At 37.0% G+C, this 101,480-nt stretch overlaps 4 protein-coding genes and 2 long non-coding RNA genes across 10 annotated transcripts; 1 reads left to right on the top strand and 5 right to left on the bottom strand.

Annotated features, from left to right (window-relative positions):
• Positions 1 to 1,956: 1,956 nt before the first annotated feature.
• Positions 1,957 to 12,838, bottom strand: LOC117677332 (uncharacterized). The gene is made up of 14 exons (XM_060689582.2): positions 12,737 to 12,838; positions 11,306 to 12,427; positions 10,054 to 10,107; positions 9,322 to 9,420; positions 8,239 to 8,418; positions 7,992 to 8,134; positions 6,912 to 7,050; positions 6,386 to 6,497; positions 5,545 to 5,731; positions 4,655 to 4,746; positions 4,097 to 4,245; positions 3,670 to 3,907; positions 3,160 to 3,321; positions 1,957 to 2,287 (listed from the first exon to the last, which is right to left on the bottom strand). Exons 1-14 carry the CDS (start codon positions 12,824 to 12,826, stop codon positions 2,175 to 2,177), a joined length of 2,880 nt encoding a protein of 959 aa, XP_060545565.2. The 5' UTR covers positions 12,827 to 12,838; the 3' UTR covers positions 1,957 to 2,174.
• A 1,422-nt stretch (positions 12,839 to 14,260) lies between these two features.
• On the bottom strand, positions 14,261 to 16,218 carry LOC148114640 (uncharacterized). The gene is made up of 4 exons (XM_087890689.1): positions 16,109 to 16,218; positions 15,835 to 16,021; positions 15,089 to 15,158; positions 14,261 to 14,450 (listed from the first exon to the last, which is right to left on the bottom strand). The coding sequence occupies exons 1-4, from the start codon at positions 16,175 to 16,177 to the stop codon at positions 14,261 to 14,263; spliced, it is 516 nt and encodes a 171-aa protein (XP_087746815.1). The 5' UTR covers positions 16,178 to 16,218.
• Positions 16,219 to 17,343: 1,125 nt separating this feature from the next.
• Positions 17,344 to 19,096, bottom strand: LOC148114641 (uncharacterized). The gene is made up of 3 exons (XR_015733140.1): positions 18,879 to 19,096; positions 18,474 to 18,571; positions 17,344 to 17,462 (listed from the first exon to the last, which is right to left on the bottom strand). It is a non-coding gene; the product is annotated as an uncharacterized LOC148114641 (long non-coding RNA).
• Positions 19,097 to 19,335: 239 nt separating this feature from the next.
• On the bottom strand, positions 19,336 to 23,496 carry LOC117677333 (vitellogenin-2-like). Its single transcript, XM_034437488.3, has 7 exons — positions 23,192 to 23,496; positions 22,400 to 22,570; positions 21,956 to 22,101; positions 20,174 to 20,351; positions 19,920 to 20,042; positions 19,519 to 19,722; positions 19,336 to 19,362 (listed from the first exon to the last, which is right to left on the bottom strand). The coding sequence occupies exons 1-7, from the start codon at positions 23,429 to 23,431 to the stop codon at positions 19,336 to 19,338; spliced, it is 1,089 nt and encodes a 362-aa protein (XP_034293379.2). The 5' UTR covers positions 23,432 to 23,496.
• A 15,342-nt stretch (positions 23,497 to 38,838) lies between these two features.
• SSX2IP (SSX family member 2 interacting protein) lies at positions 38,839 to 69,832 on the bottom strand. Of its 5 annotated transcripts, none has more exons than XM_087889885.1 (14): positions 69,624 to 69,832; positions 65,365 to 65,492; positions 63,824 to 63,990; positions 63,485 to 63,685; positions 59,782 to 59,892; positions 58,402 to 58,537; positions 57,719 to 57,794; positions 57,459 to 57,636; positions 49,629 to 49,779; positions 47,531 to 47,667; positions 46,588 to 46,761; positions 43,856 to 43,967; positions 39,755 to 39,875; positions 38,839 to 39,076 (listed from the first exon to the last, which is right to left on the bottom strand). In XM_087889885.1, exons 2-14 carry the CDS (start codon positions 65,405 to 65,407, stop codon positions 38,905 to 38,907), a joined length of 1,779 nt encoding a protein of 592 aa, XP_087746011.1. In that variant the 5' UTR covers positions 65,408 to 65,492; positions 69,624 to 69,832; the 3' UTR covers positions 38,839 to 38,904. The 5 variants fall into 5 exon arrangements, with proteins under 5 accessions (XP_087746011.1, XP_087746013.1, XP_034293006.1 ...); XM_087889887.1 differs by lacking the exon at positions 69,624 to 69,832 and adding an exon at positions 69,287 to 69,410 and having other exon boundaries at positions 46,588 to 46,758; XM_034437115.3 differs by lacking the exon at positions 69,624 to 69,832 and adding an exon at positions 69,287 to 69,410.
• LOC117677137 (uncharacterized) lies at positions 69,684 to 73,579 on the top strand. Its single transcript, XR_004594664.3, has 2 exons — positions 69,684 to 69,769; positions 73,435 to 73,579. It is a non-coding gene; the product is annotated as an uncharacterized LOC117677137 (long non-coding RNA).
• The last annotated feature ends 27,901 nt before the right edge of the window (positions 73,580 to 101,480 follow it).

Raw genomic sequence — 101,480 nt, forward strand, 5'->3', positions numbered from 1 at the left:
CCCCACTCAAGCAGGAGACCCTACACTATCTCTGACAAATGGTAGTCCAATCTCTTCTTGAAAGCCTCAAGTGATGAAGCTCCCACAACTTCTGAAGGCAACTTCTGTTCCATTGGTTGATTGTTCTCACTGTCAGAAAGTTCCTCCTTATTTCTAGGTTGAATCTCTCCTTGATCAGTTTCCATCCATTATTCCTTGTCTGGCCTTCACGTGCCTTGGAAAATAGCTTGACCCCTTCCTCTCTGTGGCAGCCCCTCAAATATTGGAACACTGCTATCATGTGTCCCCTGGGCCTTCTCTTCACTATGATGATGATGGGTGAGGTGATTGGAAAGAACATGGTTAGATCTATGATCTTCTACTTGGATCCCAATGTCCACTTTAAGCTCCTGTGGACATATTTCTTTTCTTTTTATCATATAGCTCTGCATCCTATGACCAATTTGGTTTGGGTTATAAGACCAGACAGTTTGCTCATGCACAGGCATCTATTCAATTTTTACCACACTGATTTAATTATTATGTGGATTCCTCATTTCCAACAATGGACCAATCTGTAGAAGTATTGGTCTTTTAGGTAGGATGATGATGAACCAACAGGCACCTCTGTCAATACATCTTCTGTTATTTAGGGTGGATGGAGCCCCTTGCTAGAGATGCTAGAGGTGTTTGGAATGTGTCTTTCAGGCTAGTTTGAGTGGGTTCTCTATCTGGTTATCTCTTTTGTATTGTGCTTTTATCTTTGGTTGTATTGTGAAATACCAGGAGAGGCATGGAGCTTTCAAGAAGAGACTGGATTGCTGTCTGTCAGAAATGGTGTAGGGTCTCCTGCTTGGGCAGGGGGTTGGACTAGATGACCTACAAGGTCCTTCCAACTCTGTTACTATTACTGTTAACTCTGTTATTCTGTTATCTGCAAACTCACTCCATCTTGCTGAACTATTAGAGTATTTGTCCCTCTAGATGACAACCATTTTATTATGGGTACTGATAAGCACTACTGAGAAATATTCTACCTAAAAATGGCTATTTTCCTTCCATTCCACATACCATTGACTACAAAATATAGAAGAATACCTCTGGATTGGAGTAACAACTCCCTCCCCCCCCCATTATGGAACCAGGGCTACAGTGGAAACTATGAACCTCATTACAGTGCATTAATTTCAAGAAAGGTAAATAGTCACTGGCTCAGTTTCTACTCCATTAAAATGGTATCTCCACCATTCACCCTACTTTAAAACTGCCATTGTCATCTCTGCTCGAATATGGACCATTGAATGGTCAGATTTGTATATGAAAACATAATCACACACACACACACACACACACACACAAGAACTTAGTTTTTCCCCCTTTTACTGATTCTGCATAGGATGCATATATTACTATATTACTTTATGCTATTGAGGACTTGATTTTTCAATCTGTGATTTTAAAACAAGATAAAGAAATTCTGGTAATTGGGAAGAGGGTTTTAAATCAACATAAATATTTTATTTTGGAATAGCAAGGGTATATGGATGAGATAACTAATTCTATTAACTTCCATTATATAGCATTTATGGGGATTAGCAGATCTTTATATAACTTTGTATAACTTTGTATAACTTTGTATAACTTTGTATAACTTTGTATAACTGAAGGTAGTTCAGCCTGCTGATCTTACTTCAAATAATTTAACTCCATAAATTTGAATATTATTCTTTCTATGTTACATATATAGCTTGTGTGAAGTTTACCATTTAGTATTTCTCAATGATGTGAGAAATCTACATTTTTCACTGAGTAGGAAAGTATTTATTTAAAACAGAAATTCTAATGAAAAATTCTAACAGTAACATATAATTTAAAAAAGCAGTTCCTATTATCCAAATGCCCAATCATTTTTGCTCTACCAAATGCAACCTTTCATTACACTTCACTAATGAAATAAAGCCACCACTTCATTTTTTTTCTTTTGGAATGCAAATGTTTATTAGAAAATTATCTGTTTCATTTAGAGTTGACTTTGTTATATTGGAATAAGGCTGAGATTTACTTTAGGAAAAATTGGATTATTTAAGAGGGTACAGTAGGGTTCTTAAAATAATTTAATTAACAACTGTGTAGTAGCCTAGAATTGACATATCAGCCCCCACAGCATACAAGAGAAGATACACTGAGTTGAAGGCTTATGCAGCACATTGTTCCTGTTTACAAGAACAGGATGTGTGAGATTCAATCGAGTCTTCAAAATCTCCAGGCTTTTCCATCAGTATGGTCAGGTCAGTAGGCAAGGTTGATCCTGCAGGAAGAGGAAAAAGAGTAAAATCATTAAAAGAAGCAACATGGTGCAAGGCAAAGAACTTTTTTCTGCAAGGCCAAAGAAAACTCCCTCATCACCATTAAGGCCTACCCCAGCCTTGCCCAGAATGACTTTTCTCAAGCTACTATTGTGTTGGAAAAATTAAGAAAGGGACTTGCAGTTGGAACTGCAGCAGGGAAAGGGGATTTTTTTCCCCCCAATCTCACTTTCCATAATCCAGGGGATAACTCGGCTTCCTCAGATAAACACATTCACTGAATTTATGCAAACAAATTAATCAAATCTAATTTGACCCAGTCTTTTATGTCAAGATAATGAGCTCAGTTAGAACACCAGAGTAATATATTTCCCCTTTTAAGTCTTCAATCCTGTTCATAGTAAATATGAGATATTTCTAAATACTTATATGTTAAGACTAGGCTGCAGATAATTTTTCAGTGTATCATTTAATGATAATAGAAAATAGGTAACAGTCAAGCCCGCTTTAAGCTAATTATTAAGACAAAATATTAAAAACATTAAAATTCTTTTTAAGTTTTACTGCTTTTGTACAGTTCAGGACACTTTTTTTTAATAAAAAGGGCTCTTTCTTCTCCACATAGAAGCAACAATGGGAAGAGGAAAATCCACTATTGAGCAAACAAACTGTTTACAGTATTCTGAATGACCCAATAAAATCAAGCTCTGTGGTGCTCCCCTCTAAAAACAAGATATTTGAAAACCAAGCGATTACAGAGAAATCCCAGAAAATACTTCTTAAGTGAATTTATCTAATGTGCCTGCCCTATATTTAAGATTTACATTATATGTTATAAGAATATCCAAAATAAGTAAACATTACATGAACTTACCAGTTGGCACACAATGGAAGCTAGCTAAGGTTTTGGTAGTACTGGTGGCTGAGCAGCCTTCAGCACAGCGTGCGACAGGAAGATTGGTAGCACATTCTGGATTTTCTTGTCCCATTAACTTTGGATTCTCATGTCTCACTGTTGTGTGTCGCAGTTTACAGTCTATAAGAGAACAAAATGGATTTCTTCAAAAGGAAACCAGGAGCTCTACAGCTTCATTTCCCAAAGTAGCATTTATGAAAGCATCATGTTCATGCTTACTAGTTTTGAAGGTATGTGATTTGAATTAATTTATTCCAAGCAATATATTCTACAGGTATACAATAATCAACTTTGGGACAATACTAATTCCTAGCAGCCATAGGCTACTCTTTCCTGAGCCATTATAGGAAATTAAACTGATGGTTCAATCCAGTTGTTTACAGTGATATCAAAGCACTGAGCAGAGCAAGGAAAAATCTGGAGCAGATTGTTGGTGACTATTAAAGCAAGCCATCAGATTCTGCTTACCTCCACCACATTTATCAGGGACCACCCAGGACTGAACAAAGCTCACTTCATCTGTGGCTATGTGGCCACTTGGTCTCCGGAACTTCTTTGCTTCTGAACCATACCATCCACAGAGACCACATGAATTTTCTATCAAGGTATTGACTTCAAACTTCACAAAAAGATAAAAAAATATATATTTTTTTATGAACATGAAAAGAAATGAAACATCATAAATACATTCTGAAACAACAAAACAGGGTGTATTTCAATTTTTTTTGCTCATCCCCCTCCCCCCCTCCCGAATTTTCAACAGGATTCCTCAGACCAATTTATCGCAAACGCTTATGTGATTCAAGTGCTGTTTTCCTAAACACATCAAGAACTTAATTAATCTCTATAAAGGAGCAAGAATCATTCCTGTATTTCCTTTTCATTTAACATTTTACAACTTTAAATATTCTGTAATAATGACAGTAATATATAATAATAACAATACCATGGCAGAATGTCCTGTGTATTTCACTCTTTCTAATCCAACTTCGGACATGTGAAACTCCAGCTCAGTTGCTGTTTCTCTGAACCGAAGAGGCAAATCTGTAAGTTTTAAAAGTGAAATGAAAGTTCAATTGATGATTCCATCATGAGGGATAGTAGATGGAATTCCCTACAAATAAAATTTGTCCGGGGAGTACTGTTCTTTATTTCTTCTCCCATTCCCATCTGAACATTCCTGATCATCAAACTACCCCTGTTGGTTTATTCTAATATATTTCAGAGTCAGGAAATATAAACATTTCTATATGGAGAATGCATAATTGAAGGACTACTTCTAAATCCCGAATAAATCAATGCTTGTTTTTAAATTCAGTTTTTCTCCTCTATTTATGCTGTATCATTACTTTCTATTTCTTGGCAATGAATTTAGTTTCTTTGATTTTTTTTTTTTTTGCAAACTCTTCAGTAGTTACATTAACTCATGATTAAGATTATTTTCTTTACATACGTTTCAGGGCACGAGGGAGAACTCCATCCCGTATCCTAGTGCTATTTACATCTAGAATGAGCTCACCATCACGCATCTTCATGGTACATATACTTATAGAAACAGAAAACGTAAAAGAGTTAGTCTGCTGAATTCAAAATTCATGAGTTTTTGGTCAATATGTTTACAATAGTAAGTGAGTTAATTAACATTGAGCATTATCTTATTATGCAAGTTGATTTTATCAGGCATAAAGACCATTTAAATACCATTTAAAATAGCCAGTTATAATAGGTTTCTCAATATCTAAAAGCCTAATTACTAGCTGAAAAATGCTGGTTGTTTGGAGGTAACAGAATTTTCATCTACTGTATAAGCAAAGCACAGAATATCCTCCTTCATAGTTCCTGCCAAACCCAAACTTGAAACATTCATTTATTTATTTTTCACATTTCTGAACCATCCATCTCTCTCAAAGATGCTCTTGATATTCAGAAATCAAGAGAAAAATCTGACATTTTTTTTAACACAAGACATCACTTCTGGTTATTCTTGTCTTCCAGCAATACAAGTGCTTTCTAATATATAGCTGCTGTTGTTACTATTGTTGTGCAGCTGATACTCTTATTATTATCCTCATCCTTACTATACATGATTTTTTCTGCTGTCTAATGTTTATTTGTCTAATGTCAAATAAAAATGATTTCATTTTTATTGCAGTTGTTACAGTTTGGATGATTGCTTTGATTATTATCATTATATGTCATTTGCTCAGATATTGAATAAAATTTTAAGTTTTAAAAAAAAACCCTTAATAATAGAATGGTTCTTTCCTGATAATTTTAGAAATTATTCTTTCTCTCATCCTGAGTTCAGTCTAGATTATTAAAAATGCATTGGAAAATACTTACATGTTATGTGTATGGATTTCAATTAGAAGACTATTATTGTATTTGGTCTCATATTTCATCAACACTATCAGCTTCTTGTTACAAGTACAATCTCCCAATACATTTATGAAACAGTTGTCAGGCAATCCTTTTGTAATGATTTCATTGTTGAAACTTGTAATTGTCTTGTCTTTTACTGTACAAACACCTGATAACAGCAAGTAAGAATGCAGTGAGAGAAGAAAGAAACTTCTGATATTTTGACTATTTAGAGAAGCAGCTAATAAATTGTATTTTAGAACTTTGAGAAAAGAACTTTATATTTGTGATCACAGAAATCTAATGCAGGAATCTGTAGATATTTTAAAGGGAGATTTGTTTTCAGTTCATTTTATTTTTATTTTATTTTTTTATTATATTTTTTTGCATTCTCACGGGTCACATTGGAGTAAGTGATTAATTTTTAGACTGACTAGGTTTTAAATTGTCTGTGAAATAAGATTTAAAATGATTGTTCCACATTGGTTATGAAATACTTTGAGGAATAGTATTATACGTATATGCGTATTATACATATACATTTTATTTGGGCTAAGAATAAAAATTAAATCTTAAATTGCTATGTCTTTCTCTGCATATTCAAATGAATTTAAATAAATCAAATTAATTTTATAATACCATATATTTTTAAATAGCTGAGGTAGGGGAAGGGAAGGAAACCTGTGAACCTTCAGATGGTATCGAATCTCATCAGCTCTGATTACTGATCATTTGGCAGGGAATTATGGGAACTGATATTCAACATTATTGAAAGGACCACAAGTTTGTCCAGAAATTATAAATACATAGTAAAACTGCTGACCATTCCGAGTAGCAAGAAGCAATTTTGGAATATCAGCAATTTTTGAAGTTTTGGCTTTGGGATCCATTGGAACTGAATAAGGAAGTCTGCAGTTGTCATTGTAGAGGACATCCTGGAAAGAAATATGAAAAGAAAAAAATAAGTAGAGCTGATGCCTTAGTTATTTTTCCCAATGCATTTTCAAAGCGACACAAAGATTCTGTTTTATTTAGTTTATCAATAACCATTTGACAATACACTAGTCCTAATCAATGTCCTTTTCACATTGGATTACTGCTTTGCCTTGACTGATTGGACAATCAGATCTTAACTGCCCTTGCTGTATACATAGGAAGAACATATGTGGCAAGCCAAGAACAAACCCTCAAAATGGCAATAACATTCGCCTGTGACTCTCCCTATTTTTACATGGCTATCAAGCAGCTGTTTTGAGAACCCCACCAAAGCTGATCAGAATGAACAAGTAACTGTACAACTGATTGGCATTTAAACAAAAAATAGCTGTCTACAATAATGTGTAACTCACTTCTGGCAATTTCATGACCATGATACATTCGTTTGGACGTTTTAGAGCCATAATCACTGTAATTTCTTGAGGAGGATTCTTTTGGAGTTTGTGAGAGAAGTCTGCTAGGTAGGCGAACCCAGGGCCCAATTTAAGAAATCTTGACAAAGACAGAAAAGCTTGGATTAACAGAACATAATTTAAAGCAGGGGTCCCCAAACCTGGCAGCTTTAAGACTTGTGGACTTCAACTCCCAGAATTCTCCAGCCAGCATAGTATAGCTGGCTGGAGAATTCTGGGAGTTGAAGTCCACAAGTCTTAAAGCTGCCAAGTTTGAAAACCTCTTATTTAAGGGATATAGGAAGGACGTTCTGTATCTAAGAAAACAAACCGTTAGAACAAACTTCATAATCCACAATATATCATATTTAGCCTGTAAAGCAGGTGGATAATATTTAAAGATTGATTTAGCCAAGAGCAGATATGAGCCTTATTTGCTTTTAGCTTTGACATTTATTATTCTATTGCCTGCATGGGAGATGGAGTGGCAGTGGAAATGCATTTATAGGGAATCTTCCAAGAAAATCTAGATTCATCCAGCAAGAGCTTATATAGATAGTTGGAAAACAGCAAATAAAATGGCCAATACTCTCTCCTTCCTTAACCAGTCAAGTTATTTAAAGATAGCTGCCTTTGAGAAGGCGTACTTGGTTTAGGAACCAATTCATTCATTCATGATGATCGGGTGTAATAAAGTTAGCTCTTTTAGTTAATAGAAATAAATACATGAGTAATGCTCATAGAGAAGTATACCACATAATTCTGCTCTGCGTCCATCGAACACAATTGTTGACCTTATCAGGAAAAAAAAAATTACTAGCCATTTTTTGAAGGCTATTCTTGAAAAATGAGGTCAATGCAAATTTATTCATAGATCAATTTCTAATATTGCCCAGACTTTGATACTAGAACTAGCTTGAAACACAGTTTAGATTAAAACAAAGCCACCTCTTTGTTTTCAAATGATCAGGCTCATTTAAACACACACACACCTCAGCTGCTGTGGCACACAGCATTAGATCATCAGAAACCTTTACTTACTGATTCATAATCATAAGAAATCCCTCAGAAACCTTAGGGTACTTAAATTTTGCCTGAAGAGCTGGTCTATTAGCAAAGAAACCGGTCTGTACTTCGAATGAAACATTGTAGTCTCTGCAGTTCTCACCAGCTCTCAGAGTTGTCTAAGGAGGAAAGAAATATATCAGATATAATTTTGCTTAACCTATGTCACTGATATATGGATTTAATGCTCATATAGAACCAAGTACATTTTGAAAAGGCTCACCATTGTTCTATAAGGACCGTCCTCCACGTGGGTGAAGCATACCACTGGACTGGCTGGACGTCTGATGTCTTGCACTGTCACTTTAACTGCAGAGAAACCTTTGCGCACTACAATATCATGTCCACCTTCTTGCTTATTACGATATCTGTAGCGTAAATTTATGGTAGCCACTGGCTTCATCTTTAGAGCAGAAAGAAAAATCCAAAGAAAAAAAATTGTTTAATTGCTAATCTGGGTTTAACAAGTACATTGTCTTAACGCGAATATAATTACCACTAACACTCAAATGTGTTATTAAAGAGGATCATTGGTTGATGCTTAGCTTACATAGGCCATTCTGGCATCTAGGTAACTTCTGAGAGCTAATTAGCCCACCTGAAAGTTTCTCAACTACTGAGCTGCTTAATATAGCCAGATGTTCTTAAACTCCAGACCCTATAAAACTAGATCAGCCTGACCAACAAGCTGTAGTCCAACAATTGTAGGATTATAGGTTGTCATCCTTGCTTTCAAAGAATAATGAGGTTTGTTTGTTAGGCTTTGGGAGGGTCTATCTCTTTAAAGTTGATCATATGCTACTTGCTTTTCTATTGATTTATTGCCTGTATATATTATCATTTCTGCACAATGCTAGGATCTTAACTATTTTCACTGTATACATGAAATTTCAGTTGGATTAGCAATAGCAATAGCACTTAGATTTATATACCGCTTCACAGTGCTTTACAGTCTTCCCTAAGTGGTCTACAGAGTCAGCCTATTACCCCCAACAGTCTGTGTTCTCATTTTACCAACCTCAGAAGGACGGAAGGCTGAGTCAACCTTGAGCCGTTCAAGATCAAACTCCTGGAGTTAGCAGTGAGTTAGCCTGCAGTACTTCATTCTAACTACTGCGCCACCAAGGCTCTATTAAAACCAAGTAGCATACTAAGTCTAAAATAATGTATAATATACACTGGTAAAAATAAAATATAAACTACTTAAATCTCACTATTGCCTTTTCTGTTTCTCATGCTTAAGCCAGATAGTTAATTTTTTTTCAGGATTGATGTTTCCCAATGGAAAGGTATTTTGAATACTGACCGCAGAGTCTTTTATGTTTTGTTCACCAATGATGTCTCCTTTTCTTTTGTATTCCAGCTGAGAGTCAGAATCAGAAGGATCATCAGATTGTTTTCCTGGCTGCAAAAATAAAAAAAAACATTAAAGCAAATCTCGGATTACACAGTGTCATAAACAGGGCAGCTTTCCTAGAACAGCTTTAGAGCAGTGGAAGAAAGTTTTGCAGTTAGAACAGCCTTCCCTATCCTTATCCCATCCAATGATGTGCCGAATACACATTTATGAAGAACTAGCTAATTTGTCATGCTGTCAGGGAATTATGGAATTTGTATTCTCAATAACTCCAAAAGGTACCAGGCTGCAAAACCATTCTTCTCCCTCAGATTAGAAAAGAAACTTCACTGCTAAAAAAGTGGTATGGTGATTTATTTATATAAGGTTTATGTTTTGTTTTCTTTTTTTGACAAAGGAAAATCATAATAAATCAATACTTTAAACAAGTGGGGAGCAAACTGTATGATGAAATTAACTATTTTTTCGATAATAATAGCAAAAGATATTATACTGATAGATGGAGAAAATGAAAACATTTCAAGAATCAGATATCTTCATCTCAATACATTATATTTCCACTAACTCCCTCTCCCCTAACCCTAACCCTCCCCCCCAAAAAAAAGAAATACTGCATTGCCACTAACATCCCATCAATAGTTTTCTAGCTTTGTTTAAATTTTCTGTTCTCTCATATCTTACCTTCTGTTTCTTCACAGATCGGAAAGAATATTGATGAATCTCTTTTGGAAATCCCTTAGAAAAAAATAAAAAAGAACACTCAGAGAAATTTTCACACTGTGGTACATAAACTATTAATTTTAAAACAATATGAATGGAAATGCTTTTGCTATTTCTGAAAGTCATGTCCCCGAAGATCCACTTTGAAGATCAAAATCCGTGTCTACTTTATTGAATGATTTGATTAAAACAAAGTGGCTAGCCTCATTAATGCTGCTTTTTAGGGCTAAAATGATAAGGGATGCTTTCAAAGTTTCCATATTTGATAAAAATGCTATTTTTAAAATGAATCTTTGGTGAAATAACAACAGTGCCATCACTATAAATTTTCCCAAATAACTGATTTATAAGCATTATTATCTCTTCCTGAAATTGCATTGTGGGCTAATTCAAAACATCCAATACTGCAGGTCACAACATCACAAATCAACCCAATGTTGATTTATCATTCCCCCGAAAGCAGATGACAGATCAGCATGATGAGAATTGAACAGAAATCACAACCACATCATTTGTTGTTACTTCAGCATAACTTGTTACCTTTTAAGTGTGCATAGTTGTTCTCTATCATTCTGCATTTGTGGAATATAGTGCACTTAGATGCAGGTCATGGGTGAGTTCTACTTACCTCCGCTACCAGTTCGCAACGGGAGCATGTACGTTTATGCAAATGCGCAGAAGCTTCTGCGCATGCACATATCTATGACGACATCCACCTAAGTGAGCGGAGCCTCCTGCCACTGTTACTACCGGTTCGCAAGAACCGGACAGAACCGGGAGCAACCCACCACTGATGCATGTACATTCTTTGGTAAAATTGCTTACTCCAATGCTCCATTGTAAGCCCAATAGGCAACCAAAAGTTTCATAATAACCAACTAATATGATGGATGCCACTCTCCCTATTTTATGTCAAGATTTCTTTTAAAGTGCCAGGCCTTATAACATTTTGTTGAAATCTCTGTGGGTGAGCTCTACTTGAAGCAAGCGTAAACTAATGCTTAGCTTTCAAATTCCAAGGATCAGAACCTAGGACTAACAAACAAGGTGGCTGGGGAGTTCCTTCGTAAGTCAAATGGACTCTCATAGCTCTTGGCCAACTTGTAATTCACATTAGCCAGAAAAGATAAAGCTATGCACGTTTGCTTCAATGAAGCAGGTTCTGCCTTCTTGCTCCTGTTAACTATATTCAAAGAAATGACATCATAATTACCTGCTTGGAATCGTCATCGCACTCACTACTCTCACTGCTGCTCTCACTGCTGCTCTCACTGCTGCTCTCACTGCTTTTGCTCTCGGTGGTGCTATCCTCACTGCTGCTGCTCTTGCTGCTGCTGTCACTACTACTACTACTGCTGCTGCTGCTGCTGCTGCTGCTATCACTGCTGCTGTCACTGCTGCTGCTGCTGTCACTGCTGCTGCTGCTGTCACTGCTTCTGTCACTGCTGCTGCTGCTGCTGTCACTGCTCCTGCTACTGCTGCTATCACTGCTGCTGCTGCTTTCACTGCTGCTACTGCTGCTGTCACTGCTGCTGCTACTGCTGCTGCTGTCACTACTACTGTCACTGCTGCTGCTACTGCTGTCACTGCTGCTGCTGCTACTGCTGTCACTGCTCCTGCTGCTGTCACTGCTGCTGCTGCTGTCACTGCTCCTGCTGCTGCTGTCACTGCTGCTGCTGCTGTCACTGCTACTGCTGCTGCTGTCACTGCTGCTGCTGCTGTCGCTGCTGCTGTCACTGCTGCTGTCACTGCTGCTGCTGTCACTGCTGCTACTACTGCTTCTGTCACTGCTGCTGCTACTGTCACTGCTGCTGCTGCTTCTGTCACTGCTGCTGCTACTGCTTCTGTCACTGCTGCTGCTACTGCTGCTGTCACTGCTGCTGCTGCTTTCACTGCTATCACTGCTGCTGCTGCTGCTGCTGCTGTCACTGCTGCTGCTACTACCGTCACTGCTGCTGTCGCTGCTGCTGCTTCTGTCGCTGCTGTCACTGCTGCTGGAAGAACTCTCACTAGATTGGCTCTGGGAAGAACCCTTTGTTTCACTCTGTTGGGACTGGCTGCTGCTGCTGTCCTTGCTGCTGCTGCTGCTTTCAATGGTATCCTTGCTGTCCTTGCTGGAGGTGGAGCTGCTGCTGCTGGCACCACCTTTCTTTTGGTCTCGTCCCTTTTTCACCCCAGAAGCAGAGTCAGAGGAAGAGGTGGTGTCCTGATCTGGCTTCTTCTGACCTTCCTGGACTGGCTTCTTCTGACCTTCCTGGACTGGTCTCTTCTGACCTTCCTGGACTGGCCTCTTCTGACCTTCCTGGACTGGCCTCTTCTGATCTTTGATATTAGCCTGTGACACAGTTGAAGGTTAAAATATTGCTTCTTTTAAGTCATTCTTAAGAATTCAGAGTTTCTTTGGAATTCACAGTTTCTTCCTTATAATATTCTGCCATGTAATTGCTGTGTTATTAGTAGAGGGAAGGTGGAATTGGGCAAAATAAAAATATCCATTTACTCCATCAGAAAACGAAGCTTTCACATGTGACTGAGATGGGCAGCTATAGAAATTGAGCAAATAAATAATAAGTATGACATCTCGTTTCATACCTAGCTAACTTAGACCTTATAAAATGTGCCTTTCTCCATGGATTAAACGTACCTCCTGTTTTTCTCCTTTCACTTCTTCTTCTTCTTCAGGTACCAGTTCTCTTCTCATCCTAATTTTTGCAGAGTCTAAGTTGGCATCCATTACGATCTTAGTCAAACCACTTTCTGCATGGATTATAATGCAGGTACATATTTTAAAAAGTGATCAGCATGAACAATTCCAAGTATACAAACTGAACATTTCACCACGCAGTAATACCTGGTTCAAGCCAAAACTTCATTTCATGTCTTGCGCATAACAAATGCAGCGCTGTTCTCTGGTAAGGCACATATCCTCCTGTATTGGTAGTTTTCCCGCACGCGTTTATTGGCAAGAAACTTAAATTCATGCAACTGTCCCAAAGGTCTTGAGGTTTTTGGCTACTTTCAGATTGTTGCTGAAATGAAGATAGACATGTCAGAATTTGGCAATAATAACCTTTCTAGTACAGGTATATGAAAAAATGGAGATTAAACTTGGGTGTTAAAGAAAATCCTAAATCTCATAGATAATAAATAGTTGAGGGATCTTTATGGGCAGTATGAGAGAAACAAAAAAGAATGGCAGCTCTGTGTCACTGTAGTTACCAAGCTAACAGATGCTTAAGATAGAAAAAGTATGCAAATTTTACTTCTATAGGAAACAGTTCTGTAATAAGATGAATTTAGCATTTTAATTGGTTTTCTTTTTCATATTATATCATTCTATCAGTAGCTTGACAAATGTTCACATCCTCAGTGCTAAATGTATTGTTTAGCATTATATTTAAATAAAGCATGTATTTGAACAAGTCAAAACTATAACAAAATCCTAAATACAAACAAAACTATATAATGTTACAAAAATTAAAGTAGCCATTCTTTAAGAAGTTATATCAGACAGCTCAACTGCACAGTAGACCACCAAATATCAGTCTTGACAGACATAACCAAACACAATATTTACTTTGATGTTGCCTTTGCCAGTTTCTTCATCCCATTCTTCAACGTCAACTGGGTCGGGAATAATTGGAGCCGTTTCCTCAGTACTTTGGCACCTTGCTACAGCCTGTGCTTTATGGCTAGGTTGAAATTTGGTGAGGAGAAATAGAAAGTGTTCTATTATACTCCACAGTAAATTAACATACTCTTAAGTTAACATGAACACAAACTCAATATCAAAGCACCCTAAGAATGAAGAAGTAAGGTGAAATTTTCCTTGTTGAGGTCCAGGAGTAGAGGGAGGGAAGGATAGAGGAAAAATGTGGTACATTTTATGGTACTAAGTCAGACAGTTAATATCCTGAGTCAAATGTTTCTAAATATTATTATATATATTTATAATTTCTCATCAAACCTACCAGAAAGAACATTGTTACAAAGTAAAATGTTTGAGAAACTCAGCGAAAGAGCACACTACCCAGCCATAATTCTAAGCTTACACCAATTGGTAAGATATGATTGAGTAATGTTTACAGTATACAGAAGATGAAAGCTCTACATAATGCAGCAGATAGCATGACAAAATGATATTAAATGAATTATAAAAGAGCTTCTTCTACCTTACAATCAGTGCATTATGCTTCTCCTGAAGATTATCAATTTCTACTTTAAATCTGTTTTGTGGCATGTCCAGTGAAACATTCATTTTGAGCGCAGTATCTGAATGGATGTTGGCGGATATTTCTATTCCATTCTGGAAAGAGTCTTCCATAATTCCCCAGGTCAAACTTCCCTGACCATGGACACTAATAGTAGAAGAGAAATTTTAAAATATGGTTTCAGATTACAATAACAGAAGAAATTCTAATGTCAAGAAGGACACCACCTCAGACTAAATGGATTTGAGCAACCCAAAAGAGTGGTAAAGGTTTCCTTATTTAAGGCTTTTGAGATTTTCAGTTCCAGATGCCAAAGCAGCTGGGCCAGTCTTGACTTCTGACATTGATTTTGTATGTCTATATGTCAGTGATAGAGGAGGTTGGGGTGGGAGGGGGTGGATCAGTGGTGGGATTCAAATTTTTTTACTACCGGTTCTGTGGGCGTGGCTTGGTGGACGTGGTGTGGCTTGGTGGGCATGGATTGGTGGGCATGGCAGGGAAGGATACTGTAAAATTTCCATTCCTAACCCACTCCAGGGGAAGATTACTGCAAAATCCCCATTTCCTCCTGATCAACTGGGACTAGGGAGGCAGAGAATAGATGGGGGTAGGGCCAGTGTGGTATTTACCAGTTCTCCAAACTACTCAAAATTTCTGCTACCAATTCTCCAGAACTGGTCAGAACCTGCTGAAACCCCTCTCTGGGATGGATAGAGGTCATTCTGCTGCAGAATTCTGCTTACTTTATGGAGAAGGAAGGTAGAAAATACTGTTATTTTGCTTACAGAAATTTGTTGTCAAGTTGTGCTTGTATTTTGCCTGCTGTGAGATCATCCTGAAATATTTCTGATTTTGCTAAAAGAAACAAACATTATTTTAAAATGGTTCAAAAGTAGACCAACTTTAAAGATCAGAGGCTCCTAGTACTAATATTTTTTCACACATTTCTATGTTTTCATTGTTAATATAATTGACAATGGGGCAGAGGGATGAGCCAAAAGAAGAAGTGGGAAAAGATAAAAAGGTTACAGGTGAAAGATGGCATTGCCTGGAATAGAACAGAACAGAACAGAACAGAACAGAATAGAATTCTTTATTGGCCAAGTGTGATTAGACACACAATAAATTTGTTTCCAGTGCATAAGCTTTCAATGTACATACAACAATAGTGATAAGCAACAAAGTCATAGCCATAAGAAGATTGTTTTGTGAACAAGAAAACAAGAATAAAGCAAGACTGCATGATAATATCATACTTTGGAAATTTTTAAGCTAATAAATGGGTGTGTCATAGAGAAAGAAATCTGAATTGTTGTCTTTATAAAATATAGTAATACAACTATATTTTAAGTAAGATGATATCAGGTTATGAATGACGTGTTTATCAGAATCTTACAGAAATCTCACTTGCTTAAGACTGGTTGGGTAAACTGCATTGCTAATATTTTTTAATTGTGTTATACTCAGCCATTTCCCCCACTATATATGATTTACCCATGCTATTTTGAATTGCAGTTATTTCCATCCTTACCTTTCCAGGTTACATCTGCTCCCAAGACAGCATTAAGATTTATTTTGAATGGTAAACCAGGAGCTGTAGGAAGAATCTGCCCCATATCTAGAATGACGTAATGGCTCAACTGAGCGTTGATCGATTTGACGCACATTTCAGCAATTTTCATCAAGGCCTTAATCATAGCTGATCTAAACTCTTCTGCCTAAAATAGGGTGAACAGACAAGGGGCTTTAAACTGACTGAGATAACAATATGGATTTTATGGTGAAAATGTATTAGATATCTTTACCTTCAAATGTTGATCCATTTCTGAAGAATGTAAATACATAATGTGGTTTCCTAGAAATTTGACTGACATACCAACGGAGAGCTGTTTGGCAGTTAGTTCTTGGTATGCTGGAAACTAAAGTCAAACCAATGAGAGCAATTTAGTATTGGATCAGTTCAAGTAAATAAAGTTCAAATAAATAAAAAGACAATGTAATGCTCTGGGTTATTTGCATCTCCCCTTCGAATATTATACTTTATAGAAAGATATTTCCAGTTCTGACATACTAGGATTCTACAATACCACAAGGCCTGTTTAATTTATAGATAGTGCTCGAATTACAACCATTCATTTAATGGCCATTCAAAGTTACAACATCGCTTTAAAAAAGGAGATACAGCCAGTTTTCATACTTATAGCCATAGTAACATCCTCACAGTCACATGATCAAGATCTGAGCACTTAGCAACAAGCCTGTATTTATGATACCCCAGAGTAATGTGATCACAGTTTGTGGCCTTCCCTGCTGGCTTTTGACAAGAAAGTCAACAGGGGAAACTGGAGTTGCTAATTGACTACTTGGTTCACTCAACAACTACAGTGACTCATTTAACAACCCAAGCAAAAAGGTCATAAAATTGGACATGACTCACTTAACAACTGTCTTCTTTAACAACAGGAATTCTGGTCTCCATTGTGGTTGTAAGTCGACAACAACCTGTATTTAGATTCTACCCCACAAATAAGGTGATCAGATGATTTACTTTATCTTAAATTACAATATTAACCTGGGAAAAATTTTGCTACCAGATGCAAGATTTTAGTAGGGCAGCCCTCCTACTAAACCTCCTGGAATAATCTTATCTAATATTCCCTCTAACATTTATATTCAAAGGAATAAATATAGAAATATACCTTGTCTTGGGTATCTTTGATCTTCTGCTTGGTAGCGTATTGGTCAGACTGGCTAACTGGTTCCTCAAACAATTTATCTAGACCTTGAACTTGCAGTGCAATCTGAAAGAAAGAAAGAAAGTGAGAGAGAGAGTGAGAGAGAGGGGGGGGAGAAAGAAAGAAAGAAAGAAAGAAAGAAAGAAAGAAAGAAAAAGAAAGAAAGAAAGAAAGAAAGAAAGAAAGAAAGAAAGAAAGAAAGAAAGAAAGAAAGAAAGATGCATTATGTGTGAAGTGGCATGGTAAGGGCATACTAACATCTCAAATGCTTTTTAATAATTAACTTTTAAAAATGTAATATATACCTCTACCAGGTCAACCTTGGTATGGGGAAACGTAACATCTGCTCGCCAGGTCATAGTTGAAGGATATCTATTGTCACCAGACATGAAGAATTTGGCAGTAAATCCATTGTTTAGAAAAGCTATCATAAAAAAAGAACAACACAACACACATCATGAGATTATTAGCTTTTTGAAATGGAAAAGTTTGAAAATTTACTTGTTTGGGTCATACAATAGGCTTAGTCCTCATTTAACTACCAAACCAAGAATGCTATTGCCATTGAGGAGCCTAAGCTAAAATACCTGCCTTATGCCCTAGGATTCTGAGAAATTATGTTGATGCAAGCTTTATGTCTGTACCACAAACTACATATTTATTTAGATTTATAGTAATTTGCTTGGTTAACAAGCAAAGCATCTGATTGGGCTTGTTATGTGAACTGCATTGCAAAATAAAGTTTAAGTACTACTCTCAGATCTGGACTACAAAGATTCAGATGATGCTATGATACGGTAGCAAAGAGTGATCTTTATATCTCCCTATTGCTGTCCCACAGTCCTAATCTTTATAATCCAGTTTTGCAGTCCTAGTTCTACCTAAAGAGAGCTTGCAAAGTTCTGAGCCATTTTTAAGTGGCTCAGTGCAATAGAATCAATTGTTCATTTTGTGTCACTTTTGCACAACCTGTAATTTCACACTTAATGTTTGTATGAAATAAGGGCAAGGTTCAATTAAAGGCAATGCCTGAAGCATGGAACCCTGGACCTTGCAAAGTTAGTGCTTGGAAAAACCAGAAAGCAAGAAAAGGATGCATTTTTAAAACCATCCTGAGGCATTGTGAACTAGGGAAACATTCTCAGTTTTACTAATTGTTACAATTAAATCATTGTAACAGTCCAAGTCAACGATGTGGTCTGATTCTACATTAATGGAACAACTTATACATGAATAACCCCTCTTATCCTTTTGCATTTATAAAATCCAAGACATAGGACACAGTTCAGAATTTGAAAATCTGTACTGTACTAAGTAAACACAATAAGGTGATTCCTTTTCACTTGGAACATAATGGAGCAGATGAACCAACTCAAAATATTGTGACTCATCCCATAAAGAGGGATGGAGAAATAAATAAGTAATAGCTACTCACTGTTGAAAAGGGGAAAATACAGAGCCTTGTTGAAAGGGGAGGTCAGTTCATTAAGCCTGGATTCCAGAATTTTGAGGGCCAAGAGGCAATAAGAAGACCTAAATGAAAAAAGAGGACATTGTTAATATTAGGTTCTATTACTATTAACTGGGGCAATGTCTACAGACTGACTCAAGAACAGGCAGCACTAGACTCTATGGAATTCAGCTCACATTCTGTATCTTCTTGAGAAGTTGTGTATAGGGTTACAATTTAACAATCTTGCAGCCTTCTCCAGATTTAACAAACTTCCTAATCTGTATATGATGGGAGTTCTCATTGTTGGGGATGTATTACTTGGAACCTTGACAGATATAACATTTCTATACCTAATATAACACATAGTTCGAATGTCTCTCTACTTACAGGGTATAGTATGCAGGGTCCCTGTTCTTTGTTATAGCCAACATGTGAGAGTACACAAAGCTGGCAATATGGAGATTCTCCTCATACAACATTGCATTGGCCATGGCTGTTACTATAGGTAGAGGAGGGGCACTGTCTAGGAGGACAATGCAAGCCATTATTCGGACGGCCTCACAACGTGAAACATCCATAAAGGTCTGAAGGAGAAAACCTTGAACCTAGAGGAAGGAAGAAACAAATGAATGTGGAGCTCAGCTAATAAACATGAAAACAATCAGGGGGAATATTGGTAATGGTTTTTGTCAGGATTTGCTTTCTGTGACTTATAGGATGGCCAGATAATCCCAAATATGGGCTCTTAAGATTGTATTGTAGCTAGGCGTTTGAGTAGAGCATTTTCTTTAGCATGCAACGACTAGCTACTTTCTCTTTCTTTTTTTCTAGGTAGGGATCCCATTTAGGTCTCCGTCAGTTCCAGAAATTGCTGTAAAGATTATTCGGCAATGTGATTTCACAGATCACTTAATAGAAGCTCAAACATTCAGCTGGGTTACGAAGTTTTGCAGTTACCTGAAAGCAAGACCATTAGATATATATGGTTTTTACCTACTCCAAAAAAGACATGTCTTCTGCCACTTACCTTTGTAGGATCCTGCTTGCCGATTTCTGCCAGGGTCTGAATTGCAATGACCTGGATGTATTCAGGATATTTAACATTCTCACACATGAGTTTCACTTGTTTCAGGCTGCTGATCTGACCGGCATTGGCAATAGCTTTCAGAGCTAATGCAATTTTGCTTTCTTCTTTTTCCCGAACTGCCTCAGTTAGGAGGTTGTGGAGAGGCTATAAAGAATAAATAATAAACAAACAGGATGTGGGTCTGTGCATTCGTATGCATATATTTTCATTTCTTTATCCAAATAGTCTGTATTGCTTTCTGCAAAGAAAACTCATGTTCTTTTGTTGCAATATTATCTATACGTAATCAAGATTTAGATTTTGATTTCTATCTAGATCTGTAGATAAAATTAGCCATATACCTCAAGCAATTTAGGATGACAAGTTCGAGAAGTGGAACATTGCCTGTTCACCATAGTCCCATATGCCAGATAAACTATTTTTCCAAGGATAGATGTTTTGTCAGGGATTTTGGAAAGTAATTCCTGTTGGGAAGAAAACAAAATTGTTCTTAGAATTTAGGAGAACATTCTCAATCTAGGGTCACAAAGCATACTATGTAGATTTTAGAAAACATGTTATAGTGCCATTCAACAACAACGTAATATATACTCACTACTGTCACTTTAGCAGTTTCCTCCACTCTCGTAATATCCAGGTTGGCAAAATGTAAGGTTGTGGGAATAAGCCAAATCAGGTCATCATATGACAGTTCTCCACTGACTGCTTTGTCCTTGATGAATTTTACTGTGATCAAATTACCCGCATGGGCACATGAAATCAATAGGACTTTTCTGTAATGAATAGAAGGACACATTCTTAAAAATATCATGAATCCTCCAGTAAAGATATGTTTTCTGGCTGATTTTTCCATGAATCTTGATCATTCCTCTGGAAGAACAATAATTGGGATTTCAGGAGATTAAGGTAAAGCTAGTATGCAATATACAAGTTAGCTAACTTACCTAGCAACAGGGCTTCTTGAAAACCTATTGTAGAGAGTGTTCAGATCGTTGGATGACATGCGTTGTATGATTCGGACTAATGCTATAACCTTGGTGTAAAACATTTTATCCTGCATCTGCCAGTGCACTGATTCTTGCAAGAGTTGCTCAGCCTGTCCAAAGAAAAATCAAGAACAGTACATACTCATTCCAACTGCCAAGATCATGGTGTTTTCTGTTTGGTTTTGAAAAGGTTAAATTGTTCACTATTTCATTTTACTACCTGCTGTACAAGATCTCTGTTGAGATTTTCCAGCCCAGGCAAAAACAGAGTTTTGGGAAGTTCAAAACGGATAGTGGTTACTTCAAACTCTCCTTCTTGTTGTTGTTGTTGTTGTTGCTGCTGCTGCTGTTGTTGTTGCTGCTGCTGCTGCTGACCTTGTTCAGGTCTCACTTCTCTCAAAATCAACAATTGCCTGGAAGAAAACAAACACACACGCACATGTATATAACTAAATCATCAGAAATGAGGACTCATCCATTTGCAACACTGTAGGATTGATTCCAGAAAGTCAGAAGAAGGTAACTAGAGATAAGAGATAATGCAACCAAAGCCAACGGAAATGCACTGCTATTCAAAGACTTGGACTTGTCCTCACATTGGATAAAAGAAATATATTTGAGCTATTTGCTTATTTTCTAAAAGTTTTTAATTTGAATTCCCCACAGTGTATCATTCATCCCTAAATGTAAGACTAGTGCATTCGATTCCATAGGAAATTATGGTTTTTATGAGGTTTTTCTGCAAATATGATCAATTGCCAGGTTATGATAAGTATTATATTATATTATTATGAACCATGATGGCAAAGTGGTTAGAATGTAGTACTTCAGGCTACTTCTGCTGACTGCTGATTGCCAGCAGTTTGGCAGTTCGAGTCTCACCAGGCTCAAGGTTGACTCAGCCTTTCATCCTTCCAAGCTCGGTAAAATGAGGATCCAGATTGTTGGGGCAAAATGCTGATTCTGTAAATGGCTTAGAGAGGGCTGTTAAGCACTGTGAAGCGGTATATAAGTCTAAGTGCTATTATCACACCTAAGATATTTTTCCCATTGTCAATTAAACAAATACAGTAGTGGGCAAAATCCTTGAGAGTCAATGTTATCCTTCCACAAATTTAAGGCCACAAAAATGCAGTTCCTCTTCTTTTGTTCTGAAAATGAAAAGTGGTGTTGGCAAAGATATATTTGCTGGATTGGTTTCTGTTTCCATGCAGCCTGGATCTCCTGGTAGATTACAGTAGTTTAGTACAGAACAGAGAAGCATAGATCTATTGAAGTTACATTCTAATGTTGCCATAGTTTAGAAATGCCTTTCAACGCATAGAGAAGGTGGACTGAAAAGCAAAGGAGACTAAGCTTAGTGCAAAATATTTTTTGATATTGCTACTTACTCAGCTTTCATATATCCAGTAGCATCCACTCCGCCTAGAGGGAAGTCCAATACTTGTTCAGACTTGACTTCAGTGATCAGGTCACCTTTACTGTCACGCTTCACTTTGATGAGTAAGGCAGATGCACCTTGAACAAATTTCTCTCTCTAAATAACAAAAAAAGATATATTTCACAAGGAGAAATACAATGTAATTTTGCATCGAAATAGTATGCTATTTTAAAACTGTGGCTAGCAGCTCTTCCTCCCCACCCACCCCATTTTTTAATATATAAATACAAAATCCCTGGTCCAGATCAGAACTATAACCTAAGAAATGGGGGACTCCGCTCCCCTCGTGTCCCAGTTTAGGATCTCATATTTGTAGTTTGCAGAAAGAAAGCCCTCCATTAAAGCTAAGAGACCCACACCAACATGTGAGAAAATAGATGTACAGCATTCTTACTTGGAAGCAATTGGGTTGCTGGAAGAGCTGGAGGTAGGGGATTCCAACAGTCAGCATAATTTTTTGTTTGCAGTTGTTCAAGTCCCTGAATTTGTTAAACAAATAGATGTTGCTGTTCTTCTTCTCCTCGTAGAGAACATACCTGGTGTTGCACTCGCCTTCAAGTCCATCCTGCCAATATTGAGAAACTCAGTTTGTACAAGAACACGGAAACTCTGATTCTCAATGAGAGTCAGAGGAAGAGATTTGCAGCAGGTTTAAATAAAATCAGGTGCATTTAAAATGTCTACAGCTCAGGGACATCACTTTTTTTCTCTCCTTTATCTGCTCCTTTACATTTTGTTCATTTACTGACATTTTTCCAAAGCTAGCAGGAAATAGACTTCTCAGTTGTTCAAGAATATCTGAAGAATCCCTTGGGCATGCATATCCACATATTTGAGGGAGAATAACAATTGATACCTAAACAGATTGGTTCAAATCTGGCTATCTCGAAGTCACTATTTCCTTATTCAGGAAAAAAAAAGGTAAGCAAAGTGGAAAATTACAAAGAGCAAACCGATATGCTTTGAAATCACATTGCTCAAGGAGGTAGGAGACACTTGATTCTTCATATGTTAATGGATTCCAAATGCTACCAGCTTTAGTCAATATGGCCACAGATGTTGTTCTGCAACATCTGGAAGGCTCCAGGATTTTTTTTAGCTTAATGTAAATTGTGAAGAAAGGAGGTATTGTACTGCAGTAAAATAAAGCTTGAAAAGATGAAAAAAGATGAAAAAAAAGCCTAACCTCCAGTACTTCATATTCTCTATGGTTCCGTGGTGGTGTGACAATTAACAGGTTCAGAAGGCCTTTGAAAAAATTTCTGCAAAGTGTAGCTTCATTCTTTGGTAAACGGATGGAGGTATATTTTCCACTGTAGTTGAAAAGGACTTTAGACTTCTGGCATTCAAGGATCTGTTTATATTCCCTTCGTGGTTCTGACAAGGTGCTTCTCGGGTGGAATCCAGCAGCATGTTGTACTCTCATGTTCCTTATCTAAGAACAAAATGGAGGGTGGAAAGCAAGAAAGGAAGCAATTGTTAAATCTTGTGGATACCAATAGGAGAAATTAAAAATTGTTAATTTGGAAGGGATCGTGCTTATTCCCCATTGCAGAATGTGTTTTAAATTGAAATAGGAAACAAGTAAAAAAATGTACTAATATTATTTTACTGAGCTGCTATTCCCCCCACTTAAAAAAAAAAGACAATTTCTGCACTAGCCGATCATAGCAACATTCAACAATAAAAAGTCTGCTCCCATTAATGATTAATTGGCATAGTGATGTAAACATGAGACTCTTACCCAATCTACAATTGACCTCATCCCTACTGTTCTCACAATGCCATGTGCTGACCAGTACTTCCTCCAGTTGAGCAATAAGGGAGTATAATTGTCCATCAATCAGCATCCCACCCTTGTCGTGATTTCACATGGCATTTGTTTTTGCAGTGTGGAAAAGAAAATTATCATTCATTGGGTGGAAGAGCTGCACCGTCACCTAGATCTATTTTCCAAAGGCTAGTGAAGTGGTGTCATGTCCTCATGTCATCTCTATCCCAATGGGAAGAAGAGCAGGACATACAAAAATTCCGGCCAATAGGAAATGGCTTGCTCCCTAGATTCAGCTTTAGTATTGCAAAGTTATTTGCAATCTGTCCAATCTCTCTGGGACCAACACCCAGAGAGGTAACGGCTGGTCCACCCCAGTTCAGCAACTATTTGAAACACCTTCACTAATTACATTTTAGTTTGTGGAATGCTAATTTAAAATTCCATTATGCCTCAGTTTTAAAATCACAGTTGTTCTTGTCAGGAGTATAATGCACTTATGAATGAATAGTTTAGGATTGCTTAACTTTTTTTAACTGCAGACAAATAAAGTATTGAAGCTTAAGATGATTGTTTTTCCCTTGTCCTATTGTACAGAAAATGTTAGGTCTGACAATGAATGTACATTACTGTACAGCATAGAGTAAAACAATCCTCTCTCTCTGGTTACTGTTTTATCTACTTGCTATGGAGTTTTCTTCACCTCTCCAACATAAAGCCTACTTTACCCTCTAAGAAGCCAAAGCAAAGCTGGCAATCTCTTTGCATCGGGTGACAAAAAGCTTAGGTTTTTTTTTAAATCAATCTGTGGTCCATATATGTGAATATTTCTTGAATGAATGTACAGTATAATTTCCCTTCAATTGAATGGGCTTGAGAGTTACCGAAAGGAAGAAGGGAGAAAGCTTACCTGAAGCACATGCTCTGGTTGACCTGTTGTGATCATTACATCAGTTTGTATCGATAGAAGACCCTTTCCATAACCTTTATCTTCAACTCCATTTTCAATTAGGACGGTGTAATTGTACATCAATATTTGTCCGGCAGGAAATTCTGGTTCTACAAACAGAAACAAACATTTATGGTTATCTTCAGTAAAGAAGACATTTATACTAGGCTACAGGTTTTAACTGAGTAAATTCCATGATTATTACCCTGACACTTTAATGGGACAGTGGTAGGTAGATTTTCATTAAGGGCTTACTATTTATATATGCTAATTTTGAGTCTCTTTACCTTTTGTGCAAGTCACAAAAGGAAACAAAAAGAATGCATTCCATTTTAGCAGATTGCTATTGTTTTTGTGTGTTGAATAATAACTTACCTGTATTTTTTTTAAAAAACCCTCAAAAATAGATATCAATGTTATATAATTTTGATCACTAAAAAAGATTTAAATGAAGAATTTCTTTTTTACTCATGTGTCTCATGCAACTCAGCTAATGCTCTTTCCTTTACTCAGCAGTGACTTCCTTTACTCAGCAGTGACAGCCCAAATGTCATTTTAATATGCTGATTTAATTATAAATACAAATATGAATATACTTACTGATGTCAACATTCTCAGTTCCTGGAAGAAGAAAAAATGCATAAATTGTTGAATACAGTTTTAGAATAAAACAATAGAATGTACTTGTTCTTATTTAAAATATCCAAATGAGAATTGCAACATTATGTTTTATTATATGATGAGTTGTCTTGTTATCATCATTAGACTTACCAGCTTCAGGATTCTGGGCTTCTGTAGGACAGAAATGTAATATTTAGTAAATATATTAATTTTCTGAACTACTTTTATTGTAAAAAATATACAAGTGGGTATTACAACATAGTTATACTGGTCTGTTCAAGATTCCAGTCACTTAGGGACCCCCTCTTTCAGGATATTTTCTTTCCACTGTTCTCAAGTGTTTTATCATCCAAATGTCAAGTTATCTGACTATGTCTTGTCTTTCCCTCTGGTAAGAATGGGTCTCTCTGCAAATCATAGCTTTCTATTGATACCGTTCTTATCTTTTCTAAGGCTCTACACAGTCTCTGTTTTTGTTGGATCTCACCACCAGTAGTTTTTAACAGTGATTACACAAATCACTTTCTGGATGGTATATTCATGTTTGTACCAGCAAAACCATTTTACTAGCAATGTTGGCAAGTGTGGGAAATCAGGAGTCCAGACGGTTCAAATGTATATATAGGTTTATTGCAAGCTTAAGCTTTCTACAAGAATCTGAACTACTAACAGTCAAAGCATATTAACAATAGATAAGAATCAATGGAATTCAAGATGGGCTGGACTTAGTTCTCTTATGAGCATGAACGGATTTAAGATTGATGTTACGTTTCACCCGTCTCTCAGTCTCAGCCTGATCGTCTCTTACAAATGTTAATCCATCCCTTATGTACTGTAAAGACTAAATCATTAGCCAGACTCATTACTAAAGTAACTAAAGTACTTGAAAATCAGGAAGGCCATTTTAAATTTTCAGGGTTCTCATTTAAGAATACACCTAGATATTTTTTTGTCTCCTTCTGTTTTGATGTATCATTGTTTCCTTTAAATTGTTAACTGTTACATATTAAATCACATCTGTTTCATGCTTTTTTTAGGAAGCAAAAAAGTAATTATGTAGAGGTTTGACTTTAAATGTGATGGTCCTTAAATGAGTAACAATCGATTAATTGTTTAATGTCAATTGATTTTGTTTAATGTCATTTCAACAAGAGGTAATTTTTCAACTTACTTGTCAGGGGTTTCAGGCTCCCTGGTAGAAAGAAAATGAACATGTTATAATGTTAGTTTTACAGTACAGTATATGATTTATATGTAATATATATATTCAAAAAACCCATATTGTATGCTGGTTTATAACAAAAAGTCATTAATCCCAGCATAGTTCTCATGGGCTAAACATTTCCACAAAGACTATTAAAAAGCTCCATTTACTGTACATTCATTGCTTTTAATAAATACATAATAATCGGATTGGCATGTTTTAATTGTATAATTTACTAAATAATTACATTGAAGTATAAAATAATCAGAAGTATTTTTTTAATTAGCAGGATTACAAGTAAAGAGCACACTTCCTCCCCAAGATGGCTGCTGGAAAACCACAGAGTATTTCTGGCTAGTGAAAGTGCTTTTACTTGATTTACATTATTATTGGATATTCACTACAGGGATTTTTTTATTTTATCAATTTGTAAAAAGTTTGGAGCTTATTTTTCTTATTCTTTCTTTTAATTTTGTATTAAAATATCCAGAAAATATCTTCCCTGCTCCTTAGTTCATTGTCTTATTCTGCTTTGAACAACTCTCTCATCTATTTTATAGAGGAACAACATATCAGATTACAGAAAAGGGAATGAGGCTGACACTTGTGAAAAGACTCTCTGATAACATCCTAGCTGAAAGCTTTTTTAAAAAGTTTGATGAAGTTATAAAGGCCCTGGAAAACATTCAAAGTCAGGCAATTGTAAATAAATTAAACCTGCAAAAGGAATGTGATTTGAAAGCAGTAAATTCACTGGGAAGAAATATGGACCCAGACTTAGAATTAACTGAGTCCACTCCATATGCCTCCCTGAAATTCAAGCCTTTCTTATAAAAATAGTAGAAAACTATCTAAGTGATAAATTGGTCTTCTTTAATTATATTGAAGGGATTGGAGAATGGATTTATCACAATTAACTGGGAAAAAAATTCATCTTGACTTTTTTTGGGAAGATAGACTGGCTTTGGAGATTGGATTTATTATATTTAACCAGAAAACAATTGACGGTATTAAGAAAAAAAAATCACAGATATTTGATCCAGGATGAATCAGTGTTAATTCTTGGGAAATATGGTGCAGTTAAGAAACCATGGTAAATTTTCTATGGGTTGATTACAACAATTTGTTAATAGAGGTTTTGAAATTTTACTTGTCATTATTATTATTATTATTATTATTATTATTATTATTAACTATTTTGTCATTAATACAGTATATAGATGACAGGTTAAAAACTTGCAAATAGAACTAGTAGTTTAGTCATTTAAAATTCTTTGGGCCTGTTTCGCAAGGGATGGAAAACTAATACTATTTGGTGTTTTTTTTCCTTGTTTCTTCAAAAAATTGTGGTGTTTTGTATTTATTTTTACTAAAATAAAATAAAATTTAAAAATAAAGAGCACACTTCTGTGTGTTTGAGCCTCTTTAAATTCTTGTCTAAAAATATGGAGCAAAACTACCTAATGGTTTTGACATACGAACTAACAATTGAATGAAATGCAAGTCATTATAACTGTATAGAAGTTTTTATTTAGCATGTACCTTTTAAAGGTTTTATTTTATATTATAATGTTAATAAAAATGTTTTATTTTTTCAAGTGTTAATTCTATATTTGCTCTGCACTCGATTATAAAATTGTATATAAGGCTACAACTATTCATTCAAATTGATTAAAGCACATAACTTATCTTTTGATTTACTGATTATTGATTATATTTATATACTATTCTAGTTGCTCACAATGTTAGAGAAATATCTTGCAGAAGGATGATTGCTTTTCGCTAATGGGGCAGGATAATAGTCCTGTTTGCAAGATGTAATATCAGGCCCTAGCAGATTTGCGACTTATCTACAAAAGAAAGTACATCACCCCTTTTTCAATGGTGGAAAAAATGTTTCAAAAACATGCACGGTATAAAATAGAAATGATATAAAATATATTGATGCCCTACTTACGGCCTTGGAATTTCTCGGCAGCTGAGGAAAGAAATTCAAGGGATTACAATATGAACAAAGTAGAATGGAGTTATCTTTTAATTTTAAAATATATTTTGACTAAACTATGCAAAATTTTACAATGGAGTCATAGTAAAAAGAAAGCCATACTTACCCACAGTGGCCACTATGAGTAGTAGGACGATTCCCTTCATGGTGAAGGTGAATGACAACTCTCACCCATCCTGGGTATTTTATAGAGAGATGAGAAGCATCATGTGATCTGTGTCAACCAGGATTTTGCTGATTGCACATTTTTTAATCAGTTTCAGCAAACTTTTTTTTTTTTTGGACTTCTACTGAACTGTTCCTACTTTTAATCCAGGAGAGAAACGAATTCTATTTTTCTTCTCTCTTTCCACAAATACATCCATATTTTTTAAGTTCACCATACATAAATTGCTACACTATTTTTGAAGGTCATCAAATATTTCATAAAAATATATTTTAAGAGGTTTTATTTCCAATTTTTACTTCTGGCTGATGGCCATTTGGGCACTCTTTTAGGTGATGAAAATTTTGCCCTGGTTATTTTGACCTAACGTACGATGCAAATATTTACTTAACAGATCATCGTGAGGAAAAGACACTGGTATCTTGCATAACATCTGCAAGGTTAGTTGATGTATGAGGTTTTTTTTCTTGTACAAGGCAGTGCAATCCTATATGCCTTTTCTCGGAAGTATCCATGTATCTAGTGTCAGGATTATAACCATAGAGAAATCCTATACAGATAATCCTCAACCTATGATACAACTGAGGCCAAAATTTCTGTTGCTAAGTGAGACAGTTGTTAAGTGAGTTTTGCTCCATTTTATGACCTTTCTTGCCACATTTGTTAAGTGGAATTGTTCGTTTAGTAATATGATTGTAGAGTTAATCTGGGCTTCCCCATTGACTTTGCTTGTCAGAAAGTTGCAAAAGGTAATCACATGACCCTGGAATACTGTAACCATCAAAAATATGAAGCAGTTGCCAAGCGTCCAATTTTTTAATCATGTGATGTGACCATGGGGATGCTGCAATGACCATAAGTGTGAAAGATGGTCATAAGTCAACTTTCCGGTGCTGTTGTCACTTTGAATGGTCACTAAACAAATGGTTCTAAATCGAGGACTACCTGCAAAGGGGAAGATAGTGAAACAATAGAGTCCCTCAAGTTAGCAGAATTTTCTTTTGCTGAATTTCACAAAAACAGTGGGAAACATTTTGTCAGCTGTAATGTAGCCAAGGAACCTCTGCAAAATAGAAAAGGCAGCATGGCCATGAGACCGCACACCATAAGCCTATCTCCAAAGGCTTAATTTTGGAAATCCTTGTGAGAACTATCCAGAGAAATACCAACTGCAGTAATATTCTTCAGCTGCAACTGCACTGCTAGGATAAATCAAATCTATGCTCATTCATGCTGGACCTCACTATTGATAATAAGCATCATTTTTCTTTTATGACTCCTATATCTGCAATGCATCTGTTCATGTGTGCACTGTCAGCTTGTCACTTAAAGAATTGTAGCCACATGGCACCACACTTCTACCCTTTTAGGCCTACTTTCTGTACCTAAGCTTTAAAAAAATCATTAATTTGTCTTTAATTGGAAGACGAGCATTGCATTTGCTCAATGTTTTGAGCAAATACATAATATAATTACATTTTAAGAGAGATCCAACCAACAGTGGTATGGTAATGTTAGTATCTAAGATGTAAGATTACAAAACAGATCCTCACAATATTTTTTTATTCATTAATGTTAATTCCTACATGTCTTGATCATACATTAATAGCATCAAAATATTGATAACTTTTGAAATTACTTGCGTTCCAAGTTATCAAACTAAAAACTCAGCTAACCATTAAAAAAAAACAACACCGAGAGAATGGAATTATTTAGCACTGAAAAAGAGAAATTCGAGATCTTAAATTAGTAAGAGAAAAAGGAACGATGTTGGTGTTGTTATCCTTCATTTGGTAACTTTCAGACAACCAGGGAACATCAGGATCAAGAGTTGTTGTACTAGGCCCTTCCTCTTTTTCAATACCACGTCACTGAGAAAGGGTGAAAGGAGGGGAGAGAGGGCTGAAGAAGTCGGATAACTAAGGGATCCAAAAGAAAGGAAAGAAAGGGGCATGTAGGACATGACTAGGCTGAGCCCAAGGAAGAGGTCATGAGTCCCTTCGTGCCGACAAGAGATCTAAATCCAGCCCACCTTGAATTCCTTCTATTCTTATATCCTGCTAATTTCCCTTGTCTGCTCGTAGTTCAGACTCTTGTCAGAGCTCAAATTTACAATAAATCTTTATACCCATTTGAACTGTCTGGATCTCCTGATTTTCCTGGCACTTGACATTAATCTGAACTACGAGCAGACAAGGGGAATTAGTGAGAGAGAAGAGTAGAAGGAATTCAAGGTGAGCTAGATTTAGATCTTTTGCAAGCGTGAAGGGACTCCTGACTGATGATGCTTTTGACTCCTCCATCAGGCTCAGCCAGAGGTGGGTTTCAGCAGGTTCTGACCAGTTCTGGAGAACTGGTAGCAGAAATTTTGAGTAGTTCGGAGAACCGGTAGTAAAAATTCTGACTGGCCCCGCCCCCATCTATTCTCTGCCTCCTGAGTCCCAGCTGATCAGGAGGAAATGGGGATTTTGCAGTAACGGGGAAGGAATGGAGATTTTACAGTATCCTTCCCCTGGAGTGGGGTGGGAATGGAGATTTTACAGTATCCTTCCCCTGCTATGCCAACCATGCCACACCCACCAAGCCATGCCACACCCACCAAGCCACGCCCACAGAACCGGTAGTAAAAAAAATTGGAACCCACCACTGGGCTCAGCCTGTCGTCTCCTATAGGGCAAGTGGTAAAAATCCTGAAAAGTTTTGAAATTATGGGTCTGTGATAGGATTTAAATCAAATCAAAACTGAGATCCATAAACCTTAAATATTCCCCCCCCTTGTCATCTTCAATGTACGATAAAGGAACAACATTAAATAAATATTATTTAATATGTTTAATTTTTTTCACATTTTGTTGAAGCCTTGGCAACCATTCTGAAGAGCAAATACTGACAAGAAATATAAAGGATAAATAAGTATTCATAAGACTAAAAATTAAAATATATTAATTTATGAAACATTTTTAGAAATTATTTTTCCACTCTGGCAACACTACTTGCAAAGGTTACATAGCCCTGTGATACAGGTCACAATGGCCAAAGAATTGATTTGAACATGAAAATATTTGCAATGATCAGCAAATACTCTAGCTTCCAAAGTAAATGTCTGGTTAAAATGGGAACAACTATGAACCAGAAATTTCCAGAAGGCTGGGGTTCAGGTTGACCTGCAAATCAACAAGAACCTTCTGTTCTCCTAAAAACAAGTCAACTTAGGAAAGCAAAAAAGGTGAATGACAAACTCAGTTTTTTTCAGTCAGGCTGATTGTTACTAAGTGGAATTCTTTGTTTTGTATTCTATTTTATAATATGTCTAGATTAGATTCTATACAAGAGATTAGTTTATAAGTGACTCAGTTTTTAAGTGCTTATAACAGGTATAAGAATTTTTTTCTCTCATGAATGAATTGTTTTAAGCCACCAATGAGCAGAGATCACAGTCAGGTCAGAATAAAGAATAAGTCGAGCCCCATCCTATTCTGTCACATTTTATGGAATCCCTTTCTTAAAAAAAATACTCTTCTTCCTTTATTTATTAATTTATTAATTTTATTTCTATACCGCCCTTCTCCTTAAGGACTCAGGGTGGTGTACAGCCTGATTAAAAGCACAAAGACAGACAAAATTTAAAAATAATTAAAATTATTAAATGATAGGCTCAATTTAAAACCCCAAATTTAAAATCCCATTTTTAAAAAAACCCAATTAAAATCTTTACCTAGCCCAGCCTGGCGGAATAATAAGGTTTTGAGGGCACAGCGAAATACATGGAGATCAGAGATTTTACAAATTTCTGGGGGCAGCTCATTCCAAAGGGCAGGGGCTATCACAGAGAAGGCCCTCCCCCTGGGTGTTGCCAGCCAACATAATTTGGCCGATGGCACCCTGAGGAGACCCTCTCTGTGGGAGCGGACTGGCTGGTGGGAGGCTACTGGTGGCAGAAGACAGTCTCGAAGGTATCCAGGTCCGATGCCCTGGAGCGCTTTAAAGGTGGTGACCAACACCTTGAATCGCACCCGGAAGACCACCGTATCCTGGAGACCATTAAGAAAAGAAAAGATGGCAGAATACAGAATAACGGGAGTTGAAAAGGACCTTGGATCAGTGGTGGGATTCAAGTAATTTAACAACCGGTTCTTTGCCCTAATGATTTCTTCCAACAACCAGTTTGCCAAACTGCTCAGAAAGTTAACAACCGGTGCTCCCAAAGTGGTGTGAACTGGCTGAATCCCACCACTGCCTTGGATATCTTCTAGTCCAACCTCCTGCTCAGGCATGACACCCTGTTCCATTCTGGACAAATGGCTGCCAATTTCTTCTTAAAAACCTGTAGTAATGAAGCCCCCAGAACTTCTGAAGGCAAGCCGTTCCATTGATTGTTTTCATTGTCTACATCTACATGTCAGTTGCAAGAAGTTCTTGAAATTAAACCAAGATTTGTGTACCCCCATAAATCAGAAATAACCTATATTATTATGTAACTGTTTCTATATTTCGAAGGGCACTAACTGTAGCATGTGATAATGCTTTCACCACAGCACTTCTGGAGGGCAGATACAAAAATGTCCCGGAACGAGCTGAGATTCTGCCCCTGTGCACAAGGGGCCACCGAATCCTTAGCATATGTCCTCTTTATACTGTACCTCTGTAAAGATTCATGTACTCATAACTTTTCACTTTGATGCAATATCCAGGAAATTCTGATCTCTTTGGTGTGCAGTTGTTACTATCGGATCAGCAGTGTGCAGTTATTACTATTGGATACATTTTCTTTGAATGTGGTTAAATTCTGCTATCTGTAAAACTTGGCTGAAGTTGGCCGCCTGTCAAAAAAAACTCACCACTAACTATAAAGTACTGTGATGTCTTGTTCTGCTTTGTTTTATTTTATTTCAATGTTTTAGTTTTTAATTCTGGTCTGTGAGTGTAATAAAAGATTGATTGAAGGATTATGAAAGAACAGAATTGGCCCTAATCATGCTTTACCAATCACAACTCAGTTAGATCCCACTAAGTAAACTGAGGAGAATGGCTGACAGAGAAGATCCTTTTAATGGTAACACTCCAGGGAGATCCATTTGACATCTTCTTAAAAACTTTGCTTTATGGCCAAGTCTCATAAAATCTTTGATATTTATAACAAAGCCGCTGGTTAGCTGTTGTAATATACTTTTTTTTTTACACGAGGTGAAACTGGCTATATCACTCCCAGTATTAATAATTATAACAAAAAAAAAAAAAACCTAGAAAGTTGATACTATAATTTTATTACGTAATTTATTGCATTAAAAAAATAGAAAGTTGCTGCTTTTGGTTTCTTTCTTTCTTTTTTTCTCTTCCCTCATTTTATCCTTTTACCCTCTCTTTTTTCTATGGTCTTTATTTCTATTTATTTGTATTTGTATTTTATACTAAGAAAAAAACGTTTAATAAACATATATTATTTCTGCTGCTATTTCTTGCTTTCTATTATTTTTATTTTTATTATTCCTTATGAGAATAAGGCAGCCCTTATATTTAAGACAAATGAAGAATACTTTAATTTTATTCTAACTTCAATTCTATTCTCAGATTATATTGTATCACATTAGCTCCTGTTTTTTGGATTTACAGTAAGTTTTAATTACACTTTGCTGTTTGGTTCATCAACCTGAAACTTGATGAGTGAGGGTTAATTTATAAATGTAATCAAATCATTAATTCATATTTTAGCTGTACTGAATGCAGTGAAGCAAATTGATTATGAAAATAAATGCTTACTAAATTAAACTGGGTCCAGCTTGTTGCACATATCCACAAGTACAAAATATCTTCAGTGGGCCAATTCTTTATTGCAATTTCACTGTTAGATACTAATTAACTGTTTATGACCTTATTGAAATTTTCACTGACCTGGCAAGTCAGTTCATCAGTCAAATATTATCAATTGACCGGTCAATCAAGGATCAATTTTTGTTCACTGTCAAATATTGCCAAATATCCCATGAAACTGTGAATGTCATAAGCAAATGGCAAATAGAATATTTCTATTTCTTTCAGGTATAATTTCTTGGCAAGTCATTTTTTTTCTCTTAGCTTTGCAACAGGAATCATGTCACTGTAAGAGACATTATTGTAGAAGTATTTTTGCTAATAATGCTTGAAAAAGTCTCTACTGCTTGGCAATTTGCTTTGTTATATTGCTATTAATTTATTTTTTCTTTATTGGGTGGTTGCTGTGATTTAAGATAGAAGCAAGTAGAATTGTTCCTGATCCATTCCTGTTTATAATAGACAGAATCTTCTCAAATTTCCTAAAACTGCAAGATATTCATTACAATTTAATAAATTTATTTTTAAACAACACACAATATTTTTGTAACTTTTTTTTATTAAATTTGCTTGCTGCCCATCTTGCCATAACTAGCCTAATTAAACCTGTTGAAGATTTAAGTATCTGATCCCTGGGAGATGTTCTTCAAACCATCTCTCCTTTGCAAGGATAGAGAAAATGCTAGGAATGCAAGAAAAGACCTGCTGGACCAGGTGGAGATCAATCTTAGTCCAGCATGTTGCTTTTCAATTGCCAGACAGAGATCTCTGGGATCTTTGCAGTGGTAATGGATCTGATCATGCTCCACATCTGCATGCTGGTGAGTTATAGTATCTGGCTGGGTCCATTTTTACATCAGTAATGGGGTGAGCTAGGTATGCTACTTACACACTTACACACTCAAAATGACTATGTTGGTGACAGCAGGAATTAATTGACAGATCATTTGGAAGTCTGGTCTGCATCCATAGACCTTGCGTATTGCAAGACCTAGTGATAGGTTATAAGTCCTGTGCTCCTTCCTCCTCTCTCTTCTTGGCCCTCCACCATTGTCAGATGCCGATCAAATACTAGCTGCCAATCAAACAGCAGTGTTGGGCCGGAGGAAGAAGGAAAATGGCTACCTGGCAGCTCTGCAGCTCTAGAGGCTTATGAATGGCCTCATGAAGAGGATGAATAAATGGAGCCAAAACCCAGGACTCAAAAGTAACAAGGCAAGCCAAAGAATGGACATCATGCCGAGAAACAGGCAATTATAAAGGAGGCAGCAGCTGAGAAAGACACCTTCATTTCCTTCCCCCAAAGTGGGGTGAGGTAAACATTTCTTCTAGCCCTTTTCCTCAAAAAGGACCAAGATTGGAAAGAGGAGAAGAATCAAGAACAGCCAGGAACAAACAATGAGAAAAGATGAAAAGAAAGGAAAACTTGGGCAGAACAGAAATAGAAGCTCCCCCCACAAAATCCTCTGTAGGTAAATAGTTTAGCTCTCTAGAGAGTGACCATATTATACAGAGATTAAGAAAATAGGAACACCGAAGTCAGCAATAACCTGTTAAGATTAGAAACATAGAATATAAATATATTAATTTGATTTATGTGACTGCCCATCTATATACTTGACTAGGCAGCTAATAATCCAACTAGAAAAAACCATCAAAAATATTAACAACCCAGAGCATAAAGCAGCAGCCAAGAACATTCATGTTATAATAGCCATTAAAAGGCAGATGTATCACATCCTTTTCTCTATACACATTCTACTGTACAATGACAGAAACAGCATTAAATGGTCTCTTTTAATAAAAAACTTATTTTAATTCCTTCTTTGATATTTTTGATTTGTTGGGTGGGTAGAGAGCAAGGGACTAGTAAAACGTCATATTATTACAGCACATGAAAATATACTAAAATTGGACTTTTAAGGATACAGAGAGCCTATATAAAGTAGATATTGTTTCATTACTGAGATTTTCGGAAGTGGTTGAAGCATTTATAAACATATCCCTTTTCTGCATAAACTATCCTTCCATAAAAAGCTATCCCCACCACAGAAGGGATATACCAAAACAGTCATGCAGGTTGCCAGTGCTGTGGGTTTACTGGGGCTGGTCAGTATGGTTATTGGTGGTTGAGACAAGAACCCATAAAGCCTTCCTGATGATGTGTGCTTGGACCCAGGTAGTCCATACATCCTTGATGGAGGTTCTGCCGGTTCTTAAAAGACACGCGTATCGCTTCTCATTAAGAAACCATTCCTGGAACCAATGTTCAAAAAATGTCATCCCATCTCCAACCTTTCTTCTTAGAGAAGACAGTTGGTTTGCAGGCTTTAGAGGGCCTTTAAGAAACAGGAGCTTTTTCAGTCAGGTGTACAAGACCAAGATTTTGTATTTAATTGATTGCAATCTTTGCCAGGATCTTTTTCATTGCTCAGTGGTCTCTTGAGTGTTGGGAATGAAAGAACACATTGTGGTGATGGTTTTCCTTTGAGTTTATTTGGACCAGGTCCTTGAGTATTTGGATAGGAAAGAAATCTACTGTAGTTCTAGACCTTTTATCTGTGAGGTCTGAGCTTTATACTCTCTCCTCTCCAATTTAACATCTACATTAAGCTGCAGGGTGGTTATCCATCAGCATGGAGTTAAATATAACCTGTATGCTGATGTTCATCTTTCTCCCTGTTCAATCAGTTCTTTCCCAGTGACTGAAGGCTGGAAGGCTATCTGTCTGGATAGGGAAGAATAAGCTTCAGCTTAATAGAATGGCTATGACAGTTAGGATCCCTTGGCCTCGGAACTTTCAATTTTTATGCAAAGTTTTTAGGGTTTTCCAGGACCAGTTTCACTTCCCCATACATAGCACCAGCAGTATGAACTCTCTGCTCCTTGAGAAACAGATGGTACCTGCAATTTGGATAGTGTTTGCACAAATCCCTTTTGTGTGCCAATTGTGTATATTTCTGCATCAGAAGTCCCTATTCATAGTCACTTCTTTCACGGCTGAGTTCACATCTTTACTGAGTTATATTATCATCCTGGTATCTTTTTCGCACTTAGTTACAGTCAGTTTAGACTCATTCCGAGTATCTATGAAGTTTCAGATTTTGCTCCAAAGTGCATCATTTAATGATTGGCTTAAATTGAAACACAATTTGATCATTCATCCACTTTGCAACACTTTTCCCCAACTCATAAGCACTGTAAAAACTGCTGTCAAGTTTTCACTCTGAACTTCTAAATGGGTACTGACTCTACTCTTATCCATGAACTGGAAGAAAAAAAAGACTATAAAATTTGAAATACACATTGTAACATTTATTTCCTTTTAAAAACTGAGATATTTTCAGAGGGGTTCAAGTCTGCTGATTTGCTTAGTTGAAGCATGCATCATCTACATTCAGATTGTGCTGTGGAAAAATATTGCAATCATCTTCTGAATTATCTGGCGTATCTCCACTCTAGTAAATATAAATTGGCTCGTCAAGAGTAGACACGTCAACAATTCTTACATCAGGAACATTACATATTGTCTGATTGCTGAATTCCAAAGGCCAGTTAGAGAACACTTTGACAAAGTAGAGACATAATGCTTATCTCTGATCCCACAATAAAAGAACTTCTAAAAAAGCACCCCATGTACATTTGTCCATATTGTGTAGTTCTTCATTTTTAAATTTTCTTTTCCTGAAATGTTTTTTTTAAAAAACCTAATCCTTAAGCATGTTTTTTTTTTTAAAAACCAAAAAAACAGTTGGCATGTAAAATACTATGGTTTGGGGAATGTAGGGCTTCATATATTTTATGGCATTATCACATAATGCTTTATATCTTATGCATTTGAAAGCTAAGGCCCTGCTTTTTGTTTAAAATATATGAAAAGAGGTAATCCAAAATTATACAATAAATATAGAACCTGCCATGTTACTCTATAATATACTATACATTCAAGTTAAGAGAAGAGTTTCAATGCCAGTTACACTTGAAATATACAAGTGACCAGTTCATCATAAACTAACTGACTGCTAAAAGTGCTATTTTTGCTTGCAAGAAAACATACCAATGCTGAAGCATTTCATCTTTTTCTTTAAAAAAATCACACATTTCTTCAATTAAAGAACCATATCATCTGTAATAAGAATATACATAAATCTGAATAAAGATTTGCTATTTATATTGAGGGAAGGGCAGACACTCTTTCTAAATGGGACAGAAATACAAGGAAGATTTTTGGGAGGCAGAGAGGGATTCTTAAAAAGCCACACATACAGCATAACAGCTATCACCATCAATTCCACTCATGAATAGTCTGTTTTGTGAAACTCAAAAAATTTATGGGTGAAACAGCTTAACAAAAAGAGCAAGAATGTTCAAAAAGCTAAGATGAATTAATTATGTGGTCTGTGCATAGGTCTGATAGTGGCCCATGTATGTTGTTCCCACTGTCTTCTGCCACAGGGCTGGCTTCCTTAATCTGCAGCATTAATGGCTCCTTTTTAATCTGGTTGGTCTTTTGGTCTTCAGGTATTTTATCCAGAAAAGTACTCAAACTGGGAGAAAACAAAAAATAAGAAAATTAATGCACTATTCTTAACATAGGCATTTGTAGAAGAGGAAGGAATGATAAAATATAGGATCATAACATCATGCAAATGCTTTATCTACTTTTCTCAGATGTCAGCCCCCATGTACATAAGGGCATCATTTTGACTGCACCTGCTACTGGTTCTCAATATGATGAGATGAATAAAAGCTGGTTCCCTTTATGAAAACATCCATCCATCCCAAACCAAATAGTTTGCCAACAATATACAACAACATATTATAGGTTCCAGTTTCTCTTATCTCTCCATTGCTACAAAAATAAAAAACTCTCTGTGCAGGAAGACGTCCATAGTTAATGTTGTACCCTTGTCCTAATGTATTACAAGTTGGGCATATGCCAAAGAATTCCAAAACCAGCCTCAGAACCAATAATTTTATTGAAGTCATAAGAAGAAATGTTTGCACGTATTTGCCTCCAATCTACAGACGCTACTGTGAGTTGAATAGCCTAGCACTTGCCTTCTTAAAACCAAATATTCCAATATATCCTATTGAGAAATAACTGTTTTGTCATTTATTGGAACAGTTTACTGTAATTTCTCCCAATTCAAAACACTTTGATTTTAGCTGTTTGGTGTTTTCTTTTGTTGGAAAAGAAAGAAAATAAGGAGAAAAAAACATACCTGTTTTCAAGAATATGCTGAGTTGATTGATAAACATCTGAAAATTTGGGTACACTGGACATGTGATTTAATTTCTTTTGGTGCGACCTGACATTTGTTAATGGATTATCTGATTCGGAACCTGAAAGACAAACACTGTTTCTCAGAAAAGGCTCAGGCCTTCCCTAAAGAGGCTGGCACCTCTATGATTCTTTTTTTTCCAGCACCAAGGGAAAATTCTGTATTTTATTTAATTCTCCATTATATTTTAAAACTGTTTTTACAATTATTAATTTTTCAGTGAATTGCTTTACTATAAGGTTTGTGCCAAATTTGTCAAGATTAGCATCATTATTGCTGATGGTGTTATAACCATTAGTTCCCTTTGTTACTTTTTATATCGACTGAATAGAAAGTGTTTTAATGCATTTGTATAGTCTCCAGAGAATTGTGATTGTTGGGAAGTTTACAAGAGAAATCAGTAAATTACAGCTAAGTCTACTCCTTTTTTTCAATCTGATTTTAGAGATAGATTTCCAAGCTGACAAATGTTCTCTTGTTGTTTCTAATCATTTTTTAAATTACAAGTCTTTGAAAATTCATTGAGTCAGATTGAGAAACTAATGGGGGTTGCATTTATGCTTTAAACAGTGGCCAAGAGTTCCCTTTTGTTTGAAGGGGTTCCCTCTCTTTATTTGGTTATAAGGCTAAAGCTTGTGATATAGTGATATGGAAGCCCAGGAAAAGCAGCTGTCCCTTCTCAAAGAACCTATTACCATTCTAAAGAGGTCAACTTTCTTTTGTTTTCTTAATAGCAAAATATCCTCTCATGAAACTTATAAAATAAATGCACCATGACCACTGATTTTCCTCTACAGTACCACCAACCACCCTGGAAAAGGGGAGAACTTACATAGATATGGGTCCTGGCTGGCATCCAGCCAGCTTGGAATACTCTGAATCAAAATACTCATTACTAAATCTACCAGAATGCGAGGTAGAATTTTTTAAGAACATACTTTAGAAGTACAATAGAAGTTAATAAGTAAAATAAACAAATGAACAAAATACATATATTGAACAAGTAAAGAAGAATAAGGAAAGGCATCTGTCATTAGCATTATGCTGTACGTTCACAATGCTAGAAAAATACAATGGAAAAGAAGAAGCTGTAACTCAGAATTGCAGACAGCAGCTGTAGCTGTAAGCAATAAATCCCAGAGATATTCACAGCTGGGAACAGAAGGGATACTGAATTCATCAAGGACAAGTAACATATTTTTATCTAATCTTATCTTTCTGGATGGGAGTCACAGATAAAAAAAAATACCCCAAATCTGAGGACATAATTTTTATTTCTCATAACTGAACTTTGTAGAAAGTTATCGGAAATGAAGATAATATAATAACATAAACTTGGTATATGTTATGCATATTTACAAAAATAGATACAGCAAGCAAAGTTTGAGTACTGGTGATTTTACTAAAACATCACACATTTCAAAAAGAAATCTTGCTAATTTCCCCATGTTGTCACCATACCATGAGCCCTTATTTTTTTATAGTTAAAATGGTCAGCAACATACAGCATACATGTCAGCAACCAGACCTTTCAAACCTCATCCATTAGCAACTTTCAGCAAAAGCCTTCAAACACTGGAGGCCACTGCTATTGCTAATTAGTTTCCTTAATCCTAAATTAGCCAACCATAAACCTTGTTACATTCTGGTACTCAGCCAGAAATAGTACACATCCTCTAATTCAGTAGTTCTCGAACCAGGACCATATGGTGTCCTTAGAATATTTCAAGGAGGCCACAGGTGAAAAATGTGCAACAGGGGACCATGGCATGTGAAAAAGGACTACAGACAAGCCAAGTGATTATACTGAAAATACTGCCTTTATTATAAATAAAAACATATATTTTAGTTACAAGCCAAGTGGCAATCTCTAGACAAGTTGGGTGGCACACAAATCTAATAAATAAATTTTATTTACCAGTAGTAGGACCTGGTCTAGAAAGCCACAAATGAAAAACAAACTCGGAAGGAGGCCATGGGCAAAAAGAAAAAGTTGCAAAACATTGCTCTAGTTAACAATCTCTCTATTGCCCAACAATATCTAGATTTGGACTGTTTGGAAGTTATGGGAGCCAATGCAACTACATAAGACACTGCTATAATACATTCACTACCTTTTTCTGATTGAACCTGGGTGTGCAATCATACTCTTTAAAACTGCTGTAGTTATTAGACAGCAACTGAATGTATGTATAAACCTTCTGAATTTTTGGAGGTGGTGTGTGTACTTAAAGAGATACCTGAAAGAGCAGACAGGGATGTCTTTGGGGATATAGTAGGGATCTGCTCTATAAACATAAAAATTTAGACTAGTGATATTTATCTAAGGACAATACTCTATTTATAAGTGGCCTCTACCAAGCCATGGCCTATTTGCAACTGGGGCTTGCGAGTAGCACGCGCAGCTCAACTCCGTTCATGTGGATATGCGCCAGCCCTTCACTTGTGCAAGTCAAGCTGCACGTGCGCGTGTGCATTGTCCCTGGTGCACAGCCCAGTTCCCTCCCCCCCCTTACTGGGCACCAAGCCGCAAAGGTTGGGGGACACTGCTCTAGACTAGATGGGCAGCATGTAAATCTAATGAATAATAAAAAAAATAACTATAGAGATGTGCCAAATTTATGGAAAGATGGATGTCTGGCCCGGAAACACTGTATCTGAAATATCTTAGATCACTTCTTGCCTGAAGACTTATTTTCAGAAATTCCTTAAACTTCCCTTAGAATTCCACATTAACAAATTTTGGACAAGTTTGGTCTTAAGCAGAAAAAAATATATTCCATTTACCACAATTATTTGGCTTCAACTGTAGACCTACAGAATGAAAGAATTATCACTTGTACAGGACCAAAACTAAACAATTTGTAAAGCTCTGAGGAGTGCCAGTTATTATTATATCATTTTTTGGTGGTTAAATGATCAGCATGATCCACTAAATCATATGAAATAGATAGGTTTCTGCTGTTAACTAGAAGCAGTCTGGTTCCCACTAGCCACTAATCACCAAATTATGATCACTGACTAGCTGAGAGCAGAATGTCTGTTTCTCAGTGTTGTTGGCATAGCGTTTGTTTAGACTAATAGAGAAAGGAAAAAGTTTCTTCCCCCATAAGTCATCCTGTTGAATATCAGAATATAGAATAACAGAGTTGGAAGGGATCTTCTAGTCCAACCCCTTGCTTCAGGCAGGAGACCCTATACCCGTGATGGCAAACCTGTGGCACGCGTAGCCATATCAGTGGGCACGCCAGCTCAGCTCTGGGGTGCATGCGCCCGCCGGCCAGATGATTTTCGGGCCTTCTGGGCCCACCAGAAGTAGGGAAACAGGCTGTTTCCTGCCTCCAGAGGGCGGGGGCGGGAGGGCTGTTTTTCTTTCTTACCTGGCTCCAGATCCTCTCTATTTATCTGGGAAGAGCGAAAACAGCCTTTCTCACTCCCTCGGAGGCTCTCTAAAGGCCTGAAATGGCCCATTTCCCAACTCCCGGTGGGACAGGAAGTGACATTTTTTGCTGTCCCCAGCCTCCAGAGACTCCTAGAGCTCCTGGGGAGGCTCTGGAGGCTGGGGACAGCAAAAAGGCACTTCCTGTCCCACCGGGAGTTGGGAAATAGGCCGTTTCAGGCCTTTGGAGAGCCTCCGAGGGAGTGGGAAAGGCTGTTTTCACCCTTCCCAGATAAATATAGAGGATCAGGAGCCAGGTAAGAAAGAAAAACGGGCCTACCAGGCCATCGTATGCCAGGAGCGGGGTGGGTGAGGGGGGTTGCGCACCCATGCGCAGGGCAGGGCGCATAGAATTATGGGTGTGGGCACACACAAGCGCGACCCCCCCCCCCGCATTCCTGGCACGCGATGGGAAAAAGGTTAGCCATCACTGCCCTATACCATTCTGGGCAAATTTGGCCACATGAGAAAGATAAGCTTGTATGCATCTATGTGTGGCTTCAACCTTCTATTTGGGCATCACAAGTGATTTATACCAACAAACAAGTATTTGAGACATTAAGGAGAAACCAAACCTGATAAAACATATATAAAAATCTTACTTCCCAGGAAAGCATTCTGTGCTTTCATCCGGTCAGCCTTATTTTGATCAGAAGTCATATTTAAGAACTGTTGCTTCAGCCAAACTCCACGGTCTTCCTCAAATGCTTTTCTCTGTATCAAGAGAAAGTATAAAATTACAAAAAAATCAATGTATTTAATGTTTTGTCAACTTGAAAAAATAACGCAAAATTACTTTTGCATTTTTTTTTGTATTTGTAGCGTATCATTTATTTGATTTATATTGTGCTTTATACTGTACTCTGGTGAGCACTCAAGGTAGCTAATAAAACATATAGTTAGTCCTCCTCACTTAATGAGAACTTGCTTAACGACTGAAATTACAAAACCTCAGAAAGGGCATTTTACAGCCTATAAATTATTTCTGACTATTGCAAAATGTTGCAACCATCAGCATCACCCCAGCATTCACATGATCATGATCTGGGTGCTTAGCAACCTCTTTGTACTTATGACGTGATTGTCATTTGCAATCTTCCCTTCCCAGAAAGTCAATGGGGAAGCTGGTAAGGAAAGTTGCAAACTACATCTCTTGACTCGGGGAACAGGATAAAAGAGGTCCCTGCATTTCCTACATGCTTGGATCTCAGCAATCGAAATCCAAATGCAGAGCTTTTTACGCTTCTGTGGAGAGCTCCAGAGACAGAGAGAAGGATCCCCAGTTCCCTGCCACGGCTCCTGTCCTCTGAAACATTGTGCCCTTCAAGGTGAGATCCACCCTCTTGGCCTTCCAAAAGAGCCTGAAAACCTGGCTTGGCCAACTGGCTTGGGGTCTCCCATTTTGGAGGTGGTTAGTAGATTAGGGGAAGATTCCCACCTCCACCCCAGTTATGCATTGACCCTTTTTATTCACTTTGTATTAATTATGTTTTTTCAATACTGAAGGTTTTAATGTTTTTAATATCCTAATTGTTTTATACTGTAATTTATGGCATCGTAAACTGCCCAGAGTCGCTTGATGGGTAACATATGAATTTAATAAATAAAAATAAATAAACAACTGTATAAGTGTCTTTCCTTAACAATTAAACCAATTTGTAATGAGAGAAGTAATCCCTTAGGCATGAAGCTAGTTAGGGCTTTGAAGGGCCACATCAATACTGCAAATTATGTTTAGTAAATGTTTGGTAACCAGGGAAGACCAGTGGGCCAATTCTTCATTGCAATTTCACTATTAGATACTAATTAACTGGTTATGACCTTAATGAAATTTTCACTGACCTGGCAAGTCAGTTCATCAGTCAAATATTATCAATTGACCGGTCAATCAAGGATCAATTTTTGTTCACTGTCAAATATTGCCAAATATCCCATGAAACTATGAATGTCATAAGCAAATGGCAAATAGAATATTTCTATTTCTTTCAGGTATAATTTCTTGGCGAGTCATTTTTTTTTCTCTTAGCTTTGCAACAGGAATCAGATGTTACTGTAAGAAACGTTATTGTAGAAGCATTTTTGCTAATAATGCTTGAAAAATGTCTCTACTGCTTGGCAATTTGCTTTGTTGTATTGCTATTAATTTATTTTTCCTTTATTGGGTGGTTGCTGTGGTTTAAATAGAAACAAGCAATTTTAGATAGAAGCAAGTAGAATTGTTTTCTGATCCATTTATATTTATAACAGGCAGAATCTTCTCAAATTTCCTAAAACTGCAAGATATTTATTACAATTTAAACAAATTTATTTTTAAACAACTCACAATATTTTTGTAGATACTATACAATTGCTGTACCTTCTATTACTATGCAATTTACTTGCTTAATTTTCATCAACTGAAACTTTTGGACCACTTTCAAGGAGTAGCCCCCATATAGAGAACATGCAGTAGTGAAGAAGGGCTTATCACTCAACAGATAACTAAATCTAACCAACTCTAGAGCAGCTCTTCACAGCTGCTATGTGTGAATCCAGTGGCAGCTATAGATCAGGAACCTGCTCCTTCAGGGGAATACAATGACATGCAACTAGTTAAGAATATGAGAAATTAATCCTGAAGTACAGACAATTGTGATGATGTTGGCACTTGAGTTATATAGTTGAAAATGAAATACTCCAACTTTTCAAAACAGCCTTGTATGCAGTGATAGCAGGACAATCTATCTTTTAAGTAAAAAAGTGCACGCTGTTATAAATATTCCTCCTTTTGAACAATCCCCACGTGAAACATATATGAAGTAAAAAGAAAGCCTACTGCATTTATGGATATAATTCTTGGTTATCTGATTGCCTAAGACAGTGATAGCTAACCTTTTTGCTGTCGCGTGCCAAAAGTGGGGATCATGCAGGGGGGTCGCACATGCGTGTGCTGATACCCATAATTCAATGCACCCCACCCCTCACACATGCGTGCATGACCTCCCCACGCTACCCCCACTTTTGGCACGCGGTGGGCCCAGTAGGCCCATTTTCTGCCCTCCCCAGGATCCAGAAGCTTTCTTGGAGCCTGGGGAGGGTGAAAACGGCCTTCCATCCCACACCTGGGAGGCCCTCCACAGGCCGGAAACAGCCTATTTCCCGACTTCAGGTGGGCCCAGAAGGCCCAAAAATTAGCTGGCTGGCACGCATATGTGCGCTGGAGCTGAGTAGGGCAACGCTCGCGTTCCCACAGATATGGCTCCATGTGCCACCTGTGGCACCCGTGCCATAGATTCGCCATCACGGGCCTAAGAAATTCCTAAAACTTCCTCCAGTTTTATGAAACAAAAAGTACCTCCAGTCCTAATCTAATAGCTGCTTCAGTAAAGCTTTTGCGCTCTTTTTCAAAGTTCTTCTTTTGTTCTTTGAACAACTTCCATTCTTCTTTGAGTCTCTCTTTTTCTTCCAGCAAGTAACAATCCTGTAGCAACATATTGGTATCATCATCACAGGGAGCAGTTAGCTGCTGCTGCAGATAGAATGTGAAGTACGGAAAAATCAAATAAGGTTATTTGAAAGCTACCTCCCTGACCACAATCAAGTTATCATTAGTTGCCAGAAAAAGTTAATCAAATAACATTAAAAACCTAACTGGAACAAAACAAATGGTATCACATTAAGCCAGAAGTCAGATGAATATATAGGATGAAAAGGAGAATCCAAAAACTAAATTACTAAATAAGCAAAACCAAACCAAACCAAACTCTACATGAATAGTGTTCTCTTTACAGTTTATGACTCTTAATTCGGGATAGAGTCAGGGTGACTGGATGGAGTTGAGCTTTTACTGGCTGGCTGCCCTTCCTGATGCCACACAGAGTTCACAGCAGATTTTTTTTTTCCTTTGCATCCTAGGAGAAACATCTGCTGCTATCTAGGATTGAACTCTTAGCCTTCTGAGTGGGTGGTGAGCATCTTCACCACTAGGCTGCCACCACACTCACTGTTCTCTTTACAGCGAATATAAGAAAATGTTAACACTAGCCTAGTTCCAAGCAATAGAAAGAAGTGGATGATTCATGCAATGTTCCTTTCTTCATCAATACTATATATCAAAACCAATTAAATATTTAGAATGTTAAACAAGTTCTGAAGATCACTGCTATGCCAATTCTGAAGATATGGTTTTCTTTATTTTTATAACTGGCAACAAGCAGGAGTAGGGTCTGATGCACTTCTTTTATTCTTCTTGTAAATTTCATCTCTTTTTTGAAACTGGTACATATTTGAATGCTTACCTGTAAAAGTTGCTGTTGAGTTTTTATCATCTCTTTGCACTGCTGAATTTCCAGCTGCAGTCCTTCGACTTCCAGTTCATGCTCATGTCGTGAGACTGTATCTTTGTCATTCAGAGAGCCAGAATATACATGTGATACTACAAGTTTGAAAAAGTGCTTGATTATTTTTGGTGCATTTAGTTACACTGCATTGTATGTATTCAATTAATCAGTAATTTACAAAGTATATTGCATATTTATCAGCTCTGACATATCCCTTCTTTGATATGTAGTATAGATAGTCCTTGATTTACAATCATTAATTAGTAACTGAAGTTACAACAGTACTGAAAAAAGTGACTTATGACCAGTTTCAACTATTACAATACCCATGGTCACATAGTAAAAATTTGGACACTTGGCAACTGGCTTGTATTTATGACAGCTGCAGGGTCCTAGGATCACATGATCACTTTCTACAAAGTCAATGGGGAACCCACTCACTTAACAACCGTGTTACTAATTTAGCATTTGCAGTGATTCACTTAACAACTGTGGCAAGAAAGATCGTAAAATGAGGAAAAAGTCAGTTAACAACTGTTTTACTTAGCAATGGAAAAATTGGGCTCAATTATGATCTCAAGTCGAGGGCTACCCACAAGTTCTTGCTTGCAGGCAAATTGTATTTCTTGCAGATCATAATAGTGCACCATTATTGCTACTTTGTCATGCCATTGTTTGTAGTCAGTTACAGGTAGAAGTAAAGGTAAGTGCAGGCAGTCCTTGGGTTATGAGAGCAATTGGAATTGCCATTGGTAAAAAACATGGTTGTACAGTGCAATGTCACATGACTGCACTGCTTAGCGATGGGAGTTCTGGGAGTCCCGTTGTTGCCATTAAGTGAGAACCTCATGGGTTGTTAAGCAAGGACCTCAAATGACCACAACTTCCGATTTCTTGCCAGCTTTGCCATGACTTTGCTTGTGGGAAGCTGGCAGGGAATTCTGGAAATTGCAATCACATGACCACAGTTTGTTAAGACATCATAATGGTAAACTGGGCACTGAGCACCCAGATTGTGATCATGTGACCAAGTGGATGTTGTAACAGTTGGAATTCCAAGGACCAGTTATAACAACCACTTGTTGAGCGCAGCTATAAATTTGTAAGGTACTGAACAAATGGTTGTAAAGGACCACCTGTGTAGACAACTGATTGCATTAATTTGTATTACTGAATTTGGTTTTAGCAAACACTATATAATAGAATTCCATATAAAACATATTTTCATTAAATCTATTTAATCCTCTCAACTGACAAGCCATTAAATTGCTTTTTAATTGTTTATAATCTCTGGGATTTCATGACTTTTATTTAGATCCTTTAGATTAACATGGCTGTTTGAAAATAATTATGTAAAAATCCAAAAAATTATTGGTAAGGCTTTGTCTTAAATGAGTAGAATTAGACATGATTGCCTAGAGAAGAAAGGAATAAAAGAAAATATATGCACTAATATCAATGGGTTCATTAAGGACTTCCAGCTATAAAAAGTGTAATTTCTTTGAAATGTTAAGCAAAATCAAACAGTAACCATTCATGGTTATAAATATAATGTAGAAAAAAACATAAGCATACGCTATGCTTATGTTTAATACTCTAAATCAAAATTAAACCGATCTTAAAAGTTATATCATTTCTCTGCATTCGCCTATTCAGCTGCCCCATTGGTAGCAGGATGTTTGTCACAACGTTCAGTTTAACTGACATAAATTCTTGGAAAGAAGATAATGGGAATATTGTCAAAACCTTAAGTAATTATAAAAAGAAGCAATTTCTCAAAATAGAAGTGTTTAAAACAGAAAAGTCACTATATGCTTAAGAATACAGAAAATACATAGTGTTTCATGATTTTTCTATTTTAATAATATTTTATAACTATATTGTATAGTTATATATCTGAAACACAATTTTCTTCCAGGCTTTTTATTACGCTAATGAACACGTTATGTTTCTATGGCTAAAAACATTTTTGGTGTTCACAAGATCCAGATCAAACCATATTAGCCTTCTGCCTAACCAGAAATCAAATAATTGTTGTAAGGAAAATAGGCGTCACCTTGGTTATCCAGATTTTCAACATGATTTTTCAGCATTCTCCACTGTTTTCGAATGCTATTAGCAAGCTGTTCACGCACTGTTTCACAAGAAAGTTCCCACACGTCTTCTTTATTTGCTTCTCCAGAGTCTTCCTCCAAGTCTGAGAGAATCTGAAAAGATATATAAATATGCATTTTAAAAATGGATATTTAAAAGCAAGAAGATCCAAAACTATTCATTCTGATAATAGTTTTTTTTAACTTTTAATAAATTTCATTAGTTAAAAAGTACAAACGAACATACATACATACGATACAACATACAAAACAAACAAACATCAAGTCTTACGACTTGCTCTTAAAGTTGTCACATCGGTAGACTATTTTTCCCTTATTTATCTATATATCTGTATATTTACGTATTTACATGTGAAGCATTAATGTACGTTCCATGTTTAAATTGTTACACTCCTTAATTGGTACTCAAAATTTTGTCTCAAAATTGATCTTATTCTTTAGTGTCCCTACAAATGTATTTCTAACTTTTTCTCCAACCAGTTATACCATTTTTGTCATGCTAAGTAGTACTCTGTGTCATCTTTCTCTTGTACCTCTTTTGTAAGTTTATCCATTTCTGCGCATTCTGTGATTTTAGTGATTATTTTGTTTTCTGTCGGTATGTATTCATGTTTCCAGTTTTGGGCAAAGAGTATACGAGCTGCAGTTAAGATATGGATAATTAAGTATTTTATCTCTTTCTCATACTGTGCTGTGATTATTCCAAGCAGAAAGGTTTCTGGCTTCATTTCCAACTTCTGATTTGTAATTTCTTCTATCATTTTCCTTATTTCCTGCCAATATTGTTTCGCCTTTCGACATGACCACTATAGATGGTAATATGTTCCTTTTTGTGCGTTACACTTCCAGCAAATTGGAGAGATGTTTGGAAACATTTTTGCTAGGCGCGCTGGTGGGAGGTGCCATCGATAGAACATTTTGAATAGATTTTCCTTATAGGGTATAGACATTGTCAGTTTATAATTTACAGTCCATAATTTTTCCCATTTGTCCAATTCGATACTATACCCAAAATTTTTTGCCCAAATTATGTTTTCTTTAACCACTTCTTCCTCTAATTTATATTTTAATAAGTAATTATATATTTTGTTTATCATTTTCTCGTCCTTTCCTTGTAAAATTTTATCCAATTCATTTGGTTCATTTTGGAATCCAAATTGTACCCGATCTGTTTTATACCTTGATTCTATTTGTAAATATGGCCACCAATCAATGTCTATACCCTGTTCTTTCAATTCTTGTCTCGATTGTAATTCTCCTCTATTGTTCAGTAGTTCTTTGTAGTTTCTCATTTTCTCCGTGTCCATAGCGTTAGGATAAATCAGCGCCTCCATGGTGGATAACCATCTTGGAATTTTATTATAATGTATTTTTCTAATCTCTTGCCATGTTCTATGTAATGATCCTCTAATAATGTGTTGTTGGAAGTATCCGTGATGTTTATCTCTTCCCTCCCACAAAAATGCATGCCAGCCTCGTTGTAGGTCAAATCCCTCTAGAAATAGTGTTCTCTTATTTTTAAGATCTATCCAGTCTCTTATCCAATTTAATGATACTGTCTTATAGTACAGATCCCAGTCCGGTAACCCTAATCCTCCTTTCTCCTGGGTATCTTGCAAGCATTTTGTTTTAATTCTGGCCTTCTTCCCCTGCCAAATATACTTTGCTATCATTTTTATCGAAGTTTTGAAAAAATCCTTTCCTGGCCAAATCGGAATTACTTGGAAGAGGTATAGCAGTCTGGGTAATATATTCATTTTAATGGATGCAATTTTTCCTAAAAATGAGTTGTAGTTTGCTCCATATTTCCAGATCTTTTTAAATCTGTTTTGTTAATTTAGTATAGTTATCCTCTCTAATTGATGTTGCTTTGTTGGTGAGCCAAATTCCCAAATCATTTACTTTCTTTACCATTTGTATTCCTAATTTATCCTCTAATTCTTTCTCCTGTGCATTTGTCAAGTTCTTCGTTAATGTTTTTGTTTTTTGTTTATTGATTTTGAGACCCGCCACTGATCAATATTCCTCTATTTTCCCTAACAGTTTAGTTCCTGTTATTTCTGGTTGTTCCAAGATAAACACCGTATCATCAGCAAAGGCTTGCAATTTATACTCCTCTTTTTTTATTCTCTGACCTTTTATTCCTTTGTCTTTCCTAATTTCATTTAATAAGATTTCTAGGGATATTAAACAATAATGGGGATAGAGGACATTCTTGCCTCACTCCCTTTGATATCTCAAGTTTTTCTGTCATATCCCCGTTGATCATAATTTTTGCCGTTTGGGAGGAGTATATTTTCCTAATCATGTTTAAAAATTTATCGCCAAATTCCATCACCTCCAATTGTAATATAAGAAAATTCCAATTTAAGTTTTTTTTTTTTGAAAAAAGTTTTTATTATTTTTTATAATCAAACAAATAACATTTTCCCTTGTATATTTAAACATTTATAAACCCACCCTTCCACCCACCCTTCCCACCCCCCTCCCCCGACTTCCCAGAAGAAAAACAGGGTATAAGTTTTATCAAACATATGCTAAAATATGCTAAGTTAATGCAAGACTATAACTCCCTAGACCCCTTAACTCCCCTTCTACAAATTATTCATCAACCTCCCTTTAAACTCAAAATAACATATAAGAAATTCTTGGTTCATTTTCTTAATCATTTTACTCTCCCTCCTACTTTTATTCTCAAAATTCAAATATTTTTTCTTAAACCTTAATTAATCATTAATTGAATTCTTAATTCATTTACTTAATCATTGTAATTAGTCTTCCTTTCTTTCTATATTTTTTCCAATCTTTCTTCCTCCCTCTTACTTTTATTTTAAGGAGGTTTTGATTTTCAACTGGAGGTTGATGTATCTTTAAAACTTGCCCTTTTCTTGGAATCATTTCCTCTGATTTGGAGCCCCCATATAGACTCTTCTTGCTTATATAATCAGTCAGTTCATAGAACGAAGAGTTAACTCGATGAGTTGCAAAAAAAAGTCCAGTTGTTGCATTTCAATTAATTGTGTGAAAGCCTCTGCCAAATCTTCCGAAACCTCGTAGGGCTGATCAGTTTCTTCTTCTTTCTGCTCCAAATTATATTTTTGAAAAGTTCTGTCAGTTAATTCCACAAGGGCAGGAAGAGAGTTTGAAGATTCTTGAGAATCAGCCAAATCCAGCTTCTCTGTTTTAATCAAAATGTCTCCTTCATTGTCATTGTGCTTTCCTTCAAAAACATCCTCATTTGCTTTTATATCCTCCACCAGCTCTATAAATTTTCATTCCATGATTGCTGTAAAGTTATTAATAATTGCCATTTGATTATTCATGGCTTTCTTTATAAATTCTGTAAGGTCTCTGAAAAAATCCTCTTGGCTCTGTGAATCAGTTCTCTGTGTCATTTCTGACGCCATTAGAGAGCTTCCACCACTTTCAGAAACTCCTTGCTTGGAAGCCATATTATTTTAAGAAAATTTTTCTTTTCAAAGCCAAAACATCTCTCAAGCAACTTTCTCAAATTTATTTGTAGTTTATCAAGCAAGATAGTCTTTTCTACACCCAGCTCTCAAATCCCAGCAGCTTAAGTCCAGTCTCTAAGCACAAATCTATTAACAAGCACTTAACTTTCACTTTCACTCCAGCCATAATGAAGACGCCATTTCCTCCTTCAGTTCAGCAAAATCAAGTAGAAACAATGTATCCCAGGAATTAAGCAACATACTTGCAAAGGCTTGTTCTCCTGCTTCCGTTCTGCCTGCTTTTGGAATCAATTAGTCTCCTTGTTGACAGCAGAGTTGGTCGCTGGCGTCTAGCTCCGTTTAAAACGGAGTCGCCATGGATCCGGAGCTTCAGTGGGCTGAACGGGGAGCTCTCACCCTCCAAGCCCCTGGAGTTGCTCCAGGGGTTCCCGGGGAGCTCTACCCTTGCCCACCGGCTCTCCTCTCCTTCTTCTCCCGAAGGAGAGGTTTTCAAGCCGTCTGACAGCTGATTAGCGCTGTCAGAACGGCTCCAACGGAATCGCGGGGCTGGCGGTCCGAAAAGACCACCCGCAATGCCGGCGGTGCCAACGGAAGACCCCAATTTAAGTTATTGAATGCCTTCTGCGCGTCCAGGAAAATTAAGGCCAGTTGTTTTTCCAATTTTTTCTCATAGTATTCAAAGACGTTAATGATTGTTCTCATATTATTTTTGGTCTGTCTTCTTGGAACAAAACATTTTGGTCTGAGTGGATGTATTTATGAATAATTGTTTTCAGTCTCTGTGTAATGACCAACAGTTTATAATCCACATTTAACAGCGATATTGGTCTGTAGTTTTTGATTTGTGTGGGATCAGTGTCTTCTTTTGGGATGAGTGTAATAATGGTTTCAGCCCAGGAATTGGGAATTTTTGCTTCTAAGAGTATATCGTTGAGAACTTGGAGTAAGAACTCGTCCATTGGGTGCTGACATTTTTTATAAAATTCTGTTGGTATGCCTTCTGGTCCGGGAGTTTTACTGTTTTTTTTTTCCCTTGCTTCCAGCAATTCAGTCATGATAATTGATCTATTTAATGACTCTTTTGTGTATCTCCTCCAGCTTTTGGATATTTGTTTTACGTAAATATTCCTTAATATCCTCTTCCCTGATTTCTTGTTTGTAAAGGTTCTGAAAGAAATTTTTTGCTATAAGTTTTTTGCCTTGATTTATGTAGTATATTTATGTAGTATATTTTTCGTCTTGTAGTTGGTATATGGTCCTCTTCTTTTTTCCTTTTTCAATTTGTACGCTAACCAGCAACCTGTTTTATTTGCATACTCAAAGTGTTTTTGTTTTGCCAGTTTGATTTTCTGTGCAATTTCTGTTTGTGTAATTAAATTAATTTTATGTTTGACAAGTTTTAACTTTCCTTTAATTATTTTATTGTGGAGTTGTTTCTGCAGTTCTAATTCATGTGTTCTGAGTTCTGTTAATAGGTTGTTTCTTGTCTGTTGTTTATCTTTATTTTTCTTTGCTGTATACGCGATGGTAAGGCCTCTTATGTAGGCTTTGGCATTATCCCAGAGGTTTTGGAGTGTTGTCTGTTCTTTGGTGTTTATCTGAAAAAACATATTCATTTCTTTCTCCATCATCTGTGAATATTCCTTGTCCTTAATCATTCCAGTGTCCATCATCCACCTTTTGTTTCCGGTATCCTTTCCATACTATTGTTATTGGACTGTGATCTACCCAGGTATTTGGTGATATTTCAATGACTTTTATCTCTTTCCTAAATTCTGAGGTCGTCCAAGCCATATCTATTCTGGACCACGATTGGTGTGGGCCAGAATAGAATGTATATTGTTTCGCTTGTTTATTCGCCTCTCTCCAAGCATCATGTAATTGTAATTCGTCAGCCATGTCTTTGAATGTATCCGGTAATGTTTTTTTCCTGGTTTTGTTCTTTTTATTGCTCTGATAATCTTTTTCGGTGTCCATGATTGCGTTGAAATCTCCTATGATACAGATATTCTCATATTCCAGATCTTTAATTATGTTATGTATTTTTTTTGAAGAATTCACTTTGGTTTCCATTGGGTGCATGTATCGATATTAATAATATTTTTTTTGACACTGTATTTCTATCATCAAAATCCGTCCATCTGTTTCTTAATGTATACTGCAACTCCTCTCTTTTTCTGATCCACTAATGATGTGTATAGTGTTCCTAATCTTTGGTTTTCTAATAATTTTTAGTGTTGTTTTTTTAATATGGACTTCTTGCAAGATTATGACATCCATCTCCAATTTATGTGATTTTGTAAATGTGTGTGTTCTTTTGGTTGGTGAATTTAGTCCGTTTATGTTAATTGAGGTCATCTTTAGTTCTTGTTCCATTCTTGTTTCATTCTGATAATAATTTTATAGTGTATATTATTCTCCCTGATGGCAAGATAATTCTACTGGTTTCCTTTGTATTTTGTTATGGGTATTTACTGTGTGCATTTTTATTTACAGTACTATTATTAACTTCAAAAAAAAATTAAAATTATGATTATATATTTATTAAATATTATTATATTTATTTATGTAATATATTAAATCAATTACAATCTTGGGAAAGCTCTCTTTCTTGGCTATGTGTTGGTATTCCTCATGTACCACAACTAATCACTTCACTAGCTATAGCTGATTGTCCTACCAAGACACTTGCATCGTTTCTATAATAAGGTTGTTCTTTAGGTCAAAGAACAGTACTAGCTCCACCTACTGCGTAAAGAGGGTAACAACACTGAATTCCTATCCTGCATAGTATATTGAAAGAGAATAAAGGTAATTAAGGGATGTATTAATTAATATAATGGTGGAAGGGACTGAAGGCAGAACAGAACAGCTTTGAAACAAGAATCAAGTGCCCCCGATTAGAATAATTTGTCCACTTAGAGCAAGTTATTTGTGAACTACAATTACTATGAGTTCAGGTTCTCCAACACAAGCCTATCCTTACATCTGTGTAACAGAATATAAAAGTGAAAATGTTACAAAATAATTTACAGTTTGAAAAATATTTTTGAACCTGCACAGAATTCTAAAGCCTTAACTGGTTTATATTCTTTCCTCTTAAAAGACTAATGGTCTGGAAACCATATAGAAACTTTTCTATTCCTCTCTTATGTTTTTACATAGGAAAAAAAAATCCATATATTTACTAAAGAATTTCTATGGTTGTCCGACTCAAAAGAGAGTCACTATGAGTAGCCTGCAAGGGGAAAAAACAGCCCAAAATAGAAACAGCAATCAATAATAATCAATCATAGATGCTCTGACTCAGATTCACATCCTCAGTAAAAGATAGAGTATTGGATATAGAAAGAAAACATTTTATGAACCTTACAACATATGGGGACTTGAACTTCTCAATTGTGGAACTTAAAATCACATGATGTTAGTGTTTTATTACTGTTCTTAAGTGAAAAAATTATGCAATTTAAAGAACATTTATTGTTTTTATCCCTCCTAGATTTTTGTTTTTATATTTTTTATCTTTCTATGTAATTTTATTTCTGTATTTTTTAAATGCCTTTAAATTCCTTGTAGCCCACCCCCCTTATGCTGGTCTTTGACCATAATGGAGGTTTATTTGATTTGATGATTCTTAAAGTATTTCTTTACATTTTAATGATTAATTATATTTAAATATTATACATTAAATATTTTATTTTTATTCTTAGTTTTATCTTCAATAGTTTTGTTCCCAAAAAAATGGTACAGAAAATCCCCAAAAGGTTCAGATGTGCCCAAAATATAACCAGTGAATTCAATTCCATCCCTTTAAAACCAAACCAAAATCACACATGACTGAAGCACAGGTAGTCTTCAATTTACGACCACAATTGAACCCAAAATTTCTGTTGCTAAGTGAGATGGTTGTTGTGAATTTTGCTCCTTTTACGACCTTTCTTGCCACAGTTGTTAAGTGAATCACTGCAGTGGTTAAGTTAGTAACCCAATTGCTAAATGAATCTGACTTCCCCATTGACTCTGCTTGTCAGAAGGTCCCAAAAGGTGATTACACATGAGCCTGGGGTGCAGCAACTGCCATAAACATGAACCAATTATCAAGCATCCAAATTTTGATTACATGACCATGGGGATGCTGCAAGGGTTGTGTGAAAAATGGTTATAAGTCACTTTTTTCAGTGACATTGTAACTTCAAACAGTCACTAAATGAACTGTTGTAAGTCGAGGAATACCTGTAACAGTTTCACAAGATTTAGCAACGCAGTTTTGTTTTAAACATATGCTACATACACACTTACAGGCCCAGTGTTATCTTCAATCTTCTCTTTAGGCATCTGCTTCTGTGATGGAAGCAAAGAAATTATCTCCTTCTTCATTTGTTGAAGTAACTTTTTCAGTTCAGCATTTTCAACTAGGAGCTGTTTCTGCCGCTGTTCATACTCATTTAAGAGAGTTTTGAACATTTCTTCTTCATTTCTGGAAAAAAAAAAACCTCTTAAAGTATTTTAATATGAAATACAGTAGCAAGCAAAAAAGAACATTTTACTGTCCAACTCACTTAGCTTCTGTTTTCCCAGTTCTCCAGGCACCTCTCTTGCCATCAATTCTGCCGACATAATTTAAAATATCGATAGCTATAACAAGGAAAATAATTTTAAAAAGCAATGTGTTAGAGATCTTTAATAAAAACTGACTTGTCACTTGAGGAAGAGCTGAGCTGACTGACTGCTATATTTCAAAATTTGTAACCCAAAATTAAACCAAAATCACATCTCCTCTCTACATACTTTCATTACTCGTCTTCTCAGAACCTTCCTCCGTTTCATAGATGAAACTTTTTTTAATTTAAACTAAACCAATGTACTTTCATTTAGAAAAAAAAGTTCTACACACAGTGATATTATGTGTAATTGATGGCCAAGTAAGTAAATGTAAAAAGTCATTTTGTTTCAGATGGATTAGGTTTGGAATCAAGCTAACACACAGCATCTAAGATGAACGATACTATAGGATCTATTCTATATTGGAGTTTATCATACATTTTGTTCTGGATATCTATTTATCCTTAATAAGTAACTTCCTTGGTACACATTCCCAAAAGAAGAACTTTTCCAACTTTTATCCATCAGTGTATTTTAGCTACTTTTTCCATGCTTCTAATAGATCACTCAATGTCACATTAAAATACGAAGCAGAAGCAAACATCTATATCACCATTTTTACCATAATAAATGGTTATACCTATTTTTTTATCCTTTTTACTCATCAGGAGTTGATGAAACCGCTCTTTTAGTTTGTTATATTCTCGTTCTTTCCTCTTCATGTCATGATTATACTGGGATGCCCGACTTGCCACAATATTCTGTAGCTTCTGAATCTAAAATGCATACATTTAAAGAAACATGCATGTTTTAGAAATCCCAAGTAATTCACATTTATATCAGAGGTTTAACCACAAATGAATATCCACTAAGAGATAGTAATAATTCTTTAAGAGTGTCATCAAGGCAGGATAGTTTCAGTAATTTTTGTAGGCTGCTTCAGGTCAGGAAGTCATTTGTAATTATCTGGAATGCCGTCATTCTCATACAAACAACGCTGGAATTCTTTTATCTATATGCTTGCTGTTGTCTCTTCCAGATAGCACTTCCAGATAGATATCAGATACAACATTTCACAGAATTCATTAGATGCTAAATATCACAGATTTTCTTCCCTCATCTTCTTGGCCAAATTGAAATGACAGTTCTTTATAGACTGGTGTAAAATCCCCCCAAAATATGCTTTGCAGAACTTTGTGAAGGGAATAAAGCACTTCACCTCAATTGTTGAAATTGCCTTGCTTTCTAAAGTCAGAGACAGTTTCTGAAACATCTATGAGTGGCAAAGGGTATAGCTGCTTCTCCATTTAAGAGAAATATTTTGTTTTCACTCAGATATGATGCCACACAACTCTTCTGAAGGTTTTGCACACATTGTTTCTTGTATTTCTTTGGAAACATGATTAATTCTACCGAGTTTTCCCAAAAATAAGACCCGGTCTTATTTTTTTTTGAACCCTGAAATAAGCACTTGGCCTTATTTTCGAGGAGGTCTTATTATTTTGGGGCGCGTGGAGCAAGATGGGGCTCATTTTGTCATCTTACCTGATTTCCAGCTTTGTCTCCCTAACCCCAACCAGAAGAAATAGTGGGGACCAGCTGCGCATGCCTTTAAATATTTTCGGGGAGGGCTTATTTGGGGAGGGGAGCTTATTTTAGCACATGCACACAAAAGCCCAATTGGGCTTATTATCCGGGGAGGTCTTATTTTTCAGGGAAACAGGGTAGCACAGAGACTAGAGTTACACATCGAATTAAGCAATGGTTTGTTAAGCAAAGATCACTAAATATACCATGAATGGTGGAGAGCAGCTATTCATTTGTACGGCCTCAGTATCAGAGAATACGAAGTTGCAGGACAAATAATATAATGTAATGTAAAAATGTAATCACAATGGCTGCTACAAACTGAACTGCAATAATTCCATAGGGTGACATAGTTCTAAAATGAATGACTAGGAATATTTACAAAACCCACCAAGTCCAGTGATTTTGCCACAGACATACAAGGTTAACTAACCTCGTCTTTTTCATTCTTCAGTAACTGGTGAAGATTCCTGTTCTTACACTGAAGTTGCCTATCCCTTTCCTGATGTCCAACAATTTCTCTTCTAGAGGATTCCAGCTGCTCCTAATAAAAAGCAAAATCATTTAAATGTTTAAAATTTACTACTGGTATATGAGAAATATCTCAAGATTTTAAACCAACGGGAAACAAAGGCCTATTTTTTTTTTAAAAAAGAAAATTGAGGAAAATTGAGATATATTGTATACTACACACAGAGTTAATGTATTACTTTATAAAATGTCTTATGCATACAGGTAGTCCTCTACTTATGACTGGTCGCTTTCAAAGTTATGATAGACCCATCCAAAAGGCACTTACAACCCAGTTCCTAAGTTCTGTGAGCCAGGCACACCCCCTTGTCACAGCATTTTGGGTACTTAGCAACCAACTTTCATTTATAGCTGTTTGCAGTGTCCAGAGTCCTGTGATCGCAATTTATGTTTTTTCTGAAAACTAGCTTTTACTTCCGATCTTCAGCAAAAATACCCCATAGCAAAGAATGAGTTCACTTTATAATTGTTGCAAACAAACAGTTCGTTCACTTGGGTCAGTTTTGTCATGACCAGTTTTATGACTGTCACAACTTATGACTCTAGTTTATAAGTCAAGACTACCTGTAACTATTTGGAGTATAAAACTGAAAGTACAGCTTACTCACTGGCAACTATTTACTTTAAAATATTTTTAACTGTTACTGCTGTTTGTTCTTTCAGTTAGTTCAATTTAAAACAGTCCTTTTTAATAATTTAAACAATACAGTCAAAAGACGAACAGAGGTAGATGCAAGCATTTCGTATTGCATTGAATTAATGCTCTTGCTAGATCTTATATTTAAGGCTGATTTTAACTGTGTTATTGTAATGTAGATACTGATGAGTCAATACGAAATGCTTGCTTCCTCTGTTCGTCTTTTGACTGTATTGTTTAAATTAGATCATTTTGTATGCTGCACCTCTTTTAAGAGCTCAAGACAGCATAAAGTACAATGTCCCCTCTAAACTGTGCCTCTGCAGGCTCAGGCTATGCAGCAGACATCAAACACCTCTGCCCAAGATTCAATTTTCCAAAAAAAAAAAAAAAAACCCTGACCCAGAAATCCACAAACATGAACAGATAGTGGGGGAAGAAAGCAAGTCAATGAGGAAAGGGACACTGTGGGAACCAGTGGTGTCTAAGCTGTCAAAAGAGATGGTCCAATGCACTGCAATACCTCTACACATTCTTGAAGTTTTAGAAGTAAAAAGAGTACAGGTAGTTTTTGATTTGCAAGAGACTAACTCCCAGTTCAACAAGCCCTAGAGAAAGAATTTTCCTTTGCCAGCAACTCCAGAAACATGGAGAATGGAAGCCAAAAAGCTACTCCAGGCAATGTTTCCTTTAAGCCACCTCCTAGCCCAGGGCTGCCCAGGTGAAGCCTAATAGCTGCTCAGAACACATAATTGCACTAGTAATAAATTCAGACTTACATACTGCTTCACAGTGCTTTACAGCCCCTCTCTAAGTGGTTTACAGAATCAGCATATTGCTCCCAACAATCTGTGTCCTCATTTTACTGACCTCAGAAGGATGGAAGGCCAAATCAACCTTGAACCAGTGAGGATTGAACTCCTGGCAATGAGCTGAATTGGCCTGCAATACTATGGCTCTTGACTTCCGCATCTATTTCTCTGCCTTAGAAGAAACATTGACACCATTCCTTCCTCCCATTCTCCCCTCCCCCAAACATCCCTGTGAGATTGAGTAAGAGTGTTCAGTCTCCCAGTGAGCTTCCACAGTGGGGAGAGGAATGGAATGCATCTCCCTCATACTAGTCCAACCACTATACTCCATACCATGCTGGCTCTCTTCCAAGTAGAACTACAAGTTGCTCATATTTTCTCTTTAGAAAAAACAAGGAGCAAGCAAAAACACAATACTAATCAACAGTGTTCAAAGAAAGAAAATGAAATAATCTGGCATTTGTTTTCAATTCACAAGGTGAAAGAAAGGCAAGGGTCAGAATACACATTCTGCCTTGTGAAACTTTCCTCCTGTTTCTATATCTGCATTGCTATTATAACCAGCAATGTCTACTACCTCTAATCTTTTTTAAACAAATCATTTCCATGGAATTTTGAAAATTAAGGGTTTGACAATACTGAGAGAAACATCTTGACCCTTTCACCTGATCACAATTTCTCTGCCTCTAACCCTGTCTATTCACCTTAGGGATGCATTACTAATTGGCTGGAATTAAGTTGCAATTTAACTACCTCATTTAGAGTCAATCTTTGGCTATTAAAAAACCAAATATTAGCTATTATATATTCACTATTATCATGATAATATATATTAGTATTGAATATTATGTTCAATATTCCTATATTATATTAATATAAACATACATATATATTAATATATTCAATGGAGCGAGGTGGCTCATGTGATTAGGATGCGGAGTTGGAAGTCAGCAAGCCCGCATTCAAGACCAGACTGCTGCTGCGTGGTGGGATGAGCTCTCATCATTTGCTCCAGCAACATGATGGGCACATGAAAGGGGTTGCCACAGGCATCCCATGGGCAACAGTGATGTCACTGGCTAATCCCCTCAACCCAGAAGTGTCTCCAACATGAAAGGGTATATTCAATAAAGAAAAACCATGGAACATACACAAATGCAAACTCCAGCATTTAGTAGTAGTTTTGGAAGCACTATACTAGAATAATTGATCGCCAGAAGTCAAACATGACTTGATGGCCCATAATCAGTCAATATAATCATCACACGGATTATTACATTTTTTCTACATGTATCTAAGCAAGTGTTTATCAGTATAAATGAGGTATACACTATTTTACACTTAGGTTTCTGCATTTATTAAACATTTATAAATCCTAATAAAATCAGATCTCCCCACCAAATAATAGAATAATAATTCTATTATTATTCTTTACTTCTAGTTATAGAAATAAAAAGAGTACAGGTAGTTCCTGAGTTACATCTACCCCTGGGATCAGCATTTCTGTTGCTAAGCAAAGTGTTTGTTAAATGATCCATGTCCAGTTTTATGATCTTTTTATAAACAAAGTAGTTATTAAGTGAATCATACAGTCATTAAGTGGATCCAGCTTCCCCCATGGACTTTGTTAGATGCTGGCTGAAAAGATCACAGATGACAATCACATGACCCTAGGATGCTGCAACCATTATAAATACTTGCTGGTTGCTAAGCACCCACATTCTGATCATGTGACCATGGGGAAACTGTGACAGTCTTAAGTGTGAGGATTGGTCACACATCCCTTTTTTCAGTGCCATGGCAATTCAAATTATCAGTAAAAAAATGGCTGTAAGTCAAGGACAATCTGTAATAACATTTCTCCGACACTGCAAAAAGTTCATAGGCAAGTATTATTTTTAGAATCTTTCTAGAAATAATCTAATTTAAAACATTCAGCTGAGCTCCGGTTTTTAACTGTTGAACATTTTCAAAGACAACAAATACCCTGGTCTAATTTCTGTGTGCAAAAGATTGACTTGCACAGATTAAAAAGGATCAAAGATGACATAGCATTTATGTTCAAATATCTCTTCACAAATTTGATGTGTTAATACCTTTAGAAAATAAGAGCATGTTTACATATTAAAAAGGGGTATCGTAATATAGAATGTTACCTTTAATTTAATGTAGCAGTTTTGCAGATGGTCCATATCGCTGCCCAGTTTCAGATGCTGGGTTTCTGTTTCTTCCTGAGCACGTAGAGTTTTACGCTGCATCAGCAGTAGCTCATTCATACAGTTTAATACAGAAACTATGCTTACTTCTTTGCCTCTGGGATCAGCATAAAGTGATGGGAAGCCAAGCGTGGTCAATTCCTACCACAACAGATAAGAGTATTTTTAAATCAATCTCAGACGGTGGTGAAATCTGAGCCATATTATCAATTTCTAGGACTGAGGCTGCAAGGGTGGGTATCCCTCAGGAAAGCCTCTTGGTAATAAATTATGTTTTACCTTGTTAAGATAGGAGAGGCTCTGTTCAATATTCTCTTCTGTGCAGAGGACACTGAAAAAGCTGTGCATGCTTTTAGACAGAGGCAGTGCTGAGTTTTGCACTTGAGGCACACTTAAACTTGAGGGAGACATATTTCTGGATGAGGTATACCAAGTAATATTATTATCTGGGAAAGGAAAAAGTTCAAACAGTCATAAACCTATAAAGAATAATCATGATTTAAGAGAGCAACAGTTTGAGAGTTAGACTTGGCTCTCAAACTTGGCTTGAAAGTATTTTGATTATCCTTTAAGGTAAAAAAGATTATTCAAAATACCTTCAAGCCAAGTCTGAGAGCCATGATTGTTCAAATTACAGAAAGATGAAGGAAGGGATATATAATTAATATACCAATCTTTATTAAGAAAGCTATTATCGAAACCATTCTACAACATCTGTGGCAATACCTCTTCAATAGAGAAACCTGCATTTGATTAAATAATTATGCTAGCATTCCAATTCATATGTCAATGTGCTGTTTCTTCCAGTTATATGCTTTTCCATACTGTAATACTTTAGCACGACACATGGAAAATATTAAATTTACCACTGGCTATTAAATGAAAATATATGAAAATCTGTAACAGGTCTGCCAAGCCTGGGTTTACAGCAAAGTGAATTATAAGCCACAATATCATTCTGCATTCACATTTGAAATGTTACATATTTTATGCACAGATGTCCAGAGTACTAGCTTATGAATGGCTAAAATATGTGAATGCTATTAAATCTCTTGCATTAAACCCAGGACCTATGCGGTGTTTTGGATTCAATTCCAAAAAGGTATTTTGGAGTTTAAGAGATTTAAAGTCTTCTCCTGTCCAGTTCTGACTGAGTCAAGGGGGCAGTGCTCATCTCTAATTTTCAGCCAAGGGAACCTGCATTGATGAGCGACGTTTCCATCATCATGCGGTCAACATGAAAATACGGAACGTGGTAACCTACCCCCTGAAGCAGTAGCTATTTACCTATTTGGATTCACATACTTTCAAACTGCTAGGCTGGCAGGAGCTGGGGTAAGTATTGGGAGCTCACCCTTTTCGTGAAGCACTCAGGTCTCAAACCCAGGCTGTGAGCTTTCCAGTTGACAAGCTCAGCATCTTAACAACTGAGCCACTGTGCCCCCTCATTTTGGAGTACACATTGGCATTAACATACATCAGTCAGCAATTTCAAGTAGCTGATGGTTTCTCCCAGGATTATTTGTTTGATCCCCACATTTTCTTCAGCAACTGAATACACAATACTGCCCACCCGTGTCCTATTCTTTATTTCACCCCATCTGATTCAGATGTCCTGAGAGAATCTGCTTGTGACAAAAATACCACCCCTTTCCTGAGATGAGGAGAGGGATAGAGGCTCATAGGTAGTGGTGGTGCTTCTGTCTTTATAGTCTTTTACTGTGGGTATTTTACTGCATCACTATTCAATTCACTGTATATGAATTGCCAAGACTACAAATCAAATAAATATTCTGAAATTTCCACATCACTTGGTTTACCTGAAGACAGATCTGCCACTGTTACACTGCTCCAATCTCCCATAGCAACTAACACATCTAGGAAGCTTCATTAATCAGCAGAGGACCATTATGATCACTGTGGGTTATGCCTCCTATGTCAGCATTGCCTAAAATAGCAAAAAAACTAATTTAAATTAATGAAACTATTTAAACCAAACCTGAGCATAAGCAGACCTAGAAGACATCCTGCTTGGTAAAAGCACACTTTCCATTTTCCATTTTATATTTATATAGTTACCCATCTGACAAAGAATTTGAATTCATACTCCCCAATGCTTGCAAATACCAATAAATAGGATATTTTGCTCAAATATAAGGCAAATAATGAACTTATCATCAATGTGAATTTTAAAAATAACAGAGTTGAAACAAGTGGATAACATTTTTGCTGGGCTGCCAGCGAACTTTTTAATCTTTTATCTGTGGACCAAAGATTATGGAGGCTGCTGTAACAAACTACCAATGTTCCCTGATCTGCGGAAGAAAAATTCAGAGACATCCACCATAGCATGAGCCTATTGATCACAGGATACCTAGCCCTGAATTGGATGTATTGCCTTTACAAGACAGTTTCTGTAAGCAGTATAAGACCTTTTTAAGTTGAAAGTACAACAGTATTTTCATTTTGTTCAACTATTGCAATGCACTGTACATAAGAAACATGCAAGCATAAATATATTAAATGTCATAAAAATTTAATCTTGGAAGTTCCACCTGATTCTTTGAGATTTTACTGCCCTTTTTATGCTCATTACACATTACAAGACAGTTTGGAAATATACATGGAGAAAAGAAATACCGCTACAAATATTTCTGTGGATTGTTTTTCTAACAAATTCACAAACAATATTTTTTTTAAAAAAAATCCTTCATTTTCAAAGGTGGAAAGAAAAATGTAACCACCAAGTCTAAATCAGATTAAATAATGTTGTCACATAATCATTTCTGGTGCCTTGATTTATTCTGCTGCTGTCAAGTCAATTTTACATGGTTTACAATTCCATGCAGCAACAATTACACATGGCAAGAACGTCAGGCACAAACTTCAGAACTCGCTTCTTTATCTAGTTAAATACTCATCAAGATCAGGTTCAAAATAACTAATATCACTAACTATAGCATAGCATTTTAATTCTTGCATGTCAAGATTTGTTTCATTTTATCTCATCCCTAATATTCTTAATATGATAAATTTCTTATCACATTCTTAATATGATAAATGTAAGCAGCACTGCTTGGTCTAGCTATATTAAATCAGTTCTCCATTCTTTGTCAGTACAGCCTGAACAGAAATATATTTTTAGATAATGCAAAATTAATTCTAAATTAGAAAACACCCACTTCTCTACAACTGTTTAGTGGTGTTCAACGTAACTGCTTCGTATTTCTTTTATCAATATTTATACAGATTATAATTTGAGATAAATTCTGTAATCTGAAAGGTTGGTTTAATCAATTTGATTATATATTCTGAAATGTTTCATGTTGTTGAGATTTAATATACATATACATAAGGCGCACTTTAAGCAACACATTCAGATGACCACCAAAAAGAGGTCCTTGTCCAAGATTCATACTCAGTTGTCTTTTTGCAGTAGTGTCATACTGCTCTCCAAAAGACAGCAAAGTATTTTACCAATGATGAAACAACGGATTCAAATCAAAGTATCTAGAATATTGATACTGAATTCTTTTGTAGTCATGTCTAATTTTCATATCTAAGAATGTGTATTTTACTAGTCCCTCAAAAGATGCTGCATAACAAGAAACATCAACTGTTGCAAGAAAAATTCTTGCAACATGAATTTATAGAAGTGTAAATCCTTCAGTAAGCAAGCAATCTACTGTACAGAATGTTCTAAACCAGGTGAAATAAAATCAGTTTTGTGAATGGAAATTTAAGAGACCCCAGAAGCCATTCAAAAGTGCATATAACTTTACATCTAATATTTAAGAATTCTAATATTTTATATTTGCTTTCTAAATATTCTAAATAGGATATCTTTCATGCATGCTTATATATAAATTAAGCACAATGAAAGATGAAGAAGACCTGCACAACCCATGTTTTCCCAACTCGGAGGAAATTAACTTTTCCCAACTTGTGTACTCTGGAATGAATTAGAATGAAGCATCCTCAAAGGGCTCAAAGGTGTTTTTTTTTTTAAACTTACAATTCAAAATATTCTATAAGAACTGCAGAATCATTTTCATTTATTTTTCCAATTCTTGAAACAATTTCTCCCACCCAATTAAAAAGAATAGGTTCCCTCCATCAAGATGCAATATTGTGCAAGAAAAACAACAACAGCTGGTTTTAAGAATTTTGCCACTGTTGAATCGGGTTATTTTCAAAGTGATGCAGATAACTTTGTAATAGACATTATGTTGGGATGGAACAGCCAAAAGTTATAGAGGTCCAATGCCATTCCTTTTTGTAATGATTACAAAGAACCTACCTGAACAGTGCACTTTGGGGAGAAAAAAAACTATACTCACTAACAAATGCAATACAAGTATAACTTCACTGAATGTCATTAGTCATGAAAAATAGTTTAGTCAGCCTTCCCAAATCTCAGCCTTCAGGTGAATTAAACTGATCTCAACCAGCCATATCCGGAAGGCACCAGATTGGGGAAAGTTGATATAATATAAAGGAATACAAAAATATTTTTAAATTTGAATGGAGCAAATACCAAACTGTTCTCTGTGGTGACATGATAGCAGTATTCCAGTATTTTAGGGGCTGCCACAAAGAAGAGGGGGTCAAATTATTCTCCATAGCACAGGAGGGCAGGACAAGAAACAATGGTTGGAAACTAATCAAGGAGAGAAGCAACCTGCAATTAAGGAGGAACTTCCTAACAGTGAGCACAATTAACCAGTTTGCCTCCAGAAATCGTGGGTGCTCCATCACTGGAGGTTTTTAAGAAGAGACTGGACAGTCCACTTGTCTGAAATCGTATAGGTTCTCCTGCTTGAGCAGGGGGCTGGACTAGAAGACCTCCAAGGTCCCTTCCGCCAGCTCATTCATTCTAATCTATTCTGTGCCTCAAACAGAGAGACTCGATGGGGGGGTGAGTGGGGTGGGCTGCAGCATTTGGAGACTGGAGCAACCAGATCTAAAAAAATAAAATAAAAAAATGCGACGTGGGTCATCCTCCCAGGCGACTTCAAGCGATTAAGGTTTATCACCCACAGAACACGCATCACCAGGAGGGCGGCTTCGGACGCCGCGGCTTATCAAAACCTCAAGGCAGAATGCGCGCGCACGCTCCGACCTTGTCGGGTGGGGGTGGGGGGGTCTCCACCGCCTGCCTCCAAATGTCCGTGTCCCCCCCGCCGCCCGCCGTGTTTTCGTCCAGGCTCCCCTTCTCACGTGCACGCTTTGCCTTTTTTTTTTTTTTTGCGCCGAGAAATAAACGTGTGGGGGGGGGGGGGAAGCTGCCTTAAACGGAGAGGGTAACAGCCCTGCAGTGTTTATTTAACAACTTATTCAGAGGCGGGAAGCAGGCTGCGGTCCGCACGTGGGTTTACTCCCCCCCCCCTCTGTCTCACCTCACCCCCCCTCCCCATTTTTCTCCACTCCAACGCGAATGCACGCTCTCTCTCTCCCTCTCTGCAACACGACTACCCGTTTTCCCAGCCTGCACCACCCCACCAGTCATGCTCTCCCCTCAGCATGCAACGGTAGCCGGCGGCCACCCCCCCTAACTATCCTGACGCAAGCGCGCGCCCTGGTTCTTCCCACCGCCGCCGCCGCCGCCGCTGCGGCGTGCAGAGCTCAAGCCCAGACCTGCTCCAGGAGAACCGGGAGGGTGGGACATTCCACCGCCTTCTCTCTCGGGGTTGGGCGGCAGCTGCCCGTCCTTTAGTGGACATGCCTCTTGGCACTTCCCACCTGCTGCACAGAAGGGGCGGGGCGACCGGGCTTCGTCCGGACAAGCCAGCCGAGCTTCAGGTTCCCAACGGCAGCTGCTCGCGCCGCTGCTGCGCCGACCCAGCCTCCCACCCACCCCTCGACTCCGCCAACCGACCTGGCCCCTCCCGCTCGCGCGGCTCGCGGCGTTGGGCGCAAACCCCGCCTTCTCTTTCCCCACGCGGCACCCCAATTGGCCGAGCGGTTGCTAGGAGACCGTTCAACAAGGGGCCTGGGAGACGCTGCAGCTGCTACCTCTCTCTTCCCACCCACCCACCCCCCGCCCCCTCAGCCAGCCAGAAGCGCTCTGTCTCCTCACCTGTTGCGGCCTCCGCCTTCGTTTAGCTTGCTGGAGATAACCCCGAAGCAAGACCGCGGTATCTCGACTGACCGTGGGCTTGTTATCCCCGAGGCAGTGATATAGTCGAAACGCTCGCATTTAAGTTGCCACAGTACTTTTCTTAGGTATTTCTGCGTCCTCTGAAGCTTGTCGCAGAAGTTATTGTTAGGTTATTGGCTAAGACTCCTAAGGCGAGGAAAGCGCTCAGAAGGTCTTACTGAAAGGATTTGTGAGGGGAGGGGTTAGCTTTAGGAAAAGAGGATTGGAGTGGGGGAGGAGGCGATAGGTTTCCCGTTATTAAAAGTTCTCAGAAAAGAAGATGCACCTGCTGGGTTGAAGTGGGGGGTGGGGGCTTAATTTCCCAGGGAGCTTTTAAGTTTTCAATAATTGCATTTTTGGGATTCACTCAGATCTTAATTTGATCCACGCAGCGGGAGTATTTTCCCACGTGTGGCAGTAATTTGGTCTTCCTTGCAAGTGGATTGAAAAAGAAGGTCACACTGCTGTTGCCACTAACTCTCTGCTCCCGGAAAATTTTTTATTTCCTAGGAAATAGTTAAATCTTTTTTTCTGCCCCTTATAAATGTGACAAATTGCTAGGCATATTTAACTAGCTTTATACAACTTGATATTCCTTGGTGTCTATTGCAGGGGTCTGCAACCTTAAATACTCAAAGAGCCATTTGGCCCCTTTTCCCAGAGAAAAGAAAACACGGGGAGCCACAAAACCTGGGTGGGCATGGCCAACTTGATGTCACTCACTTCCACCAGTCACATGACTCCCTCCTAGCCAGTCTACCCAGCTGGTCATTAGGGCAGAGAACCAGTTGTTAAAAAACACCGGGAACCACAAAATCCTTTTGACATATCTCTCTCCTTCCCTCCCTCCCTCCTTCTATCTCTCTATGTCTCTCTCCTCTCTCTGTATCTCTCTGTCTCTGCCCTGGCCGTTTCTCCAACCCCCGCCGTCACCCTTACCTTCTCAGGCCAGGTGAGGAGTGACTGGGAGGGGAGGGTGAGGTGCGGGGCCAGCCAGTGGTGGGATCACCTGACGGATCCACAGCAGACGGCCCAAAGAGCCACATGCGGCTCTGGAGCCGCAGGTTGCTGACCCCTGGTCTATTCTATTGCAACTCCTACCACTCCAAAAAATGGGAGTTAACTGGCCAGGTGGTTAAGAATTACTATAGCTATGGTTCCATCTAATCAGAAAGGAATAGCATAGAAAAGTTGTTACTTTTGATTCTGTGCTCAGAGATGCTTCTATTAGCTTTGGGCTTCGTAAAAGCTCAGCATGGTGTTTTATGTGGAGGACTACCCTTACACAATTTCTGTTGTTAGCAGTTAGATAATGGTGACAGAGATTGAACTCATCTTCTGGGGCTCCAGAGGAACCTCTTGTGTAAACAACACAATTTCTGAGGTTTTTGCCCAATAGTGTTTGAGACACAACCTCTTTTGATGTTTTTCCCCTTTAAATCATTAATTAAAGCATTTTGGACTGCAAAATTTGAACGAATGACCATTGAATAGCAGTAAAGAAATCCACTTAGTGATCACTTGGATTTTTGCAACCCAGATCTGGTCCCCTAATTGAGATAATATGAATAATTCACTTAAGATTTTTAATAGGATAACATTCTTCAATTGTATATGGGAATTACTTTTCCATCACACAATAACCGTAGAATCCTTCCTGGAACTATAAGTATTCTCTATATAAAAATAACTGGGTAAAAATGAAATTTGGTATGAATCTGTGATGCATAATTCAGCTTTTTCAAGATATACAGATGAGACAGTAGTAGTTATCACAAACTGCATAAAATTTAGATAGCATAGTCCAACATAATCCCTAATAACTATGATACAGTTTATTTCTGAAGAAATAAACTACTTTTATGAGCTCTTAATAGATCAGTGAAGGAACACAGCCAAATCCTATGCATAGTTGTTCACTTATAAATCCTACTCATGTGATCTGTTAAATAACTGCTATAGGGCAGCAGCATTTATAATTTATGCTTTCAGTTCAATTTATTTCTGAGTAAATGTATTTAATATTAGTCTAAACAGTCAGCTTTGGTTATTATGGCACACAATAATAACTTCCCAGTTATGGTTGCTGATTATTAAATTACAATTTTGAATATTCTTTACTGTTGCTCATGCTATATTTTAGGCTGGGACTTAAAACTGAGTAAGAATTTAAGAGCAATAGGTTTCACACTCTGCATGAGGAATCATTTTATCACAATAATTTTTACTTTATGTAGTACAGTGGCTAAGGTTTTGGACTAGGACAAACAAAATCAAGGTTTACATTTGCACTGGGTAATTGGATAACTTCAGTTACTTTCAGCACAATTTACTTTAAAGAGCTACAAAGGTAAAATTAAAGGATATGCCTATGTAACTGAGAAGAAATTAAATGAGGATGCTTTATTTTTATTATCTAGCTTCTGTATAACTTTACATACTGCCCAACATTTATTTTATCTGAGGTAGTTTTATGAACCATTTTGTAGGAGAGATAAACTTTCGTTCAAAAACCCAAATGAATAATTCTTCCCAGTGAGACAACAGGTGCAGAAATATTCAGGTAACCCACAGTTAATGACCTATGACTTAATAACTGCTCAAAGTTATTTTAAAAATTTACTACCTGTCCTCAAAGTTATAACTGCTGCACCCTTCCCTGTGATCTTATGATTGCAGTTTAGATACTTGGCTACCAGCTTGCATTTATACCAGTTGCGGCACCCTGCATCACATGACCATGATTTACTATGTTTTTGTTGTTTTCTGGAAGATATCTGTAAAAAAACATTTGCCCAATGACATGTGGGTTACTTAATGAGCACATGATTTACTTAACTGTTGTAAAAGTAGTCATAAAATTGAGTCAGGTAAATTCCAGGGTTAATTAGTTACCTATATATGCAGCAGATTTCAATGAAAAGTTGAATTAAAATATAAAAGTATAGTATGTATAAGTAAAAAAATAATTACCTGCTCAAAGATTTCTGTTCTAGAAGCCAATCTACTAAACATAGTGCAATTACCAAAATTATAGAAAGTTTTTGTGTATAAACTCTATAAAGAAAATTATGGGGAATTTCAGAAATGTTCTGTATCTTCAATATTATTGAATATAAGAGCTGCAATTCTTGATATAGTTTAATGATCAAACTTATATAGTACATGTTTTGGATGTGCTTTGGATGTGCTATAATAATACTAACTCCCAGAATGGTTGCTGATTATTAAATGTTTTGCTCTTTGAACCTATTCCCTCAGTTGTACTTGTTTTATGGCAGAGACTTTGGACCAGCTATCTACTATGTTTCTATCAGGAAGTGAGATCTAGCTGATTACTGTCAAGCCCCATTATTTAAAAGTGCTAATTGTGCACAAAGACTTAAAAAGAAATACTGTGACCCACTTCACCTGAAGTAGATTTGATTATCACTTCTATAGTTATGAGCAGAGTGTCATATAGTAGATTCTGGGATTGGAGTGTTCATATAGTAGATTCTGGGATTCTGCCACTTTGAATCTGAACAAATTATATATGTAGTTATATTTTATAACATTCAACTGCTGCAGTATTTTTACACTGTTTACACAGAATTAGCTGTGTGTTTGAAAAATATTTTGTAATCCCCCCCCCCCCAAAGTACTGTGTAGATCCAGTCTTCAATGTATCAATATTATTTCAAATCATATATATCATCTATCTATAAAACTCTTGTGTCTTTCTCTCTTTCTCTGCCTGACATGTACTTAGATGCTGGATGGAAATGTGAACACTGGAAAAAACAACAACTCTCATATATCATCTCACTTGCTCAGCCTCTCTCTGCATATCAATGTTCAGTCCTGCACATTGGCAATAGAAATCAGAACATCAAATATATGCTGGCTGGAAATGATCTAAAAGTTGACCCACACTCTGTCAAGGACCTAGGAGTACTCATTTCAAAAGATCTAAGTCCCAGAGCTCATTGTAACATCATTGCAAAAAAGGCATTAAGAGTTGTCAAGGTTATTTTACGAAGTTTTCTCTCTGGTAACACTATATTTCAAACTAGGGCATACAAAACCTTTGCCAGACCTATCCTTGAATACTGCTCACCTGCCTGGAACCCTCACTGTATTTCAGACATCAATACATTAGAGAGGGTCCAGAGATATTTTACTAGAAGAGTACACAAATCCTCTGCTCGAAATAAAATTCCCTATACCACCAGGCTTGAAATGTTAGGCCTGGATAGCCTTGAACTACAACATCTATGTTCCAACCTAAGCTTAGTACACAAGATTATTTATCATAACATCCTATCTGTTAATGATTACTTTAACTTCAACCGTAATAACACCAGGGCTATCAATAGATTCAAACTCAATGTAATTCGCTCTAATCTTGATTGTAGGAAATATGACTTCTGCAATAGAGTAGTAAATGTCTGGAACACTCTACCTGATCCTGTTGTTAGTCTCTCTAACCCCCATACCTTTTACCTTAAACTGTCTATCGTGGACCTTTCATGTTTCTTAAGAGGTCCCTAAGGGGGCGGGCATAAGCGCACCAGCGTGCCTACCGTCCCTGTCCTACTGTTCCCATTTATATGTACTCGTGTTTATGGCTATGTTTTGCTTATTTATATCCTTTTATTTGTGCCAAAAAAAAAATAATGTGTCCATGTCTATGTCTATACTGTTACTTGTTTCCTTGTACTTGTTGACAAATAAATATCCATTATAATTATATATATCTATACAGATAATAATTTATATACTGCTAAAATTGCCATGTCTATAATCTTTAACTGGGTCATAGGGTGTACCATTGGGCAAAATCTTTTGAACCGAGATAACTCAAATGGCTAACTTACAGAATGCATCCAAAAAGACTCTCGTGGAATTTAAATTTGGCAATTTCATTAAATATTTTAAAGCGTTTTATGACATAATATGGAATGTCATAAAACATTTCCTGTGCTGATCTTTGACTATGCTACACAATTCAAATGGGCTATTTTCAAGGCAAATACATATCTGAATGTCTCCCAACCTTTCCAGTGAATGCAGTGCATTACAGGTAGTCCTCAACTTATGACCACAGTTGAATTTAAAATTTCCATTGCTAAGCAAGACAATTGTTAAGTGAGTTTTGCCCCATTTTACGACCTGTCTTACTGCAGTTGTTAAGTTAGTAACGTGGTTAAGCGAACCTGGCTTCCCAATTGACTTTGCTTGTCTGAAAGTTGTAAAAAGTGATCACATGACCCTGGGACTCTGCATCTGTCATAAATACATGCCAGTTGCCAAACTTCCAAATTTTGATCATGTGACAACGGAGATGCTGCAATGGTACATGAAAAACATACGTTTTTCAATGTTACAATGGCTGTAAGTTGAAGACAACTTTGAATGTTACAATGGCTGTAAGTTGAAGACGACCTGTAGAAGTTCTGTCATTGTTGAAGACATTGAGGAAACTGTAAAGAAATATCTCTGAAGCAATGACCCAACAGGGAGTGGTTCATCTAATCCATATATTACTAAGATTTTCTTTCCTGTAACTTTTAACTGGGCAAAATAGTACACCACAGATCAATAATTTTTGGACCAGGGCACTCAAATGGCTAATTTATAGAATGTATTCAAAATCTTAGGCTGGATTTTGGATTATGATTCCTATTTTTAATGTAAATGGCAAAAGTGTACATGCAATATGCAATTCTAAACTCAATCCTTCAAAACCAATACAAAGGATTTGTGATTGATTTTACAAAACCCGGAGTTACCATATTTACCAAGTTAACCACAAATAAATTGTAGAGGATTCAGAAGTGACTACTGTAATCAAAGTCACAGATTAGTCATGTGTACAAATCATGTACAAGTCTAATCCCTATTTGCACATAATGCAGTTCACTGGAATAATTTCTGAGCTCATTAATTTTGTTATTGTGAAGGCAATTGTTGAATGACACCAAAATGAGGTGTTTATAAATGCTGTGGAAAACTAGCCTTTTCTGTTTTCCATTAATTTTAATGTAAAAAGCAAATTAACATGCCATTTATAGGTTTGTTATAATTAAGTTTTTAAAGAAAGCTCTGGTAGTTAATTTTTAAAATGGCTATGATTATTGCTGTGGAGATAATAGAGCTTTTTTCTCATAGATAACATTTCTTATTTTAAACCCAAGTAATTAAATGCTTTCTAGTTTTTTTTCCAATATACTTAAAAGAGAATATGAAAAATACTAGAAAAACGATCTTACTTACCTAACATTTTGAGTTCCTAAGATACAGTTATTTTAAAAAATTAATAAAAGAAAGTACATATTTTCATATATTCATGAGATGTTAAGAATGTGTCTTTATCTGCATAGGCGATTAGAAAGGTGGTTTTTAACACACTTTAATCATATGGGAAAGTCCTAAGAATGAACATTTAATAACCGTAGAATATGTGAATAAATACATTATCTATTGAAACTAAAATACTTTGCAGCAGATTAACCATTCAACATAGTTTGAATTTTAGACTCTTATTGTATATGTGTGATGATCAGCTGACAAATATAGGGCAAGAGGTTGCATGTTGGGGTAAAAGTGATTTGTACTACGTCAGGCAACCCACCTCGTTGATTGAACAAGTATTGGGTAAGTTGCACAATGGAGTACTGTCTTCATCCCACCATAGCTATTCCTCAACTTATAGCCATTAGTTTAGTGGCTGTTCAAAGTTACAACAACATAAAAAAAGTGACTTACAATGGTCCTTGCACTTACAACTATTACAGCATCCCCATGGTCATATGAACACAATTCAAGCACTTGGTAACATTCAAGCCAGTGGTGGGTTGCCCCCAGTTAGCACCGGTTCTGTAGAACCGATAGTAAAACCGGCGGGAGGCTCTGCCCACCAACGTCATCAAAACACTTCTGCATATGCACAGAAGAGTGCGCGAGCAAAGCGAGCCCGCATGCGCGGCCCCGCTGCAAACCAGTAGTAAAGGTAAGTAGAACCCACCCCTGATTCAAGCACATGTATTATATGGTTGCAGTGTCCTGGGTATGTGTGATTGCCCTTTGTGACCTTCCCAGCTGTCTTCCGATAAGGAGAGTTAATGGGGAAAGCCAGATTCACTTAACAACTGCATAATTCACGCAACAATGCAGTGGTAAAGAAGAAGATAAAATCTGGTGCCATGTGGATTAGCAATGGAAATTCTGGTCCCAATTATGGTTGTAAATTGAAGACTACCTTGATAGCATATGACCACCCATACCAGCTGACTGATGCTGGATGCAGTGAGAGGAATAGTTCACTTTCTCCGTTTATGCAATGCAGTAGATTTACTTTCATATTATAGAGCACAGCACATATGTCTGCTGCACTTTAGCAGCTAACAAACACAGCGTGAGATTATTCATTTGTGTGCCACACAATCCCCGATGTATCTGTGAGGTCATTTTAGTCCTTCAAAAAAGTAATCATGTTGAAAACTGGATTTATTGGCCATTTTAATGTCATTCTAAAAAAGTGATAGTTCAGGCTGAAAATTATGTTGACCCACTCTTCTGAAAAAGCAATAAACTTTCCTTAAAATAACTTGTTTAAATGTGTTATTCTAATTGCATTTTGCAACCCACTACCTGTCAGTTATTAATCATACTAATCTCTCTTTCTAAGTTAAATACACTTCTTTAAATAAATATGTAACTTTAATTATAGAAAACCTTTGTAGAAAACCCTCACAATGGAGCAATACTATATAAAGCTTTTTAATTAAATTACAAAGGAAAAGGTACAATGAATTTTAAAAGGTTAACTATCAATACATAACCAAAATAAATTTGACTTAATTTTGGAATTTTGTATCAGTTTTCAAATTAAATTATATATTCATAACATCTTAAATGTATTAAAATTATCCCCTTTATTTTATTCTGCCAAACTGATAATCAAAAGAGTATTATGAATATATACTATAACTTTTAAGAGACCAGCAGAAAACCAATAAGCACAATACCATTACTATTAAAAGGGTAGGAGAGGGGAAGGTCAGGAAAGCCATCAAAATTATGTTATAAAGAGATGTCTATGGAGATTCTCAGTCATCCAGGTCATAGTTGTCCAAAGGTGCTATCTCAGCAATTTACCTTTATGATATTTCTCCTGGCAATATACATTTGTCCTTGGTTGAAAGCTGATTCAGATTTCAACACAGTTTTATTTCACTTTTCCTTGGAAATACTTGGCCAGTCTCAGAAATAGTACCCTGGCTTAGAATGGGCCCATACTTCAATTTAGTAAAGCTTGTTGTATGTATGTTTGTGCCAAGAAGTTAAAGTCAGTTGTAAATTGCATTAATTGACACGGATAGAGGTTATTCTCTAAATACAAACTATAATTTGTGGAAGACAGATTGAAGTGTGGGAGGATAAAGAGTAAAATTCCTGCTCTCAACCATGCATTCTTAATGCATGTTTGCCCAATCTCTTTCTCCGCCATGAATTTTCAGTTGCATTGATATAATTCACGCATCCAATTTTGATTCAAATATTTATAAATATTTAAATTAATAATGTAAATATCTTTACATTATTTTTAAGTAAGAGAAATCTTATATTTAGCTCATGCCATGTTGTATTATATAGATTTAGAGCAGCAGAATCAATGCTTTTCATAGTATTTTAAAAATAGAAAATCCTCACACCAAAACTTTAAGAACATATTAACATTTGAGAAAAAATGTTCAAAAATACTGACTACTTGATGTTTTAGCCTATGACTTTTTTGAGAATGTACCCATAGTTTATATGAAATTATATCTTGTCAAAAGTGGAAGAGAAGAACATTGGTAAAGGGAGCGGCATTTAATTAACCACTTTGCTTAACATGCCTGGCACATATGAAATCAGAATATTCCAATTCTTCAGAAAGCCAAAATGGAGGTAGTAATACAGGGACTAGGAATGGGTATAGCAAATTTAATGCTGATACAGATTTGCTGACTCAAGGAATGGGTGAATAGAAATTTAACTCAACAGTGGTGAAAAGCTCTAGGCTTTGGAGGAAGAAAATAAAGTTCAAACATAGGTTGTTTATTTTAATTGTGCAGAGCCAGAGTTTTGCTGAACGACACAGATAGACAAACATAGCGATCCACAGAAATTTATGGCAAATGGTACGAACTTTTTATGACGGCTCTTTGCTGGAGTTTAAAACCTCACCACTGCCAAAATGGATTTCTTTTTCCTAGTTCTGTGATGATTTATCTGAACCTGGAACGAAATTGTTTCTGTCTTTTTCATGGCTGCAGCTCAGCAGAATTTGTGAACTTTTCCTGCCTCTCTTTTGGCTCACCATCTGGAGCCTATTCAGGTTTCTGCATTGTTCAGGAGATATCTTCCCCTTTCAGCCTCCTCCAGCTGTCATAGCTGCACACAATCATGGTTAGACATACTGGAAAAAGCACCAGGTTCCAAAAATCCTACCACAATACCCTTTCATCTTTACAGCTTATAAGAGAATATAAAATGCAGGAGGAAAGAGTTTTATACAGCTCAAAAGTTGTTTCTCTCAGCAAATGCTTTTTAGGATGTTTTTGTTTTGTAAATGAGTAGACAAATGTATGAAATGTGAACTTAAGGTGTAGATGGGAAATTTAATCCTTTGAGGATTAAAAAGAATATTTTTTCAAGAAGAATGTTTTTTCAAAGATCTATGATAGTTCAGGAGTAGGAAAAAGGATTAAAGGTTTTTTGGGTTTTTTTGCATCCTCTTGTTCAAATGAAGGTGGCCAACTAGCTCATGGATTTCTAAGAATCTTCTCAATATTTCAAGGTAGAAAATTTTCAAACTGTTTTGTGAGGATTTGGAGAAAAGAAATGATAGTGAGATGGAAAAGCCTATTTTTGACAGTTGTTGTTTGAAAGTTGTTAACTTTTTTTTTTTGTAAACAAGTTTATTAGAATTTTCTTTCATCATACATATTTTATGAACAGAGTGTTGACTGAGTCACATCTTATACATCTTATATACATTATTCTTTATAATCTATTCCAATCTTCCCATTTTTTCCATATCCATCTCTTTTATATAATTCTTTATCACAAATTAATCATTTTTCACCATATCTTGTTATTTCAGCTTCTGCCATATTCTTTTCTTTTTCCAAGACCATTTTACATGTTTCCAATTTCAGCCATAATATTCTTTTTCCATACTTCATCTTATCTTAATTTCTTAATACAAAATACATAAACAATATCACTATCCGCCCTTAATTCCTAATCTCTTACAATAACATCAATTATTTATCTTATTTCTCCACTAGAGAATATATTTCTCAAAATTCCCATCCCACTTTTTAACATTTCAACTTTGTCTCTTAATTTAAATTGTCTTCAAAATTAAACCAAATTGCCATTTCACATTTCATCTGCTATTCTGTTTTACTATAAGCAATATCCATCATCATATTCAAATCTTACATTAAAACCCTTTAACTTAGTTGACCATCCACAATTAATAATATTAATACAGTTTCCTTAAATTTACTAGTATATACCTTATTTCCCTTCCTCCTTTCCACTAATCTTCCCTTCTTTAACCATTTTCTCTTGGTCTTTCCAAACTTCCACTTCTTGATAGTTTTCTTCGTTTATCCTTTTTCTTTTCTTTTTTTATATATTTATTATATCTTTTCTTCTGAATCCTTTTTCTCACTTTTAGATATATTATTTGAGTAATTTTCCCCAAGCTTTTTCCTAATCTCTTTCCATTATTTCCCTCTTTACACTTTGATTGATTCTTTTTTGGGGGATGTTCCCCCATCCATTCTTTTTTTGCCACTGTAAATCCAAATGAAATCATCTAACTGCTTTTTGCATTCAATTCCTTTCCCTTCAATATTATTTTCTTGCTCATTTATGTTCTTTTTTACCACCTCCCCTATTTCCAGTTCTGGGTGTGCCAGCAAAATTTCTGACTTTTTATTACCCTTTAGTGATTCACACATATTTTTAAACATTTCAGTTAATTCCTCACACATCCAAGACTCCATATTGCCAATTTAAAAAATTGTTAACCTTTTTGAATTATGTCACATTTGATTAAAATTTAAAATCCATATAATCTCTTTTATTTTCAAATAATGTCCAATCCAAGTAGTTATCCAGTCCACTCCAAGTTAAAGTTTTGTTATCTTCCACAGCCATTGAGAATCAAAGCCAAGCAATGTAGAAAGACAAATACTCCTTAAAAGTTCTCCCAGTTTCCAAATTATCTTTTACTAGTCAAGGTCACAGCTGTACTTTCTCTTCTATCTTCCAACAAATATTGCAGTACTCTCTTTCCACCAGCAGATGTCTCTCTCAAATCCACAATATTCTCTAACCAACTAAATGTCAAAGCTGTCAAAAATATTTTAAATCCACATAAAAAATACTTTTCCTTAGGTTCTTTTCTTTTATTATTTTTAGTTTCTCCAGATCCAATTATTGATATGAAAAACTTTCCTGGGCTTTAGTATTTTAGCTTCTTTTTTGTTCTTTTCCCTCCATAGAATTTCCCAAATGCCAATTAGCTGCTTATTTCAGCTCCGGGACACCTTTTAATGTTCCAATTCAACATTTTCTTTTACCTGTGAGTTGGCCAATCATTCACCCGGTACCAGCACTCCATTCAAACACCGCTTCTGCACAAAAACTTAGTCCAGTTGCCCCAGCTTCAGAGCGATCATTTTATAATGGCCGCCACCCCCGCTGCCAGTCTGAAGAGCTGCCTCCAACGTTTTGAGGAATTTGCCTGTTCCTCTTGGTCTTTCGAGATGCCTCTCCTTCTTCATCATCCCTAGAGGATGGGTCTGGTCCGAAAAAACCCCCGACAACGGTTTGTCTGGCTGGATTTTCGCAGAGCTCATCAGAGCCCACTATTTTTCCAGCCAGTCTTGCTGACACACTTCCGGTTTCTCCTAAAAGTTGTTACTCTTGATTATGAAAATGTTAAGAATAATATATTATCTTCTGCACAACAATTCCAATTCTATTTTGAAAGAAAGGAGCAAGACCATTTTTAAATTGCTTATTTTCCAGGTATTCTTTACCATAGGTTGAGCAGTTCCTCAAAGAAAAAACAGTCCAGTTGCCATTTGAAGACAAAAAAAACAAACAAAACCCAAATACCTTTGAGACATCTCCTCCTTTATTTTTCTTGTAGGGGTACTTAGCTAATCTTTTCAAAGAAACATAAAAACGCCGTACATTTCGGTGAACTTCAGTAAGGATATTTTCAGACAGAGGGTCTCTCATATTCTTCAAAATACATTCTGAGCTATTATATCTTTTTCTCCTTTGTAGATTTTCTTTGGAAAAAACATGAAGTCTAGCAGATTCATATTAATATATTTTTAAGATACATTCATATTTCTTTCTTACATTTACCTTTGCGGCTTTATTTTTTATTTGGTCAGTAGGATTATGAATTATGACTTTGTAGCAGTAGAGACCTTGAGTATTCAAAACAGTACCCATCCCTGCAAATGTAGTGATCTTGTGAAACCATGGTCTGTTTAGGGAGGAAAACAGTGATCAAATTAAATGTATGTGTCTTACATATTCCTTCCTTGAGGAAAACCACAAGAACCTAGATAATTCTATAGATATGAAATTGTACTTCTAAGACTATTAAATAAATAAATAAATAAATAATTTTATTTCTATACCGCCCTTCTCCCGAAGGACTCAGGGCGGTGTACAGCCAATTTAAAAACACAACACACAACAATAATTAAAAATTAAAATAATTACATAGATTTGGCCGATTTAAAACCCCAAACATTTAAAATACCCCAATTAAAATTATTAAGTTGATAGCCCTGCCTGGCGGAACAACAGGGTCTTCAGTGCGCAACGAAATACTCGGAGGTCGGAGATCTTGCGTATTTCCGGGGGCAGTTCATTCCACAGGGCTGGGGCTCCCACAGAAAAGGCCCTCCCCCTGGGTGTCGCCAGCCGACATAACTTGGCTGATGGCACCCTGAGGAGACCCTCTCTGTGGGAGCGGACTGGTCGGTGGGAGGCTATTGGTGGCAGAAGACGGTCTCGAAGGTACCCGGGTCCTATGCCATGGAGTGCTTTAAAGGTGGTAACCAACACCTTGAATCGCACCCGGAAGACCACTGGGAGCCAGTGCAGCTCGCGCAGGAGGGGTGTCACGCGGGCACAACGAGTTGCGCCCATAACCACCCGCGCGGCCGCATTCTGGACCAGTTGGAGCCTCCGAGTGCTCTTCAAGGGGAGCCCCATGTAGAGAGCATTACAATAGTCCAGCCGGGAGGTGACAAGGGCATGAGTGACCGTGCGCAAGGCGTCCCGGTCCAGAAAGGGCTGCAACTGGCGGATCAGGCGAACCTGATAAAAGGCCCCCCTGGCCACGGCCGTCATATGCTCTTCTAAAGACAGCCGTGCGTCCAGGAGGACACCCAGATTGCGAGCCCTCTCTGTGGGGGGCAAAGATTCACCCCCAATAGTCAGCGATGGCACCTGCTGACTATATCGGGACGCCGGCAGCCACAGCCACTCGGTCTTGGACGGGTTGAGTCTGAGCCTGTTCCTCCCCATCCAGACCCGCACGGCCTCCAGGCAGCGAGACATCACATCAAGGGCATCGTTGGGGTGGTCTGGGGTGGAGATGTACAGCTGAGTATCATCAGCGTACAGATGACACTTCACCCCAAAACCACGGATGATCTCACCCAGTGGCTTCACATAAATGTTGAACAGAAGGGGCGAGAGGACCAACCCTTGTGGCACTCCCCATGCGAGATACCTCGAGGTCGACCTCTGCCCCCCTGCCAACACGAACTGCGAGCGGTCGGAGAGGAAGGAGGAGAACCACCACAGAATGGTGCCCCCTATTCCTAACCCTCTTAACCGCCGCAGCATGATACCATGGTCGATGGTATCAAAAGCCGCTGAGAGATCTAATAGGACTAGGACAGAGGAGCAACCCCTGTCCCGAGCCCTCCAGAGATCATCCACCAACGCGACCAATGCCGTTTCTGTGCTGTGCCCCTGCCTGAAGCCCGACTGGCACGGGTCTAGATAGATAGCTTCATCCAGGTGCCCGGGCAGTTGTCGTGCCACCACACTCTCAACAACCTTCGCCACAAAACGAAGGTTGGAGACCGGACGGTAGTTAGCTAATTCAGCCGGGTCCAGGGAAGGCTTCTTGAGGAGGGGCCTCACCACCGCCTCTTTCAAGGCGGTGGGAAAGGCACCCTCACTCAGAGAAGCAGTTATAATCCCCTGGAGCCAGCCTCGTGTAACCTCCCGGGAGGCCAGTACCAACCAGGAGGGACACGGGTCCAATAAACATGTGGCGGCACTAATCCTACCCAGAACCCTGTCCACATCCTCGGGAGCCACAGGATCAAACTCCTCCCAGATAATATTCTCAAGGCCTGCCCCTGTCTCCTCCCCTGGACTCATCCAATCGGAGTCCAAGCCATCCCGAATCCGAGCGACTTTATCATGCAGGAATTGCACAAAATCCTCAGCGCGGATTGTGTATTTTGAAATTATTCTTAAGGGAATAGGGTAGATCAAAATACACTGATGGGCAATAATGTTAGAAGGATCAATTTAAACTTTATCAAACTATATGCACATTTCTGAATTCTTCAGATCTCAGGAGATCCATCATTTCAAAAGAGAGGAAAGCTGTCCAATTATGTAGATGAAGCAGTTGCTCTTACATAAGTAATTTCTGAATGTTTCTCCCTCTGCATGACATTTTAGAGGCAGGATGGGGGGGGAGCAAGCTAAAAGGGCAACAGCTGCTCATACATTATCTCTCTTGCTCAACCTCTGTGTGGTTATTCATTGTTATGAATCACCTATATATTACTAAAAGTCTCATGTATAACCTTTAACTGGGTGAAATGGTTCATCATAGGGCAAAACGTTTTTTGCTTCAGATGTCAAATACCTCAGATGGGCTGACTTACTTAATGTGTTCAAAATCTGGAACTCACAATTCCCATGGAATTGAAATTTTCAAATTTAATAAAACATTTTATGATGCAAACATTACCATGAGGCATTTTCTGACATAATATAAAATTTCATAAAACATTTCCTGTGGTCAGTTCTTGATGTCTGATTGTGCTATTCAGTTCAACATGAGCTATTATCAAGGTAGATAAATCTCTGCACATCTCCTGAATTTTTAAGACCTTTTTAATGAAGACACTACTTTAGAAGCTCTGCCATTGTTGAAGGCATTGAGGAACCTTTATGAAAATGATCCCTCCCCCAGAAAAGTGGCAAATGTTCTGCAGGTCAGATGAGGATGAGGGGCTTCACCTGGGCTCACCCAAGTGTTGTGAAATGATGGCAAAAGCCTATATTATAGGTGGAAAGAAGAATGACCAAAAAGGTCATAGGTTGTCTATAGCATAAACAAGCTGATCTGAATGTTAACTCTTTTACAGAGCATATTATTTAATTAAAGCATACATAAAGACAATCCGTGAACATGCCAATATCTAAAACGTTATAATTTTACAGAAAATGTGTGTCAGAAATGTATTTGACAACTTATACTAGGCTGGTGGGGAAATTAGTCCTTTGTTCCTTTGATAAACAGGCTATCTCTGATTCATTCCTGCTACCATGAAGCAGGAGCTTTGGCATAGCAACCAGATGCCTTAAGCATTCTTTATGCAGTTCACACAGTGTGACTCAACTAAATCTGCATTTTGATTTTTGATAAAGTACTGTATAAGGAAGTTACTATTGTTTCTACAGAGCAGTTGCTATAATGATGGAAATCTCCGATTTCAAAATTTTCAATGAGGGAGTTCATTGTGGAATGGATGTATGCATTCATATGTAATATCATCTCATCTGCGAACAATCAGGTAATATGTAGTAAGGCTATAACCAGATCACTGCAATGAATTGGGTAGATTATTTTTTTCTTAAATTTGTTCCCTATTGCCATCAATCTTTTAGACCTTAAGAAATTGTTTTTGATAAGAAAAAGTGGAAAACACAAGACTATGATAAAATTCCCAGTTTAAGGCAATTACATAAAATAGCTTCATCTTTCAGAGGAGGGAGTCAGTCCAGCAAGCTTTAGTGCAGTGAGGTGTTCATAAAGTTGGGGTCCTTTAAAATCAGTATGACTATTGACATTTTTCTCTTTGCATGAGAATTAGAAAAGAGATCTATCAGTAACCATTCACTGACTACAAAAGAGATTCAAGAATTAGTAGAAGAATCATATTTTTGCTGCTTCATTCACTAGATATATGATAATAAATTCCAGCCTTCTAAAAACATTGCATATCTCGGGTCTGAAGTCACAAGGCTGTCAAAGAAACTGGGGATTCATCAGCAAAGAAAAACTGACAAGCATTACTTTTCTATTTTCGTTATTGTAAGTTCCTACTGGATAAATGCTAAATGATCATTACTGTATATTAATAAAAGTATATCCTTTAATAATTTTATTAGAAAATGAAACATTTAAGGAAGATGTTTGGGACTGCAGGTAGTTCTCAGTTTACAATTCATTTAACAACTATTCAAAATTACAATGGCACACTGAAAAAGGTAACTTACAACTGGTCCTCTCACTTATTGCAGCATCCCCATGGTCACATGATCAAAATTTGGGAGTTTGGCAACTGGCATGAATTTATGACAGGGTCACCTGATTACTATTTACAATTTTCCTAGCCAGCTTCTGCATAATCAATAGAGGAATCTGGATTCACTTAACAACCACATGATTCACTTAACAATTGCAATGAATCACTTGGCATCTGTGGCAAAAACAGTTATAAAATTGGGCATGACTCACTTAACAACTGTCTTGCTGAGGAAAGGAAATTCTGATCCCAATTCTGGTCATATGTTGAGAACTACATCTATGGATTGGGGCTTGAGAATGAATGATGTATCAGTCTAGATGGTTTTTTAAGGTTTCTGATATCTTGCCTGAGCAACACATATTTGTGTATATCTGTCACATTGAACTATTATTGTGGCTTAAGCTCAGATGAAATTTCAAACAAGGCAGCTGGGAGCTAACTGGGAGAGAACATATATTTAAAACCATTCATTCAAAATATAGCATAGAAATTATCTGAAACCTGCAGTGGAAATTCTCTCTGTTACCATTGATTCCTGTCTGATCATTCTACAACAGATGCTAAGAAATAATTATACCATTCTTCCCACAGTGCTGATTCAAGCAACAAATGTCAAGCAAATATCTTATTTTAAAAGTGAGGAAATTTCAGTCTCACCATATTTTCCATCTTCATGATCTGACTGCACCATCTGAGGGTTATTTAGATATATCTTCCCCTTGTATTGCTGTGCATAAATCTTTCTTCCATGAACTATAAAGCAACTAGATATTGAAACAGTATAGGATAATGTAATGCATAATAATCAATAACTTTTGAGGATTTGCAATCAAATAAGATTGCAATAAGAGCCTGTAGTACAGTGGACTAAAGCACTGTTATTAACATCTGCTGCTTGCAATTACTGCAAGTTCAAATCTCACCAGGCTCAAGGTTGACTCAGCCTTCCATCCTTTCAAAGGTAGGTGAAATGAGGACCCAGATTGTGGGGGCCATAAACTGACTTTGTATAAATATACAAAAGTATGAAGGCTATTGCTTAACGCATTGTAAGTCGCCCTGAGTCTCTGGAGAAGGGCGGCATATAAATTAAAGCAAAAAAAAAAAATAGCCCCAAAATATCTACCTGAATATACTTCCAAAGCCTGTGTGGCACAATAGTTCAAGTGTGAGACTAAAGAAGTAAGATACAGATTCAAGTCTATCTTCAGTCATGGAAACTCATTAGGTGACCGGTCTGATCACTCTCTTCTAATCCAACCTATGATAGAACTACCGTGAGCATAAAATGGAGATTCTATGTAAGCCATATGAGAATTTGAAGGAAAAATGGGATAATCCAATAAAATAGATAAACCAGTATTATTTCTGCAAAAAAGCAAATGTAGTGAGGGAAAAAGAATGGCACTGTCTGTCTAGTTTTTTATACCTACCCATCACCAAGCAGGAGGGAGTACTGATTACTTCCATGGCTAAACATTGGAAGATTGAGTGGAGCAACAGAAAACTAGTGCCAAAGATGTACAGTAACAGGCACAGCCTGTGCTGTGTGAAAATTGCCTCAAGTCAAGAAATACTTCTTGCATCCTGCTCTATTGGCTTCCTGATTTATCCTTATACAAGTCATATGTTCAAGAGTACATCTCATTGGTTATTACATGCTACTCATACCATGACTTCTTCCCCATTTATTGAATGGCGCTTTGCAGGTAAGACAAGTAAAACAAGTATTATGACTTTTAAGAGGTTTTTTTTTTTAAATCCTGCAATTAACTTTGCAGGACATTGGCCAGAATCCGAATCACTTTGGTGTTATTGGAGGGAAGATTTGCTCCCATGAATTTCTATCTTCTTTCCAACTCTCAATATTAGTTCAATCCAAAGCATGATTAAGGCATTTAAAGTCTGATTCTCATATTTTTTTCATAATTAAAGTAACCAAAAAAAGTGATTTTCATCCACCAATTCCTTTAATAACACCTATATTGAATACAAGTGAGAATTGTGAATTGTGAACCTTTTTAAATCTTGTTACATGGAATTGGTAAAAACATGCAGAATCTCCAGTGTCCCATGGTACAGGGATCAGCTGCCAGAAGATAATCCTTCGAGCTAATACTTTCCTAGCCATCATTCTTAGAAGTACTTTCTTGAGCTAATGGGTCTAATGCATCCAGCTCCCAAGCAGTTCCATTAAATGGTCATTGATAACTAAACCTGTAACATGCATTGCTTGAAACAGTCAGTATCAGATGGGAACAATAAGAATTGGTGTGTATGGGGGAATTATTTCTTTCAGGCAAAGAATATTAAATGCAACTCACAAATAATCCCTCAACTGAGTGTCAAGTTTTCCCCACCGCCATCCCTATCTTTTTGTTCTTCAGCATTGGAGGCGGGCCATCCCTTTTTCCACACTGGAGGAGATAAAGTTTATCTCCAATCTTCAGGAGTCTTAGATTAATAAATATTTCGGCTTCTAATGTTTCTGGGGGTATTGCATTGTTTTTTAGCATGAGGGGTGGTGGTTTTTTTAACAGCAGTTGAAGAAAACCATAGAAAGAAATGGGGATATTGCCTTGCTGTGTATCTTCCCAACTATCCTTTTGGATATATTTGCAATGGACAATGCTGCAATAGATCATATTTTAATTTAATTCTGTAAGGGTCTTGGTACATTGTGAGAAACATAAAATAGATATAGATGCAAGGTATTTTTGGTTGTTGTTTTTTGCCAAATCTTTGTTTAAAAAAATATCTCAGTCTAATTAAGACATTGGATGAACCAAAGAATTTAAGATTGAGAAAATGTGCACAGGGCTTGAACTGAGAAACTGACAAAGGGATCAGAGGCACTAATGCACAATAGATCTGCCCAGGAAATTCTAGCTACTGGGCAGATTAAGAATAAAAAAAGGAGCTTGTTACCACTTTTCAAATTGTATGCCATTCAGATATGCTGTAAGTACATATGAAGGCATATGAAAATAGCTGACATGATGCTGTTTTTGTTTTATTCAAGCTGATGGAGACATCTAGTGGCTAAAATTGGAACAAAACAGGATTAAGCACTATAGTTATTGTAATACAGGTAGTCCTCAATTTACAACCACAACTGAGCCTAAAATTTATGCTTTTAAATGAGAAATTTGTTAAGTGAGTTTTCCCCATTTTACGACTTTTCTTAACACATTTGTTAAGTGAATCACTATAGTTGTTAAATTAGTTTACACGGTTGTTAAGTGAGTCTGGTTTGTCCATTGAATTTGCTTGTCAGAAGGTTGCAAAAGGTGATCACATGACCATGGGACACTGCAACTGTCATAAATACTAATCAATTGCCAAACATCTGAATTTTATTCATGTGACCATGAGGATTCTGAAACATAAATGTGAAAAATAAGTGTGAAAAATGGTCATGTCACTTTTTTCAGTGCCTTTGTAACTTCAAACGGTCACTAAATAAACTATCTGTAATTGTATTTTACTGTAGGCATTTTCATTTATATACTGTAAAGCAGTTTTCCTCAGCTCAATGCATTCTAAATATCAGAAGAAAACAATAATACTCTGCAATTAAAATTTGATATGATATGATGTGAAGATAGTAATACTGAATTTACACTATTTAATATCCTTGCAGCAGTTATGGTATTATAGAGCTAATTCAGCATATCTTGTGGGATATAGAATCAGATGAGTTTTCATTATAAATAGCTGTTTTCAATATAATGAAGTTTCATAACCAGTATTTAATATACATACTTCAAACTAAAGGGACATAATATTCCCTTCTACTGTGTTCATTTAAACACAAACAAAAAAGAGATATACTATTAGATGGGAGCTGGAGGGAGAAATCAGAGTGCCTATCTCAGCAAAGGGCAATCCTATCCTAACTAAATGGAGGAAAACTCCATTTCTTTTCTCCTTCGTGTGCATGGAATTATCCCTCCATTCACTTGGAGGGTCTCCAAATCAGTGGAACAATAGTGGTGGAGAGCAGGGTATGGGGAGAGAGAATCTTATTCATTAGTTGTCTGTATTCTTTCAGAAGATAGGCACAGTTAAGTACAAACTAGTGATTCTTCTTTTTATTCGCTAAAACTCTCGGTAACCCTCAGAATTAGGTATAATTCACTAAGAATATCCTACCTCCACCCTCTCACAGCAGTGGAGAATTGCTGAAACTCTTTAGTTTCTCAGATTAATTACAATGAGGTCTCCTAGATTTAAAAACAACAACCCAAATTCATAATTATGCATTGAAAACTCATAGGATTTGAATAAACATATTTCAGCCTTAGTTTATTTGTCAAGATCAAAGGTAGTAACAAATCTTCACAAAGTATCCATATGCCAGGAATTGCATCATACAAGGATAACAGAGTAAAATTGTGCATCTAAAAAGCAAGCAACAACAAGACTTTCATCAAGCAGTTTAATACCTTGTATATTGGATGGATGAACTCATTTTGACATCTCAAGTAGTAGCTAAGAGATAACGTGCACACCATGTAAACAATTCAGATGCCAAGAGTTTTCAAGATGTTCTTTTGTTTGTTCTTCTATAAACTGAGAGGACCACACTCAGCTTTGCTAACTTAAAGAACCTTCAGCCAGAATCCTTTGAAATATCTACAGCTGGAAACAAAGAAAAATGTCCATTATGTCAGCTCCAGCGTGCTGACCGGCCCGGAGCTGCCATTCGGCAGGGAAGCCGCTGCACAGGAGTGCCAGCCTGTTTGTTAGGTATGTTAGGGCTATTATAAACACCCATGGCCGAAGGCACAGTGCCAGGGTTGGAGGCAGCTCACCTTGAGGAGTCAGTAGTCCCCACAGAAGCTACCATGCTGGAGGCCTCAGCCACTCCAGCAGAGGAGGCCACTGCAGATGTCAGGCCGAAGGAGAGGCCAGGGTGGCAGAAGCCTATGGAGGGACAGCTGCAGGCAGCAGAGACTGAGTTATGTGACCCAAGGGACTGGTGGCTGGGCAATGCCAGGACTGTGGACTTTCGAGCCCTTCTACCCCAGGGTCCACTGCTCACCCCTTCAGGGGCCCATTTCACTCAATGGTGAGAGCGGCGGATCTCTGAGGATGACAATTGGAGTTATTCCACAGCAGTGGGAAACCAAACCATTGAGGTCTTACAAGAGATGTATGGGACAGCTGGCTTTAGGGAGCAGGGCTGTGGCAGTGTCTGGCATAGACCAGGGGTGGGACCACCCCCTCCCCTGGGGCTCCAGGGTCGGAGGGAACACCTTGCCGATTCCGGCTGCCAGGCTCAGGACAGCCATAAGAAAACCCGAGGCAAATAGAACAGCCAGGTTCTCCTACGAGCAGTGGGGGTGGGTGGGTGACGAGAGGCCCCAGGAATATGAAGACTGGACGCACAATCTTCCAGTTGGCCCACCAGCTAGTCAAGGCCCCGCCACCGTGACACAATGGGACCCACTGGCAGTGAGGGCGTTATTTGATGGAAGCCCCAAGAAAGTTGCCCAGTTTCTCAGGCAGGTACTGAATCATTTTGATCACTATGGCTGGTTGTACACGTCCCAATGGGCATGGTCATGGCGGTGGTGGCTGTCATGGATGGAAGTAAAGCAGGCAGCAACAAACCAGGTTTGTGTTTGGCTGTGTTTCTTTCTTTTCTTTTTGTTTGGAACCTGACACATTAGTTATTTATGATTTTAGGAGGTTTATGCAGTTAAATATGGTACCATGATTTTAAATGAGCATTTGTATAAATATTTGTAGTATTGAAATGGGTCTTCTGTTCACTCCTAATGTTTACCTCTCTTTTCTGAAATTTTCTATAGGCAGAAACTAAACTAAAAGTGGAAATTCAACTATGTTTACTCTTCCATCCCTGATCTTGTTTTCCCTAACAGAATACTTGCAACTAGTGTCTGATTACTTCACTTGGACTTTTTTCTTTAAAAACATTTTCACCGTACTGATCTAGAATAATATTCAGTATCAATAGAAATCAATAAAATGAATAAATGAACAGAAACCCAAATACAGGATTTCAACTTACAACCATTCGTTTAGTGACTGTTCAAAGTTACAGTAGCACTGAAAAAATGACTTACAATCATTTTTAACTTTTATGGCCATTGCAGCATCCCCATGGTCACATGATCAAAATTCAGACCACTTGGCAACTGCTATTTATTTATGACAGTTGCAGTATCCTGGTGTCATGTTATCACCTTTTGTGACATTCTGACAAAATAACTTAACAATCATATTATTAACAACTGAAGTGATTCACTTAATAACTGTGGCAAGATAGGTCATAAAATGGAGCAAAACTCACATAACAACAGTCTTACTTAACAAGAGAAATTTTGGATTCTATTGGGGTTGTACGTTAAGGATGATCTGTACTGCATTGCCTGGGACAAAATACCATAAATTTAGATCTACTTATTAAAACAATACAGTTAGCAACCAGACTGATTTTAGTATCATCCTAATTTAAATGCTAGTAATGAAATCTGAAATACTATAAGTTCTCTTAGAAGTCTCTCTTGAGTTCTAAGTTCTCTGGCAAATTAATGTTAGTCCTCCCACCATCAGAGCTTTGAATTCTCTCAAAAGAAAGGTCTAGCTTGTTGCCTTGCAATTATTTTTTCACTAGCAGGCATTATTGGTCAGGTAGCTATCAGCCACAGATGCTACTTTGCTAGAAGTTTATGCTTTGCTATTGTTTTAAATACTTTAATTGTTATTTTTTAATATTTAACTAGTTTGTATACCCATTTCACAGGAACTCTAGGTAGCATACAACAAATCAAAAACTATCATTAAAAGAACTATCTCAAAACAGAATAAATTGGTAATTGAAGATGTTAACTAATATATTACAACACTTGCTAGAAATGAATTCATTCAACACTCTGGCCTAATGTGGTTGCTTCCTGAGGGAACAACCAGGTCTTAGGAGCCTCATGAAAGACTATATATATTATTAGGATTATCCAAATCTCGGGGACAAATTGTTCCACAGGGACCTGCATTTGTTCATTTAATTAAAGCTGCCTCTCCCAGTTTGGAGGAGTGGTAAAGGCACTATGCTAAAAATTAAGAGACTGTGAGTCTAGCCCTGCCTTTGGCCAGTCACTTTCTTTCATCCTTAGAAAGAAGGAACTGGCTAGCCACTTCTGAAAATATTGCCAAGAAAGCTGCATGGATTTTTCCAGGCAATCTCTAGGAGGTAAAAGTGACACAAGATACAAATTTCCTTTTTTTTTCTTTCTCTTCCCTCAGACACCAGACAACTGACAAGAAAGAACAATGAATATTTAACATGATAATTTAAATAAAAATTCATATAAAGCTAACAATCAGCCAATTTAAAAAACAGCATTAGGATTTTTCAGTATTTTCTCTTTAGTGTTTAAGTATCTTCTAAAATCAAATCAACTAAAAAAAAAAATCAAAATGATAATGCTCAACAAGATCTTAAGTTCCACAGGATCTATAAAGAACCAAGTTTTTACAGCTCTCCAAAAGTATAAGTATGGAAGCATACAGATTTCAGAGACAGCATATTCCAGAGGGATATGAATATAATTGGGAAAAAATTCTTTTGGGATTTCTGTCCTTCTGAGTTTTAGTGGTAAATCCTGGTTGTTTGCTTCTAAAAGCATTAAATATCAATTAAAGAAAGAAAGAAAGCACATTCTAACAAAATGTCTTGATTTTTGGTCCTGTAAAGTTAAACTAAATTGTCCCAGACTTTTCTAGAAGGCGGAAGGAAGGAAGGAAGGAAGGAAGGAAGGAAGGAAGGAAGGAAGGAAGGAAGGAAGGAAGGAAGGAAGGAAGGAAATACTCAATATTCTACAAAAAAAGGGAATTTTCTTTGACCACCTATTAAAAAGAAAAAATATGTCCCACTGGGACATCCCCCAACCACTCCCAATGGACATCTTCATTCCCTCACACCTATCAAACAACATTATACGGTATCTTTATTTTCAGCACTGTATTTTAAATTTCCTCGCAAATTCATAACATACTGCTAATCATTCAAAACCTGGCTATACTATCAGGCCTGAGAATCCCAGGGGACCGAAAAGATCATGCGATGTCTCCCTTATGTGGCTCATCCTCTCTTGTTTTATAGTTTTTAATAATTATTTTTTAAATATGTATTTATTGGTTACCTTTTTGAATTACTCTCTTCTGAGATGGATGGCTAAACAAATAAGATAGAGGATAGAACACAAAATTTTCCTCCCTCAGTCTCTCTAGGTAGGCCAAACTCTTATCAGAAAAGAAATTAGGTTTAGTATGTAGAACATGTACTATATACAAGGTGGTTTAATAGTCTATCTACAGGATGAACACTCCCTGGTAATTAGTTTTGTAGGACATGTCCCCATTACATAATCTTTGTTTCATCCCCAGTACTCCATAGAAGCGGCTTTAAAATAATGTTTTCCCTTTTTTCCCAATAAAATTAATGCTGTGGTTATTATCTCCTTGCTTCAAGAATAAATACAATAGTTGATAATATACTCAGGGACCACTCAACTCACCAGCAGAAAGAACGGAATAGGTTGCAAAATTACACCTAGTTAACAATCAAATACTTTCACGCATGAACAAGCCTGTTGCTTTCAAAGCATTAGATCACTCATAAGTAAATATTTACTTTTGGTCATTTATTTTCACTTAATGAAGGCAGGGAAATCATCCATGTACAGAGATGAAGCATATGCAAGAAATGGGAAGGATATGTCAGGTAAATGATATGTGCACACCCTCTAAAGCAGTGCATCCTTCAGGGTGTTTTTGTTTTTTTAGAATATTTAAAAAAAACACTCATAAAAAGAAAATAAAGAGGGTCAAAGCTGCACACAAAAAGGACAGTAGATAGAGAACAATTCAAGAAAATGCAATGTAGTAGAATAAAAATGTTTGCCCAAAGTGCTTCATTATATTGTTTGAGAAGGATGAGTGATATATTTCTTGGGAATGGAATCCAAGGAAGAACATTTGGGATATTAGCAGAGACTAAGTATGTCATTTTCTGTATCCTTAAGGGTGGCATATTCTACCACAGTCTTTAGAAATACAGAACTAATTCTTTTGTTTAATAATAGCACAGTTGAACAAAACCCCTAATTTCTTAATGCTTAATTTCTTAACTAATGACTTATATATATTGATAAATGTAAACTTCCTTGAATTTTTCTAATTTATCTCTAAAGTTATTGTAATTTGTGGGCAATGGGCATTGTTGCAATTTACAGTCAGTAACTTCTACCGGTGGTTAACACATTATTCATCAGACTTAATGGCCTTACAGCAGTCCCACTCAAGATGCAGTGGTCTCATGAAGGTTGCTTAAATTGTTATTTCTTCACGTACTTCAAATACTACTTCAAAAGATTATTTTTATGCATCACTTAAAATGTGGTCAGTCAGTTTTGTTGCTTTTGGAGGATCCCTCCTATTCATTCTGCTCTACAGAAACCTGGAGTTCTGCCCTGAAATCCTCCCTGACTGTACCACCCTGATGACACCACTGAAGTCTACAGCTGAGTTTTGTTTTGTGTGAAAATATGATTCCTTTGATCTGTCTCAAATATTCCACTATTCCTCTTGTGCCAAACAGTTGAGAATCATTAACTTTAATGCTGCAAAAGGAGATTCAGAGAAACTACTAAACTATCTTATCATAGAGCAGTGATGACAAGCCTATGACACGTGTATCAAAAGGTGACACACCACATTTTGGGTGATATGGCAGCATTCACCAACACTCAAGAAGTATTCTCGAAAGCATGCCTCATTCACGTGTGATTTTCAGAGGCTGCAGAGGCTGGGCAAGAGGGCCAAGCTCTCACTCAGACTCCGGAGCCTCCAAAAATCATACAAGAACAGGGCACGGTTTGCAGAGTTTTCACCACTGCAGAGGTTGTGGAAGAGCATTCTCCATAGCTGCTTCAAGAACAGACTCCTTGTGGGACCCTGAGCACTCTCAGGTAGACCATAGGGGCCTGTCAACAGAAAGAAAACACCGGCTGAAGGTAAGCAAAGCACAGCAAATCCTGGGAAGTACTTGGTTGCAGAGGCAATTCCACTGTTCCCCAGGGCTCAGGCACCTTAGGAAATGGCAGCCATTTTGAGTGGTAGCCATGGCACTCAAGCTGAAATCCAGGCCAAGAAATGGCAGCCATTTTGAGTGGTAGGGGTGGCTCTCAAGCTGAAATCCAGACTGAGGCCTGCACTCAGCCTCTGTGCTGCCACTTAGTGCTGTTGTTCTGGGTGGCCTTGTTTGGGGAGGGGAGGAGGGAGAGAGACTTGTTTCTCTTGTTTGAGATGTATGTGTGATATGCCAGTAGAGTCAAATTAGGAATTTTTTAAATGTTTAACACACTGAGCCCAGGTTAGGGAATGCTCAGGACAGATAATACTTCCATTTTGTGAATAATTCTTTATATAAGTGACAATATAAATATGAATCCCTATTTAAAAATTCAGAATAGAGTGGTCTTCTGGTCTTCTGATAATTAAATATCTCAATCAGTGATGTCATGCATTCAAATGTTATGCTCTGTTGGGCAACGGTGGGGGGGTGTTAATGACTGAGGCGAGGCAGGTTTCAAAGCTAACAAGCCTTTATTTGGCTTAACCGACAGCAAGGAAGAAGTATAAGAACAGAATTGCAACTTGCACATTTGACAGCTATTTATATGATAGCTGTCAAAGTGTCCAACCAATGGCAGAGTCTGGATTCTCCCGCTGGAACAGCGGCACATTTTAGCCAATCAGGAACTCACGTCATAAGTCCGAGGACTTAACAGGTTACATTGTCTGTAGTTTGGGAAAGACCTAGATTTTTTATTCTGTCAGTTCCCAGTTGGACTATGAGACCCCGAAAGTGTGATTTTTCCATAGTAGTCCATGATCTGTGCAACATCCCCCCCCCCACTCTGGATTCTGCAGCTCCCACTGTTTTATCCTTCCTACAAGGCCATAAAGTGCTGGCTCTTTTCTCAGGTAGGGCAAGCTGTGAGAGTAAAGCCAATGGATGGTTTTGTTGGAGGCATCCGAGGATAGCTAAGGTCCAGGTTTTTGTTTTTATGGTTTCTTGGTTTTATTGTTGTGAGCTGCCTAGAATTCTCTAATGGGTGGCCATACAAATCTGATAAATATGATCTATTAAGACAATTGTAAAAAATCAGACAAAATGTTCATTTCTTGCTCCCAGTCTCCTCGCACATTGATATGAGATAATGTATTGTAATGAAATCATGTGGCATAACTATGAGAAATGAATGATTCAGGAAAAATAGTAGCTTTTCTTTGAGAAAAGCTTTTTCTTGTTTCCCACAAAACCATATTTCTTAGTCCTAAATTGACCAGTGTGGTATATTAAAAACTAAAGACTCTTAATAGGACTTTTAAAGATTAGCAGAACTGCAGTGAACAAAAAAGATTTGATTTAAGAACAGGAGGAGCAGATTCTGATTAAGACAGAAGACAAAAAGACTGAGTATATTCAGCAGTTTATGATGGAAGCAGTAAAACAGAGGGATGTTAAGCTTTGCATACTGAGCAGAAATACTCAGTGAAATCAGGAATTTGTGACCTGAGATTAGTATACCATGTATACTCAATTTACAATCCTCTGAAAACGTAATATTACACAGATATTCACATACCCAATCTAGTTTTCTCTGAAAAAGGTTAGTTGGTGCATTATTTTTCACTATTAAACCAACTTAACTCCTGCAGGTAACAACAAAAAAAAAAAAAAAACCAAACATTTTTAGCCCATCCAATTTAGTGGCTCTCCCCGCTATCAATAGTCTTGGCCAAAGAAACCCCAAAGCTAAATATTTGATTATATTTTTCCTAATAAATCATTCCAGATTAGTTTCAAAGGGAAGGCATGATTTGTTCTTAACCACCTGATCAAACATTTTCAAATTCTTTATAAACCTCCTTAAAAATATTGCTTAACATTAGTTGCCATTCCTTAAAAATACATACTCATTTCTCATTTATCTTAAAGAAGGAGCAATGGGAACTTTCCACATCAGGCTTTTCCACCAATCTGGCACTGGCACTGTTCTCTTTCCAGGTGGTGCTCTTGATAGCAGAGTTCATTTTTCTCCACTTTGGGCATGCGCAGGACAGATAAGACTTCCATTTTGTGATTTGCCACACATTTAAGTTCATAGTTGTTGGTGTTCTTACCTTATCACCTCCTCTTATATTCTCTAGAAAACAGTATTAGCTCAATATGTTAGTTTATTTTAATCCATTTCATATACGATGCATGTGAAAAAGAGCAGGGTTTTTGTTCCTGCAGTTGTGCCTGCCCAGATTTATTTATCAAACTGATATGGTACTCATCTCATCAACAGGTGACTCTAGGTGGCTTACAACATCGCTTAACTTGATATTCCCTATTTATATAGGCAGTTGTCCTCAAAACCTTGCCTTACCTTACCTCTGACTATAATAAATTGATTACTCCACCCATTTAAAGCTGTAGGCAGCAGCCAGCATTCCTGGTTGAAACTGTTGGGGAAAGCATATTAAAAAAAAGTGAGATATTTTTTAAAAAAATAGCAGAATTTGTCATAATCACTGCCTTTAATGGGTGTTTATTCATAGGAATATAACATAACTGAATGTCCATGCTTGAACTCTCCCTCCCTCCCTCCCTCTTGTTGGCTTTTTTTTTTAAATTTGATTTATATACCGCCCTACTCCTGAAGGACTCAGGGCAGTGAACAGGCACAAGATAAAACACATAGAATACAAAAATTTAAGAGCAGAAGTAAAATCAAATTAAATCAATTTAGCCCAAGACAAATTTAGGTTAAGAACAAATTAAAATTTACTTTAAAATTTACATTAAAAAGAGAATGGGAGAGGTTAGGCCAGACCAGCCTGATGAAATAAAGGTCTTGAGAGCGCGGCAGAAGATGCATAGATCCAGGATCTTCCGTATCTCCGGGGGGAGCTCGTTCCAGATAGTAGGTGCCCCCACAGAGAAGGCTCTCCCCCTGGGGGCCGCCAGCCAACATTGTTTCGCCGACGGCACCCAGAGGAGTCCCTCTCTGTGAGAGCGTACCGGCCGGTGGGAGGCAGTTTGCGGCAGCAGGCGGTCCCGTAAATAACCAGGCCCTAAGCCATGGAGCGCTTTCTGATTAATGTGGATAGATTACCATTATAGTACACAAGTGCAGCCGTAAACACTCTTAGTCTCAGAAGGTGCCTTGTAGCACTTTTCTGACTAATATCTTAAAAGACGTAAGCTTTGGTGAGCTGAAGTTCGCTTCATCAGATGCATAGAGTGGCTAGATTGATATAGGAAAAGGTTGGGGGTGTGTATGTGTAGCTGAAGGATTTCAAGTAAGATGGGGAGCTACTTAGATGGTTGAGAGCAAGTGCCATAAGGTTGGAATTATGGGAGAGGCGAATAGCTTTAGCTGTAGTTTAGAGAGATACAATAGATAAAGCAATAAGCTACTATTTGAATCATATTTTTTGTGTGAGGAAGCAGGTTTTTCAAGGTTGCACAGCGAGAAATAGAACTACTTGTAGATTCTTATCAGCCAACACACATTTGCTTTCCTATTTCAAGTGCCTCTATTCAACTATCAGGAGGAGTTTTTATCTATCAGGAAAGTTATGTTCTCCAGGGGGCAGTATTGTGCAAAAGACTACGTCAGAACATGAGGGGGTACCTTCTTCTGTAGTAGTATTTTTTTTTAGAAATATAGCTTTATTCTGCATCACAATTTTGCATTAATTAAAGAATTGAAGTAGATCAAGATAGGCAATCTTTGGTCCACAGGATGTTACTAGTCTCTAACAATGGTCATGTTAATTGACTGAAGCTGCTGGAAATATTTATTCAGCAATGCCTGTGCAGCACTATAACCTTAGCACAGTCAAAAGTAAAGCTTTAAGCAATAACTATGGCTTATAGAAGCCAGTTGATATTCTCCTCTCATTTTTTTTCAGATTTCGTTTTTTGTATTTTAAGATTTTTACTTGTACTTTTGTACTTGTGTTTTATTTCTTTGGGACTATAAATAATTTAATCAGATACAAAGGATAGAAAAATAGAGAACTGGAGTTAAGATTTTTTTTTTTTTAAGGGTAAGGGAAGAGTGTGCTACATTGGAAAAGAGATAATGGTGTTATTTATTTATAAAATTTATATGTTGCCCCTCTCACCAATAAGACTCTGGGCAGCTCGGTAAATATGCTATATAAAAATTAGAACCAAGGGGACGAATGGCATGGGGATGAGATTTTGTTCTCATGGAATGCTTCTAGTGAAGGATACAATAGTAAACAAGAAAATACATACAGGAAGTCCTTATTTAGCAACTGATTTGTTTAGTGAAGTTACAATGTTGATGAAAAAGTAATTTTGCAACAAGTTTCCACATGTATGACCCTGCAGCTCTGTAAAGCAATGGAAAGTTGATGTAAGTTCTTAAGTACAATCAGTTTCACTTAATGGCTTCATTTAATGGCTAAGATACTGGTCCCAATTGTGCTCACAAACCTAGACTATCTGCATAAGAATTAAATGAGGTTTGGAGAATAATTATACCACTGAAAAGTGAAGAAAGCTGAAATAAGATCCTGGAACTTTTATTTTTTATCAAGAATCATAGACAGGATATTTTTGTTTTTAGGGTGGCCTGTTATTTTTTAACTGTCTTAAATGTAAAATCATAAAAATATGTAGCTGTAACAAACAATAGCAGGCAAGTTGTTTCATCATTATCCATTCTTAGCCCTTCTAGGAGATCTAACAACAAATTCTCTCATATGCCTCTGCAGGTTGCAATAGCAGAAAATCCAGAATACAATGTTTCCTTTCATTCTTACAATGAAATTCTTTTAGAAGAAAAAAATACTTCTTTTCAAAGAATGAGCCTTACATCTGAGTTAGCCTATCAAGTTAAATTGATCTGGGCTCCTTTGATTCCATTTCATGCCAGGAACACACAGGAAGAGAAAATGCACCTCTTTCTTTCAATACATGGTTATTTCCAAACTGAAGCCAAAATATTCATGTTACAGAATAAATGAGTACATACTGTATAAATAACAAATAGTATTTTCCCATCACCTTGGAAAGCAGCTATTC

This window comes from Pantherophis guttatus, chromosome 3 (assembly GCF_059756535.1).
Source record: "Pantherophis guttatus breed Tessera chromosome 3, ASM5975653v1, whole genome shotgun sequence".
In the NCBI taxonomy this organism is placed as follows: Eukaryota; Metazoa; Chordata; class Lepidosauria; order Squamata; family Colubridae; genus Pantherophis; species Pantherophis guttatus.

What these genes read in the sequence shown, in the direction of transcription:
- SSX2IP (XM_087889885.1), bottom strand. Translation starts at nt 65,407, where the DNA reads ATGGGAGATTGGAGCAGTGTAACAGTGGCAGATCTGTCTTCAG. An exon ending in TGAAGAATGAAAAAGACGAG is followed by an intron (nt 58,538 to 59,781) that starts GTTAGTTAACCT and finishes TATGCATTTTAG; the next exon opens with ATTCAGAAGCTACAGAATAT. An exon ending in CAGCATATTCTTGAAAACAG is followed by an intron (nt 39,077 to 39,754) that starts GTATGTTTTTTT and finishes GTTTTCTCCCAG; the next exon opens with TTTGAGTACTTTTCTGGATA.
- LOC148114640 (XM_087890689.1), bottom strand. Translation starts at nt 16,177, where the DNA reads ATGTCAGTCAAATTTCTAGGAAACCACATTATGTATTTACATTCTTCA. An exon ending in AAATGGATCAACATTTGAAG is followed by an intron (nt 16,022 to 16,108) that starts GTAAAGATATCT and finishes ACCCTATTTTAG; the next exon opens with GCAGAAGAGTTTAGATCAGC. An exon ending in AGCAGATGTAACCTGGAAAG is followed by an intron (nt 15,159 to 15,834) that starts GTAAGGATGGAA and finishes TGTTTCTTTTAG; the next exon opens with CAAAATCAGAAATATTTCAG.
- LOC117677333 (XM_034437488.3), bottom strand. Translation starts at nt 23,431, where the DNA reads ATGAGAGTACAACATGCTGCTGGATTCCACCCGAGAAGCACCTTGTCA. An exon ending in GAGAATATGAAGTACTGGAG is followed by an intron (nt 22,571 to 23,191) that starts GTTAGGCTTTTT and finishes CAATATTGGCAG; the next exon opens with GATGGACTTGAAGGCGAGTG. An exon ending in AGCAACCCAATTGCTTCCAA is followed by an intron (nt 22,102 to 22,399) that starts GTAAGAATGCTG and finishes TTTGTTATTTAG; the next exon opens with AGAGAGAAATTTGTTCAAGG.
- LOC117677332 (XM_060689582.2), bottom strand. Translation starts at nt 12,826, where the DNA reads ATGGATGCCAACTTAGACTCTGCAAAAATTAGGATGAGAAGAGAACTG. An exon ending in GCGATGACGATTCCAAGCAG is followed by an intron (nt 10,108 to 11,305) that starts GTAATTATGATG and finishes TTTTTTTCTAAG; the next exon opens with GGATTTCCAAAAGAGATTCA. An exon ending in AAAACATAAAAGACTCTGCG is followed by an intron (nt 8,419 to 9,321) that starts GTCAGTATTCAA and finishes TCTGCTCTAAAG; the next exon opens with ATGAAGCCAGTGGCTACCAT.